This window comes from Haliotis asinina, chromosome 1 (genome assembly GCF_037392515.1).
Source record: "Haliotis asinina isolate JCU_RB_2024 chromosome 1, JCU_Hal_asi_v2, whole genome shotgun sequence".
Classification (NCBI taxonomy): Eukaryota; Metazoa; Mollusca; class Gastropoda; order Lepetellida; family Haliotidae; genus Haliotis; species Haliotis asinina.
In genome coordinates this window covers 12,474,772-12,618,950 of record NC_090280.1, presented here as the reverse complement: position 1 = coordinate 12,618,950, position 144,179 = coordinate 12,474,772, and the positions used below count along the sequence as shown (strand labels likewise).

At 40.2% G+C, this 144,179-nt stretch overlaps 1 protein-coding gene across 1 annotated transcript; it reads left to right on the top strand.

The window, feature by feature from the left end:
- The first annotated feature begins 59,593 nt into the window (after positions 1–59,593).
- LOC137291703 (cell adhesion molecule 2-like) lies at positions 59,594–122,890 on the top strand. Its single transcript, XM_067823193.1, has 6 exons — positions 59,594–59,662; positions 67,384–67,475; positions 69,454–69,530; positions 112,890–113,225; positions 115,109–115,390; positions 122,619–122,890. The coding sequence occupies exons 1-6, from the start codon at positions 59,594–59,596 to the stop codon at positions 122,888–122,890; spliced, it is 1,128 nt and encodes a 375-aa protein (XP_067679294.1).
- The last annotated feature ends 21,289 nt before the right edge of the window (positions 122,891–144,179 follow it).

Sequence of the window (144,179 nt, the reverse complement as noted above, 5' to 3'; positions counted from 1 at the left end):
GCTTGTAGAGATTTTTCTCAAAATCACTGGTGGCTTTTTTTCGTAGGTCTGTGTTCATTCTGATGTAGGGCTCCATCCATGGACTCTGGTCGAACATGAGCACCCTGTGTATTTTGGTCAGCCTCATACCCAACGACAGGTACAGCTGTAGGTTGCGATAGTGAACGATGTACTTGGTCTTATTCATTAAGTTAGGCACGAGTTTTTCAACGTCTGTCACACGCCCACCTGACAAGTTATGTTGGTACTCAGACATCCAGTCTGGGTTAACCCTCATACGTTCGGGGGCCAGGGGGTAGCTGTTGTGCGATGTGTGTAATTCCTTGGGATACTCTAAGTCAACTTCGAGGATATACCCTTTGTTCGAATCTGGTGCGACCCCCATAACATCAACGTGGGGTACCCATTCGAATCCCCCTGTAGGTAGATACTGACTCATGGCCCAGCCGTACAGGTTATTTGCGTCGAGGTAGAGAATGTGATTGGTTGGTTTGTTAGGATCGTAACCTTTCACGTATTGATTATTTGCTTTCGCGTATCGTTTGGATGCCATGGAAATCCCACCTCGCAAGCCTTTCTCAATGAATAGGTGCATGTCGTAATCTGTGAGCAATTCCAAATTAACTCCGGTCTTTTTAAGCAAGGCGTCCCACGACAGACCTGGGCTGGTGTAATACCATGCGGGGTCGAGTTTATACTGCTTGAAACAGGTCCGCCTGAACCTCTCAAACACGTCGGCTAACAGCAGTACATCTGTCCTCAAGTACAAGTCGTGATAATCACCCAGGTTCTTACAACCCAGTTTATTCCATACGTTAGTCGCGTGCGAGTAATCATCTCGTGAGACGGACGCCTCATTCAGCTTGCTATAAAAACAGTCAATAGGGGGTAGTCTGGTCTCGGTGAACTTGGCCCAACTATCCATGTACTCATAGGGGTACACACCCTTCCTCATAAGCAGGGGTCTAGTCTCGGCGTCTGTGTATCGATCGGTGATAGGGAAGGTATTGTTGGCCTTGACCAGACTGTCGAGTGACGACAGGAGGAACTGAAACGAGTCAATGAACCTAAGTCCGTTTAAGCTGAAGGAGATGTATCTCTCCATGTTGTTGGGGATGCACGTTATATTACCATCGATTTTCGCGATGGCCTGCATGATCAAGTGTGAGTCGTACCCTCTCAAGTTGTGAAAGACAACGGGGATGTTTATTGTCTTAGGGTTGATTTTAAGCTTGAGGTTGCACGCGTTGTGAGCGGCTCCTCTATACTTACCAGTTATGTGGCAGTGATCTCTCACCGAATCACCGTTAAGTGGTGAGTCGCACACGTGACAGTTAGTGCTACTAGCGTGAGCTAGCCTGTCGGCTCGGGTCATACGCATGGGAGCGATTCTATACAATGCATTCCTAATAATTTTTTCTTCCTCCTGCAAACACTTTAGAAACCTTTCAGCCGCGTCAGGGCCTCTATACACTACCGGAGCTTTAGTTTCCCCGTCACAACGGACGACAATGTATCCAAAACCGCAGGCCTTATGTTCCTGGGTTTTGTGGGTGAAGCTACCCCCACTAGGGGGTGTGGGGGAATCCCCACCCACAACTAAGGCTTCGAAGTCGGCGTATATAATATAAGGTACAGACATTTGGTTCTTGTGGTTACTGAATTTTAGGATATTTTCACCTTCCTTAGGCATGTCGACTCGTATGGCCGTCTGCCCCACACCTTGACAATCATCCCGGTGGGATTCTAATAAATCAGCTCGACTGAAACCGTGTAGGCATCGTACACAAAAGTGTTTTTCCCCAACGTGTTTCGACTGGTCGTGCAACAACCGGCTGAGATGTTTTATCCACGTGTAGTGATACTTTTCACCTCGCTGGATCATGAATATATTGATAACTTGGCGATCCTTCACCGGGCTGACCCTGTGTACTATTGTTGTGTTACCTTCGTGCCCAAAGACATTTATAGCCAGATTATTCTGTTTTTCTACTTTAGTGATCTGGGATATGGGGGTGGGTTCATCTATACCATCCCAATTAAGCCCATCGTCTTGGGGATAATTAGAAGGCCTGTTTGGATTAGTGCCAGCTGGAAATAAGGCTGACCTGATAGCTAACCTCAGGCAATCGTTTCCTCTATTCTTAACGTTTACTATGGCTTGTTTGTTCTTATAGTAGGGGGGCAAGGCTAGGTATGACCCGCCTCTGAACGGCACGTAGTTAGCTATGTCTAGATAGACGTTATCGATTTTATCTACAGCCCACCCGGACCCCAAGTGTGTGTAGCGTTCTAGGTATTCTCGTATCTGCTGAAAACTATTATCGATTGATGCGTCAATGGTCTCTGCATGTGTGACGACCTCTTGTTGGCCTCGGAAGTAAGGCTGAACATACTCAGTGGTACTCCCAACCTGCTTATCGAGCGACATTTTCACTGTGATCTGAAACTTGATACTTCCTAGATTATTTAGTTCCTGGTTGACCTTATCAGCTATCAGAGGCTTGATATCTGTAATGTCTATGTTTCTATCAACGTGTATGCGCCAACCTCTCAAATAGTTGCCTACAGCGCGCTCAGTGCGCACGAACTGCAGGTCAACAGCTCTATTCTGTCGTAATAATTCTACAAGCTGTGGTTTCCTCATACGGGAATACCCGCCTAAACCCAAATCGTGTGCCTCGGTTTTCAGTTGTTTTACAGTGGGAGGTTTTGCTACGGGGGCATGTGATAACAATGCGGTTAACCCGGCTCTCCCCAGGTGTGAATAACCCGTGTGTCCAAGCTGTTTCGCTTGAGCTTTTAACTGTTTTACCGTAGGAGGGACTTCTAAACCTAGTAATCTCAACAATGCTGACTTCCGCATTCTAGAATACCCGATAACACCTCTCTGTTTTGCGACCCTCTTGAGCTCGCGCACAGTAGACATCGTGTTTACACCTAAGAGAACTAATGTCTAATTGGTTCACAGTAAGGGGAGGTAACCCTTAAGTGGCTATCTTGAGCAGTCGCCTACGTTCTTTTATGTAGCCTTTTTTATTCTCGTAGATGAGTTGATGTCTGACTACGTTCGCTCCGTGAGCTTTACATAAACAGTAGTGCCCTTTAACCCCGATACCACACACAGAACACGTGTAGTTAGGACTTCCCATATGGAAACAACAGAACCCCTGATTCCTGCATTTCCTACCACAGGCCTCGGTCTTCCCCATAAGTATATATTCGCATCGGTATGGAGCGGGTCTCATGTTTACTTATATAGGTATTTTAGTTTAATTGCTTAGCAACCAACGCAGTAGCTGCTATACCCAACACTATGAAGCCCAGTTCACGATTCATTTGTCCCTTGGATGGTGTGTAGTACTGAGCGAGTGTGGGTTCATTGAGCGGTTCCAATTGTTTACCAGTTAGTAGGTAGTATTCTTTCATTGCTTCATCGACATCGTAGAATGTTTTAATGGCATGGTTTTCACGCTTGAGTTGTTCGTTAATAAAATCGATCCTCTGGAGGCGTTTTTTAACGTACTCGTCCTGTGCTCTTTGTAATTTCTCAGTAGCGAGATCGTGTCGCTTCCTTTCTTCCTGTATTTCAGCCGCGTGATCATCTCGTAGTTTCGAGAAGAGGAAATTACTCCCGGAAAATGCCAGGGCATTCACTAACGCCCCACCAACCATCATAGCTATCGTGGCCATCCCTATATTTATTTCATTATATTATCAGGTATGATCCCTTGTTTTACTAGGATGTCTTTTGTGGCCATCGCCATACCAAGGTTCATTATGAGCATACCCATATCCTGCAGGTTGAAATCTAGCTTGATAGTTGGTTGTTTAATCACCATTTTAGTCAACCGAGCGTACCCTACGGCTAGACTAGCGACCACTGTGGCGTGGTATGCATCGTTGACGAACGTTTTCCCCTCAGACATTATGTATATGATATAAAATATTAAAATTATAACATGATATGCGGATCTACCATGGGGGATACCCCCACACCCCCACTGTTGGAGGATACCCCCATACCCCCACTGTTGTGGGTGGGTGGTGGCTCACTGTGGGAGGGTACCCCCACGTATAACCATGTTATAACCACGGCAGCAGTTACACCTACAGCCAACAACAGTCGGGTTGGATTGGTCACTTTATGTTGGTTACACCACCGTTTTTTACCGGCAGCTACTCTCTTAGGATTCTTCTGTCTGGTTACTGTTGGGGGTATCACCTCGGGACTCACTGGTTCCGTCACCTCGGGACTCACTGGGGTTTCCTGTGCAGCATCCATCTATACTATTATTATTATTCTTTCTCTCAAATTGACAATGTTTTGCCGTGATAATCGCCGCCGTCACTGGAGCCAACAACATACCATATTTGTGGTACAGCCCGAAGCTGATAGAGCTCACGGCGTGTTCGATAAAAGGGTCTTTCTCGAGGTCCTCCCACAGGTAAAGTCGGCGCTCTGGTGGAATGGGAAGGAAATGTGACACAATACCGGTGTATATCTGGGTCATAGCCGATCCTATTGTCTTTGTCATTTCTGCTCCGAGCCGGGACTCGTATCTAGCGTACAGCTTATCGATTTCTTCGGCTGACATTTTGTTAATTTTATCCGGAGTGTAGTCTCCAAAGTAATGTTTGGCTTTGCCACCAACAGCCAACGCCACCAGTTTCTCTCGCTTGGGGGAATCCCCCACACCCCCACTGGGGGAACCCTCCAACGACAATTGTTCGAGCAATTCCTCACACTCCATCTTATAATATAACAAGTAAGATTTAGTTTTAACTATATAATACCCGATGCAGACAAAACACAGAGAAATGAAGGTTAAGTTGCACACGACAAATACTTCAAATATCATAGCTATATACTTAGCTTTGCTTAGCTTTGCTTAGCTTTAGCTTAGCTTTGCTTAGCTTTAGTATACTATATATGCTACTGGTTGGTTGGTCTTTAGCACGAGCTTAGCGTGTTTAGTTTCAGCGAGCTGTTTCTTCACCCGTTCCCGTTCTAATTTACTCATCACATCGTTCTCTCTCAAACACTCCTCAAACGAATCCCTGTCCTTACAGTGAAATAAGGCCACCCATCGCGTCTGCTCCCTGAGGTCTTTCAACACCGAGTTGAACTTCTGCGTTAGCACCCAGACGCTGTGATTTGCATGACGGCCGGAGAAGGCCAGGTACGATAGCATGTCTCTCTTTTTTGTTATCTCGCGATTAGCGCTGCAGTCGTCCAGTATAAACAGCGTCGGTTCCCCTTTAAATTTCTCGTGAATAGCTTTCAACCAGTCCTGCAGGCGTGTTCCAGGGTCGATTTTGTGTACGTCCGGGTCCGTCATCACCCAAGGTCGCGCGTACGTTTTATTCATGCCCAGAGTAGGGCACATGATAACGATGTTATCGAACACATCCTTGTAGTAACCCTCCAACATATCCAACACGAAAACGGTCTTCCCACAGCCAGTCTGCCCGCATATGATAGCGCAGTGTGGGTCAGTGGGTAGTTGTGGGTACCCCTGGGGGGTGTGGGGGTCTCCCCCACTAGTAGATGGCTTGCACGAATCTCCCATTGTCTATATTAAGTTGCGCGTCCATAATAACGTACAGATATAATTTCAACTTACCAGCGGTTTGAGCCTTCTTAGTAATCTGGATGGTTATCCCTTCGCTGCCGTTATCTATACGACGTCCGCTACCGTGCAGTTTATCATCATCCGTGGATCGCATGTCCAACCATAGGGCGTACTTGGTGGTCAGGTATTCACCGATCTGCACGGAGCTTAGGTCCAGGTCCTTTATTATGTAATCCCCCACTGGTAGCTTTTTTATCTCATCCCACTGCTGGTGTGGCCTCATACCATGACTGAACAGCTGGTTGGGCACGCCCTCGATGGTCACTTCCACCTTTTCAATCTCGGGGTTGAAAAACTTCTCGCTGTCCCTCTGGAATGGCTCCTAATCCTCCACGGGGACGACCAGGATACCTTTCATCGATCTCGCCGGCACGTTCAGGTTGATATTCCACACAGTGTCGCTCTTATCTCGCACGACTGATCTATGTCTCAGTACGCGATCGTATAGGATAGCCATCTTCCCAGAGTACTGACTTCGAACCTGCCTGGCCAGCTCCGGGCTAGTGACCATGTCGAACTCCAGAGAGATGTTGTCTATGGCATAACTGGCCTCATCACCGTTCGGCGTACGCACTACTTTGCTATAGTCGTTAAACGTGAGCTCGTATTCGAGCCTATCACCCAGCGCGGCCTGGTAAAACGGCGCGTGTCCCGTGAGCAACTCGAAGTCGAGCGGCACGCAGAATCGATTCCCGTATGCTAGAGCGATGGCCTTTTCACCGGCCGATAGCTTGTCTTGTTGGTCTTGCGTGAAGACATACCCTATGCGCGCCCGGGTTGATTTGCTGATACCCTGGTACACATCATTGACTCGTTCTCCATCGCTTTTCCAGAGATCCTTGTAGCAGTGAAACACGTCGCTGTCGTCGATGCTCAGCACCTCGTTACCGCTGATCTTGACGGTCGTTTTCTTGATGATAGCTCGACCCACGTTCCGCACTAGCTCGCGTTTGTCGTTGTCGGAGGTCAACGTGATATTGAACGCCAGTCGAACAGTGCCTGGTACAATGAGGTCATTCTCACCAAGGTTTGGAAATCTAACCAGCAGAGTTTGGTTCTGGTCTATCTTGCTGGGATTGTTGGTGATGGTCACCGACTGTCGCACGGCTCTGGCTCCTAATGGCTCTCTCAATTTTCTGAAAGGATCTAATTTTCTACCGTACATTGTTATATAAAAGAAATATATTTTTAATACTAATGGATGAAGACATACCTATGGATGATATGTGGGACGATAGTGCCCAGGCATATGATGAGCAGGAGACCTCATTTACTAGTTCACCATTGAACCAAGAACTCTTGGAAACAACGGTAAATGATTATTTCGAAAGTTTAAGAAGAGATAAAAACTACGTTGAACCACAGGGTCGATACCATAAGGATTTTTTTATTGATACAAAGGGTGTTCTACGCCTTAAGTCTGACCCAGGGGTTGACCTCTTTAACAAGAGCAATAAAAAACCACTGGCCTTGTCAACTCTAGCCAGCCGCTATGGTGTTGAATTTATCCGTAAAAATCTAAACATGAATGATTACGGTGGTGCAATACCTAAGGCCATTGTTGAAGATCTGCAAGCTACCAGATCCCACCTCACCACTAGAGATGAAATGACACCACAGCGTGCTACAGAAGCCTCGGACAGCATAGAAAAACTGTTGAGCACCTACTGGGACAAACCGTTACCGGGGTTTGACTTTCCGGTAAGGGAACTGCGCGGCTTAGACGAAGCCGTGAAACGCGTGCGTGGAGAACTCGTGAACAACATGGGGAAACTGAACGAAATCGACGAGCACATCGCTAGGGAAAAAACCGAACTCAACGAAACTGAAAACGATGATATGAAGCGTCGTATCAATGAACGAATACGTGATTTAGAAGACGAGAGACGTACACGATTGGAATCCGCTTCCTCGAATCGTGAACAGCTTCGATCCCAGATCAGTCGTATTCGGGAAACAATCGACAGAATACTGAACGAGGATACAACTTTAGCCAACAGGATTCGGATATTGTTCCGGGAGCAAGGGATCACCATCGCCAGTATTCTGACTGCATTGGGTTTCATCATATCAACCCTGGTGGTGTCACTGGTGGGAGGAACCCCCACACCTGGCGGCGGGGGAACTCCAAGTGGCGGTGGGGGTGTTAAAGACTGGATAAAAAAACTCGGGGAAGGCCTAGCTAAACTGGCTGGTAAAGCCGCCGAAGCCCTTCCCGGCATCCTGGGTAGCATCGTCTCGTGGTTGTTGGGCGCTCTGTCTAAAACTGCCATGTGGCTCAGTCAAAACCTGTGGGCAGCCATCGTCGCCGTGGCGGGTCTGGTGTACGTAGCGGCTAAGAAATCTTTAACCAAATAAGTCCCAAAGTTACCCCACCAACCACCAGGGCCGTTTTACTATCAATATGCTGCTGAGCCTGAATATGAGAGTGTGTGGGGGGCACATGAACTTTAGGCTCCGGGGGTGGCGCAACTATACCCGTTTCACGTGGTGGGATGTGTGGGATATAGGTGGTGTTAATATCGGGGTTGATACCCAACTTTTGATCCTTCGTGGCTATGACTATTTCGTTATTATAACCCACCACTTTTTTTACTCTCAGTTGCATATCACTCGGAGCCATGTACAACCCCACGCCGAACACGTAGTCGACTTTCGACCTGGCGTATTCTAACACGTTTTGGTAGCGTTCGATAGCCCGCGGGAGATCAACTGGAGAATTGATAGCATCCTCAACGTTGGAAACGAATTGTGTCTGAGCGTCGTAAGCAGTTCCCTTACCGATGATGTTGGAACGCGTCATCGACTGCGCACCCAACAGCGCCCACACGTACGTTCGAATCGAGTCGTTCAACCTGACTACCCCGGCACGAGTGAATCCTTTCGACGTGTCCAGCATGAACATTTTCCACCCGTCTGTGTTTGACTGCTCCACTTTCTGGATTGTGAAACCAACACCACCTTTTTTAAAGTCCATACGATCATCCCTCCATTCATTACTCGACAAAGCAAAGTCCTGCCTAAGTATACCTAGTGCCAGTAAATCATCACTGGCATCTTTCACTGGTTTTGGTCCAGATTTGTTAGGTTTAGGAACAAGATCAGCTAATGCATGGGAAAAACGTTCCGTACTAAACATTTTTCGTTGCATAAATTTTATTAGTATATGTTTGTCAAATGCCTTTGGCGAGAGCCCATGAGCGTAAGGAATACCCAACCCGTGGTTCAGCCCCGGCAAACGCCAATCCGTCTTCGGGTTTATTTCGAATTCGTTGCAAATACGTTCGTAGGCCCGTCTATCGTACGGGTTGTTTGTTGCGTCCCACGCTTTGTCCTGTGGGAGGGGGGCGCTGATCTCTTTAAGGATACGTCTGACCTGGTAGTACACGTGGAACTTGAACACAGACTGACTCAGCGGCCCACGCCGAGTGTCGGTCAATGTCACACCACACCCCGTTGTAGCGCACCACACGGCAAAGTTGAATTGGTTCTGCCAGAACTGCATAGGGTTGTTGAACCAAGCGTGGACTGCCTCAATGTTAGTCACCGAAAGCTTATACTTATCAGGCATATCTATAAACTTGGCATTGAAATACAACCCAGGAGCAACCACGATCTTCATGGTGGAGAAATCTACGTCCAGTTTAGGGTACAACACACCAGGGGAATACATTTTAAAACTATTATATAATAAATATATATGTAATATGTACATAACACTTCCAGGAATAACGAGCGGTGAGGCCGTTCAGCTGACGCACGCGATCGATAACACGTCAGGTCAACTCGAAGTCGCACTCTGCGATATCACCTACCTACCGCAATGGACTAACATTAATATCAGCAACAATAAGCTGTTCGTCAGTGGAACTCGCAGTCAAATAACTGACGGCTACTACAGCGTGTGCTCGCTAAACGACGAGGTCTTCAAACCCCTGGGAGCCGAACTTAAGATGAACGACTCAAACGGCACAGTGGTGTTAATCAACAACGGAAGAACCTCATTGAGGCTAGGCCGACCATTAGCGAGGATACTCGGTATGTCTCCTGACGAGATAAAACCAACAACAACCGTCACAGGCACGAAGTTACCCGACCTAGTACCGTACCGAGAGCTGTACATTCATCTCAGTCAGGTGAGCACAACGTATAACATTCAAGGAGGTCACCCTTCCACTATATTGAGAGCAGTGCCGGTGAAAACTGAGAAATTCAACGACGGTAGAACCGAGTCATTTTCACCACGGCAGTATAAGAGATTAACCCAGGGCAACATACCTGAGCTGACAATATCGGTGTTAGATATAAATCATAATCCTGTAAATATAGGATACCTCAGCTTAACGCTTCACGTAACATGACCAGCGCACAAGGGCCCGGAGTGAAAAAATGTGTCAATATCGGGATCTCCGACCTCGGAGACACGCGTGGTTTCGACGCTCCCGGAGTAGATGGTAAAACGTACGCCTTGCAACTGAAAAACAACATTTACAAACGCGTTGAAGTCTCCTCCGGTGGAGCCCTAAGCGATGTAGTAGATACCACAGGAGCAACAGTCAACACTAAGTACGCCCTCGTCAACACCGGAGATGACAACTGGAGAATATACCCATCGTTCGGAGGTAAACTGTTCGACTTAGACGATGTTGAGAGAACTACCATCAAAAAGAACCGGCCATATAAGCTCGTCTTCACTGAAGATGACAAGTGGGTGTTGTTAACCGATTACGGCAACTACTGGTTTCTCAATATTAAGCTCTTCTCCCCCTACGTGTTCACTGATAACAAAGACCACTACCTAAACAAAGTCGTGAACGATGGATTCCTGCTCGTGGCTTACGTCCCAACTCAGAGACGTAGCGTAGTCGTCAGCCCAATCAGCAATTCACCACTCCACATGCTATCGAGTAAAACGGGTATACAAAACGTGGCATTACAGTTGGTGTCTGAATTCGAAGGCGTGGTCAAGATACTAGATGGTATACCATCAAACACAACACTGATCATCAAAGTCTACCTAGGGGAACCATCGGGGGGTAACGTCGAGATCGTGAAGGGGGTCAAACTAGGGTGGGAGAAACGGCACAAGGATCAAGTTTGCAACGTTTACGTGCGGGTGGGTGCCGGCTCCAACACCAGTCTGCAGGGTGTCAACGTGATCGTGGAAAACAAGATATCACTAACCAAGATCTTCCTACCTAACAACATACACTTTATTGGTATGAATTTAATCCCTGAATTATTAACAGAAAACCTGTTGGAAATTATATAATAATATTATAATAATGACTAGTCATCATCCCAACACTACGCTTAACGACCTAGGAGACACGGAGGGATTCGATCAACCTGGTGAGGAAGATGAATTATACATCCTACACTTCAAAGACAACGTGTACAGACGGGTGCCGTTACCAGATTTAAAAGAGCCCAAATGGCTGATCAACTTAACACTCACCTCACCTTATATCACATTAAACGAACATAGGACTATCGCTAAGATTAGGAACAACGGCATCTGGCCCGGGGATTTCATTCCGGATAGTATAGCCATAGGAACTAGTAATACCGAAAAAAATAGGTTAAGGAGTGAAGTAAAAAATAAATTAACATTTAGCAATTATCCTGCTAACTTAAGGCCTGATATATACACCCCTTTCACACTCATCATAGAAGTCTTATTTACGTTTTTACAACATGAAAACATATCAAGAGTACACCAAATTTTACCCGGGGTGTCAATACACTGGTTTGACGAACACACAAAAAAATATTGTCGTATTGTTATACAACAGGATACCCACGGGGGTCCTATAAACCGCTTAATAAACCTCAGTGGGGTTTTTATTACAACAGGAAATTCTATTAGCCTCTCACCTATTACCCTGACTAGTAATCTAGACCTTATAGACTTCAAATTAATTGATAGAATATTAACTGAACCCCAATTAAAATATCTTTCAAAATATATATTATAGGATGGGTCTGTACCCAGTCGTAGAGGAAGTAGCGAAGACGTTGGAAACCGTAGATGGGTTCCGCTTGAGGCAGTTATGTGATGTGAAACGCCAACTAGAACAAGACCGTGACACGCGGAAAGCTCTATGTAAAAAGTACAATAGAGCTTTCAATATCGTGGACGGGGCTGACACTACCCTTATGGCAACCAGCATGGGACTAGGGGCGGCAGGCGTTGGGTTGTTAACCACCATCGTGGCTGCACCTATAGTGTTAGGTATTGAAATAACGGCTGGGGTGACAGGGTTGGTAGGGTTGGCGCTTAAGTTAGTATCACGCAGACTTAATCGTAAGGCATTGAAACACGATGAGATCAGGGTTCTGGCCGAAGCAAAGCTGAACACAGTTAGTGAGCGTATTTCCACGGCACTCTCTGACAGTAAGATCTCAGAAGAGGAGTTTCGTTCAATCCTATCTGAACTCACAAAATATAACGGAATGAAACAAGATATTCGGTCCAAGTCTCGTAAGTCTGCTATCAGCGAGGATGAGAAAAAAAAGTACATAGAACAGGGGATACAAAAAGCCCAACAAGCCTTTATTACGAACACCAAAGAGATCATAGGCGGTTCACGTTAAACTGTTTCATCGAGGTAAACGTGACATAGGGGTGATAGCCGTAAGCGAGCCACCGATCCTATATGGTCGGTCAAAACTTACAACATAGATAAAGTGGATATGAAAGCCGACGAACCTAACTTGTACTACTTGAGGGGTGGGCCAGGTAGGGGGTTTGTAAGAGAAGAATTATTGATCGTACCGTACGGCACAGTGTTACCGCCTGCCAAGTCACGGTAAACGTGATGGCGTAGCTTTGTAGTAGGGGCAATAATAGCAAGAGCTAATGGTCCCACCAAAGCCTCATTTAGTAAATGAGGCTTTTTAGAGGGGTTTTTGAAAAGTGTTTTCGGACTATCATTCCCTATACTACTGTGTGCATGCTGTATTTCAATTTTGGAAATATGCTTAAAACATATTTTTATTCTAAAAGAATCTGGTTCGTTTAGCAAGCAAAATATTGCTTTGATTAACACTTCACCAGTACTATACAATATTACAGAATACACAAAACCCGATACACAAAAATGACAAATTATAGCATTGTGATTAGGGGTATATGGGGTTATAGGAGTCCCTTTTTATCCACCGAGCCAAGTCCTACACGCCCAGGTGGGGTGTGGATTCGGGGGAGGGGTTAATGGAGATGACCAAGCCAAGGAAGACACAAGTACTCCATACGCTATCATGGTCTTCCTTACTGCTTGAAGACTGACTTTTTCTCACTGTGGTCTATGATGACTTCGGTGAACGGGGAAAAAAACTTATTCACTGTGAAAACCAGAAAAAAGTTGAATCCATCCACGATTTTATCATAAAACTAACGAACTTGTCAATAACCTTTTCACAAATGTTCAGTGTTTCTACAAAGAGCTGGTCAGACACAACAAACCGTAACTCTCTTTTTCATGTTTACTTATATGATAGTTGTATTTGATGTAATGATATGTATGCATATGTTATTATATGATAGTTCATATGGATGACGACACATGCTTCATTTATATTTTGTATTATATGTTGTATGGGTGAGGTACTGTAAAGCTTGTTCACCAGTCCCAATCAGAGTTATGAAAAACACAAAAATACAACAACATGGAGATGTGTGGAGAAAATAGAGACATATGGAGAACAGCAATGTCATAACTGAACATTCATTCCCTCTATTGGTGAAGGCCGTGTGGGATTAGTTAAACAAAGAAATCTAGACGACCATGCCTCTAACTCCTGAAACAAACAACTTGTCTGGGCTGTCTAAAATTAAACTGAAAATTTTGTAAATTCGATGTTTCAGGTATTACGTAAGGAGGTAATCAGGCGTCAACATTATGGCGTTCGACGCTCCGGACATGAAGGAAAACAAAATACCTTATACAGTACAGTAATGTGGTCACTATGATCGAGGTAGACAGTCTGATGAGCACAGCTCATTTTGGAGTGAGTGAGTTAATATTTATCGTCACATCGGCAGTATCTCAGCCATATCGTGACGAGAACAATACAAAAAAACATGATATATATCAATAATACTTGAAACAATCTAAAATCTGTTGACAAAGAACAGCAAAATCACTAGTATATCACAGACATTCATTTAAATCTAGTAATGATATCTAAAACAGTTTAATTACTGAGAACACTACAATATAAAAACGGGCTATAGATTGCCAACAACTGAAGGTAGATCACCATACTAGGGACCATGGGGACTTACAGTACTTTTGCTACCTGCATGGACCCTAGCTGGATTTACATCATCCCTTCAGCCGTTAGCAATTTCGTCATATCTAGCCATATATTAAAACTACACGTATGCTACGAGTAAAACAGTGGAGAGCTTTAATTTACTTCGAATGTTATGGGGCTTACGTACCCTCTCGGGAGGACAATAATTTTACTGTACTTTAACCCCCCTTGAGGATACTGCCACTAACAATGTCAGTTACTAATTGAAACTTCCAGTCGTAAAATATTTATCTATTTACAGCTCAGACAACAAATCTAACTCTTTTAAAAAAGCAATAATTAAATGAGAACTATGATTAATAAAAAGATCCTGCAAAGTTCGTGATGTAAAATATTTATCCCTTGTGATGGAATACTCAACACAGTCAAGCAAGAGATGCTTGACTGTGATTCGTTCATCACAAGGGATACAAAACGGAGGATCTTCACCTTTCAATAGGTATTGATGGGTATACCTGGTGTGGCCAATACGGCATCGGCGGATGATGACCTCCTCAAATCTGGACTGACAACCCAAATAGGTGTAACCAACATAGGGTTTTACCGCATGTAATTTATTGATACCTACTTGAGTGTCCCACCTCTTCTGCATGATATCCCGGATATAAGATCTGATAACAGCTTTATAATCAGAGTAGGGGATAAGAAGTGGTGTCACAGATTTGTTGAGTGCTACCTTCGCAGCACGATCGGCCATTGTGTTCCCATTAATACCAACGTGGCTGGGTAACCAACAAAAGACGATGTCGCATTGGCCAGTAGCAAGTTCATTATGCAATTCAATAATTTCTATTAAAAGTGGATGTTTACATGATACGTTTTTAATCGCCTCAAGGCAAGAAAGAGAGTCTGAATAGATTATATATTGTTGATGTTTAGGGTGTCTTTGAATACATTTAAGAGCTGTCAATATGGCGTTTGCTTCAGCCGTGAAAATTGAACTGCTATCGGGTAATCTAGAAGATATTGTTTTAGATCCAATGACAGTAGCACAAGCCACTGCGCCACCGTCCTTGGATCCGTCTGTAAATAAGGATTTGTAATTGCAATATTTATTTTTTAGTTGATTATATTCTTGTTTATATTGTAATTCATTAGTTTCTGATTTTTTAAATGTAGTCAGTGTAAGGTCTACTTGTGGCCTAACCAACTGCCAAGGAGGAGAGGAAATCAGACGGGAGGGAGCTATGTTGTCTAGCGCTATGCCAGCAGCAGAAAGGAAAGGTTTCACTCTTAGTCCAAGAGGCGGAACATGGGAAGACTTCTTGTTATACAAATCCTCATACAGAGGTTTAAAGACACAGTTAAATGCAGGGTTTGACTCGTTGGAATATAATTTGGTTATATACTGTAAAGATAATTTTATACGGCGTTGTTTAAGAGATGGTTCATCAGCCTCAACGTACAGGCTGTCGACGGGTGAAGTTCGAAATGAGCCAAGACAAAGTCTTAGACCTTGATTGTGAACAGAATCTAAAAGTTTTAGGTTGCTTTTGCAGGCTCCGCCATAGACGATGCAGCCGTAATCAAGTTTTGAACGTATCAATGATCGATAAAGTTGCAGGAGAGTAGCTTGATCCCCTCCCCACTTAGAATTAGAAATGACTTTCAACAAGTCAAGGGTCTTCAGGCATTTAGTTTTAAGGGACTTAATATGCGGTAAAAAGGTTAAATGCGAGTCAAAAACTATACCTAAGAACTTAGCTTCCTTTACCACTTTTATGGGAGTGCCATTGAGAAATAGTTCAGGGTCCTTATGCAGTTTATATCTTCTACAAAAATGTATACAATTAGTTTTTGATTTAGAAAATTTAAAACCGTTTTCAAGACACCACTTGTTAATTTTGTTTAAACACAACTGCAGTTGTCTTTCAATAGTACGCATATTTTTACCGCGACAAGAAATATTAAAATCATCAACAAAAAGTGATCCATCAATCGAATCATTTAAAACCTTAGATAAACTGTTGATTTTAATGCTAAATAAAGTGACAGATAAAATACTGCCTTGTGGGACACCCTGATCCTGATTATAATGATCAGACAGGGTAGAACCCACTCGGACTTGAAATTGTCTGTCATTTAAAAAGTTGGAAATAAATTGAGGCAATCGGCCTCGCAGTCCAAAGTCATGCAAATCTTTCAAAATGCCATATTTCCATGTAGTGTCATAGGCTTTTTCTAAATCAAAAAATATAGAGACTGCATGTTGTTTATTAATTATAGCGTTTTTGACAAATGATTCTAAACGCACTAAGTGATCAATGGTACTTCTGTTTTTACGAAAACCACACTGAATATCTGTTATGAGGTTATTGGTCTCTAAGTACCAAACTAGTCTATTGTTTATCATTCATTCCATGGTTTTGCAAACACAGCTTGTGAGAGAAATTGGTCGATAATTTGAAGGATCAGTATGATCACGTCCAGGTTTAGGGATTGGGACTACAATAGCATCTCGCCACGAAGACGGAAATTTTCCCGAAGTCCAAATGTCATCAAATATATTTAAAAGGGTTTCTAAGCAAGATTCTGGTAAGTGTTTCAGGAGTTGATAATGTATATGATCAGCTCCTGTAGCAGTATCATGAGCTTGTTCAAGAGCAGTATGAAGCTCATGAATAGAGAATATTTCATTATAATCTTCACCATTATTTGAACTGAAATTCATAGCTTTCTTTTCTTGCTGACTTTTATATTTCTGAAATTCAGGCACATAATTTGAAGAAGAGGAGTGTTTGGCGAGGGTTTCACCTAGTTTATTTGCGATATCGGATTTGTTTGTCAGTAGCTGATCACCATCTTGAAGGTGTTGAATGCTGGATTTAGTGCCCTTACCCTTGATTTTCTGAATCATGTTCCATACTTTTGATATCGGCGTACGTGCATTGATATTTGATACATACGTTCGCCAAGAATGGCGTTTACTTTGCTTAAAAGTACGTCGAGCTTTAGCATTAAGAATTTTATATTTGTTCAAATTGTGGACCATAGGATGGCGGCGGAAATAATGTTCAGCTTTTTTCCGTGCCTTCAGAGCCTGTTTGCAATCATCGTTGAACCACGGTTTTCTAATATGTGGAGTTGCGGAGGACTTAGGGATACACTCATTGGCTATGTTGTTCACCTCATCAGTAAAACACTTTAGAGCGTCAGCAACATCAGTGAAAACTTCAGGTTTAAGTTTGTCAGCACAGAGAGCTTCATATAAAGGCCAGTTAGCCTTCTTAAAATTCCATCTGGATGACGGAGGAACATCAGAAGGGGTTACAGATGTTAGAACTGTAGGAAAGTGATCACTTCCACAAAGGTCGTCATGGACGGACCATTCAAATTCATTCAGGAGGATTGAGTCAGTGACAGATAAATCAAGACTAGAATAAGTACCATTCCCAGGATGTAGATAAGTGTGAGAGCCATCGTTATAGATGCATAAATCATTATTTGAAATGAACTCTTCAAGTAACCTTCCTTTATTGCTTGTATGCACACTACCCCATAGTGGGTTATGACCATTGAGATCACCCATAATGATGCAGGGCTTTGGAAGTTGGTCGTAAAGTGCTTGAAGATCAGTTAATTGAAGCAACGATGTTGGGGGAATGTAAAGAGAGCACAAAGTAAAAACAATGTGCAGCGTTATTCTAACTGCAACAGCCTGAAGATTGGTATGAAGTAAAACAGGGCTATGAATCACACCCTGTCGAACTAAAATTGAAGATCCACCAGTAGCTTTAGTCCCTGGTGGGGAGAAGGAATTGTAGGTACTGTACTGACGTAAATCAAAGTTATCAGTTTCTTTAAGGTAAGTCTCCTGCAGACATATTGCTGATGGCTTATAATCTTGTATCAATAAATGCAAATCATTGAGATTGGTCCTAAGACCTCTGCAATTCCACTGAATAATTGAACTAGAAACGCTCATGTTAAAGGTGGTTGTACAGGGGATCTGTGTTTCCCTTTTCTAGGCGACTTACTGGTGGTGCGCCGATGAGGGAGAGGAGATACATCCATGTCCTCTAAGGTTTGAAAACGATTCTGTATCCGTACAGGGTCACGCTGACCCTTTGGAATATGATCAGAACGATTAGAATGGTCAGATTTTTGGCTGTCGTTTTCAAATCAGACGATGGTTTCGGTACCGACTGCAGGTTCACTGTTGAAGTCATCGGCGAGTGTGAGACAACTGTAGATGGATCATCCGTTTGAGATGAAGAACTAGATGACTGTCGAGGAGATGTAGTGAGGATCGGAGCAGAGGATTCCATCCATGTATAATCAGTTTGACAACATACGGACTGATATGAAACCGATCTAGAAGTTGGAATTGAGACTGAAGCAGCAGCTGCATAAGATGGGCCTGGTTTTTCAAGAGCTAGTACAAGTTTCCTTGCTTCTAGGAAAGAGACATTTCGTTCATGTTTTATTTTCGAAATTTTTGACTGGAGTTCCCATGTAGGGCATGTTCTGGACGACGAAGGATGATTTCCAGAGCAGTTTACACACGCTGGAGGTTTATCACAGAGTTTGCCATCTTCACAGGTGCCTCCACATCGATGACAAGCAGCCGGACTACGGCATGATTTAGAACCATGGCCATATTTATGACATCTGTAGCACCTCAGGGGATTTGGGATGTAAGTATTAACCCTTAAGTGGCAATAACCAGCCTTCAATGATTCCGGACGTGTTGGAAGACCAAATGTAAATAAATAGGTATTGGTCTTTACGATGTCATTTTCTCTTTTGTAAGTGAACCGCTTAACAGCAGTTACACCTTGTGAGCGTAATTCTGAAATGATGTCACTCTCATCCATATCTGAAAGGCAACGTCCCACATCACGGACAATGCCTTTACAACTATTGAGTGTTCTGTGACGGGACACCTCCACAGGAACATTAGCCAGTGATTTGGTTGAAAGAAGTATTTGTGACTGGCTTTTCCTTTTACACTCGATCAGAAGAGATCCAGAACGTAGCTTCTTGATTTCTTTGACATCGCCAGCTAAACCTTCTATACCTTTAGAAATGGCAAAAGTATTCAATTTTAGTGGACCATCATTTGGTGCTGACATGACCAAAAAGCGTGACCAATGATCAGGATTTGGGAGAACGTCTTGAATTTCATCCTCAGAAGATACTGAATCATCAGATTCATACGAACGTTTTGAACGTTTTTTCAGTGGGGGTGCCATGGTGGTATTGAATATGATTCACCCTCCTAGCTCCCCACCCACCACGGAGTGTCAACGAGGACAATGCCTACTGTATGCGGGTCTCCAGCACACGGCACCAAGGATACTAGGAGGGTATACTCAAGCAGGAAAATATCCCAAAAAGATAAATCCTACCAGATTGGCCCATGAGCCATCGCCTTCTGGGCATGTAAAACTCTAGGCAAATTTATATGTGACATATTTCTACTCAAGTAAAGTTTGACAAATAAAAAGAGTCGAAGCCTAAAAGTAACAATACAGTTCATTCAGAATATAAGTTTTTAGTGCAATTACAAGTAATGCACAGGGCTCGACATGACCAGCCGATTGGTTGAACCGGGCCCATTCAACCACCCGTCTAGGCGAGGTCAGGGCCAAAGTGGTGTATTGAGCAACAGGAACACGGTTGCAGGTCCCTATTGCCCTCAACCACCAGGATCCCCTCCTCCGCCGACACAGGGCCGCAACCCACGGCAAACGGGTTGGTGGACCAAATATCCCCCCGGGTCCACTACGGGGGTGTCGGCGAGCTCTTAGCGTTACCCAGCACCCACCACGAGGAGGTGGCTCGCCACGGGTGCCCTCATTTTGGAAATCTCTTGTCTTTGAAGCTGATCGTTGAGACACTGAAGCCTTCTGTCAAGTTCTTCTTTATTCTTTATTGTGGCCACTGTGTTACAATATGCAGTTTACATTGCTCACAGATCCTCGATTCACGATGATGCCAACTTTCTCGACTGCTGTTCGTGCGACGACTATCATTCTGGAATTGGATCCACAGCTCATTCTTTCACCGATGTCTTTGTGTATGTGTTCTAGCTCGTTAATTAGAGCAGAGATGAGTCTTCTGCTATTCTCGGGCACAAGTTCTCCAAGGCAGTCGACGCTCTGGGTGTCATTAGAACAGCGTTGACCACTGTCACACTCCACTGCTTTTCGACAGTCCTGTTGTGTATTTGATAAAACATTCGACAGTCCGGGTGTGAACCAAAAGAGGATGATGCCACCATTCTCATCAGTGGATAAAATGGGATGAAGAAACCCCGCATACTCCTCATCACACTGCTACACCGCATTTACCATGACGAATGTTTAAATATCACTTTATGTAAATAGAGCATCAAAACAAGCTGAAATCATGTATTATATTAAAGGTCACATGCAACCAAAAAATCAAACATAATTAAGACACATTTATCACTTATTCATGACATATAATATACATTGCTGCTTTTAAAAAAACAAATAAACAAAATTATAAACGTACAATCGCGATTCAAAAGTGCAATATTTTGTACTTGGGCTTACTTCCCCCGAAACAAAGTCCTCGGAAGACCGAACCAAGTCATAGCAGGTGGATGTGCACTCAAGGGTAACGGTGGCTTCTGACTGGCTGTTTCATTTGCTGATATGCTGAGGGTTCATCATGTGTACAGAAAGATGATCTGTTTGATGGGTATTTTAGAAGTATAGCGAGTCACAAGAAATTAAGATTCTTTATGGATAACAACTTCTTTTTGTGTACTTGATGCATCGTTTCAGTATGGATTCATACACTGTTGTCAAACAAAATCATACACACTAAAAGAAGTCATTATCCATGGAGAATGTAGAAAGAGATGTTGGGTTTTGAAAATACATGTTCTCTGAATTTGCTCTCGATCCAATCAAAAATCATCTCAGTAGAGATGGTAAACTACTGCGTGGCTGGAATCTGTCATTCATCCAAGTACAAAGCAGGACTTGAAACTGACAAGAGTTTGCACCAGTTTCTGTCAGATCCACTCATCTGAAAAAAGTGAATGTAGTTTGTTTGCAACCCACAGACATAAAAACATGCCATGTGTATCACACGTGCCTAATTACATAATGTGGCAGAGACGGGACTCGGGTGCACGAGTCATAAATCAATTTATTTTCTTTATGTCGCATAGTCTGATAGGTGTTAAGTTCAAATTGCACGTGGTCAATGATTGAAGCTGTGTACTGCATGCTGTACTGTCTTTAGCAGACAGGCAGGCAGACATATAGGTGTGAATAAACCAGACACTGAGCTTTCTCTGTGACAGAGACTGCTTAGCAAGTTTTTTTTACGTAACGAGTAGATTCTTTACTTGTTTGTGTACACAACCAAGATTAGAGTGAGTGAGTGAGTTTAGTTTTACGTCGCACTTAGCAATATTCCTGCTATATGGCGACGGTCTGTAAATAATCGAATCTGGACCAGACAATCCAGTGATCAACAACATGAGCATCAATCTGCGCAATGGGGAAACAATGACATGTGTCAACCAAGTCAGCTAGTCTGACCACCCGATCTCGTTAGTCGCCTCTTACGACAAGCATAGTCACCTTTTATGGCAAGCATGGGTTGCTGAAGGCCTATTCTACCCCGGGACCTTCACGGGTCACCAAGATTAGACTACTGCTCACGACCTCAGACGCTGGGCATGCATACTGTTTCAAGCTCCGCGAACCTATTCACTGTGCATGCGTTATGGACGCAGCGCAGCACAGCTGTTGAAACCAGTTTTCCCCCCAGCACTGAGGGAAATTTAGTGAAACATTTGAACTCCGATTTCACGACCTTTTTTTTTCATCGTGTTTTTTCCAACTTTATAGGTTGAATTGGCATTTTTCATGATTTGTTTCGGTAAGTGCATACCAAAAGGTACCAGAATCTGCAAAGTTGTGTTTTACGTTGCATGTGACCTTTAACATGGTACTAAATATAGTCGATTCGAACCACTGCTGACTGCCGTGGATGCATGCATTTCCCACCTGGCGGGGTAAAACTTAATGATTTATTTTCCCTCGCAAGGCCACGTGAACCAATCAGAAATGGACATTGTTAAATAGGGTAGGAGAAATGTGCCCTGTCCGTGCTTATGAACCTTGAACTTTCAGGTACATTTCATCAGTTGTGTACAAATACTGGTCTAGAATAATTTTTCAAATACTTTAGTCTTAAATATGTATTGATGCAGGGGCTCCATATATGTTCTTGTTTATGTCAAGCTCATCAAACGTCAGAATAAATTTACAGGTATCAAAGCAGACTAGCAGGGCCACTAGCAGTAAAAACAAAACAAAAACAAATAAATCAATAAATCTAAATGAATAGATGGAATACTAAAAACCACCAAAATATGCACGCCCCATTTAAAAAAGTAGAGTGCTTAAGTGGCAAACCGGTAAAATATGCCAAGATTCAAACTCAAAACTATACAATCGTATTTTACTCGATAACTCAGAATGGTCTCATTGTCATAATGTGGGTAGTTACAGAATCAAAGCAAAATATTTTACATGTTTATGTACGATTTATTTAGCAAAGCCAGAAGAATCCCCGACAAACACGGCCGCTTCTCCTCAATCTGTGGGTTTGTGAGAGTGAGGGTACTCCCTACAAGGCTCACTCCCATTACTTAAACGGGTATCGTCCCATTTTATGTATTTTTTACTCTATAAGTACCGAAAATTAATTAGGTGATGTGGGTATGTCATGCCTGGTTAATTTCTCAGGATTAGGTGAATTGGGTATGGGAGATCAGAGGGGATCAGAGGGGATTTAGCAAACATGCTGGAGTGAAAGAATGACAAAACTTGGTGATAGATTGATGAGTGTCTTATGCATTATGAAAATGGGAATGGTAAATTAACACAAAATGCCCTATACCTGTCCAGCATGTCATACATATATGTATCATAAAATAATAATTTATCAACTGAATAATACATAAAAATACTCTTATGATTATGTATAACATCACATTTTAGTAAACAGATGCATGCGTCGAGCTTGTTAGGTGTTTTAAAGATTAATGGAAGAGATAGAGAAGGACACCCCCACTTGGGAACTTGGGAGCAGAGAGATGCCACGGTTCAGTGGTTACAGCTATACGGCCTTCTGTGCTCTCTGCTCAATATTAAGGATGTTGATGTAGATGAAGGTTACGCAGGAAAAGTAGGTGATGTGGGTATACTACGTCAACAGGCAGCTGTGCAGTCAACCAGATAGTTTGTTGTTTTAACATGTCTGACAATTGTTATGTCTGACCAGGGAGACAATAACAAGCTGACGTTAACACTTGTGATCTAACGATAGTTTTGCGTTCTTTAGCATGTTTTGGAAGGGATGGCCGTGGTGTATCATTTATTCTTTCATTCATTCACATATGCACTTCTTTCTTTTATTATATCTTTCTCATTCATTCCCATATGCACTTCTTTCTTTTATTATTTCTTTCATTCATTCACATATACTTCTTGCTCTTCATTCATTCATTCATTGTAAGATTTCGACTGATACAGTAAACTGGCTGAAGTACTGTTAAACGCAGCCTAAGTTGCGATGGAAACGAATCAGGTCACTGTGTGCATTGGAGCATGACGAGGTGCATACTAATTAGTACAAATGGTGAAGAAAACAAGTGAGTGGCCTATCCCTGTTGTAGATTATTTCTGGTCTGACAAATAGGAGAATACCCCATAAAACCTCGGACGAAGAAAAGCCGGGACGGGCAAACGGGAATTGCTGAAAATGGAGACCACAATATTAAAACGAAACATGCTAAACTGGGTAGGTACACTTAAAACTACTAGGTAGGTACATTTGGCGAATGTCAGCGGGATTGACAAGACATATTTCAATACAGTTTAAAGATCTCACAACACTGTTTATTAATGTGTCCCAGCATAGTCACTGAAGTTCGGTCACTCTTGATTAGGGCTTTCACAAATAACTTCAACTTCATAGATATTGCTTGAATTTTGTTATATTTATAGAATACCTAAATTCAAAAGAATCTCAAGGCTTAGTATTCTAAGTGTACTGTATATGTTGCTGGAAGTAAAGCTCTGTGTACGGGACCCGTGAAGATCTGGAGTAGAAGAGGGCTTCAGCAACCCATGCTTGCCATAAAAGGCGACTATGCTTGTCATAAGAGGCGACTAACAGGATCTGGTGGTCTGGCTCGCTGACTTGGTTGACACATGTCATCAGTTCCCAATTGTGCAGGTCGATGCTCATGCTGTTGATCACTGGACTGTCTGGGCCAAACTCGATTATCTACAAACCGCCGCCATATTGCTGGGATATTACCGAGAGCGACATAAAACTCTATTTCATCTATTTTAAAACCATATGTTTGCAAAATAAAGAAAACAAGCAAACGAAAATATTTTTGTCCATGAGCGAGATTAGTCAAATTAAGACCGGAATTTCATTTTATTTTGTCATGATACTTATAAACACACTTTCATTCATAAATTTACAACCTCCAAGACAATAAAAAAACTATGTAAATTAAGTGGAAGTCCCGATTCTTGTACTTGTTACAAATTAGTGGAATTAAGTCAAAATGAGTTGAATTTTGTGCCATGATACTTATAATATCCTCATTCATTTACAGCCTCCAAGACATTAGAAAAGATGTATTTGGAGTGAAAAGGAAATGTTCTTGCTGATGGGCCAAATGTTTTTCGCCCATGGGAGAGATATTTTTGAAAATCGGTCTCAATTAGCAGAAATAAGTCAAAATGAGTTGGATTTTGTACCATGATACTCTTAAATATATCCTGATTCATTTACAACTTCCCAAACACAGGAAAAGATGTATTTGGAGTGAAGGCAAATTTTCTCGCCCATGGGCCAAAATGTCTTTCTTCCCATAGGCGAGAGTTTTTAAAATCGCTCTCATTTAGAGGAATTAAGTCAAAATGAGTTGAAATTTCTGTCATGATATTCATAAATGTACTTTCATTCATTCACAACCTCCAAAACATGGAAAAAGATGTATTTTGAGTAAAAGTAAGTTTTCTCGCCCATGGGCCAACTGTTTTTCGCCCATAGGCGAGACTTCTTAAAAATTACTCTAAATTAGCCGAATTAGGTCAAAATAAGCTTAATTTCGTGTCACGACACTAATAAATACACGTTCATTTATTTAAAAACTGCAAAGCATGGAAAATACATATATATTCAGTAATTATTCTCGTCCATGGGCCAATGTGTTTTTCACCCATGGGCGAGATTTTTTAAAATCGCTGTCAGTTAGCAAAGTCAAGTCACAACAAGCTGAAATTTGTGTCATGATACTTATTAACATTTTTTCATTCATTTACAACCTCCAAAACATTTATTCTGGACGAAATTAAACACTCTCGCCCATGGGCCTGCCCACTGGCCACTATTCGCCCATGGGCGAGCGAGTTTAAATTTTGAGTTTTCAAAAAAAAAATTTTCATTTTTTCATCCTTAGCATATATACATAACAGCTGCAGGTTTAATTTTGCCAAATCCCTTGTGAGAGAGTCGCCACAGTGCTGAGAGTTTCTGGAGTTTTGTGAGTCCAGAATTAAATTGTGACGTGTTAAGTAATACCAAGTCATGTGAAAAATAATGGGAAAAATAATGAAATGATCAACTTCATATTAGAAATAAAAATTGACAATATATCAGCACATTCAAGGGGAAGGTGCACGATGTCAAGACTTTCAATTAGACGTGTGGGAGGGTCACAGTCAATGGCCAGCCGTGTGAAGGTGAAAATAAAGTACATGCAGATGATAATTATGTGTCAACGCATGCGTCTACTGTTTATTCGAAGAGTAATTCGCACGTTATCGGTGTATGAAATATACCACCCTTGGATTCTTAGGTCTTAACTAGTTTAATCGAAGTAGAATATGACACAATTGCATTTTATGAAAAAAAAAATGTTTATTGATTACAGTACCATTTCATTTTCGTGTTTGTCGTTTTACATCTTTAATCGTGGACAGTGTGAGAGCAACACAAGTAATGTTATTCTGTGATTATAAACAATATGCGATGTACCTATGATATGCATGCAGTAAATTTCATTTCATGTGGAGCAACAGATTCTTGGGTATAGGTCGCTCACCTTACACCCGGTAGAATGTTCCTTAAAATGACCATCTTGGTCAACATTCTTCGTTAGATCTTTTTCAGACAAGTTGACAACCCTAAGCTTGTACATTTTCTTGTCACTGGCGTCATCTAGGACTTCAGTCGAAGTTTGCTTGAGAGAGGCTGCCATACTTAAGTACTAGAAGTAGTCACGGTGGAATTTCCATTCATTGTTGACATAAAGACAATACCCATTTCCCATTCATGACACACCTTGTAGACACAGGTGGTAACTATTAATGATGCTATCATTAGATTGTGGATTGTGATGTCATCGTGTCATGTGACTGGTTTTAGCCAATCAGTGACTCAGACCCACCTATGGGGTTGGTGACGTCATTGTGTCACGTGACTGGTGTTAGCCAATCAGTGACTCAGAACCATCCAAGTGGGTTTAAACTTCTTAATTATTCCCTACTACTGTAATTTTTAGTTCAACATATGGATGGTTATTGTAAGAACATATTATGAATTTCTTAATGAGATATTTACTGTATACTAAAACTGGTCATGAATACTGACTTTTAACACATAGGTGGTGTTAAAATCGAGCTGTGCCAACAATGTAATTTCACCTACAATGGACCCCTCTGAGGTCAAGACCTGTGATTCAGCACAACTTGATTGGTTATTGTGATAACATGTTGTGAATGAGGTGTGTTCTGAATATTTGCAATAATGGTTGTAAATACTGACTTTTAAACACAAACATAGTGGTGTTAAAATGAAACTGTGCCAAGAATGTAATACTACCCAAAATGGACCCCTTTGAGGCCAAAACTTGTGATTTTTAGCACAACATGATTGGTTATTGTGATAACATTTGATGAATGAGATGTTAACTGTATTTTTGCCCAAACTGGTTATGAATACTGACTTTAAACACATACATGCTGTTAAAATCTACCTGTGCCGACAATGTAATCTCAACAATAATAATAATAAGAGTACTTATATGGCGCCTCATCCACATCACTAAGGGACATGCTCTAAGCGCATAACATAGTGAACACCATTATCATTACCCTGGATAACCTAAGTTGCCTGTTAGGCGCTAGAAGGTTCTAGTCACATGACTTTATGTCACCGTGTACCCATTTTCTGCTGGGTGAACAGAGGCAGTTTTGAACAACCTCACTTGTCTAAGGCAAGACCACATGTTTCACATGTGCTTCGTTGTGGGGCAGGACCGACGTCCTAAAAACTCTCAGGAGTCAAACTGCCAAACACGGCCACCCATCCAAGGACTGTCTGGGCTTGACGGTGCTTAACTTCTACTGATTTGTGACCTGAGCACTACGCACAGGACCACTCACCACCGCACCACGCAAAATGGCCCCCTTGAGGTCATGACCTGTGATTTGTGCAACATGATCGGTGATTGTACTAATATATGATGAATGAGATCATATGAAAATGACTTTTAACACTTACTACTTAAAATGAAGCTGTGCCCCAAATTTAGTTTTACCCAAAACAGGCCCCTGTGATTCTTAGTACAACATGATTGGTTATCATGCTTACATGTTGTAAAATTGACCCACGGATTACATTTGCAAAGAATGCTGTGAATAATGAGTTTTGGGCACACAATTAGCAAGTAACTGAATTAATAATGTTTTGCAACCCTTATAGGGCCCCTTGAAGTTACACCATTGTGATTGATATTGACACGATTTTCAGCATGAATACCTGTTGTATACCTGCTGTAAAATGACAGTTGTAACAGTCACTATGGCACACTGATGTTTCAGACTTCTTGTTATTTTTCATAGGAAATGATAAAACCCATTTTTGGCCCCTCTGCAGCGAAATCACACCAATCATACAAAATAGAGCATTTTTATACAAAGCTAACTTGTCTCTAAACAAATACCATGTTTTCAGCCAATTCTGTTCGTGGGCCAAACACCACCCTTATCATACCTTGTCCTTTCTTGTAGTTGAAGAATTCAGATCCTGTATTGTTGTGTGCCTGAATAGCAATATCCTTGCCATCAGTTGCACCAGTGCAGTGGGGAAATTGTCACTTTGCCATGACTTCATCCTGAATGTTGTGCCAGTCACGTTCAGTAGAGGAACCTGAAAATAACATAATCATGTGTATTAGTGCCTTGTTTAACTCAATAAACATAATTATATATAAAGTAATAATGTTTATCATGTTTGTAGTACTATACATCTATCATGTGAAGTCAGTTCCTCTTTCCTGATGAAGAAAAGTTACAGGTTTTCTTCTACGTTGTGATGTGGTCATTCACACTGGATATACCCAAGCACTTTCGACAACACAGGATCAGTACAGGTCCGTGTTCTGATATGTTTAACTGTAACCATGGTCAAATTCACTAAATCCATAATGCATGACAGTATCCCCTGGCACAGGTGTTTCCTCCAAGTCTGGGCAGTCACTCAATGGAAGTCTACCAAGACAATCAGCATTACTGTTGTTGATTCCAGTCAATGTATGTTCATATGCCTCTAACATCAACGCCCACCTCTGTATGCATGACGCCATTAATGTTGGAACTGCCTTGGTCTCTCCAAATAGTCCTAACAGTGGTTTGTTAGTCACAATAGCAAAAGGGTGCCCAAACAAATACTGATGAAATTTCTTCAGTGCAAATACTATGGCTAATTCTTCCCTCTCAGGTTGAGAATACTTCTCTCTTGCATTCAAAGTTCTGGAAGCATAACCGATTGGTCTCTCTTCACCATCATCCATACGATGAGCCAGTACAGCTCCATTTCCCTACGGTGAAGTGTTGTATGCCAGTATTAACTGTGATGAGTCAAAATGCACTAGGAACATCAGCTGAACACAACAATTCCTTGGACTTGTTGAAGGATATCTGTTGCTCTTCAGGTTCAATGGTGCATTAAAATACAGTGGCTTCACATCAGCAGCCACATAAATCTTTGCTTCTACCAGCTTAAATGTTCCAAACCCCTCAGAAAACAAGGTTGGTTAGTTGTCTACAATGCTGTGAAGTTCCTCAGATGCTTCAACAGACTCTGATTGTATTTGGTTAATTTCCACCATCTTGTTTTGATCTAAAGTAAATATCCTTGCAATACCCCTGAGTCCAACCCGAAGTGCCTTAATCCAGTTTTGTCCCAGCAAACTTGGACATTTCCCTTTTGTGATACGAAGAGGCAGGTTAAGAAACTGGTTATAGTACTTCATTGACACAACACAAACTCCTAACACCTTGATCATTTCTCTGGAATATGTTCTAAACTTGTCCTCAGACTGTTGAACCTCAAGATTTCTCTTCCCATTCAAATAGTTCAATGTTGATTCATCCACTACAGAAACCGCAGCGCCTGTGTCCAGTTCTAACTCTTGCGGTTGCCCATTAACTGTCAACTTGATTACATAGGGGTCACTTCTCTCTTCCTCCAAAATAAACATATTGTATCCAGGGTCAACATGAACACTGTCACGGTATAAATCCACATGTGCTAAATCCATATTTTGTTCCTCAGAACTCTCCATACCAGCAAGAAAATTTGTTTGGTTATCTCTCGACTATGAAGCAAAACGGCTTCAGCTGTCCTGATGTGTAACTCTACCTTGACCTCTACTGGGACCATAATTAGAGGGAGTATGTGGCTTTGCCTGATTTCTGTTTCTACATTTCAGAGCAATGTGTCCTACGCCACATGACTAGCGCTCTGTATCTTTGTAAGAACAGATGATGAATATTTACCTCCACAGTGAAAACAGTCTCCACTTGGGTTATTATTAGAATAATTTAGTCTTCCCCTCTGAATTCTATGTCCACCCCACTGAGTTTGAGGATTTACATGATGAATGGTAGGTGTAGAATTCCCCAAAGGCAGTTGTAAATCCGCTGTATTCTTAGCTGTGGTTTCTACTGCTCGTGCCACTTCCCATGCTCTTTCAAATTTCAATGAGTCTTCAGCTAAAAAATTAAGTCTATCTCTCAACATGTCTTCCAGATAAGTTCTAAAATTACAGAATTCAGAAAATTTCCTAAGTACTGCCACGAACTCACTTACTGACTCAGCGGCCTTCCTACAGCATGTGTGAAACTTAAACCTTTGCACAATCTTTGACAATTCCTCATTAAAGAATATGTTTCACTACCACAAACACTTAATGTAGCTTTTTGTCTTCTCCTCATCCTTTATTACATTAACCTTGAAATAACGTGACAGACGCTTTGTGTACTGCGACCAGTCTTCGTCTTCATTAAATTCCCTGATAGAACTGAATGTCGCCATCTTCTGACTGTTCTAGGACATGAAATTTATCCTCGTCACCAATTGTAGTGTATCACCTTCACATAACACCACACAACATTGTCTAGTTCACACACTTCTAATTACCCCCAAGGGAACAGGTTGAGATACACCAAGGTAGTAAGATGGCCACCTAGTGATGTCCATAGCACTTATATTTATACTCTACATGAATTACTCCGTGCACATGACTAGCATGAATAACCTCAATCCAAAATTTGACAAATCAATACATTACAGAGAGAGAGGGAGGGGGGTGGGGGAGTAAGTACTGGGAGTTGGGGGTTCAGCATTTTGCACACAGTTACTTGATTTTGTACGTGACATGCAGGGGGTGTGGGCATCATATATTTTATCCATAAATTTTGAGGTCGTTATACACAATGCTTCTCCCCAAAAATAGACATCATCCCAACTTGCCATATATTATAAACGGTCCCTAACATACAGGTTTCTTTAGATGAAAATCAGTGTTTCCACCTATTTATCTGTTTAAAATACTTCCTTCAATACATAAACATCCATTTAACATATAATCCTTGTCTGTTTTATGTATCTACATATACTCTGATACACTTAAGATCTATTTCAAACTTATAATCATCTCTGACAAATTCTTCAGCACTCATTTTAGACATGTAGATCTAATGATATATAAAATTGTTCAACAAATTTGAAATTATTTTATTTAAAATTGGTGGTTGTGCCTTTTATTGATTCGTGAAGAATGTGGTACCTGCAAGTAGTCAGTTTAAGTAGTTGAAGTACATCATAGATGATCTTTTTGACACAGGTATTCCTTGGCACCCGGTACAAAACTCACGGGAGCTGTAACTGTCAACTGTTAGTTAAAAAATGTAACATTACAAAACACCATCCCCATCATCAAATGTTGATATTTGCATCAACATTTACATAAATATTTCAATACATATTTTCATTTCCTAAATCTGTATAACATCTCTTGCACTCATCTGAATAAGCCAGCATTTCTGTAACAATACTCATTTTATGATGCTTCATTCGCACAAGGAGATACATTTATTATCCCCACTCGCAGTCATACTTGATGCAGAGTGTTGTTTCTTTAGCTCAAGGTTGTCAACACACGGAAGTAGGAATTGTCATATCTTTTGAGAATATTTTGTACTGATACATGTTTGAAACCAAGCAGAATAGTTTCGATTCTTTGCCAAATGAAACGGCAGTATCTCTGCTTCATTTATACACCACATAACTTACCACTTGCTACATATCGTAAGGTGAGTGCTAATTTCATTACACGTCATATAGCATGTAACATATGTTATATTGGGATTACACTTTCTTGGTAATTTACAAATTCTAGTACTTTTTGAGTTAAGTGCCATCTGGGATTCGAACCCACACCCTAAGAGTTAGTCACCTAACTGCCAGCACACAAAGTCTAACCTCTAACCGCCTAACCTGCTCAGCCACCACAAATTCCACAAGTTTGGAAGTTGTGGGAAATGACGTGGGAATTAGCTCATGATTACGACGAAATATATGTGTTGATGATGACAAATGAATAGTTGTTGAGTTGAAGACAAAGGTATAGTTGAGTTCAAGCTACTTTGGTTGCTTACACAATACATGACAAGCATACACCCTCAGTACAGACGTGAGCATGCATATATATAGGTTTTGAACACAATGGACAGGCAAAAAATTCAACAATGGACAGATAGAGAAACAATAGCACTTCCTTCTACAGTTGATGTGATGGCAGACACAGCCAAAGGTTTTTGACCTAAAAAGGCCATAAATGTCATATACAGTAATTAATGGAAGTGACAAAGAGGAACAAGGTAACAGTATGTGGTAGTCATAAAAATTAATAGTGCAGATTAAATAATAACAAATAAGTCTCATATGGCTTGGTTAGTTTGGGGTTTTTAGAAATATTTGGACATCTGTCCCGAATTAGACACACTGACAACTTCCCTCCGTTCCGTAAAGCTTGAACCCAAAGCTTAAATAACTTGAGTCCAAACTGATAGGAGTGAAGCAATATAAATACCAACACAGTGAATCAGTAAACAATCACTGAAAAAAATTCTACATGTCGTTGTCATCCCGTGCAGCAAATATATCTAGGCAATGACGGTTGTAGAGTGATCATCTTGACAATCTGACATCAGAAAAATAATCACATGATCATTGTAATGTACATTTCACATCCAGGTATTGAATAGGTATTGAGATTAAAAAAATATTTCAGAAAAGGATCTTCAAATCGGGAGTCTGGCTTTTCAGTAAGACTCCATAACAAAGAATGATAATAATTAATTTCATGAAAGGTATACATTAAACATCTCAGCAAATATTTCGCATAGAGAAATTTGACACCAGGAGTCTAACTTGACTGCGAGACTCAGACAACACTTTTGGGTACTTTTGCCCTTAAGTATGATGGGCGCGCTCTTCCCATGTCTGTAACAGAGCTTGCTCATATAGTGTGGGTGCTATGCCTAATAAGAAATAACTAGAATATTAATAACCCTACTCTGAGTTCAAAATTCTGAAATGCTGAATATTGCTTTGCTGCTAATGTCTTAATACTGAAACATGATAAAAATCTGGTTGTGGGTAGTTGGACAAAAGAATATCCCTAATCTGACTTCATTCTTGAGAAGTATTTTGGAGCAGATCATTGATATGCATGAAATACATTTAGATAAAGACACAAGAATTTTGTTATGTACTGGTCTATGATCAAACATACCTGGTTGTACTTATCAACAATAACACATAGTATATCCTCAACTAACTCCATTTAAGCACACACTGATAAATGAGTCCTGATGATCTGTCTTGTACACCATGTCCATATTGAAGATGTCTGTGTGGTGGTTTCCATATGAATACACAATCTCCATGTTGATGGCTGTGATAAGATCTCTGTAGGAGAGAGGCAAGCACTTGGTTAGTCTGTGGTTCCATCCTTAACTTGTAGGTTGTCCATTAGGTGGTTGCTCCATCATGCTCCATTCAAGATGGCGGTGTTAGGGATCCACGTTGATCAAGACAATTGCAATTTTCATTTTTGACATAGAACTTGGGGAAACATCCTTGATACATGGTGTTAATGGTAGGCGCACAGAGAGGTTTCAAGATCAGGAGTAAGTTAAAAAGTTACTCTAGCTGGATTCTAACACTAGTTGTCGCCGCGTACATATGGTTGACATGGAAATTAGCTCATGATTATAACGAACTGTACGTGTTTGATGAAGACAAATGAATAGTTGTTGAGTTGAAGATGAAGGCATAGTTGAGTTCGAGCTTCTTTAGTTGCTTACACAAGACATGACAAACAAGTATACATGAATGAGGTGAGTGGATTTCCAGCTCAACCCCAGGACCTTTTCTGCAAGCAGCATAATACTGCTCCCTACACAATCAGTTGAAATACCCACAGCAAAAATAACCTGGTTTCCGCAGTGCGGAAACCTGATGGAAAGTGGACTGAAACTTAAGTTTCCACCAAGAATCCAGTGAGTTTCCGTTCTTTTACACTGAGTTTCCGCAATGACGGAAACTGTCAATTACCCACTTTCTAAGGGTTTCCGCACGGTATCCGTTACCCATGCTCCAACAAGTTTCCGTTGAGTTTCAGTTAAGTTAGAGATCCATCAGGTTTCCGCAGGGTTTCAGTCACCAGGACTCCATCAGGTTTCCGCAGAGTTTCAGTTACCAAGACTCCATCAGGTTTCCGCAGAGTTTCTGTTGCCAGAATACTTTCCACAGCATTTCATTTACTCGGGTTCACAGGAGTCATTCAATGTGTGTCATTGCATATAACATTCTTGTTACTCCTGGTTGGGAAAGACAATATAAGGAGTTTGTGTACAATCATCACGTATACATAAAGAAAAACAAAAGATACAATAAGATTCACTGTTTTATTTTCAGACAAATATGGATCAAACATATATCTAATAAATAATAAAAAGATATAGCACTAGATAACAGATCAATATTTGTCACTTATGACAAAAATATTTCTAAAAACATGCTATAACAGTTGCATCCCTTGACTCCCCCTGCACCTCCTCACGCTGACACAGAAAAACACACCCCAGTCAGTCAATGCTAAACATATAATAACACACACCATGCAATACAATACAACAATGAAATAAAATGCAATAAAGAACTTAGGTTACATTGAAAGTACAAAAAATGTATTTAAAGTAAATAAAGGTCTCTTGGAAAATAGATAAAAATTAAGATTGAATAAAATTGTATTAATTGAAATACAATCAGAATATCAAAACTATTAAAGTTTTACATTGAGAATAATTCAAATTTAATTGATCACAGATAAAATTACGTTCATGTGATCGATTAGCTATTTACTAGCCCACTTGGGCATCCTTGAGCGGATATCTCTGTCATTGTGGTTGGATGCCGCATCCTGGTCTTCATGTTGGCCTGGTGAAGTCATTTCTAAGGTAAGTATAGTTGAAACCCTTTCCTTTCGTCGATCTGGCCAGTCAATAGTTTTCAGGCTTTTCATGCGCAGTGCAATTTTCTGAAAAATAAACAAAAATCAATCAACAGATAAACCATAATGCCAAGATGGATTGCAAATTATTAAAAAGGAAGTGTCATGAAAAATTATTTACTTCATTAATCACCCCAACACAAGTTAAGCAGTTCATCACATTTAATGACATATCCTATTTTCTTATGGACACACAATCTGTTGCTCTGAAGTGACATGAAGTCACTGAAGTGTAATAACATGTTTATATATCACCATTAACTGACTTGATTCTTATGTTATGATTTATGAAATTATGATCTGAATCATGTGTTACATATCTTAAGAATGTAAAAAGCAATAATCCATAAACATTTTAAATGTATATTTCCGGAACTTAGAATCTGTCACACATTGTAATGAGAAGAATTGTTACATGTTATTATTCGAATAGATATACTTACGGATTTCATTCTTTTTGTTTTTTTGCTGCTGTTCTGTGTGACACTTTCTTTCCGGTTTCTTGTCTACTGAGATCATCACGCCTGTTCCGCCACACTCTACAAAGCGCTTCTGAAAATAAATGTTTAAAGTACTATACAGCATGTTTCACACGTTTTAGTTCATCTGTTAGGCAAAGGTATTTATATATGCCATGCTGGCTTGGTTACTGAAGTTAACATCCATAAATCTGTCTTTACACTATTATTTAAATCATTAACTATTTATAATGACAGGCAGGTGAGTGAAAATTACCTTCACAAGATCCTATTGACCATCCTTGGTCGTGATATAGTCACTTGTTTCTTTGACTACTATATTCATAGAGTCCTCGTCATCGGCTTTACTGAAATAAAAACAAAATGTCATTTTTCTTGCACTTCATTCAATCATGCATTCAACACAATGTCTATTAAAATTAACGATCGTCAGTGAAAATTATACAACCAAGTAAACTGCAGATTTATATCTTTGAATACATATATTGTTCTGAAAGTTTACCATTTTGTAGTTAAATGATTTAAAATAACTTCCAAAAAGGCTAACCATCCTTTGTGTTATTTCGTGCAAATTCTATGTACATCCTGTTTGCCAAAGTTATGCAACCGGTAAGTGAACAACTGACATAAAGATCATGATAAAAGAAGTTTAGTTATATCACATGACATAACCTTGCAGCAATTAAGCATTGTAAAATCAAGGGGTCAGTTTGATGGCAATTTCACACAGGTGTAATGTTAAACTGATTTAGTTTACCGGCTATTCAAATCCATTTGCAAATGATACTTTCATGTATTTTTCATTTTGAGAAAACGTACGTAGGGAAGTGAATTAATGAAATATTCAAAGTGAAATTACCTAGTAACATGAGCACATACCTTCGATAGACAAGGGTGATCCTCCAGGAGCAGTCGTGTCCAGATTTTTCTCACAACAGCCTAAAAGATTAAATCAAATACGTTAAATATAACAGGTATATATATATGATTATGCTCAACACGTATGTATTAAATTATTGAAAAATTACATGAAATTTTAAATGTATCCTACGCAGAGCTAACAGTTTCTTATATGAATTTAGTGTTTGCCTCAAATAGTTCAGAAACACATCTGACCCCTCTGAGCGAATTTGGGGGTAAACAATTTCATTTCACTAATGATCCAGGATTCCATTTAATAAATTACACCGAAATGTTGCCATTGTAAAAGCCCATCATTTTTATCATTCTTTAAAATATATCTGAATTGGTGAAATACATCTTGCAATACCCAGTAAACCCATGAGTGAACCACTACATATGGCGGATCTTTTTGATGTAGATCGTAATTCATCCCCCCCCCCCCCACACACACACACACACCTTTTGTACAAGTGTTAACCGAGTTGCAACGCTAAAATTTGCAAACTATTAACAGGAGCACTAAAATCAAAAGTCTGCCCCTTTAAACTTAAATAAATACTTGTGGTTAGTACTAAGATAGTTACTTACAAATACAAGCTTGGTGTATTCTATACCATGTCGATCTGTTGAAATGGAATATAAACAAACTTATTTTACTTATACCATAACATTTAAAAATAATACGAGCGAAAATATACATTCGCGGGATAAACTTTATAATCTATCCGGATTTCTGTCATTAACGCAATATTTCTTTAAACGTTATTTACAATAAAATACCCTCGGTCTTACCTGACACATCCGAGGTACTCCGAGTTGCTCGCATCCGTTCTCTGCTTTCTTCTCCAAGTCGCGAATTCTTTCGTCGAGTGCTTTTGGGGAAAGTGAGGTGGCCATGGCAAAGTTTACACGACGCAGCCATCTTATGCTTAAAGTTTTGAAAAATAATTGCTAGGAAAACAAATTTGTTCCTACCCGCCAAACAAGATGGCGTCTCGCTAACACTCACGGGAAATAGACAGTTTTGTCATTGTGTTTTTTTAAAATAAATCTAATGTGACCATTTGACAGTAGATTTCCTCGTTCTACAACAAAAGAGGAAGGTACACCCTGTTGTGAGTTGTTTTGTTAACAATTAGATAGTCTCGCGTGGACGTGATCCTGTCGCCATTCGTTTATTTGTTTACATTGCCGACATCAAAGGGGAGTGTGAAAAGTGGAATTCAGCGGATTGAATGTAAGTACTCAAAGTGACAACAGTGAGCAGTTATGGTTTTAGCAGTCTTTTCATCGCATTAGCGTCACTGATTGCTTTTTCTCAGTGTCAAGCATCAATATGTAGACCTTGTGATTATTAACAGTGATTAATTGTGAAAACATGTTCACCTTACTTTGACATGCCCGAGCGTCATGAGTCCTACTGATTTAGCACTCATGGGAAATTTTATTGTGGCAAATAAGTTATTTTCTAAAATCCTGTCAGGAGAAGGTAGTATCCGGATATATTTCTGCTGGATGGACGACCACCCCCCCCCCCCCCCCCCCCCCCCCCCACGTACCATGTAAGTAATTTACGCAACATGCACGGGAAATATTAACATTGTTTGTTCTTTAATACAGACCCAGATCTACTATCCCTATCTACCCTTTAAGTTATCTTAACTACTATTACTAATATAATTTGGTGATGTGTCACAATTTCTTTGAAACCTTAATTCATTTGTCAATATGAATGAAGAATGAAGCACAATCCCACTGACCCTTTGGCTATGATTTGTACATGCATAATTTCTATAGACTATTCGTGACACTTTCTGCTGCAGGGACACAGTTCTTTGTGGACATTGCGACAAGTAATTGTCAAGAAAAACAGCCTAAAATCACGAGAAATACGTTTCTGAAATATGGTTGGTTTCTACAATATTTGTTTTAACATGGGTACCCAGAGATATTCCGCATATATGTCTTCGTTATATCTATTCATATAATCTGTACTCCAGAAATATTTCAACCAAGTCACATCATACATTTATTAGTTCATCAAATTATCTAGTATCTTATGTTCTGTGTCACTTCTGTGTATCTAGTTGTACCAGTTAATCAGTTTCATGGTTTGATATTTGTTTTATAACCATTAAAACCTTGTCCATCAGTACATGTTGCATGTGTTAGCCCTACAATGCATTATCATCACACCTCGAGTTTCATATTTCTGAAAGAATCGTTGTGTCAGTTATTTGATTTACAGATATGGATTGTGGACCAACAAACTCGGAGAATGATGCCCGGTAAGGGAATCTCTTTTATAACAATATTATTCATATAGCTTTATAATGAAGCTGACACTATGTTAATACATACAACAAACCTTTTTGACCTCACTCAAAGTGTAACTGTACATGGATTCAAGCATAATATATACATATATTTGAAATTCCAGGAGAAATACGGCTTTTCTGTCCTCACTGCCAGACGTCTGTTTCAAGAAAAACACGTTATCTCCATCTCCGTAACAAGATGTTTGTTAGTTTGTAAAGATTTTTCGGGTGCGTGACAAATGTTTCATCAGGTTAGTCATCAAAGAATTTTTAGATTTCACTAAAAATCGAGTTTGCACTGTCACTTTGCTAGCCATGTTTAATATATTTAATGTATGTATCATACATGTAACTGTAATAACTGAAAGTGAGCAAATGGTAATACGTATTTAATATTTGTAATACATGTTATCTGCATTATCATATATATTGCTGTGTTTCATTCATTGAATTGTCTCTCAGTTGAATTGATCATTCAAACTGAATGTCCTTTTCCTTTCCAGACACTGACAGTGACCAAGATATTAACAGCACATTCAAGGTTTGCGAGCTATTACCACCACAATGTGAGAGCCTGATTGATTCGGATTCAGATGTTTCGCCAGATATTAACCAGGACTCGCATACACCAACAAACATCTACAGAAGAACAAAGCACTTTGTGTACTGGCTAGCTCGTCTTCATTCAGTGTGCCTACTTCCTGAGCAATGCTTGTGTGCAGAGAATTCTGTTACTCTTCTGAGCGCCCCAGTTTCTTAATACAGCGAATTGTGTACTACTGCAACTGCCCTGTTGCATTAAAATGTGAGCTTTTCTAAGAAATGAAACAGTTGGATCATAATATTTCCAGCGTTTGTTTTTTTGTTGAAATAAATATGTAATAAATATAACAAGATAATACAACATATTTCAGCTTTCTAAACTAAGCGAACTCTCATTGTCATCTTCCTTGTACAGAAACCTAGCGGAAACCTACATTACCCAAGATCCACAAGGTTTCCGCAAGACCAGAAACTTACTCACTCCAGCTATGAAGGTTTCAGTAAACTGAAACTAAATGGAAACTTCCAACTACAGTTTCAGTTGACGGAAACATGACGGAAACTAAGACTTGTTAGTTTCAGTTGTGGAAACTATGCGGAAACTCTCATTGCGCGTTTCCTGAAACTGAAACCTAGCGGAAACCTACATTACCCAGTATCCATCAGGTTTCCGCAAGAATGGAAACCAAGTTATTTTTGCTGTGACCAGACTCCACACTTTCAGTATAGAAGTGAGTATGCATATATATTTGTTTCAAAAACAATGATCAGGCAAAGATTCCACAATGGACAGATACAGAAACAATAGCAAAAGAATGCAGATTAAATAATAACAAATACGTCTCATATGGCTTGGCGACATAGTTTGGGGTTTTTAGAAATATTGGGACTATGGATGTCCCGAATTAGACATTATGAGACACACCTGGTTTGATGAAAAATTAGAATGTTATTAACTTATCAATATATGGAATATAACAGCATTAAACAACTACCAATTTAGAACTAATTAGACATTTAATATAAATATATTCAAGAGGTTATTTTGTGTCATAAGAGAGACACATCATAGTCAACAAAGAGTGTTGCTTGTAACTTGGAATGATTGTTCTAATTTTCAAGGAAATTCTTTTTCTGACTTTATGCTATCTTGTGATGACGTAAGTGTTTCAGTAAGTGCTATTAATAAAAAATTATGTATACTACAAATAAAAAGTATGGAAACATCCTAAAAGTTGATAGTCATGTATACACTTAAAGATGGTATGGTCATTTATACTTCTAAGGTGAATGCCATTTTCTGTGTGCTGAATGGGCCTCTTATCAACATCGTAGGACTTGAAGAGAAGCAAATTATTCAACATACATTGAGTTTGACTGAAATGAAACATTGTCAAAAACAGTGAAAAACAAGGGTGCTGAAACACACAAGCATCATGTTATATTCAAATACCCAAACACAACAGAATAGTGCATGTGGAAGACAGACAGACTTCCCAAGCAGCTTGTGGCAACGTGGCAATCTATAGTATTAAAGCCTCATAATTTCTTCACTACGCCACAGCACAAAAAATTAAGCGCCCACGCCCAAGAAGTGTTGTCTGTTGTTGACAGGTGTCTCTCTTTGTCCTTCACAGAGTGAGGGACAGGTTCGGCAAATCTACTCATGAAATCAGTGTCAGTATGAACAACAAGAGAACGGTGCTCAGGTACAAATTTAGTCGCTGCCCTTACGATAATCCCCTGTCAATCCCTAGGTAGCCCTTACATAAACATTACTGTAATAACACTAAACATCCCAGCATATCATGTTTCGCCTTCCTGCGAATAACTAAAACTGAAATTTTGATTTCCGCCTGTGAATGTGGAAGACTACCACTCCAATACAATTATATATTTGAAGGTCACATGCAACCAAAATATCAAGAACAATAAAAACACAGTTATCACTTGGCAGTTTTGATTATTTGTTTTTTGTAAAAGCATATTGAAAGGTATCAGAATCAGCAAAGATGTGTTTATGTTGCATTTGACCTTTTAGCCAATAAAGTACTGTGTAGAATAATCCAATTATATTACAATAGATTACCTCATCAGTATAATTTAATGCTGAAGAACTTTGGTGATGCTGGTAGAAACAACTGGGGTTCTCAATTGAGAAACAAACTGAGCCATATCAAAAGCTTCACACCTGTTTGACGGTTTCAAGTTGGAACATACGCACAAAGGATGTATTGACTAAGGTATTATTTCATTCTGAGCACCATGATGAGGTCCCACAGATATCAGGTCCATTGTGTGACCATTCCAACCAGACCAGTCATCCAAAAGTCTGAGAGTGGAAATGGTTATTCACAACTTGGATACTGTTCCTAAGGGAGGGTGGCAATAACACGTATACCCCTCTGAATCGATCCACGTTCTGTACACAACACTGGGTGTGACTTTCACCATGTCTTCTCCACACACTGATCCTGGCATCACTGAATCATACAGAGAATCGGGATTCTTCAGTGAACACAGCCCTTTTCTACTAGAACTGTTTCTGAGTCCTTTGCCATTGTGCCCACAGCTACCGTCGACATCAGTGTAAAGGTGTCAACATTCATGAATATTGCAGCTCTAAGGTGATGTATGTTTTGTGCAGACACACGACCTTGGAATAATTTAATTCAGGTGGATGTTGCAGTGACAAATTGATATTCTGCTTTAGTCATCACACCTGGTGTACCAGGACAGCGACAGGACAGGTGTTTGTTTGTACTCATTTCCCTGGTTTGTCACTCTACCGTGTGTAAGTGAGCACAGAAGCACGTCTTTGGTCATGTGACAAGTGGCACATGAAAACACACTTTTGGTCCAAAACTCATTTGCATGTGCTACAGATCGGTGTTTGTGGGCTTTGGTACACTTCATGTTATCTTCGACAATGTCTGTACCATCAGTATTCTTGACAACTGTCAATTAACAAATTTCAACTCTTTTATTAGAAATTTATGGATGTGGAGCTTTTAATGACTGAGTATAGTTTGTTTCAATTTGATTTTGGAGTCCTGTGGATAACTCATGACAATAGCAATCTTGAAATGTTTATCTGTTTTTAAACAGATTATTTGGTCTCTTGAGACGAGAAATGACATTGTAGTGCCTCATAGCAAGTGTCAAACTTATTGTCAGTTTTGAAACTGTTACATGTTGGATCTTATCTTAAGTCACTTGACATTCCATAACATCTAACAATTGTTATTTGTAAATTCAGGTGTAACAAGTTTAGGTTAGCAACTGAAGCAGGAAGGCATTGTAATCTTTTCGATAGCCAGAGGCTATTTTATTGTCACAGTAAAAATGTATTCCTCGTTGAATATGGATTTCATGTCTAAATGATTTGTCAGTACTGTGGAGCTGTAAGAATGTATGTTTTAATCCCGGCATAAAAAACAACCCTTCTATGGACACTTTTATTAAATAATGTCAAGTGGTGACAAATATGTATTGTTAAAGGTCACATGCAACCAAAAAATCTAACATAATTGAAACACATTTATCACTTATTCATGACATGTAATATACATTGCTGCTTTTAAAAAAACAAATAAACAAAATTATAAGCGTACAATCGTGATTCAAAAGTGCAATATTTTGTACTTGGGCTTACTTCCCTCGAAATGAAGCCCTCGGTAGACTGAACCCAGTCGTAGCGGGTGGATCTGTACTCAATTGTAACGACGGCTTACGATTGGCTGTTTCGAATAACAACTTCTTTTTGTGTACTTGATGCGTCGTTTCAGTATGGATTCATATACTGTAGTCAAACAAAAAATCATATACACTAAAAGAAGTTGTTATCCATGAAGAATGTATATAGAGATGTTAGGTTTTGAAAATACATGTTCTCTGAATTTGCTCTTAATCCAATCAAAAATCATCTCAGTAGAGATGGTAAACTACTGCGTGGCTGGAATCTGTCATTCATCCAAGTACAAAGCAGGACTTGAAACTGACAAGAGTTTGCACCAGTTTCCGTCAGATCCACTCATCAGAAAAAAATGAATGTAGTTTGTTTGCAACCCACAGACCTAAAACATGTCTTTTGTAACACACCTGCCTAATTACATAATGTGGCAGAGACGGGATTCGGGTGCACGAGTCATAAATCAATTTATTTTCTTTATATCGTATCGTCTGATAGGTGTTAAGTTCAAACTGCTTGTGGTCAATGATTGAAGCAGTGTACTGCAGGTTGTCTTTAGCAGACAGGCAGGTAGACATACAGGTGTCAATAAACCAGACACTGAGTTTTCTCTGAGACAGAGACTGCTTACCACAATCAACAATTTTTTTGTACACAACCAAGATTAGACTTCTGGCGGTGCTCATAGCGACAGGTCGCACATAACATCTCCCGAGCAAATCCATCCATATCTGTAACACCATGGCCAATCCAAGAAAAAGTCAGAGAGGAAAAGCAGATGCAGAAACCCCAAATCAAGATCAGCAATTAATTCTGGACACCCAGTCGTCGGCTAAGCAAAAAACCTCAACATGTATCGGAACTACCTCAACACCGGAAAATGTATCAACCGCCATGTCGGTGACCATGATCGATGAAATTAAATCTCTCATTAGAGACTCATTACAAATGCAAACAAATGAAATCACTTCGAAAATCGATAAAATGAATGTCGAAGTAGCCAAATTACAGTCAAAAACGGACAATATTCTCCGATCAGTTGAGTTTACCTCAAAACAAATAGATGTAAACAAAGCCGAGATTCAAAAGCTCAGGGACGAAATGGACCAGTTACGTAAAGACACGGAAACAAAACTATTGACACAAGAACTTTATTTTCGTAAGAATAATCTGTTGATATATGGCATACCTGATGAGCGAGATCCAGAGACAGCCTGCAGAGATCTTTTCAAGGATTTGGGAATTTCGAATGCTCACGACATAAACATTTATGAATATTCACAGGCTGCCCCGCCAGAGTACAAATCCCTGTACAGCTGCTTCACCAAAGCCTATAGTAGCCAAATTTGTCAACATGTGTGACAGGCTATTACTGAAGCTACTTTTTGTAAAAGTGCCCTACTGCGAGAGAGACATGTGTCTATCCGCACTGATCTCCTGGTTCCCTTGAAGAAGATCTGTGGAAAACTGGTCAATAAAGCATACGAATTGAGGCAGAAATACCAAACAAAGTCCAAATACGTATTCAGGAAAAGGGAATTGATATTATCTTGCAGTGCAGAAAAAACTCAGATCGACCATGGAAAACAGTCAAACTTGAGGATAACATTGATCAAGCATTTTTGTAAGAACTTGTCGGGTGGTAGGATACTTACTCTCAACTGTGTGTAAAAACGTTGCAAGGTGTCTCCTCTGGCCTTTGTTTATACCGTTTTAATATACTCACAAGACTGAACTTCCTCGAATACAACAATGCAAAGATCATATAACAATACTTTTAATTGAAGATTGGCAATCGGAATGATATTGCCATGGATATTCATCAATACACACACAGTCCCTACAGCTCCCATAACTAGTTTGTTTACAGGTCTATTTTTAGACCTATGTGGGGCCATGATCATGTGACTATTCGCTACCTCACTGACAGTAAAATGCATTTGACATCCCTGCTTTAAGGAACATGATGTTTATTACATATAGATATCTCTATCAATATTATCAATATCAAGTTTTTTTCTGAATATTATATTTATGCAGGATTAGCATTTTTAGGATGTGGATCATATGCCCCATAAACCGATGTGTAATTTGGTCACCGATCACTGTAAAATGACTTGCACTGATTGTGTCAAGAGACTCAAGTCTGACACTTGTTCACTCCACTGCCCGTCTGCAGTTGGGTCTACAAACGTGTTTTTGTGATATATATTTATATATGTTTGTTTTTATGTACATAAGAACATAACATTATCGTTGGCTGTAATTCTTGTGTTTTGAAACATATATTCATGAGAAATTCGTTGGATATGGTTATTCAGCGGAGCAGAATTGGAGTAGCCTCCCTTATCTGACATAGTTTTTTTACACCTCTTGTATATTTCTCTCTTGTATGTGTTTCTCAACAGAAGGTACAGAAGGTGTTACCTATACACATTGATACAGGGGCCTTTTTTTATTGTCTATTATTTAGTACAGGATGGATTTGACTTGTGGTGACACTTTTTCTTTATATTTTATGTTTTCAAATGTCTTTTATAATCTTGTTTTCACTAAAAAATATAAAAACATCCATTTCAGTAGACAGTTGAGATATAATAACAGTGTACACATTATGAATCAATATGGGTGATAAGATTAGAATAGTTTCAGTCAATTGTAGAGGCCTGGCAGAAAAGAGAAAGTGAAAAGAAATAATGAACCTTAGGCGTAAAAGAAAGTTCTCAGTTATATGCCTGCAAGATATTCATATAGCCAAAGAGGATGATATTACTATGAGAAATGAATGGGGTCTTCAAAGCATTATAGCACCATATAAATCAAATGCAAGAGGGGTTGCTATCCTATTTAACAATAATTTGAAAGTAAATATCCACAAATTCAAGACTGACACCAATGGAAACTACATAATAGCAGATGTAACTATAGAAGGAATAAGAATCACACTGACTAATATATACAGTATGGTTCAAAATTACTGAGAATAGCTAAAGCATTTCATATTATTAAACGAGAACAAATCAGATAAAATTGAATGTATTGTGAAAGTGAACTGACCTTTCCATGTTGTGTAGGTAACAATTTAATATTTCATCAAGTCTCCTTGAGCTTCACGGCACAGTCTAAGACGGGTAGGCATACTTCCTATCAGAGAGGTTAGTGTCTCGTGAGTTATGCTGTCCCAGTATCGGACCACTTCTCTCTTCATGTCTTCAATTTGTGTCAACCCCTTTTGATTCACACATTCCTTCATCATCCCCCAAATGTTCTCAATGGGATTTAAGTCAGGACTATATGCAGGAAATGGTAATGCAGTCACATTTTTCTCCTGAAACCACTGCTTGGCATGTTTTGTGGTGTGTTTAGGATCATTATCTTGCTGCAAAATCCAGTCATTTCCATAAAACACATGTGCACTTGGAAGGAGAAAATTATCTAATATGTTAGTGTAGCGTTGACTTGTCAGATTTCCCTCAAACACACACAGCGGGGTCGTTCCTAATAAGGATATTCCTCCCCATACATGAAACTTTGGGCTGCATTTAGGTCGTCGATACAACGGTGCTGACGCAGACTTTGTCCATATTTTCACATTATTGGGATATACCCATATTGAGCTTTCATCAGTAAAAATCACATTTTCCCAGTCAAAGTTTTCATGTGCCAAACACCACTCAACACGCCTGTCTTTATGTTCTTGTTTCATGAGAGGAGAAGGAATTCCAGTCTTTTTCTCCCATCCAAGATCAATCAAATTTCTTCTAACTGTAGATTTTGATACAACTGTTGATCCCCTTTCTATCATTTCATACCTGATGTTGGAGATGCTTGCCCTTTGCTTTTTAGACGCTAAAATTCCCAGCCGGACGCAATCTGAGAAGTCCAATTTTCTGGGTCTCCCTACTCCTTTCTGGTGCCCAAAATCCTTTCCCTCTTTAAAATTCTTCCTAATCCTATACACATTAGAAAGAGGAGTTCCTGTTCTCTCTGCCAATGTATTTACATGATCAATTCCTTGATTACACAACTAAAAAATCAACCTTCTTTTATCTTCAGCAGACATCGTTGACAGTGCTGAGGAAAATGACGTCTGCTACAAATTCAGGGGAGGTAACTCTAATTGTACTATACTCAGTAGGCCAAGATGAGTTACCTCCCTTATACCATTACTTAGTTTTAAGTATCAGTGAATCAGTTGAGGTGTTAGGATAGCTCAAAGTAAGAAGAAAAATTCTCAATAATTATGAACCAGACTATATGGTCCTAATCAAGATGCACCTGAATTTTATAATGCCTCATTTCACAATATGGAAGAATTTAAAAATGAATCTCTTGTGATATGTGGAGACAGTGGAACTTAGTTCTTAATCCTTCCATTGACTTAGAAAATTAAAAATATATCAATAATCCAAAAGCAAGAAAGGTATTGTTAGATAATATAGAAAAGTCTGATTTCATAGACATTTGGAGGGAAAGAAATTATGATGTAAAAAAGTACACATGGTGGAAAAAAAACCTGAAACAACAGTCTAGACTTGATTTCTTTTCAGCTTCACAAGATTTAGCAAACATGACAAGTGACTGTTCCATACTTCCAGGATACAAATCTGATCATTCGGCAATTACTTTGTCCTTTTCCAGTAAACTTCATAAGGAACGGGGTGGTGGATACTGGAAATTAAATACATCATTACTATGTAATCAAGATTATGTAAATATGGTCAAGGACATGCTTTTTGAAACAAAATTAGAATACTGTAACTGCACTGAGGATGAACTAGGTCATACTGAGGACTCAAAATTACAACTTAAAATAAGTGACACATTGTTTTTAGAAACATTTTTGATGAAAGTGAGGGGGAAAACAATATCATTCTCTTCCTAACTAAAACAAATCAAAACTGAAAAAATGAAAAATTTAGAAAAAACAATCTCTGCAATGGAAGAAGAAATCAGAGAAATTTTCCAGACAGTGTGTGAAACTAAACTTGCTGAACTATAAAAATGTAAATTAGAATTTCAAAAATTACAAGAAGCTGAAATAAGAGGTATACAAATAAGAAATAGAATTCAGTGGTACGAGAAAAAAGAAAAAACAACCAAATATTTCTGTCATCTCAAAAACAGAAATTATACCAGTAAGCTTATGAATAGTGTCATTAATGATAAAGGAGAAGTAATATCAGATGGTAAGGCTATTTTATATGAGCAGAGAAAATTTTATGAAAATTTATACGCATCAGGTGGTACAATAGCAAGCAAATATATTGAGATATTCAATGATATTATTACACCAAAACTAATAACTGTTGAGGCTGAAACTCTTGAGGGTGACATTACAATAGATGAAAAAACACAAACTGTTAAATCAATGAAAAATAACAAAAGTCCACAAATAGATGGTTTCCCAATAGAATTCTTTAAATTTTTCTGGAAAGATCTCCATATTTGGGTTTGAAGATATATATTAGAAACATTCAGGCAAAATATATAAGTCCAACAATCAAAAGAGGCGTCATCACATGCATTCCAAAACCTAACAAAAATAGACAGTTGTTAAAAAACTGGCGCCCAATTTCCCTACTAAATTCTGTGTATAAAGTACTCAGTACATGTATAGCCAATAGAATTAAAAAAACTTTGAATACACTAATTCAAGAAACTCAGACAGGGTTTATCCCTGGAAGATGTATTAGTGAGAACATTAGACTGTTATATGATATTATGTTTGAAGCAAAATTACAGGGTAAAAGGGGACTGTTGTTACTTATTGACTTTGAAAAAGCTTTTGACACTGTCTCTAAAGAATTTATAATTCTAATAGGAAAATTTGGCTTTGGACCCAATATGGAAAATGGATCAAAATATTAATCAGTAACCCTACATCTTGTGTTATACAAAATGGTCATTTATCTCAGTTTTTTCACAACGAAAGGGGCTGTAGACAAGGCGACCTGGTCTCTCCCTACATATTCCTTTTAGTGGCAGAAATTTTAGGAATAATGATCCGTAACAACAGCGCAATAAAAGGAATGACGTTGAATAATACTGAACATAAAATTGGACAATATGCAGATGCTACTGAATTATTTCTTGATGGATGTGAAGAAAGCTTAAGCATAGCAATTGACACCCTAAATAATTTCTACAAAATGTCTGGTTTAAGAATAAACATAGAGAAGACTAAAGCAATATGGATAGGCCCAATGGAAGGTAGTAACATGATGTTATGTCAGGATCTTAAGCTTGATTGGCACAGTGGGGATTTTGATGTACTAGGAATAAAGCTTAATCCTAACTTGAATAACCTTTGTGTAATTAATACAAGAAAAAGACTAGAAATTATTAATAGAACTCTAGGGAAATGGAGGAAAAGAAATTTGACATTAATAGGGAAAATAACAGTTGTTAAAACTTTAGTTCTCTCATCATTGGTGCATATATTCACTTCACCCAAAGGAATTCATTGATAAATTAAACGATATATTTTATAAATTCATCTGGAATGATAAGCATGATAAGATAAAGCGAACAACACTTGTTAGAAGATATGAAGAAGGGGGACTCAGAATGGTTAATGTAGAGGTATTCATAAACTCATTAAAACTGTCAGTATTAAATAAATATCTCCAAAATAAAAACACTAGCCCTAGTACCTTTCCATTCAAGGATATATTTCTGCTTGGAGCCAACATTGAAAATTATGGGAAAATAATGAATCCCTATTGGAAAGATGTGTTGGCAACATGGGGAATATTTTATAGAACACATAAAACTGATTTTACAGATATTAATCAAATCTTATCTGAACCCCTTTGGTTCAACCATCAATTCCAAAATAGTAATTTTATTATAAGACATTGGTATTTTAAGGGTATTCACTCTATAAGAGACTTGTGTAATGATCAAGGTATTTTGTCATTTAATGAACTTAAGAAAACTTACAAAATCAAAGGCACAGTTCTTGATTACTACCAGGTTCTTTTAAATATACCAAGAAAATGGAAAGATACTATTAGAAATAATCTATTGATTGTTCATAATCACTATCTCAGCACATCACTGATATGTTTACTTTCAGCACCAAAGAGGTCAAGATATTTCTATGATAAGCTTATAAGTACTGAAAATTTCCCTTCTGCATGTGAAAAATGGCAACAACTCTTTGACACTGTAATCCCATGGGAACACATTTTTAAAGATTATAGAAAATGCACATAAGATACTAAATTGATTGACTTTCAATTACATTTATTCATAATATTATATACACACAAAAAAAATTACTGAAAATGAAATTAGTTGATGATGAACTTTGCTCTTTTTGTAACTTCGTGTCTGAAAATTTGATACATATTTATTGGGAATGTGAATGTGTGAAAACATTGAAACTGAAAGAATATATAGACAATAAAACAACAGAAAGATTTACCCTGAGAAAATATACAGTCTTAATTGGTGGAAATAATACTGACTTAATGAACCATATACTTCTTGCTGGTAAAAAATACATTCATGTATCAAGCATTAAAAACACCAAGTTATCACTGGACGCATTTCTAAAATTACTGGGTGATATTTTCAAAGCTGAAAAGTTTATTGCTACTAAGAATAATAAAATGTAACAATTTGACAGAAAATGGTCACCACTGCTGCCATATTTCCAGTATGTATAATTTTTACCCATATGAACTTTCGTCTTATAGTGTACTTGTGCTGTTGCATCATTTATTTGTGTAACTGTCTACTGAGTTGAATGAATAAAAATATATAATAAAAAAACATCACAGAAATTATGGTTTGAAAAAGGGAACAGGGACAAGTGTATTGTCAACTGTTTTATGAACGCATAAAAACGGAGGTACACACCCTGATTCCTGTTTATTGCTGGTTTTGTACATTTGATTAAGATACCTTTAATCAATTTGTGTATCTACCTAGTGTTTTTGGACTTCAGTTTCCCAGTCAATTTCATGATACAATGATCGGCTTCATGAGCATCGATCTAGGCATACGCTAATGCGTGTGACAACCTTGATTTATTGCAGGTATTGCGAGCCTGACCACCGATCCCGATAGCCGCCACTTACAACAAGCATGGGTTAATGATCTTCACGAGGTTGGATTTTTGACGATACACTTTCCAGTGATGATTAAGAACATACCTTCACTATAATGTGGAAACACCAACTCAAAACCACAGGGGCTTGTATCGCTTTGAAACGGCGTTCGAAAGACATATAGATGTATAGCCCCTAACCTAGTACCATATATACGGTTGGTTTTATCCATTACGAACGGTAAACTTCTTGAGCAGCCCATCGCCGTTTGCAGAACGTGTCCTCAATTTAACTGTGAATAATGAGCTTACCGAGCAGGTTTGCGAAGACAGGTTCCTCTACACTCCGTTGCTGCGACACTGGAAGCGTAAGTTGGCTCGCATTGTGCTATGAATGGATATGATGAGACGAGGACCAGCTCAGAGACAGACCACCTAGACTGGTTCCCATTCGCGTCCGACAGGGTGGAAAGGAGAACAGTGGATTAACCGTGTCTATATGAGTAAACCAATAATTAAGTGAGTGAGTGAGTGAGTGAGTGAGTGAGTTAATATTTAACGTCACATCGGCAATATTTCAGCCATATCGTGACGAGAACATTCAACAATGAAAAAGAGGATATACACATCATAAAAACCTGTCAACGAAGGACAGTAAAACAACTAGAATATCACAATTTCAATTAAAACTGGTTTGGAAAGTTAAAACTAATAGCACTATTTAGACAATACAGTATAAAAACAGACTATAGATCGCCAACAACAGAAGGTAGATCACCATACTATGAACCATGGGGACTTACAGTACCTTTGCAACCTACATGGTCCCTATAGTTGGATTTACACCATCCCTTCAGCTGCTGGCGATTGTATGAAAAGTTAGCCGAAATTAAAATCGCATGAATACTACGATTAAAAACCTGGTAGACTTAAATTTACTGTGAATGTTTGTGGACTTGCGGACCCTCTCAGGAGGACAATAATTTTACAATACTTCAACCCCCTTTGAGGGGTACAGCCACCAACAATTCAAGTTACTAATCCAAACAACCAATCATTAAAATACATCAATTTACACAACATAACATTCAAAATTCCATCAAGAAATCAATTTCTTTTAAAAAACCAATAATTAAATATGAATTAATGCTAGTAAAAAGATCCTTCATTGTTTTAACTGTAAAATATTTATCCCTTGTGATGGAGAATTCAACACAGTGAAGCAGAATGTGCTTGACCGTGACTCTCTCATCACAAGGGATACAAAACGGAGGATCCTCACCTTTTAACAGGTGCACATGAGTATATCTGGTATGGCCAATACGGCATCGTCTTAAAATAACCTCTTCAAATCTGGACTGACAACCCAAGTAGGTGTAACCAATATACGGTTTTATTTCATGTAATTTATTTATACCTACTTGGATGTCCCACTTCTTCTGCATCAGATCACGGATGTAAGTTCTAATGCTAGCTTTATAATCAGAGTATGGAATAAGAAGTGGTGTCACAGATTTGTTGAGTGCTGCCTTGGCAGCAAGATCGGCCATTGCGTTACCGGAAATGCCTACGTGGCTGGGTAACCAACAAAAGACAATGTCGTATTGACCAGTGGCAAGTTTATTATACACTTCAATAATTTCTATTAAAAGTGGATGATGTTTGAAAGAGATATTTTTAACAGCCTGAAGACAAGAAAGAGAGTCGGAATATATTATATATTGTTTACGTTTCGGGTGTCTTTGAATATATTTAAGAGCTGTTAGTATGGCGTTAGCTTCTGCTGTAAAAATAGAACTCTTATCTGGTAATCTAGACGATATTGTTCTGGATCCAATGACAGTGGCACAAGCCACAGCGCCACCGTCCTTGGACCCATCTGTAAATAAGGATTTATAATTGCTATATTTATGTTTCAGTTCACTATATTCTTGTTTATACTGTAATTCATTCGTTTCTGATTTTTTAAATTTCGTTAATGTTAGGTCAACTTGTGGCCTAACCATCTGCCAAGGAGGAGAAGAAAGAAGACGGGAAGGAGCTATGTTTTCCAGCTCAATGCTGGCAGCAGAAATAAGTGATTTTATTCTTAAACCAAGAGGCGGAACAAGAGAAGATTTCTTATTGTATAAATCCTCATACAGGGGATTGAAAACACAGTTATATGCAGGGTTTGACTCATTTGAATATAGTTTTGTTACATACTGTAAAGCTAATTTTATACGTCGCTGCTCAAGAGATGGTTCATCAGCCTCGACATACAGGCTGTCAACAGGTGAAGTTCTAAAGGAGCCAAGACAAAGTCTCAGACCTTGATGATGAACTGAATCTAATAGTTTTAAGTTGCTTTTGCAGGCTCCACCATAGACAATGGAGCCATAATCAAGTTTAGAACGCACGAGAGATCGATATGGATGGAGAAGGGTAGCTTGATCCCCTCCCCATTTAGAATTTGAAACCACTTTCAACAAGTCAAGTGCTTTCAGGCATTTAGTTTTAAGTGATTTAATATGCGGTAAAAACGTTAAGTGTGAGTCAAAAATGAGACCCAAGAACTTAGCTTCCTTCACAACTTTAATTGGGGTGCCATCTAGAGATCGTTCAGGGTCTTTATGTGGTTTATATTTACGACAAAAATGTATACAGTTAGTTTTCGATTTAGAAAAATTAAAGCCGTTTTCAAGACACCATTTATTAATCTTGTTTAAACACAACTGTAGTTGTCGTTCAATGGTATGCATATTTTTAACACGACAAGAAATATTAAAATCATCCACAAATAACGATCCATCAATTGAATCGTTTAAAACTTTTGATAAACTGTTTATCTTTATACTAAAAAGTGTGACTGACAAAATACTGTCTTGTGGAACACCCTGATCCTGATTGTAATGATCAGACAGGGTAGAACCCACGCGGACTTGAAATTGTCTGTTATTTAAAAATTTGGTTATGAATTCAGGCAAACGACCTCGCAAACCGAAATCATGTAAATCTCATATGCCTTCTCAAGATGAAAAAAGATAGACACAGCATGTTGTTTATTAATCAGCGCGTTTTTCACAAGTGATTCTAAACGCACTAAATGATCGACAGTACTTCTGTTTTTACGGAAACCACATTGTATATCTGTCATAAGGTTATTTGTTTCCAAGTACCAAACAAGTCGATTATTTATCATGCGTTCCATGGTCTTGCAAACACAGCTAGTTAATGAAATCGGACGATAATTGGATGAATCCGTATGATCACGTCCAGGTTTAGGTATTGGTACAACTATGGCATCACGCCATGAAGAAGGAATTTCCCGGAAGTCCAAATATCATCAAAAATGGACAAGAGCGTCTCTAAACAAGATTCTAGTAAGTGCTTCAGGAGCTGATAATGGATGTTATCAGCTCCAGTAGCAGTGTCATGAGCTTGATCAAGGGCAGTATGGAGTTCATGAATACAAAACGTTTCATTATAATCTTCCCCATTATCAGAATTGAAATTAATAGTTTTCTTTTCTTGTTGTTTTTGATATTGCTGAAATTTAGGTGTATAATTCGAAGAGGAAGAGTGTTTAGCGAGAGTTTCGCCCAGTTTATTCACAATATCTAATTTATCAGTAAGTAATTGATCTCCATGTTTAAGAAGATGGACAGTAGATTTAGTACCTTTACCTTTGATTTTCTGGACCATGTTCCATATCTTGGACATGAGTGTCCGAGAATTTATTTTGGATACATAATTTTGCCAAGATTGGCGTTTGTTCTGTTTAAAAGTACGCCGTGCTGTAGCATTTGAAATTGTAAATTTATTTAAATTATGCACCATGGGATGGCGACGGAAATAATGTTCTGCCTTTTTCCTTGCCTTCCTAGCTTGTTTGCACTCATCGTTGAACCATGGTTTTCTTATGTGTGGAACTGCAGAGGACTTTGGTATGCACTCATCAGCTATGGAGGTCAGTTGATCAGAAAAGCATTTAATAGCATCAGGAACGTCAATAAAACGTTCAGGTTTAAGTTTCACATCACACAGTGTTTCATATAAAGCCCAGTTAGCCTTTTTAAAATTTCGCCTTAATGATGGAGGAACATCAGATGGAGTTACAGCTTTTAATATAGTAGGAAAATGGTCACTTCCACAGAGGTCATCGTGGAGTGACCATTCGAATTCATTTAGTAGTTCTGAATTGTCAGTGACAAGTCGAGAGCAGAATAGGTCCCTGTCCCAGGGTGTAAATATGTGTTGGAACCATCATTATAAATACATAAATCATTGTCAGAACAAATGTCCTCCAACAATTTACCTTTAGTGTTTGTTGTTACACTACCCCAGAGTGGGTTGTGCCCATTTAAATCTCCCATTATAATACAGGGTTTCGGGAGTTGGTCATATAGAGCCTGAAGATCAGTTTTGGCAAACATCGAAGACGGCGAAATATAGAGGGAGCATAGCGTAAACGCTACATGTAAGGTAATCCTCACAGCAACAGCCTGCATATTAGTATTTAGTGAAACAGGGCTTTGAATAACGTTTTGTCTGACTAGAATGGATGATCCGCCAGTGGCTCTATCACCCGGAGGTGAAAAAGAATGATATGCATTAAAATGACGAAGGTCAAATATATCTGTTTGTTTTAAATATGTCTCTTGGAGACACATCGCTGAAGGTGTAACATCTTGGACTAATAGCTGTAATTCATGTAAATTAGTCTTCAATCCTCTACAGTTCCACTGTACAATATTATTGGAATAAACTATCTTTTAGGGGGATTTACCGGGGATCTACCCCGCACTCTTTTGGAGGGCGACAAGCTATGTGCCCTAGAATGGACGTTTTCAGTTACGTCCATGTCTTCAAGTGATCCATATTTATTGAATAATTGAATTTTATTTTCTGACCCTTTTGGGGCTCTGCCACTGAGGTTTTTTTTGCAAAATCTGGCTATTTACTTTTAGTTTTAGTGAGACTTTGTTGAGACTTTGTTGACGATTGTGAAGATGATTCAAGATCGGGTGATGTTTCTGATTGTGTTTGAGACGGACCAGGAAGTGATTCTCCTGTTTGAGTAGCTGTAGTGGGTGAGAGAAGGTTGGGATTATCCGTTGTGACCCAAGTTAAGTCTGTCTGACAGCTGGCAAATACAGTAACTATGCTAGATGTTGTTTCAGGAGTTGTTTTCGCAATGGAAGCATAGCTTTCTGTTTGTCCCGAGCTTAGAACTTGTCTTTTTGCATCAGCAAAGCTGATGTTTTGAGTGAACTTTATTTTATTAATTGCCATTTGGTGTTTCCAAACAGAACAGTCCTTAGACGCGATGTCTAATTCCGACATGTCAGCGAGTAATCGATCATGGTCTCTTAAAATCCCGTTACTCGTGTTGAGTGTTTTGTGGGCTGTGATGGTGACGGGAATGCCAACAAATGTTTTGGTGTTCAACAGATTGCTTGATTGCTGCTTTTTGGCACACTCAACCAACAATGCACCAGACCGTAATTTCCTGATAGTCTTTACATCTCCAGCAATGCCTTGGATTCCCTTAGACACAGCAAAAGGGTTTAATTTCAATGGAGTATTATCTTCCGTCTCAATAACTAGAAAACGTGGCCAGTAATCGATTGGTTTGGGCAATCTGAGGTCATTGTCAACAGGATCTACTTCAAGCTGACGTTTGGTTTTCTTCAGAGGAGTTCCATAAGCCATGGTTATTTGTTTTGTATTTCATCATCCGAGCTCCCCACCCACCACGGAGTATCACAAGGACAATGCTAAAAACAAGTGGATCCCCAACTTGCGGCACCAAGGATACTCAGATGATTTACCCCAGCAGAGGAATTAAAAATAATTAGTCCACCAGATTGGCCCATGAGTCACCGCCTTCTGGGCATAAGACTCTAGGCAAAGATCACAACAACATAATTCAAAATGAGAAAAGTTTTTGATGAACAATAGAGTCAAGACCGAAATTTAACCAAGTCCAAAATCAAATTTGTGCGATGAAATGGATACAAATCATGCACAGGGCTTGGCGTGACCAGCCGATTGGTTGAACCGGACCCATTCGACCACCCGTCTAGGTGAAGTCAGGGCCGAAGTGGTGTGTTGAGCAATAGGAACACTGGTCGTGCTCCCATTGCCCTCAACCACCAGGATCCCCTCCTCCACCGACACAGGGCCCGCAACCCACAGCAAACGGGTTGGTGGACCAAATATTCCCCCGGGTCCACTACGGGGGTGTTGGCGTGCTCTTGGCGTTACCCAGCACCCACCACGAGGAGGTGGCTCGACACGGGTGCCCAATAATTAAGGGTCAAAAATTGATTCCCGTCTCTCTGTGCGGTCAGCAACTTTTCCTGACATTCTGCGAGACGATATCCTCCAACTTATCTCGCATTAGGGAGAAAGCGTTTTTAAATGAACTGGAAACAGTCCCTTCGTATCACACATACCTTAACTGAGAGATGGTGTCGATAAAGATGCTGTGATGATTTTAAAGAAATGAATAAACTACCTTTTACCATTATCAAATATCCCCCTCACGAAGACCTTAAATCGCGCTTATTTTGACCAAAAAATTTTTTTCTAAAAACTCTCTTTTCCTCCATTTTTAATATGTTTGATCAGGTACGAGGAATGCAGAATAAACCAGTCTCATATTTCTTTGCAGACTCCTTCTGTTCTCAAACAAGCATTCTCAACTTGTCCTATGTAATAAATAGTTCCATATTCTCTAATGTATGAGCAGAATATATGTGTTAGAAAATTAAGTGAGTGTAAATGTGAAAATATTTACAATGGTATATGTGTAATAGGCTTTTCTGCCCAGTGACAACTGAAGTTGGCTACTCTCTGGTTTTTTGGACCTTGCGTTGTGTATTTTTTTATGCGGTGATAATAACTTAGCCAACTTCTATGAATCAGGCCTTATTGCTGGTAAAACAGAACAAACAGACAAAGGAAACTCAATAATTTATTTATAACAAAATTCCTGAACCTATCCTTAAACACCAACCTAACCTAATCTATACCTAACCTAACCACCTAACCTAATCCATACCTTACCACCTAACCTAACCTATACCTAACAGCCTAAGCTGACCCCAAATCCTACCAAGACATGGCTCTGATTTCAAAGCCTATGCCTAAAACAAATAAATATATTAACTTCCTGTGGTAAACTAAGAAAACCTTATCTACTTGGTCTGGATCACTAGGACTCAAACAACTAAAATAAATGTCCTCACCTCTGGCGGACCTGTGGACTATGTAGCTACTCCTTTTATAGGGCTAGAGACAGGCAGTGCATGGGCTGCACATGCAAAACAGACCACATTAACCTGCCGGGTGTGTTGTGGCTATGCATATCAGCATAGCCAGGAACACAGTAATAGCCCATATTGAACTATATCCAATCCTAAACTACCACATATGTAACAGTCGGAAACGTCCTCACATGTTTTCAGCTCTTGAAACTCCTTTCCAATAAAGTTGAGTAAATAACCCATACATATGTTATGCACATGTATTTGCTGTTTGTATGTTTAACGGCACACACAGAAACATGACGGCGATTTGTGAAGAATCAGGTGTGGGCCAGACAACCCAGTGATTGGAATTATGAGATACGGTGAGGTTGTTTCCTCGTTTTGCCACCACCCTGTTGTTAAGCAGTCATGCGTGTTGATTGGAAGAACAATATGAGATGGCAGAGGTCGTCTCAGGTAATATAAAAAGTATTAGTAAACTTGGCACAATATTTAGGGGAGACCGGATCAAAGCGCGCATCCAGGGCAAAGTGACCAAACGGTGTATTTTTAGAATGAACAACAGACGGAGCTATACGTTGCTGTCAGCCAATCACAGATGACATGCATTGTGCTAGCTGACGGCGTCATAAATAGCAATCATAAAATCGGTACGTGGGGAAAAAGCATTTTTCATGTATGAATCATGAGAAATATCACTAACTGACAAGTGGCTTCGTTACTGACAAAGTTAAAACTAATCATTTTAAGTGAAAATACAGTGTGAAAGCTTCTAATCCTACAGTTCGCACGCATCTATTATCTCGTCACGTTCATTTCATTTCCTTTTCAAAAAGGCATATACTTTGGGGCAAAACGCACCAGCACCGGCGCGTTTTGCCCCTATGCATTTACTTCATATAAAAGTCATTTTCTAAACTAAAAAACACGTTAACACATTGATGTAAATACATAAACTAATTGTTCAAGATGTTTAAGCATAGTTTAAAATGAAGTCTCTATTTTTCTGTCTGAAACAATGCTTGTTGATGGGCAGGTATTTGGAGTTAGCGGGGGAAGTCTTACAAGCCAACTACTGAAAAGAGAAACTGGATATAAATTCAACAAGAAAACATTACGAAAACCAGAGACACATTGTCTTAGTGTTGCAATATGAAATTTATTTTTCTCTGAACCGGACGATGACACACAGTGGTGTATTGTCTTTTTACTTTTCAGTCTGATTCGATGCCACCTCTACTTTGGGTTGAAATCAACAGAAGTGATGTTAGAGAATATTCAACTTTTTGAAGCGACACCCGGAGCTGTCCATTAAGAAACCAGAACCTACAAGCTTGACAAGTGTAGCTGGATTTAACAAACCAGCAGTAGACACGTTTTATGGACTTTTGAGAGGTGAAATTACTCAACATTCAATTCAAGAGAGTTCCCTATGGAATATGGATGAGAGTGGTCTGACGGTGGTCCACAAGCCAGGACATATTCTTGCGAAGAAAGGTCAAAAGCAGGTTGGCAAAATTACAAGTTGGGAAAGGGGTAAAACAATCACTGTAGTGTGTTGTTTCAATGCAGCTGGCACATACGTACCCCCAATGATGACATATCCACCTAAGAGAATGGCTTCGACTCTGACGAAGGGAGCTCCTGCTGGGTCGCTGGCGAAATGTAGTGGAATTGGACTGCTCCTTCTTTGGCCCGTTGAAGACAAATTTTCACCAGGAAGCAGACAGGTGGATGCTGATGAATCCAGGAAAGAGAATATCAGTGTTTGAAATGGCCCAACTATTCTGCTTACAGAAAAACATCGACGATGCTGGAAGCTACCAATGGTTATCACTGTACTGGTATATAACCATTCAATCCAGACGTCTTCTCGGAAGATTTCATTGCTGCGCAGATGACAGACGAACCAAAACCGGAAGCAGGTCCAGAAGCAGTACAGGATTCGGCTGAAGGTCATACATCCACAGCTGCTAGTGTCTCCTAGGAAACCTCTGCTGCTCAGTCTATCATTGTTGAGTCCCCTGAACTCAACCAGCCAAATTCATCTCGTGCAGATGAAGATCATTATGTTGAAGCCAGCTGTGTGCCAACAGACAATCATTTTATGGATGATCCCGTGCAGCATCGATGGAAATTAGGGACGCGATATGGGTTCTTTTTCCACTCACTAAGGCTCAACAGTAACGTGTCAGAAAAAGGAGTGTTATGTCCTCAGCAGTTGTCACCTCCTCGCCTTTTAAAGAACGGCTTGAAGATGAGAAACGCCAACAGGACACGAGCACCAAGAGAAAACCTTCGAATACCAAAGGAACGACTGCAAAAAGACAGAGGAACAGGAAGCCTCGTTCAACTGACAACAGTGGTCAGGAGAAACAAACAAACATTTTGTCTGTATTATAACGAAAGGTACAGTGACCCACCCAGTGTAGACTGTCTCGAATGCTTCAGCTGTAAACTATGGTATCATGCAGAATGTGGTGGTGAAGAAGATGTTTGTGATATATGTAAATTTGACAGGTCAGGAGTTCCCAGTTATTTGTGTGTTCAGATTGTTTTAAACAAATGTTTCTTGTCTTGACAACAATGATCAGGAGAAACAAACATTTTGTTTGCATTATAACGAAAAGTACACTGACCCCACCAATGAAGACTGGTTCGAATGCATTATCTGTAATCTATTGTATCATGCAGAATGTGGTGAAGAAGATGTTTGTGATTTATGCAAATGTTGTATTTGCTTTGACACGCCCGGAGCTCCCAGTGAATTGCATGTTCGGTTTAAAGTTCAGACTGTCTTAAACAAATGTTCCTTGTTTAGAAACAATCTTTTCATATAGTGCATGCAAATAAACGTTTCTTTGACCACGTCCTTTCCTTATTATGTAAAGCATGTGGTCAAGTGCGCACTGAAGGGTACTTTGCCCCGGGAGGCGGGGCAGAGTGACCAATGTTTGAAAAAACATTTTACGTTCTTAACTAAAAACCTTTGTTACGTGAAGGCAATAAACTGGTTACTTAAAAAATATATAACCCATTTCTTTCGTAGACGTCTAAAAATCTTTCTTAACGATATATGGTTTATCACAATTGCCTTACAAAGTTAAGGGGCGCGCTTTGACCCGGTTTCCCCTACATCACAGTTATTGACGACACTGCACATTATTGGCACACGTAATTAATGCAAGTCCTTTGTTCTGGTCCGACAAATCGAAGTTTTCTACCATTCGATAGCGTAGTCAGAAAGATTCAGCTGTCTGTCTGTCATAGTGAAATTAGCATAAAACCAAATACGAAACACAATAATGTGTACTACATCAACGAGAAGAATATCTGAGCAAATGCCTTTGACGTTATGTCACTTCACTTTTTTTGTTCTTTGAGAGCCATTTTATAGTTCGTGAGCACAAGATTAACAAACCTTATGGATAACAACTTCTTTATTACGATAGCGCGACGTTTCGGTACAGATTCTTGCACTGTTGTCAAGCAGGAATGTAACATACAGTGGTGGCAAAGTATATATACCACTACTGTATGTTACATTCCTGGAACACAGTTGTGAATGATTATCACAGTCACATGAGTTGTGTTTGGCTTGCTGATGACAAACCTCGTAGCTCTGCACACACGTCCTGCAGAGAATACAAGGCAGCAAAATCTGACGTCAGGAAGCACATAAGGCAAGCGATAACCACATCTCGTAGTCTTTTCAGGAACTCGGACAATCCCATGTCCTTGATATCCGGACCTTCAGGAATCGTGGACGGTCACCCAGAGGCTATATTTGATGCTTGGGCTAACCATTTTCAGGATGTATATGACCGAGACAATTTCATTTCTTCCTTCTGCTAGCAGATACAATCTCTGGTTTAGGAGATGCGTGATATGCCCAAGGGAGAACGTGATCCACAGCCAATGGATTTCACAGAGTTGGAACTAACTTAGTGCTGTGCCAAGCTGAAGAACAACAATACAGCTGGTGGTGCAGACAAGATCGCACATGAGCACCTAAAGTATGGCGGTAGAACCTTGATGTTTTGCTGGGAAGCCCTCTACAACAGCATTCTTGAATCTGGACATATCCCGACAGCTTGGCGTGAGAGCGTCCTTATCGCCTCTGTACAAAGGTGGTAATAAATCAATGAAAGCTCCGAACCCTTACCGTGGTATATCACTCTCTCCCGTGTTGTCCAAAGTGTTTGAAATGGTGCTCCTGTCTGGACTGGCGGACTATTTGATACCTTTCCTGACCCACAACAAATGGCATAGTCTCAGTTATCTGCCCTTCAAACATCCTTCAACTTGCAAGTTTTTCGAGTGTGGAATCAAAGCCATCTTGTGGACTGTTCTTGGCGACATGTCCACGTGTGTGATATGTATCGAGTTTTTCCTGACTGTGTGTTCTAGGCCTATTCCCATGATGCAGGGCATCAGACAAGGTGGTGTGCTGTCATTTGTACCTGCTGTACATAAACACTCTGCCCCAGAAACTCGAATCTCGGTGATGTCGTGATGGACTTAGGTATGTGTTCTCCCACTCAAGGAGATGTTGTAGTACTCATTTCATCAAGGCATTTGGCACTCAGAGATATAGTGAGGATATCGGATTAATACTGCAACAGCTGAAGGTATGTGTTGTTGGCCTCCAAGAGTGAAATTGTGACTTGTCCATACTGGCCGAGATATCAGCAGCTGATTAAAGCAGTTTGAAGTCAGGTTATATTATATGGTCTCTGGTCTTGTCAAGCAACATGTCAACCATAGAGCATGTGACGCAGGCTGCCATTTCCTTGCGGTCCGGTGTGAGATTATTTATGGTAGCGATGACATAGCAAATACATTAACGGCACTCTTTAACTCCATTGTAGAATCTGCATATGTCCCTAGCACATTCAGAAGAGGTGTAGTCATCCCAATCTATAAAGGTAAGAAGGCGAAAAATGATCCTAACAATTATAGAGGAATAACGCTAACCTCTCGTATTGGGAACCTTTTTGAAAAAGTCTTATTGGCTAGACTAGAAAGCTGGATACATTAATACATACCCTCATTTCCAGACAAGCTTCAGTTTGGATTTAGAAAGGAACATGGAGCAACTACTTCAGTCTTTACTCTGAACAAAAGCCTATCTTACTATCTAAGCAGAAATTCTCCAGTTTATACTGCTTTCATGAACAACGAGAAGGCGTTTGATCGCATATGGCATAGTGGACTCTTTCTAAAGTTATATCAAATGGGCATTAAAGGCAAAATGTGGCAACTCCTATATCAAAGCTATACATCAAGCTCTGCTTTCGTGCAATATTGTGGTCTCAGATCAAATGAATATCTTATCAAGCAAGATGTTGGGCAAGGAAGAGTCCTCTCTTCTTGGTTTTTCCTTGTTTTTATTAATGATTTGATATGTGAACTTAGAAATTTGAACAATGGCATTTGTGTACGTGGCACTAATATCCCATGTATTCTATTAGCTGACGACACAACACTTGATTCTAAAGGGTCTTCAATCATCACTTGATACTGTCTACAGCTATGCTTGTAAGTGGCGTCTCACGTATTGTTATAAGGCCAAAATTGCATCCATGATGAATAGTGTAGTACAGATCATTGACATTGGAGTTGCTACTTCTAGAGATAAGATTAATACCCAATCGTCGGGAAAGGAGAATATGTCAGTAGATGAATAAAACAGATTTATCAAGGATGATTCAATGATGGGAGTTAATGGAATTTTCCCGATCACGAGGCATACGTGAGACCATGGAATGATGAAACTTTTCACAAATCAGAGGGATTGAATAGGGTCATGTGACAAGGTTGGAGCAGGTTCGACCACCACAAAAAGATCCCGTCAGCACCAAAAGCAGTGCGGGCGCATATTACAGATTTGGCAGAACGGTCGAACGATAGGATTGTACATTTCCATAGTTGGGACATAACTTGCTCCATCCTGTCCAGGCCACGATATTGTGTAATGACGAAACGGATCGAGTAAACCTATGTGAGTATAGAGCCTTGAGTTGTGTGATTGCTGGTATGCCAGAGGACCAGTACCTGAATGCTATGTGTTAACGAGGAGTCCCGGTCGTCAGACCACTCATTCCTAGATGTAGCAGCTCTGACGGACCAAGCGAGTATGCATCCAGAGCGTACGTCACCCAAGTCAGAACGGCCATCGTAACAGGTAACTGATAATAGGGTTACGCACACCCAAATCGCCAGTTACGACAGTATAACGGTTCTAAGAGCACTTGTGTCATTTTCTGTAAATACAAGAAACGTTAACCACGTGCTTCTTCCCACACCCCTGTATGGGTCAGAACTGGGGGCTTACCTTGCCAAACTTGTCATCTTGGTGCTTGAAAGATCTTACAGACACGTCATTAACTCAATTCAAGACCTGATTGTTGTCTTGGACTCCTTGGAGTGTTGCCTCTAGAGACAGTTATAGATCAGTTGTTTTTCGGGTGGTCTCTTGAATATTGACCACAGATATCTACCTCACAAGCCGTTCATATCCCGGTTGCTGTACTTTTACACGTCTCATCGTCATCGTTTAGATGTGTGATTGGTGTAGTCAGGGGACTCAAGAAGTACGTACTCTATTTTCATATTCGGGATTCAAATGCCGAAACCCGAATATGAAGGAAAGTCAAACTTGAGGCTGAAATATGGAAAAATGTAGGTTTGGGTGTGCATGTTTTTAAGATACCCAGGTTGACTAGGGGCCCCTAGTACTTCAGAAGGGGTGAGATAATGCATATTGACACCGTTGGTTATAATTCCGAATCTGAACAAATTTGAATCCTGAATATGAAAAAATGTTCATAGATACATAGATACATACATTGATACATACACACATATATACATAGATACATACATAGATACATAGATAAATACATAGATACATACATACATAGATACATGCATAGACACATGCATACCTAGATACTTAGATACATAGATACATGGATACATCCATAGATACATACTGAGATACATAGGTACACGCATACATACATACACACACATACATACAGACAGACAAACAGACACACAAACACACACTTGATTACATAAGTGTCGCTCTTTCACATCATCACCAGACAATTGGTGTTGATTCTTAGTCAGTGAGTGAGTGAGTTAATATTTAACGTCACATCCACAATACCTCAGCCATATCGTGACGAGGACACTTAAATGAACACTTAAATGAAATATATGCACATTCTAAAAATCTGTCAACAAAGGACAGTAAAACAACTAGAATATCACAAGTTTAATTAAAACCAGCGTGAAAAGTTAAAACCAATATCACTATTTAGACAATACAATATAAAAACAGACTATAGATCAACAACAGAAGGTAGATCACCACACAAGGTACCATGGGGACTTACAGTACCTCACCTTTCAATAGGTATGCATGAGTATATCGTGTATGGCCAATACGACATCGTCTTAAAATAACCTCTTCAAATCTGTACTGACAGTCCAAGTAGGTGTAACCAATATACGGTTTTATTTCATGTAATTTTTCATACCTACTTGGGTGTCCCTCTTCTTCTGCATCAAATTACGGATGTAGGTTCTAATGCTCGCTTTGTAATCAGGGTATGGAATAAGAAGTGGTGTCACAGATTTGCCTTGGCAGCAAGATCGGCCATTGCGTTACCAGAAATGCCTCCGAGGCTTGCTAACCAACAGAAGACGATGTCGTATTGACCAGTAGCAAGATTATTATACAATTCAATAATATCAATTAAAAGTGGATGTTTACATGATAAATCTTTAATCGCCTGAAGACAAGAAAAAGATTCTGAACAGATTATATATTGTTTACGTTTAGGGTGTCTTTGAATATATTTAAGAGCTGTTAATATGGCGTTAGCTACAGCTGTAAAAATAGAGCTGTTATCTGGTAATCTAGAAAGTATTGTTAAATGATGCGTCGAGTCCTAGATATTGGCATACGGTGGGTGTCCCAAATCGGTCGGTCTCACTATATTCTGGATGTCCAAGAAAAGCTTTCATTTTATATTGTAGGAATCATTATTAAAGGCCTATCCAGAATGTCACGAATGTGGTTAATGTGATTAACGAGATATTTATCATAATAACACACTGGGTGTAATATTTCTTTATACATTGCAGAAAGTGAAAAACAAATTGTCATTTGGTACCGCTTGGATGATGGCATGCGTCAAATTATATGATATATGATATGTGCAGAATAGTATGGATGACTTCACGTCATAATCACCATTCAAAGATTTGGATTGCTTGAATTATATTAAGAGGCTGTTTTTAAAGGACACAGCCGTTTTAATTTGTCAAAAACATTTTGTTCAGACATTCACGTTGGCACTGTTTACAATATCTTGAGAGCTGATACTTTAAGCATTGAGTATTTCGTTTGAATCCATGCCATCATGCATGAATAAGTGAAAACATTAGGATGAGTTATGTCTTTTTAATAACGTCATCTGAAAGTGGAGGTGGGTAGTGTCGCCAAAACAAGCTCCGTCAGTAATCATCATGGTAGATGAGTCACTTTAACAAGCGACTGTAGTTTCAAATTGCATTTTTATGCACTTTAGTGTCTACTTTTTGTTCTGAGAACTTCGGTTTATCTCAAACACACAAAATGTTTCTTTTACATTTTGTTTCCTGAAGTTAGTGATGCATTTATTGCCGATTTTGCGTTTTGGGGGTTACAAAGATGAACAGTCAAACAAAACACGTCAGGCTGGAACATGGCGAAAACAATTCGCTTGGGCTTGACAGATTATATGTAGAAAAATGAAAGACAAAAACAGTTGCGTTTTTATGATTGTCCAGGGGAGACTGATCGCTTTATGGACACTCCTCTCACGTCGCTAGCAAACGTATCAAATACGTTTATGATTTGGCAACGTGGCATGCTACTATCAAACAGAGGCTAGTTCCAAATCAACATCACTCACAATCCGAGTATCTGTTCACGAATGACATGACCCACAAGCCTGAACACGCAAACTCCGCTCACAGCCATCTATCTGTCAAATGTATGTCATGGCCCTTTCGACTGTAAGGCTAATAATATCATACCTATACAAGTTTTGCAAATCCAGGAAGTAAACTTAAGGTATACAATTCAAACGGAAAAGTCTCCATCTGTGTCAGTGCGTGTTGCGGTTCGTTGATGTGTAGACAGTGTAAATACACGTACGGTGTTTACAAGGAGTTTAATGAGCCATCAACCAGGAAGAGACAGTCTCACAATCATACAACGTATTACAGGATTCACACCCCTGAACTCGCACCTCGCACCAGGTACGTGTATGTTATCAGTAAACAGTTCAGTGTTGCCCTGCATAGTTAACTTTACTTAGTGGGGTGAGGGAAACGGAGGGGAGAAATGAATGCTCCACCTGTGGAATTGTTTTATATTAGATGCTCTCAGGTGCCATCTCCTGCCTTCTGAAGGTAGAATGACTTCTTTCATGTAATCTCCAATTTGGTATAAAATATTATTTTTACCTGCTACGTTGGACAAAAAAGTTTCACGTTTGGGGTTTGGGGGATTTTTTTTCTGAACTGAACTTTACAGATATGTTCAAACATATCTGTATATATGCAAAACAACTGTTTTGTTCAGGTTAAGCATTAATATACTATTACTGACTTCTGTTAACAGTCTTATTTTTCGTTAAATATCATTAGATATTGCACAATATGTACCATACTGTCACCGTCATTCATTAGTGTATGTGACATCTAACTGGTCACCCCCCTTGGACGTGTCTGCCATCATATCAAATGCTTCAAGTAGTGCTATTGTTTCTCTGTCAGTCCATTGTTGGGTTTTCGCCTGTTTGTTGCTGTACATATGTTTACATTTTTACTGTTTAGCAGTCCGGTATTCTGACTGTCATTCTGACAGGATAATTTGCCGCTCGTAGGATATGAACACTATTAAACTATCACCATGGAATAAAATCCAATAACAAACGTTGACGATATTCCACGGCGATTTTTACCTATGTGAATATTTTTCAGAAACTTAGTAGGTGTTAATTTCAAACTTCACGTGATCTGTGATTAAAGCTGTGCATTGCATATTGTCACTGGCAGACAGACAGGCAGACATAGGTGACAATAAACTAGTTTTCTCTGTCACAGAGTCTGCCAAATCCAGTAAAACTACCACAACCAAGCTGTTTCGAGACAAGCCATACCTACTCCAGACAAATAAATATAAGGTAAAAATATGACCCCACCACACACATTGTATACAAAGTTGGCAACCCTAAAGTAAACTCTGATTGCTGAAATAAATTGATAGATCACATTCCAATAGCTGGGTTCATTGTTTGTTTGTTTTGTTTTCTGTTGTTGTTTTTTCCATTTTTGTGTGAATGAGCGAGCGTGCGTGCGTGCGTGCGTGCGTGCGTGCGTGCGTGCGTTTGAACCGGAGCCTTGTCAACTACTACTTACACGAACTCACATGTCTGCCGCGTTGAACCACCCGCCCACTGCTCTTTACAAACTCAAAAACCATCCACACAGCCCCGTTACGCGTACGAGAAACGCCGTTCAGAAGCACGAGCAACAATCAGTTTTTGACGACGATTTTCAGTATGTCCCAATTTCACAGAAAGATTATATTAAAATTGTCTGAAAGCTTATTCAATGACGTTTTACTTCATCTAAGATCCTTTTTACATAGGTGTACCATTGCTTTGAAACACATCTACGTTCCTCCCTCTGCTTGCCACAGACACATAAAAACGTTCTCACAGTTTTACCTATGTGCCAATTACACAGAAGAATGATTTTAATATTTTCTGAAAGCTTATTCAGTGGAGACGTACCACATATAAGTACCTTTTCAGGAACATGAATGGTGTGTCATCGCCTTGAAACACTCACAATATCATTCATAACATTGAAATTACTGAGAATGTAATGTTCCCTAGATGAAAATCACTGTAAATGTTCTTTGCATTGCCCATTGCTCAGCTGTAGCAGATGACAGACACTACATTCGGGTAAATATGGTTAAATGTGAAAACGCCACTTACAAAATGGAATGGACTTGTAAAAATATGTAAAGAAATCAGTTGAAGTTTTCATATGCATTTGTATGCTTGTATTGAATACTTTGCATAGTATGGATTGGACAGTGGGAATGCTTAAGACGTAAGTGCAAAAGGGCAGTGCTTTTTGCACAGAATTGCTTTGTTAACAAACCAAATGCCACATATTCAATTGTAATATATTTACTAATGTGCATTTTGTAACATTGCAGAGATATGTTCACTGGTTGGATCACTGAATATGTCAACACTTCCAGGATGATTTATGTTTTGGCGATGTTCATGAGTGGTGAGTTAATCTCTTCATTAGATCAGATAGCTCTCCTCTGTATGTGCAATGGTTGCAATGAAAGGCTTGAAGTGTTCAGACTGCACAAGCACATGCTTTTATAAGAGAGTCCAAAGTAAAGGAATAGTATCCACCACAGGGGAACGGGTTCACGTCCATCTCAAAGCCTTAATTTTCCCTATTGTGTATACTACTACGGACAGTGCATGGAAAAGTCCACGAGAATAAGTGGAATAGAGCATTAGTCTGTCTGTCGAAAAGCTATCTATGCAACATATTGCTGTACTTGTTCATAGTGGCGACGAGGTTTATCGTGTTGGACAAAGAGATATCAGTTCACAGTTCACAGTCTATATTGAGCAAGCGAGTCGCACAGTCTGTCCCTTGGCTGGCTATACATCTTCAGCTCACTGAACTGGCTGGTTTGGCTACGCTATGTTGATGTCCACGAAACAATTTATTGTGAAATTTCTTCAATAATTTGTTTGGTTTTCGTAAGGAGGGCATATCAGGCCTGCAGCTTTCCTTGCTCAATGTACTTTTTCTTCTCGTTTTCGCTACTGAAAGTGCTTTTATTAGACTTGTTTCATTCTTTGGTGTTTTGAGAGTTCCAAGAGCACCAAGAGAAATACCTTGGTCGAAATATGATTGTCTGTTGTGTTTAACTTCGCCTTTTCTAGAATTCTAATGTCATCATGTTTCAATGCTTTACATTGCAATGTGCAAGATATAAACTTAAGCGCCAATCCTGTCAATTCTCCCACTTCGACTGTTCTTTCGATGCCTGGCAGTGTGGGTGCAACTACGATGGTGGACAACAACCCAACACCAACTGCCTAATCCCATGCTGGTTGTCATCAGGGCAATGTTAGCACTATGCAATTGACGGCCCTATGATATTTCTTATCTAATGCTGTCTGTACGGCACAATCTCGTACTAGTTGCTGTTTGATTTCACATAACTGTCTCAAATGAAACCGGTCTACGGTTTCCAGTGTTTCTGCTTCATGATCCACGACCGAGTATAGTCCCATCCTTTATATATACAGAATGGGGTACGGGACTGCAAAGCAAAATCCTTATATATTTTATATAGGGATTTCCAAACAGAACAGTTGCATTTGAGCATATCTTGGAGACACTCTTTGTAAGCAGATATTTTTGAACCCAACCCCAAGACAAAGGTGCACCCCAATTAGAGACGTGCAGGTACACAGGCATAAAACAATGCCAGGAACCAAGCTACCGCCTGTGCCAAGGTCCAATAGGGTTGTTAGCCCATTCGTGAAGTGAAGAAGAAATACCTCATATCGCAAGCCCGTTACACGCGAATTTGGGGCAATCCTAACACAGCAGAAGTCTTCAAGACCCTGCTGAAGAAGTGTCCCCTTGTCTTGCTTTCCGACCTAGAGAAATAAATCCTGTAGCGATCAGGTCCCACACCAACTTTTTAAACTCTAATTGCTGTGCTTTTGTAACAGGTGGCAAAATAATTGATTTCATCTACATCCACCCTCCCAAATAACCTCGGCACACAGAGAGGGAACTCCAAATCGTTCTTGCAGCTGACTGCTGTGTGGAACCCAAGGACAGACACAACCACTACACAGACTGCCTTGCCACCATTTCGGAAGTCCCCACTGTCTTCGAAGCAGAGAACTTGACTTGCAAGTGTGGTGCCATTGACTATTGCATCAACAGTAAGACATGCATTCTGTGGTGAAACACTGACATGGACTACACACCCCAGGAATGCCCTCCTGGAGGTTCCATAAGAAACTGAGATCCGCGACGCATCCAAAATATAGAGAACATGTATGACGATGCCTACACTTTCTGGTGCATTCGACACAAATTCCTCCTCGAGAGGTTTCCAGGATTGGAAACATGTATGCGGATCTTCTAACCTACCTTTTTGTATGACTGGTATCTGTGCCAGTGTGCTGTGGTGCTTCCATTGGACGACCTTCCATAGAAGCCCAGCGGCCATCGAAATGTAGCCCCAGTTTTGTGTCCCTTCCACCATCCGCACCAATGTCTGGATATCGAAATGGGTCTCTTTTTCTTCCTCCTGCCGGTCCTCTTTGTCATTGTCATCATCCAGTCTATTCTATACCAACATATTTACGGTTTGCTTCGTATGAGTCTCGATCTTCCACACACTGTTGTATGTGAACCTTGTGAACCAGCAAAACAGAACAAAGACAAGTCATAAACGTTCAATTTGTATTATTATGCAACGAGAGCAGCGTATACAGAGTCACAAGTCAATTGTCACAATGCTGATTACAAATTCAGTACAAATGAGGCAAAATCTAAGGCAATGGGTCACAAAATATATTTAGTAGCAAACTCACCAAAGTCTGGATGTGAGATAGAATCAACTATGCAGAATGTAAACACAGCTATCGGTCTGACAGTGGATAATGTAGGTGAGGCATTGACGGGTTTCAATGATCAAGCGTTGGCAGTGATGTATCCTCCAGTTAATATGAATGAGTGTCGCCCTCAATATGGCAACCAACCTTTTTATATATACCCAGTCATTTCCCAAAAGTTCGAGCACTTACAAACATCGTCAACACTGTAGCATGCGCTGGAATAAATCTCCCGGAAGTAAACACATAGAACACTAGGAGCAGATAAATTCTGGAATAAACAGAATACTAAAAGTGTTGACCAGCTATTATTAAAACGAAATGTGCCCCATCATATTTAATATTCAAAACACTAAATGTTGTGACCAAATAATAATTATTACTGAATTAATAGCAAAATATACAGAAAATACACACTCGTAACACTCTCCCCCTTGAGGAAGAGAAAGTTTCGCAGAAACTTTCTGTTACAATCATAGCAATAATAACACAATAACATGACATTTGATCATATGAGCAATATGAAAAAACTGCCTGCAGAATTACTATGACAAAATGCAGATACATACATACAGCATCATCAAGTCATCATACATTTATACCCTGGAAAGTGCATCAGCACAAACATTGTCTTTGCCTTTAATGTGTTTGATCACAAGATTGAACCCTTGCAAGGTCAAAAACACCACCTCATAAGTCTCTGATTCTTGTTCTTCATTTTGTAAAGAAAAGTCAAGGGATTGTGATCAGTAAAAACTTCAATTGGCAAAGTGGTGGTACCAAGGTACGCTTCAAAATGCTGTAAAGCTAACAAAAGACCTAATGTCTCTTTCTCAATGGTAGAATAATTTCTTTGGTGCTTGTCAAATTTCTTTGAAAAATAACAAACTGGATGTTCAGTCCCCGAAACATCCTCTTGAATAAGGACAGCACCTGCACCAACATCAGTTGCATCTATTTGCAACTTAAATGCTTTCTCAAAATTTGGTGCTTGCAATACTGGAGAATTCATGAGTATGGCTTTGACTATCCCATTGAAATTTTACCGTTTTCCCCAAAAGGTTAGTAAGTGGAAATACAACATCTGAGAAGTTTTTACAAAACTTTCTGTAATAGCCAGCCATACCCAAAAATCTCATGAGTTCTGTCTTAGACTGAGGTACCTGAAAATGTGCAATTGCTTCAACTTTAGCATGAACTGGTTGTACCTGGTTGTGCCCTACAACATGCCCTAAAAATTCCACTTGTGCCTTCCCGAATTCACACTTGGCGAGATTCACAGTTAACTTTGCCTCAGACAGTCTTTCGAAGAAAGCACAAGTCCTTTTAAGATGGCCATCCCACTCCATGTTGTAATTGATGACATCATCCATGTAAGAATCGACACAATCAAGGCCTGATGTGACATCACCTTGTATTGATACAGTCCATCTGGTGCAGCGAATGCCGATATTTTCTTTGCACGGTGTGTGATTGGAATCTGCCAGAAGCCCTTCAGGAAGTCAAACTTACTTATATACTTAGCTTGACCAATGCGATCAATGCAGTCGTCCACTCTTGGAATAGGATACGAGTCAGTTCCCGAGAGCGCATTGACAGCTTTCATGTCAGCACAGCAGCGCCAACCACCTCCAGTCTGCAGCACAAAAACACACTATGAACTCCACGGACTGTCACTGGGTTCAATAATGTCATTGTTCAGCATTTGTTTCACCTCTTTCCCCAGAATTTGACGTTTCACTGGATTCATCCGATATGGGTGTAATTTTACAGGCACAGCATCACCTACATCTATATCATGGCTAACAACATCAGTTTGACCATCAGGAAATAAGTGAGAGAACTCATAAATCAAATCTGACATTTGAACTTTCTGTTCAGGTGTTAAATGTGACAGTTTCTCATCAAGGTGAGCTAACACATCGGAACTTCTCAACTTGGGTAAAACATTATCATTAAGATCATCAAACTTCACATTGCTAACAAAATCATCAATATTGTCAACATTTTCACAATTGTCTTTAGTACAATCAGTAACTGGGGAGAGTGTGGCAATACAACTGACATGTTTGGTTTCTAATCTGTCATGATATTTCTTAATCATGTTGACATGACACAATCTCTTTTGTTTACAATGAACAGGCATCAGGATGACATAGTCTGTGTTGCTAACCTTTTTCTCAACAACATATGGACCTTGATATCTTGCTTTCACTTGCTGACCAGGAATGTGAATCAAAACTAACACTTTCTCACCACAAACAAAATTTCTCTCTTTTGACTTTTTGTCATAGTTTAGCTTCATTTTTTCTTGTGAAAATTTCAAGTTCTTTCTGGCCAATTCACTTGCTTTTGATAGTCTGCCCCTAAATGTAGACACATAGTCGAAGAGATTGATCTCAGGTCTGTCATTGAGCCATTGTTCTTTTAAGTGTTTTAGTGGCCCATGCACATTGTGACGAAACACAAGCTCAAAGGGACTAAACCCTAAACTTTCCAGAACTGACTCTCTGACAGCAAACAACAACAAATGCACACCCTCATCCCAATCTTTCTCTGTCTCCAAACAATAAGTCTTGATCAGTAGTATATACTATGGCGGTACAAGACCAGTTCAAACTAAATAGTAATTAATATTAATAACAAAGATCTTGACCCCCTTTCAAAAACCTCAAATGTCACAATCCCTCTCACGGTCCCTTTATTGCACACACGTCTAAATGGGGAATCTAAGCATAAATCAATTCAAATTAAAACTGTTAAGTAATCTAACAGTAATGAGCGAGTCACGTCATAATAATTATTCTCATACAGTCGGGTTTATAACCATCAATCAGCCTGCCTTGCCGGTGCCTTTCAGTTCCATTTTAATCTAACACTATAGAGTGAGTCAGGTCATAATGAGAGTTCCCTTAGTCCCTGAGAGCTGGTTTCAGTAACTCTATTCAAAGATGTATTGTGAACGTCGGTAGACCAGGTTCTCACATCATTTGAACGGAGAGACTTTCTCATTTACCATGACTTACTCAATTCGAAGTGAGCAAGGGAGTGACCTTCATATGAGACATGTACACTTCCATTATTCTCATGCAGACAGGTTTAGAACCATCAGTCAGCCTCCCTTGACGGTGTCTATCACTAACACAGTGAGCCGGCTATAATCTCTTTACTGCTCATATCTCTAAATGGGGAATCAATCGATGACTGGGTCACGGCAGTGCACTGTGACGCATCGGCTGAGCAAAAAATAAGGGTGTGTGTCTGTATAACCATATCAGTAAATGTGCTTTGTTAAGAGTAACTATATCAATTATGGGATCAAAGACGTCGTAATGTTCTCTTATAGAGAGTAAGAAGAAAACTACCCATGTACTTAAATTCGGGTATATACTATTAGCAATGACTTCAGGCAGTATATTCATTTTGTTGACCTTTTCATTAATAACAATAGTCAGTAGATAGTCACCATGCCCTAATTCTTTGAGTTTGTCAAGAATCAGAGGCTCGGCACCAAATAGATTTATGTTTTCACCACAATTCCATTATTATGCATAGGTGTGAACAAATCTCTAATAGGGTGAAGACACAGGTGGTGGCGCTGTGGCTTGCAGTTGGCTAGCAGGTGTTGGGGTCTCCTTCACTATGTTGATTTCAGCAAAGCAGTTTAATGTGTATCTTCTATTATGCCATTGGTTTTCGTGATAAATGCCTGTTGCTTGTTGTATCCCGTGTTTTATGTACTTTTTTTCTCATCCTCGCTTATAGAATATGTTTTATAACCTTTGATCTAATCTCATTCTTCATTTAGTTGTATTTTTCTAGTTCACCTAGCATCAAATGAAACTCCTCCTCTGAGATTTTGTTATCATTGAGTGCATTGGAAACATGATCTTCTATCGTGTTTAACTTTGATACAGCAAGTATTCTAATTTCATCATGTTTCTTTGCTTTACGGTTCAATTTGCGGGATACAAATTTAAACACCGATCCAACCGTTCCCGTCACTACAGCCGCTAATTCAAGTCCTAACACTACCGGTGTGGCTATGACTGTTGTCAGCAACCTAACTCTTATTGCTCCTAATCCCATGCTGGCTGCCGTTCAGATGGTGTCAGCGACATCTATGTAGTTTAAAGCTCTATTGTATTTTTTATGCAGTGATGCCCGAGTATCGTGTTCTTGTTCTAGCTGACGTTTTATTTCACATATCTGTTTCAGTCAAAAACCGTCTGCACTTCCTTTGATATTTCCTTCTTCATCTACGGCCAGATACAGCCCCATTCTGTTTGTCTATAATATAGTTATAAATTAGTTTTTAATTATATGTCATTTAATTTTGATTGATATATTTTAAGCCTATAAGGTTTAAATTATCGTGTAGGACAGTCCTACTTAAGCCTATACATCATTGAACAATAACACCATGGAGGTTTGTTGATAGTGGGTAGTCTTTTCTTGATATGTTTCGACAAGTTTTATACTCATGTCTTTTTTCCCAAGATACTGTACAACCAACTAAAAGTTCTGCGCAGGATCTCCCTGGGAGAAGATATACATCTATAATTAATGTTGTGTGTGGCTATATATTATAATGTTCATCTAAAAATAATCCTGTTGGTAATCATATATTCTTTTAATATTTAAAACAGCAATACCTGGTATTTTTAACAGGGTTTCTTTCTTCGGGAATATAAGATGTGAAAAGCATACCATTGTTAATAATTGGAAACATAACCATTTTGATTTAAAACGATGTGAGGGTTTGTTAGTGTTATATTAATTATATATTCAGGTTCTTTAATATCTGCTAGTGGCATTCGTTTGTATACTCTATCTTTAAAGACGTATGGGGTGTCTTCCTCATCCGGTGAATTGAAATCCTCTTTGTCTCCTGGATCACTTAGTGTTACATTGTATACCATTGTTTATATAATACTTTAGAAAATAGTTTCCAATAGTTTTTCTGGTAATGCCTCGTGTATGAACTTCATACCAATAAAATTGACGTGCTCGGTCAGGAAAATCTTGGTTACCTTGACACCTTGCAGACTGGTGTGTGTGTCACCTCCAACCCGCATGTAACTTGAGCAAATGTTATCTTTATGTCTCTCAGCCCACCAGAGTTTGATTCCTTTAACGTTCTCAATATCGCTCTCCTGTGGTTCCCTTAGGAAGATTTGCGGCCGAAAGCTATGATTACACGATGCCATTTAAAAAAAAAAGTACTAGAATTTGTACTTTACTAAGAAAGTGAAATCCCAAATATGACATATGTTGCATTTGACCACTTTCTAAATGGCATCGTGTAATCATAGCTCTCGGCCGTGGGAGCCGTGCCAATTTACACTCATCAGAGGGGTACACAAAGTACGCAGTCTAGACTACCAGTTGCCCGACTTTCATTTTTGTGGAAGTCGCGGTGGCTCAGCGGGCTAGGCGGCTGACTTTGTGTGCTGGCGATTAGGTGCCTGACTCTGAGGGTGCGGGTTCAAATCCCGGATGGGACTCAACCGAAAAAAAAAAGTACTAGAATGTGTACTTTACTAAGAAAGTGAAATCCCAAATATGACATATGTTGCATTTGACCACTTTCTAAATGGCATCGTGTAATCATAGCATAAAGACTGGTCTATTCGAGATTGGTGTGCTGATTACACTGCGTCTTTGTGATGGGACGTAAGTCACGTGCACGATTCCACTGTTTACGACTTTGTTTTCTATGAAAACGTATGGTGAAAATAGTGTTATGTTGAGAATTATATACACATTATTATTTTTTTATTTCCAGTGTTTATCCATCGCGGGTAGTAGGTGATATTACATAGTGGTATTTCGAGTTGGCCAGACGTGTTATCAATGGCACATGTAAGTTGAATGGAATCACCATTCATTTATCATTATATCCGCACTATAAATTATATATAATAATAACATGCACAGCATAAACGCCTCCGACTTCACACACATGAAAATTGTGGTGGCCTGTGGGGACACCCCACAGCCCGATGGACAACTGACTGGGGGGTATGGGGGCCTCCCCCATTTTAATGTCGAATTTATTGATATCTTTAAAAACTATATCATGACCGTCAATAACGCACAGACGGTGGTAAACTGGAAAAAGTGGTGTGCGACGACAGGGTCGGGTGTGACACTAGACTACGGTATAGCCGAACTGAGTAAGGCAGTCACCTTGTTTCATGTTTATTATCAAACGAGATGGATATTGAAGGAAATAAGTGCTCCTCTCCCCCAAGATAAAGCTTGGAATATGACCAATAACCCATATGATAAACGTGCGTATGAACATATTTGTGGGGAGTTCATGATTCCAACGAATAAAGACTTTCGTCTTGCCAGTGTGAACCACGGTCTCGGTAAAGTTTACGTGTTCTTCTATAAGTCTAGAACATATAGACTCAGTTCTATAGATGGTACATACAGCTCCCACTGTCATACAGTTACAGGCCCCACAACGAATGAACAGATCCATGTCAGTCACATAAAGCAAACCGATCCTGGGGCAGCCACTGCTTGGGCCAAAATGATATCAAAAACATCAACAGGATTCAACCGCACTGGTACAATACGCTGGAACCGATAGATCTACCTAGCGGTATAAAATGATACCAGGACACCTTACAATATGCCAGGTCAAAGGTTGACTACGTGTTCGACGTGAGATTGTACATGGCTCCTAGTTACATGCGCCTGAGAATCAATAAAATAACTGGCTACAACAATGAAATAATCATCGCTACAGTAGATCAAACATTGGGTGTCTACACCAATGTAAATATCTCAGACGTACCTCCACCCACTCAGCTGTCTGCAGGGCACCTCACTGTGGCATCACCACCAGAGCCAAGGGGTGCTGCGGATGGCCAACTACAAGTCGTGGGGGACCTCCCCACACTCGCTGTGCAGGCAGTCAACCAGCAACATGTCGATTATAAAACAGCGCTGGCTCTCGGAGGTGTCGCGGTTGGATTGTGCCTTATCTGGTTAAGTGGGGTTCCCCTAAACCCCTAAGCTGTCTGCAGGATGACCCTTTTAGCTGCAACATGTACTAGTCTAGCCACGGCGACGATGCATGCCCACAGATTTTGACCGAGTCACGTAGCACGTAGTTTTTCAAAGCAAGTTTAGCATCCACGATACGATACTACCTATGATTCCAGGCAGGGCTTCTGTGGTCTTAACAGCTAGTTTAGCCAGGGCCTTTAATCCAGTCTCTGACATCACCATGGGGGGGAACGTCCCACACTCCCGGCCGACTGCAAGTCCCCACCCACTGATACTACAATAGTAGATATAATGATACCCAATGCTGTCAGAACGCTGGCAATTCTATCTATTGTTTCTCGTATGCAGCTGATCTGGGTTCGAAGCTGTTCATGATTAGAGGAAGTGGATTCCAATCGCGTGTGTCTCTCGTCCTCGAAATTGCTTAGTCGTTCTGTGATACGACGCTTCATATCTTCATCTTCCGTTTCGCCGAGTTTGTTTTTTTCACGAGCGATGTGCTTGTTGAGTGCGTTCAGTTTTCCCCTGTTGTTCACGAGTTCACCGCGTACGCGTTTCACGGCTTCGTCTAGACCGTACAGTTCCCTCACTGGAAATTCAAACCCAGGCAATGGCTTACCCCAGTATTTACTCAACAGTTTTTCAATGCTGTGTGGGGGATTCCCTACACCCCCATACTGCAGGTCATGGCTGGCTGCAACAAGTTCGGATCTGATAGTTTGCAGATCATGCGTACGCGGAAAGGTGATGAAGGTAGTTACGAGATTGAAAACATCTCCTTGGAGTTCGACATGGTGACTAGTCCGCAACCTTGTCAGGCAGATTCGAAATTCCTACTTTGGGAAAATGACCATCCTCTACGATAGGACACTGCGCCACAGAATGATTCAACGTGACAAGAGCGATACAATTTGGAATATCAATTTAAACAGCGCGACCGATGAAAGGAACATTCATCATACCTATTGAGGAATACGGTGCATTCGAAATAGAGAGCAAGAAATTCTTCAACCCAGAAATCACCAAAGTAGAAGTGACCATAGAAGGAGTGCCTATTCAGTTATTCAGCCACGGAATGAGACGAAAGTAGACGGGAAGGAGATATATTGGTTAGCTCAATGCCGCAAGCAGACAGAAAAGGTTTCACTCTAAGTCCCAGAGGCGGAACAAGAGAAGACTTTTTATTGTATAGATCCTCGTAAAGAGGATTAAAAACACAGTTAAATGCAGGATTGCCCTCATTAGAATATAGTATTGTTATATATTGTAAGGAGAGTTTTATACGTCGTTGAGTAAGAGATGGCTCATCGGCCTCGACGTAAAGACTGTCAATAGGAGAAGTTCTAAATGACCCAAGACATAGTCTTAGACCTTGATGGTGGATAGAATCAAGTATTTTTGGGTTGCTTTTACAGGCTCCACCATAAACGATGGAGCCATAATCAGTTTCGAACAGATGAGAGATCTGTATAAGTGGCGTAGGGTAGTTTGGTCTCCTATCCACTTTGAATCAAGTGCCTTCAGCCATTTCTACCTCTACAAGAAACACTAAATCCACAAATAGTGATCCATCTACTGAAACACTTAAAACCTTAGAAAGACTATTGATTTTAATACTAAATAAAGTCACAGACAAAATACTGTCTTGAGGAACACCCTGATCTTGATGAAAGTAGTCTGAGAGATTTGATCCCACACGTACTTGAAACTGTCTGTCATTTAAAGGATTAGATATAAACTGAGGCAAGCGACCTCTCAACCCAAAAGAATGTAAATCTTTTAAAATACCACGCTTCCAAGTAGTATCATATGCTTTTTCGAGATCGAAAATGATTGATACTGCATGTTGTTTTTTAATGAAAGAATTTTTAACAAATGATTCCAAACGAACCAAGTGGTCAATCGTGCTTCAGTTTTTACGAAAACCACATTGTATATCAGTAATCAGATTGTTGGTTTCCAAAAACCAAAATTTAAGGTGCGCGAATGTTTAGCCAAAGTTTCACGCAACTTGTTTGCAATATCAGTTGTTTTCAGTTAGTATGTTATTATCATTTTTGAGATGCTTAATACTACTGGATTTGGAACCCTTGCCTTTAATTTGTTGGATCATATTCCATACCCCTGACATAGGAGTACGGGAATTTATTTTGGAAACGTAATTTTTCCAAGTATGACATTTAATGTATTTTAACGGTTTTTTAAACCTTTAGCGTAACTGATTTTTACATTATTTAAATTATGAACAGTGGGATGAAGACGAAAATATTTCTCTGCTTTCTTCCTCTTTTTCCTAGCCTGTTTGCATTCATCATTAAAACATGGTTTATGGATGTGAGGATTTACAGAGGACTTGGGAATAGTTTCATTAGCTATATGTTTTAGTTTGTCCGAGAACATTTTAATTAGTTCAGGTACATCCATGAAAAGGTCTGGTTTAAGTTCCTCAAGGCAGGTGGCCAGTTGGCGTTTGAAAAATTCCATCTTGTTACAGGCTGATCATCGGAAGGGTTAATTGCTGTAAGTACTGTAGGAAAATGGTCACTATCACAAAGATCATTGTGGACTGACCATTCAAACTAATTATTAACGTTTGAATCAGTGAGTGACAGGTCTAAGGAAGAATATGTTTGCGTTGCAGGATGTAAATATGTGTTAGAGCCATCATTGAATATACTTAAATTATTATCCGATATAAACTCTTCAAGAACTTTCCCTTTACTGTTGGTATCAGGACTTCCCCATAACGGGTTATGTCCATTTAGATCACCCATTATGATACAGGGTTTTGGTAATTGGTCATACAAATCTTGAAGATCATTCTGATGGAGAATGGAAGAAAGGGAGATATGCAAGGGTTATATGTAAAGTACGACGAACAGCAACAGCCTGAAGACTGGTTTTAAGAGGAACAGGGCTATGAATAGTACCATGTCTCACCAATATGGAAGATCCACCAGTGGCTTTGTCACCAGGGGGTGAAACAGAATGATAAGAATGGTATTTACGCAATTCGAACTTATCATTTTGTTTCAGGCACGTTTCTTGAAAACTAAATGCTGATGGTTTAAAATCCTGTGCTAGTAATTGTACTTCATTAACATTGGTCCAAAGTCCTATGCAATTCCATTGGATTAAGGAATTATTGTTATTTAATAGCAGGTTGTAGTACTGAGGACCGACTTTTCCCCTTCCGAGGCGAACTGCTTCTATTTCGCGCACGGGGATGAGGAGAGACGTCCATGTCTTCTAAAAGTTGAAACTTGTTATAGCTTTGTACAGGATCTCGTGATCCCTTTTGTAACTCGATCAGATTTTTATCTATAATCTACTTTATGACAAGGATTTTTCACTGCAGGAGATATTGTTTGTGAGTCAGTCTGGGAAGCTGATGTTGTAGGATTCTTATCAACAGCAGAATCTGATGTACTTAAAGTATGTTTGTCAGCTTTAACCCAGGCGATATCTGTCTGACAGGAAACAGACAGAACAAATTTAGCATGAGGGCGAGCAACGACAGCAGAGTATGTTATACTTGATGACTGAGGCGAGGCTGCATTTACTAAACGTTTTGCCTCATGATAGGTGACATTCTTTTGAGTTTTGATTTTGATAATTTCATATTCACTTGACTTGATGAAGACATGGTCTCCAAGACAATTAACACATTTTGGAGAAGACAAACAGTCAGAACCTTCATGATCTTCTTCACCATATCTGCAGCATGTTGCACGATTCCTGCAAGATTGGGCACTGTGACCAAACTTTTGAAACTTGTAACAACGAAGTGGATTTGGAATATATTGTTCCACTTCGATATTACAATATCCAGCTTTGATATACTTTGGGTGTTTCGGTTGTGAAAAAGAAATCAAATAAGTGTTTTTATTTAAAGTTTCTCCATTTTTCTTAAAAGTGAATCGTTTGACATGAGTGACTCCTTGATTTTGTAGTTCAGTGGCGATTTCTGTTTCACTCATGTGGGCAAGCCACCAGTCCCTGTCTCATAAGATGCCTTTGCTGCTGTTCAGAGACTTATATGGGGAAACAGATACTGCAGTATTTGCAAGCTGTTTTCTACCTATGAGGGTAGCTGATTGTTTTGCTGTTTTACACTCTATGAGGAGACACCCAGATCTAATTTTTGTAACAGCTTGGACATCCCCAACAAGTCCATAAATTGCTTTTGATGTGGCAAATGGATTGAGTTTTAGAGGTTCACCGTCAGTAGAAGATACAACCAAAAATCTACTCCATGTATCCGGTAATCTGTCTGTAGCACTGTCCTCGTCAGAGGACAAACACTCATCTAGTGCTCGTTTATGTTTTTTGGGTTGAGCCATGGTTCATAATAGAAAGTTCACCATCCCAGCTCCCCACCCTCCACCGAGTATCACATGGACAATGTTATATACCAGTGGGTCTCCGACTGGCAGCACCAAGGACACTGGAATGGTATACTCCAGCAGAAGATTAATTCAAAATTAATCGATCCACCAGATTGGCCCATGAGCCATGGCCTTCTGGGCATAAGACTCAAAGTTCATAACATCAGTTTTCAAATCTAAAAGTATTATGTGAATGAAAAAGCCAAGGCCAAAATTGAAACAGTGCACAATCAAATCTGTGCAGTTACATGAATAATCCAGGCACAGGGCTTGGCGTGACCAGCTGACTAGGCCCACTCGACCACCCGTCTAGGCGGAGACAGGGCTAAAGTGGTGTATTGAGCAACAGGAACACGGTTACAGGTCCCTATTGCCCTAAACCTCTAGGATCCCCCCCCCCCTCCGCCGACACAGGGCCGCAACCCACGGCAAACGGGTTGGTGGAACAAATATCCCCCCCCGGGTCCACTACGGGGGTGTCGGCGAGCTCTTGGCGTTATCCAGCACCCACCACGAGGAGTTTGCTCGCCACGGGTGCCTGTCTTCAAGACACCCGTATTTATTGAACAATTGAATTTTGTTTTGTGACCCTTTAGGAGCTCTGCCACTTTGTTGTTTTGAAGCATCAGGCTTTGGCTTCAGTTTACTTTTCACCGTTTGTTGACTATCAGCTGTGGATTGAGACTTTGAGTGTGACTGAGATGCTGATTTGTGATCAGAAGAAGACTTTGAGGTACTAGGAAGTGATTTCGGAGCATAAGGACATGAAAAAGTAAACAGTTACGTGTTCGTTTTGATGGTTTCACTGTTTCTCCGAGTTGAAAAGCGCTTGACGTAGAGTACACCTTGATCCTTCATTTCAGATCCTATATCAAGTTCCGACATATCATCAAACAATCGGTCTCGATCTCTAACGATACCTTTGCTTGAGTTCAAGGTTTTGTGTGCTGTTTTTTCCCGCACTTTACTAGCAGGGCACCTGAACGTAAGCGTCTTATGTTCTTCACATCCCCTGCAATACCTTGAATACCCTTGGATTCAGCAAAGGGGTTCAACTTCAACGGTGTCTTGTCAGGAGTCTCAATCACAATGAAACGCGGCCAATACTCAATCGATGCAGACGGTCTAATGTCAGTATCAACAGGATCAATATCAAGTGGACGTTTTTGTGTTGGGTTTTCATAAGCCATGGTTAGTGTAAATGGTTCATCATCCGAGCTCCCCACCCACAACGGAGTATCACAAGGATAATGCTAATGTAAGCGGGCCTCCAGCTTACAGCAACAAGGATACTCGGATGACATACTCCAGCAGAAGAATAAAAACATTAATAATTCCACCAGATTGGCCCATGAGCCACCGCCTTCTGGGCATACGACTCTAGGCAAAAACATGAATTAGTAAAATTTGAAATTCAGAAGATCCAAAAATCGACCAAGACCTAATAATATACATATTACGATTCTCAAAATTTTGTGCAACATTACATACAGTAATGCTCAGGGCTTGGCGTGACCAGCCGATTGGTTGAACCGAGCCCATTCAACCTCCAGTCTAGGTGAAGTCAGGGCCGAAGTGGTGTGTTGAGCAATAGGAACACTGGTCTTGCTCCCATTGCCCTCAACCACCAGGATCCCCTCCTCCACCGACACAGGGCCGCAACCGACGACAAACGGGTTGGTGGACCAAATATCCCCCCGGGTCCAATACGGGGGTGTCGGCGAGCTCTTGGCATTACCCAGTACCCACCACGAGGAGGTGGCTCGCCACGGGTGCCGAAACTAGTTTGGGTTCAGTGTTAAATAGTAAATCATTTCAAAATAACAAAATGGTGACTTACATCACTTTTGCTACTTGCATGAAGCCTAGCTGGATTTACATCATCCCTTAGGTGTTAGTGTACTTTCAGCAATTTAGCCATGTATTAAAACTTATTAAGTTATTGATTCAGTACATTAGAGTAAATTTATGAATCAAAGCCGCTAAAAAATAAGAATTAAATGACTTAAATAAAAAAAAGATCCTCTAAGGATGAAACTGTGAAATATCGGTCCCCTGTCCTAGAAATATTACTGAAGTCAAACAGAACATACTTGGCCGTGTTTCGTTCATTAAGGGATGCAATATGCAATAATATCTCCACCTTTACACAAATACACATGAGTTAATATGCTGTGGCCAATACATCGTCGCACGATGATCTCGTCAGGCAATCCAAGTAGGTGCAACCGATATTTGGTTTAATTCCATGTAATGTATTTATACCTACCTGAGCGTCCACTCCTTTAGATCACTATCCTTAGATCACGGATAAAAGATCCAAAAACAGCAAATCATTGAACAGAAAGGGAAGTTGTGTTACACGTTTTAGTTATTTTTATACAACATTTGACTAACCAGGGCATAATGTGAAACGTATCACACGCTTGATATCGGTGTTCAATTCACCAGCGTTGAGGATGAGGGTTTGGTTTAAAGTGTTTTTTATATATATTTTTGACCTATTTATTGTTAAAGTTCTTTCAAAAACGTATCACAGCCTGCAATGGCTATTCATTTTCTGCTATGAAAACATAGTAGTTTTTAGCCGTGAAGGTCTTTTTATCAAGATAAACATTTTAATAATATCTATACCATTTTATGATTTCATGGAATTTCAACAACATCTTTGTGTCAAAAAAAATACTGTTTCCTTTTCGGGAAAAGCAAATTTGAATTTAAGGTACAATAATTTCGAATCATTGTCATCAAAATTGAACTGAACATCTAAAACAGATGTAAGGAGAAAAGAGGATTCAAGTGATCCCGAACCTGTCAAAAAGATCCTTTTGGATAACGTGTAGAATATCCAACTTGCAAGTGTGACATTTCGTAAGTGAGCTTCGTGTATGCTAATAGAAGCAACTAATCATTACATCGTTTAATTAGTGATTTTCTGATTGTGTTGAACCGTTTTTCATCCTTGAAAAATGCAAAACTGTGAAAGCACGTGCAAACACAAAATCGTGAGGTCAAGTGATGCATGTTTGCCTAAACTGAATAAGCACAGTGAAGTTCAATCAGAAAAACTAAATTGAAATTTTCATTTTGATGACCTTTTGGAAATACCGCGTCTTACAAATGAAGAACGTCAGTGTGCTATTGGGAGGCTCCATGTTGGTCAGTTTGTGGACGCTGTTGCGAGAACTGTTCACGACAAACAATATTTGATCTGAAGATGAGAATGCATCAAACGGGAACAGTTGCAGATCGCCCGAGGCCAGGAGCGTCACGTGTGACATCACTCCGGGAAGATGCAGGAATACAATTACGTCATCTTCGCAACAGATTTGTCACTGCAACTGCCGCAAGTAGGGAGATGTTTGGTGGAAGGATAGCTCCACAAACTGTCAGAAATCACCCCATAACAGACCAGTGTTAAAACCTCTTCATCACCGTAACAGACTTGCGTGGGTCACAAGACACATAAGGTCAAAGACGCTGGAATTCGATTGTCTTCAGTGATGAATCTCGATTCAACTTGAGATTTGCCGACGGCAGGGCCCATGTATACCGCAGACGAGTGGAACGTCACCATCAAGTTTGCATCCATGTAGTTGGTCGGTTTGGCGGACAGTGTCATGGTTTCGGGATCTTTTTGCGCACACGGACGTTCTCCTCTTGTTGTCGTTCAAGGAAACTTAACTACTGTCCAGTACAAGGGTCAGAATTTGCAAAAAACCTGTTGTGCTAATGTTCATGCAGAGACTTGCCCCCGGATTGACGTTCCAGCAAGACAACGCTTGGCCCCATACCGCAGTTCTTACGCAGAATTTTCTGAGGAATGTCGGTGTTCAAGTCCTGGATTGGCCATCGCGTAGCCCCGACCTCAATCCACATCTGGGGCGAACTGGGTCGACGTGTTCGTGAACAAGTCAATCCACCACATACATTGCAAGATCTTCAAGGTGTCCTTGTTGAACAATGGCGACGTCTCCCATGGAGTGTTCACTAACGTTCTGAGACGTTGTGTGGCTGTGAGAGACGCTAGAGGTGGGCACTGAACACCTCAGTTCCATCGTTCTCCATCTGTGAACTTCATTTTGGAAGGTATTCCGACATCATAAATGTTATCAACGTTCTGTACACAGCATACAACTAAAACAATTAAATTTATAGTCCCCAAAATAATGAGTGTTAAGTTTTCATTTTTCCTCAGTATATTTAACAGTGTCACTCACCAGTGAGTGAGTGAGTGAGTTAAAATTTAACGTCACATCGGCAATATCTCAGCCATATCGTGACGAGAACATCTAATATCAAAATTAATTATATGTCTGCTATAAAACCTGTCAACGACGGACAGTAAAACAACTAGAATATCACAAATGGAATTAAAACTAGCATGGGAAGTTAAAAATAACAACACCATTTGGACAATACACTATAAAATCAGGCTATAGATCGCCAACAATTGAAGGTACATCACCATACTAGGACCATGGGGACTTACAGTACCTTTGCTACCTGCATGGACCCTAGTTGGATTTACACCATCCCTTCAGCTGCTGGCGAGTGTACAATATGCTAGCCACAATTAAAACAACACGAATACTACGATTAAAAACAGTGGTAGACTTAAATTTACTATCAATGTTTTTGGACTTACGTACCCTCTCAGGAGGACAATAATTTTACAGTACTTCAACCCCCTTTGAGGGTACAGCCACTAACAATTCTAGTTACGAATCCAAACCACCAATTATTAAAATACATCTTTTTACAGAAACATATTGCTCAAAATTCAGTCAAAAAATCAATTTCTTTTAAAAAACCAAGAATTAAATGAAAACTAACGCTGCTAAAAAGATCCTTCATTGTTTTAACTGAAAAATACGTATCCCTTGTGATGGAGAATTCAACACAGTCAAGCAGAATATGCTTGACTGTAACTCTCTCATCACACGGGATACAGAAAGGAGGATCCTCACCTTTTAACAGGTACGCATGAGTATATCTAGTGTGTCCAATACGACATCGTCGTAGAATAACCTCTTCAAATCTGGACTGACAACCCAAGTGGGTATAACCAATGTAAGGTTTTATCTCATGTAATTTATTCATACCCACTTGGGTGTCCCACTTCTTCTGCATCAGGTCACGGATATAACATCTAATAGTGGCTTTGTAATCACTGTGAGGAATAAGCAGTGGTGTCACAGATTTGTTGAGTGCTGCTTTAGCAGCAAGGTCAGCCAATGTGTTACCAGAGATCCCTACATGGCTGGGTAACCAACAGAAGACGATGTCGTATTGGCCAGTAGCAAGATCATTATACAATTCAATAATTTCTATTAAAAGTGGATGTTTACAAGAAATATTTTTAATAGCCTGAAGGCAAGAAAGAGAGTCGGAATAAATTATATATTGTTTGCGTTTAGGGTGTCTCTGAATATACCTAAGAGCTGTCAATATGGCGTTAGCCTCTGCGGTAAAAATAGAACTATTATCGGATAATCGAGAAGATATTGTTCTGGATCCAATGACAGTGGCACAAGCCACAGCACCACCGTCCTTGGACCCATCTGTAAATAAGGATTTATAATTGCTATATTTATGTTTCAATTGAGTATATTCTTGTTTATACTGTAATTCATTCGTTTCTGATTTTTTAAGTGATGTTAATGTTAGGTCAACTTGGGGCCTAACCAACTGCCAAGGAGGAGAAGAAAGAAGACGGGAAGGAGCTATATGGTCCAGCTCAATGCTAGAAGCAGCAAGAAATGGCTTAATTCTGAGCCCAAGAGGCGGAACAAGGGAAGACTTTTTGTTATACAAATCCTCATAGAGAGGATTAAAAACACAATTAAATGCGGGGTTAGACTCATTAGAAGCTAATTTTGTAATGTAGTGTAAAGATAGTTTGATACGACGTAAGTTGAGAGAAGGCTCATCATCTTCGACGTATAGACTGTCGATAGGAGAGGTTCTAAAAGAACCAAGACAAAGTCTTAGACCTTGGTGGTGCACAGGATCAAGTAGTTTTAGGTTGCTTTGACAAGCGCCACCATATACGATGGAGCCGTAATCAAGTTTAGATCGGATCAGTGATCTATATAAGTGAAGAAGGGTAGATTCATCCCCTCCCCATTTTGAATTTGAAACAACCTTTAATAAATCGAGTGCCTTCAGGCATTTGGCTTTAAGGGATTTAATATGCGGCAAAAAGGTCAAATGTGAGTCGAAAATAAGTCCCAAGAACTTGCCCTCCTTGACGACTTTGATTGGAGTACCACTGAGAAATAGTTCTGGTTCTTTATGGGGTTTGTATTTACGACAGAAGTGTATACAATTGGTTTTTGATTTAGAAAATTTAAAGCCGTTTTCAAGACACCATTTATCAATTTTGTTTAAACACAGCTGCAGTTGCCGATAGTATGCAATAGTATGCATATTCTTACCGCGGCAAGAAATATTAAAATCATCCACAAATAAATATCCATCTATTAAATCGTTTAAAACTTTAGATAAGCTGTTGATCTTGACGCTAAAAAGAGTGACTGACAAAATACTGCCTTGTGGAACACCCTGATCCTGATTATAATGATCAGACAGGGTAGAACCCACGCGGACTTGAAGTTGCCCGTTATTTAAAAATTTTGCAATGAATTCAGGCAAACGACCTCGCAAACCGAAGTCATGTAAATCCCTCAAAATGCCATGTTTCCAGGTTGTGTCATAAGCTTTTTCAAGATCAAAAAAGATAGACACAGCATGTTGTTTGTTAATTAGTGCGTTTTTAACAAATGATTCCAGTCGCACTAAGTGATCAACAGTACTTCTATTTTTACGGAAACCACATTGTATATCTGTGATAAGATTATTTGTTTCCAAGTACCAAACAAGTCGATTATTTATCATACGTTCCATGGTCTTGTAAACACAGCTAGTTAGTGAAATCGGACGATAATTGGACGGATCCGTATGATCACGTCCAGGTTTAGGTATTGGTACTACTATGGCGTCACGCCATGAAGGAGGAAAGTTACCCGATGTCCAAATATCATAAAAAATATTGAGAAGAGTTTCTAGGCAGGATTCTGGTAAATGCTTCAGGAGTTGATAATGTATGTTATCAGCTCCAGTAGCAGTGTCATGAGCTTGATCAAGAGCAGTATGGAGTTCATGAATAGAAAATGTTTCATTATAATCTTCCCCATTATCAGAATTGAAATTAATAGTTTTCTTTTCTTGTTGTTTTTGATATTGCTGGAAGTTTGGTACATAATTTGAAGAGGAAGAGTGTTTAGCAAGGGTTTCACCCAGTTTATTAGCAATATCTGATTTATTAGTAAGCAATTGATCTCCATGTTTAAGATGATGGACAGTAGATTTAGTACCTTTACCTTTGATTTTCTGGACCATGTTCCATACCTTGGACATGAGTGTCCGAGAATATATTTTGGATACATAATGTTGCCAAGATTGGCGTTTGTTCTGTTTAAAAGTATGCCGTGCTTTAGCATTTAAAATTTTAAATTTATTTAAATTATGCACCATAGGATGGCGACGGAAATAATGTTCAGCTTTCTCCCTTGCCTTCCTAGCTTGTTTGCACTCATCGTTGAACCATGGTTTTCTTATGTGTGGAACTACAGAGGACTTTGGTATACACTCATCAGCTATGGAATTCAGTTCATCCGAAAAGCATTTAATAGCATCGGGAACGTCAATAAAACGTTCAGGTTTACGTTTTTCAGCACACAGTGTTTCATATAAAGCCCAGTTAGCCTTTTTAACCTTTCGTCTTGATGATGGAGGAACGTCGGATGGAGTTACAGCTTTTAATACAGTAGGAAAATGGTCACTTCCACATAGGTCATCGTGGACTGACCATTCGAATTCATTTAGTAGTTCTGAATTTGTCAATGACAAGTCAAGAGCAGAATAGGTCCCTGTCCCAGGGTGTAAATATGTGCTGGAACCATCATTATAAATACATAAATCATTGTCAGAACAAAAGTCCTCCAACAACTTACCTTTAATGTTTGTATTTACACTTCCCCAGAGTGGGTTATGCCCATTTAAATCTCCCATTATAAGACAGGGCTTCGGGAGCCGGTCACACAGGGCTCGAAGACCAGTTTTGGCAAAAGTCGAAGACGGCGAAACACAGAGTGAGCATAGCGTAAACGCTACATGTAAAGTAAGTCTCACAGCAACAGCCTGCATATTAGTATTTAGTGAAACAGGGCTTTGAATAACGTTTTGTTTAACTAGAATGGATGACCCGCCAGTGGCTCTATCACCCGGAGGTGAAAAACAATGATATGCATTAAAATGACGAAGGTCAAATGCATCTGTTTGTTTTAAATATGTCTCTTGGAGACATATTGCTGAAGGTGTAAAATCCTGGACTAATAGCTGTAATTCATGTAAATTAGTCCTTAATCCTCTGCAGTTCCACTGTACAATATTATTGGAATAAACTATCTTTTGGGGGGATTTATTGGGGATCTACCCCGCACTCTTTTGGAGGGCGATAAGCTATGTGCCCTAGAATGGACGTTTTCAGAAACGTCCATATCTTCAAGAGACCCATATATATTGTACAATTGAATTTTATTTTGTGATCCTTTAGGAGCTCTGCCACTTTGTTGTTTTGAAGCATCAGGCTTTGGCTTCGGTTTACTTTTCACTGTTTGTTGACTATCAGCTGTCGATTGGGATTTTGAGTGTGACTGAGATGATGATGATTTGTCATCAGAAGAAGACTTTGATGTACCAGGAAGTAATTCCTCAGTCTGAGATGATATAGCAGGATACAAAAGCTGTGGAGAGTCGCAATTTACCCAAGTCAAGGTAGTTTGACATCCTGTGGATGATTTTGTTATTTTAGAGGTAGACGCCGATGATGTTTTTGCTACCGTAGCATAACTCTCTGGAAGATCAGACCTCTTTACCAGTTTTTTTGCCTCAGAAAAGGAGATATTCTGAGTAAACTTTATTCTGTTAATTGCCATTTGCTCTTTCCAAATTGGACACTGTTTCGAAGAAGATGAGTGATCGCCTGAGCAGTTGGTGCATTTTTTAAAATCACTGTCACAATCTTCTGTTGTGTGTGTCTTCTCACCACAATGAGCACACACAACAGACAATGTACAGGTAGATACACCGTGTCCGTATTTCTGGCATTTAAAACACCTGAGCGGGTTGGGGATGTATGTTTCAACTTGGATGTTACAGTAGCCTGCCTTTACTGACTTAGGGGTGTTTGGAGACGAGAAGGAAAACAGATACGTGTTTGTTTGGATAGTTTCATTATATTTCCGGGTTGAAAAACGCTTGATCTTTCATTTCGCAGGCTATGTCAAGTTCGGACATGTCAGCAAACAGTCGATCACGATCTCTGACAATACCTTTGCTTGTGTTCAGGGTTTTGTGAGCAGAGACCGTGACCGGAATGCCCACGAAAGATTTAATACTCATCAGATTGGTCGCTTGCTGTTTTTTCCCGCACTCAACTAGCAGTGCACCCGAACGTAAGCGTCTAATGTTTTTAACATCCCCAGCAATACCTTGAATACCCTTAGATACTGCAAAAGGGTTCAACTGTAATGGTTTCTTGTCAGGAGTTTCAATTACAAGGAAACGTGGCCAATATTCAATCGATGCAGACGGTCTGTGCTCAGTATCAACAGGATCAATATCAAGTGGACGTTTTGTTTTTTTTGCTGGGATTTCATAAGCCATGGTTAGTGTAATATGGTTCATCATCCGAGCTCCCCACCCACCACGGAGTATCACAAGGACAATGCTAAAGCAAGCGGGCCTCCAACTTGCAGCACCAAGGATACCCGGATGATATACTCCAGCAGAAGAATTATAAATAATTAATCTACCAGATTGGCCCATGAGCCACCGCCTTCTGGGCATAAGACTCTAGGCAAGGTAAAAACTTCAAAAATGCATTTCAAACTCAGAAGATATCGATCAACAATAAGGCCAAGACCGAAATTAAAATGTCCAAATAAAATTTGTGCAATGGCATGTATATATAGTCCATGCACAGGGCTTGGCATGACCAGCCGATTGGTTGAATCGGGCCAATTCAACCACCCGTCTAGGTGAAGTAAGGGCCAAAGTGGTGTGTTAGGCAAATGGAAAGTAGTTAAAAGCCCAAATGCCCTCAACCACCAGGTTCCCATCCTCCACCGACACGGGACGCAACCCACGGCCAACAGGTTGCCCAATTTAGTCGCCTCTTACGACAAGCAATGGGGTGCTGTGAACACATTCTGTCCCGAGTCCACACGGGAGAAGAGCACTTAGCGTTACCCAGCACCCACCACGAGGAGGTGGCTCTTCATGGGTGCCGTGTCACTCACGATCTCACAGCTAATCATGCGTGTGACCATTATGTCACAGTGCGCCTGAAAATTCATTCTGGATTTCCTGATTGGTGACAACCCAAGTAAGTATAACCAATTGTTGGCTTCAGTTCATGAAGCTTATTTCTTCTTACTTTGGTGTCCCACTGTTTTGCATAAGGTTCCGTGTATAACTTTTGATAGCGTGTTTGAAGTCACTGTATGGGATCAGCAGTGGACATAAAGCCTTTGTGTCACATTGGCCAGTAGAAAGATCGCTGTAAAGTTCTAAAATGTTCAGGATGATAGGGTGACCTGAAGTAGCATTCTGAAGTGCTTGAGGGCAAGATAATGAATCTGTTAAAACAATGACGTTTTTCGAGTGGTTCTGTTGTTTAACAGCTTTGACCTCAGCAGTGAAGATGGACCTGTTGTCTGGGAAGACAGTCTTGGATCCGATATCTGTAACACTGGAAACTTGGCCATCATCCTTTGGATCCGTCTGTGAAAAAGGATCTGTGATTGTTATACTTGGAACGTCTCTGGTTGTATTCCTGTTGGAACACCAAAGGGTTTGTTTCTGACTTTTTGAGTTTGGTGCTGGTATGATCGATCTGTGGCTTCACCATCTGCCAGGGCGGCGAAGACAGAAGCTGGTAAGGTGCTCTGAGATGGAGACAAATTTATCGGTAGTTAGGTGGGGTTCAAATCTGAATCCACGCGATGGAACCAGGCTTGGCACTTTGGGGAAGGAACCAGGCTTGGCACATTACAGAAGAGGTTTTCATATATATACAGGGTTGAAAATACAGTTGTATGTGGGATTGGACTAACTTGAACACGGTTTTGTGATATACTGTAGTGCAAGTTTAATGTTGCGTTGTTCAAGAGAGGGTTCCTTAGCCTCCGTTTATAGACTGTCTACCGGAGCGGTCCTAAAGGCTCCAAGACAGAGCCTAAGGCCTTGATGGTGGATAAAATCAAATTTTTCTAGATTGCTGTTGCAGGCTCCGGACAGTGGAGCCGTAATCCAGTTTAGAGCCAAAGTAAAGGAGGGAAGTCTCATCCTCTCCCCACTCTATTTGAAACGACCTTTAGAAAGTTGAGGGCCTTCAAACACTTTGTTTTCAAATATTTTATGTCGCAAGTGTTACGAGTGTGTATTTTCTGTGTATTTCTGTTATTAATTAATAGTTATTATTCGGTCACAACGTTTAGTGTTTTGAATAATAATTATTAATGGGTCACATTCGGTATAATAGATGGTCAACACTTTTAGGATTCTGGGTTTTTGGAAATTATCTGCTCTCGGTTTTCTATTTGCTACTTCCGGGAGACTGCTAGAGACCTCTACAGTGTTTGCGATGGTCGGGAAGTAACTGAATATATGTAAAAAGGTTGGTGAAGGTGGTGTCTATTCCTGCTTGTTGCTTAAGAAGCCTGCTGATCTGGTGGGAGGGCTTGCCGATGTATGGGATGGAAATAGACACCACCTTCACCACCTCTGTCACCATCAACACCCTCCTACAGGCCAATGGAAGAAAACACCCACAAGCCATAAAACCCAACCCCAAGGATGTAATCTACAAAATTGACTGCAATTGTGGGCACTCATACATAGGAGAAACATCCAGGCCTATCGACACCAGAATCAAGGAACATCAGAAATCTACCATCAAATCGGACCAGAAATCAGCAGTGTCAGATCACATAGCGGCCCATCCCGATCACCAAATCAACTGGACTGACTACACCATCCTCTCAAAGAACCAATCAGACTTTACCAAAAGGAAAATAACTGAAGCAATCAACATCAAAAGATACCGACCCCTGATTAACAGAGACCAAGGTTACCCCATCCCCACAGCTTATGATGAGCTCATCAAACCACTCTAGCTTACTGTACAAACAACCCACTCTGTGTACCTCACTGGCTTCCTTAGTTATCATCACTTTGTTAACTTGTATTCATACTAGGCTCTGTGCACTACTGGCTTCCATGTTATCCTTTTTACCCGTTGTCTTTATCATCACTTGTTAATTAGTTTATGTATATATATCGCCTGTTCTCTCCCTGTATCATTTACACTTTGAAAACGATACAAGAACCTGTATCGAAACGTCGTGTTCCAGTATTAAAGAAGTTGTCATCCATATACAGTTATCCTATGTTTCTCTCTCGTACTAAGACTTTGGTGAGTTTGTTATATTATCTTGTGACCCATTGGTCATTGCCTTAGATGTTGTCTCATTTGTGTTGTATTGAAATTGGTATCGTGAAATTTACTCGTGACCTGGTATAACTTGCTCTCTTTGCCTAAATAATACAGAATTTGAACGTTTATGACTTGTCTTTGTTCTGTTTTGCTGGTTGACGGGGGATTTCTTACATCGTTTGTCACTGCAAGTTCTTAACGGTAACTCAAGAATGTCAGGTGGCAATCGAAAATGATTCTCAGGAATTCATCGTTTGCAACCTTGATAGGCGTATCATCCAAAGACAGGTCTGGATCCTTGTGTGGTTTGTATCTACGGCAAAAAATGAATACAGTTTGTTTGTTTCTTTTTTATTTCAAAAACTTAAAGCCATTTTCATTGGCCCAGTCTACCTTTCTGTTGCGTGCGTATTCTTACCACGGCATGAAATATTGAAATCGTCTACGAAAAGGGATCCATCAACTATTAATTAGAACTTTAGTGAGGCTGTTAATCTTGATGCTGACAGAGAGGCTGCTGCCGTAAGGGACGCTCTTGGTGGAAATAGTTGGGAAACGTGGAACCCGGACTTGCTGTTTCCGAGTTACAGCCCTTGTTCTCATAGACGATTCTGTCCAGATCACTTGGTGTCGCTAGCTTGTAATCCGTGTTAAGTGGTATTTGTCATCATTCACTCGATGTTCAATTAATGAATGTATAACAGGTAACGCCACTTTGATTACCCGACAAAGGTCCTCATTTGGCATTACTTGTGTCTGGATCGTTCAAAGGATTAACCGATAACACGCAGATAAATTAATTACTTTTATGCAGATTTGAATGGGGTGAGTGAGTGAGTTAATATTTAACGTCACATCGGCAATATCTCAGCCATATCGTGACGAGAACATTTAATACTGAAATGAAATATATGCATACTATAAAGAAATCTGTCAACGACGGACAGTAAAACAACTAGAATATCACAATTGGGATTAAAACTAGTGTGGAATGTTCAAACTAATATCACTATTCGGACAATACAACATAAAATCAGGCTATAGATTGCCAACAACTGAAGGTAGATCACCATACTAGGGGCCATGGAGACCTACAGTACCTTCGCTACCTGCATGGACCCTAGTTGGATTTACATCATCGCCTCAGCTGTCAGAAATTTAGTCACATCTAGCCAAAAAATAAAAATACACATATACTACGATTAAGAACAGTGGAAAGTTTAAATTTACTGTGAATGCTTTTGGACTTACATACCCTCTCAGGAGGATAATAATTTTACAATACGTCAACCCCCTTTGAGGGTACAGCCACCAGCAACTCAAGCTACTAATCCAAACTTCCAATAGTTAAAATACATCTATTTACACAACAAGTTTTCAAAATTCAACCAAAAAATCAATTTCTTTCAAAAAACCAATAATTAAATGAGACCTAATACTGGTAAAAAGATCCGTGACTGTTTTAACTGTATAATACTTATCCCTTGTGATGGAGAATTCAACACAGTCAAGCAGAATATGCCTGACCGTGACTCTCTCATCACAAGGGATACAAAATGGAGGATCCTCATCTTTCAATAGGTATGCATGTGTATATCGTGTATGACCAATACGACATCGTCTTAAAATAACCTCTTCAAATCTGGACTGACAGCCCAAGTAGGTGTAACCAATATACGGTTTTATTTCGTGTAATTTATTTATACCTACTTGGGTGTCCCACTTTTTCTGCATACGATCACGGATGTAGGTTCTAATGCTAGCTTTGTAATCAGAGTATGGGATAAGAAGTGGTGTCACAGATTTGTTGAGTGCTGCCTTGGCAACAAGATCAGCCATTGTGTTACCAGAAATGCCTACGTGGCTGGGTAACCAACAAAAGACGATGTCCTACCGGCCAGTAGCAAGATCATTATATAATTCAATAATTTCTATTAAAAGTGGATGTTTACATGAGAAATTTTTAATCGCCTGAAGACAAGAAAGAGAGTCTGAATAGATTATATATTGTTTATGTTTAGGGTATCTTTGAATATATTTAAGAGCTGTTAATATGGCGTTAGCTTCAGCTGTGAAAATAGAAGTATTATCTGGTAATCTAAAAGATATTGCTCTGGATCCAATGACAGTGGCACAAGCTACTGCGCCACCATCCTTGGACCCATCTGTAAATAAGGATTTATAATTGCTATATTTATGTTTTAATTGATTATATTCTTGGTTATATTGTAATTCATTAGTTTCTGATTTTTTAAATGTGGTCAATGTCAGGTCTACTTGGGGCCTGACCAACTGCCAAGGAGGAGAAGAAAGAAGACGGGAGGGAGCTATGTTTTTCAGCTGAATGCCGGCAGCAGAAAGAAAGGGTTTAATTCTGTGTCCTAGAGGCGGGACTTTTTGTTGTATAAATCTTCATGAAGGGGATTGAAAACATAGTTATATGCAGGGTTAGATTCATTAGAGTATAATTTAGTAATGTACTGTAAAGCTAACTTTATACGGCGCTGCTCAAGAGATGGTTCATCAGCCTCAACGTAGAGACTGTCAATAGGTGAAGTTCTAAAAGATCCAAGACAAAGTCTTAGACCTTGATGATGGACAGAATCAAGAAGTTTAAGATTGCTTTTGCAGGCTCCACCATAGACGGTTGAGCCATAATCGAGTTTGGAACGAACGAGTGATCGATAGAGATGGAGAAGGGTAGCTTGATTCCCTCCCCATTTTGAATTTGAATTTCAACAAGTCATGTGCTTTCAGGCATTCAGTTTTAAGTGTTTTAATATGCGGTAAAAACGTTAAGTGAGAATCAAAGATAAGACCCAAGAACTTGGCTTCCTTCACAACTTTAATGGGCGTCCCATCTAGGGATAGTTCAGGGTCTTTATGTGGTTTGTATTTACGACAAAAATGTATGCAGTTAGTTTTTAATTTAGAAAATTTAAAGCCGTTTTCAAGACACAATTTATTTATCTTGTTTAAACACAACTGCAATTGCCGCTCAATGGTATGTTTTTACCACGACAAGAAATATTAAAATCATCCACAAATAACGATCCACCAATTGAATCATTTAAAACTTTAGATAAACTGTTGATCTTGATGCTAAAAAGAGTAACAGACAAAATACTGCCTTGTGGAACACCCTGATCCTGATTGTAATGATCAGACAGGGTAGAACCCACACGGACCTGGAATTGTCTGTCATTTAGAAATTTGGCTATAAATTCAGGCAAACGACCTCGTAACCCGAAGTCATGTAAATCTCTCAAAATGCCATATTTCCAGGTTGTGTCATATGCTTTTTCTAGATAAAAAAAGATAGACACAGCATCTTGTTTATTTATCAGTGCGTTTTTCACAAATGATTCTGAACGCACTAAGTGATCAACAGTACTCCTGTTTTTCCGGAAACCACATTGTATATCAGTTATAAGGTTATTTGTTTCCAAGTACCAAACAAGTCGATTATTTATCATACGTTCCATGGTCTTGCAAACACAGCTAGTTAATGAAATCGGACGATAACTGGACGAATCCGTATGATCACGTCCAGGTTTAGGTATTGGTACTACTATGGCATCACGCCAAGAAGACGGGAATTTCCCGGAAGTCGAAATATCAGCAAATATTGATAAGGGCGTCTCTAAACAGGATTCTGGTAAATGCCTCAGGAGTTGATAATGTGTGTTATCAGCTCCTGTAGCAGTGTCATGAGCTTGATCAAGAGCAGTATGGAGTTCATGAATACAAAACGTTTCATTATAATCTTCCCCGTTATCAGAATTGAAATTAATAGTTTTTTTCTCGTTGTTTTTGATATTGCTGAAATTTAGGTACATAATTAGAAGAGGAAGAATGTTTAGCAAGAGCTTCGCCCAGTTTATTCGCAATATCTGATTTATTAGTAAGTAATTGATCTCCATGTTTGAGATGATGGACAGTAGATTTAGTACCTTTGCCTTTTATTTTCTGGACCATGTTCCATACCTTGGACATGGGTGTCCGAGAATTTATTTTAGATACATAATTTTGCCAAGATTGGCGTTTGTTCTGTTTAAAAGTACGCCGCGCTTTAGCATTTAAAAATTTAAATTTATTTAAATTATGCACCATAGGATGGCGACGGAAATAATGTTCTGCTTTTTCCTTGCCTTCTAGCTTGTTTGCATTCATCGTTGAACCATGGTTTTCTTATGTGTGGAACTACAGAGGACTTTGGTATACACTCATCAGCTACGGAATTCAGTTCATCCGAAAAGCATTTAATAGCATCGGGAACGTCAATAAAACGTTCAGGTTTACGTTTTTCAGCACACAGTGTTTCATATAAAGCCCAGTTAGCCTTTTTAACCTTTCGTCTTGATGATGGAGGAACATCGGATGGAGTTACAGCTTTTAACATAGTAGGAAAATGATCAGTGAGTGAGTTAATATTTAACGTCACATCGGCAATATCTCAGCCATATCGTGACGAGAACATTTAATACTGAAATGAAATATATATATCTATTATAAAACCTGTCAACGAGAGACAGTAAAACAACTAGAATATCACAGATGAGAATATAAAACTAGTAACTATACCTAAAACAATTGATCTATAGAGGACAATACAAGATAAAAATGGGCTATAGATTGCAAACAACTGAAAGTAGATCACCATACTAGGGACCATGGGGACTTACAGTACCTTGGCTACCTGCATGGACCCTAGCTGGATTTACATCATCCCCTCAGCCGTCAGCAATTTGGGAAACCTAGCCATGCAAATAAAAAGACACTTATGCTACGATTAAAAACATGAAAGTTTGAATTTACTTTGAATGTTTGTGGACTTACGTACCCTCTCAGGGGGACAATAGTTTTACAGAACTTCAACCCCCTTTGAGGATACAGCCACTAACAAGCACAGTTCTCAATTTAAACTTCCAATAATAAAATATTTATCTATTTACAATTCAGACGATAAATCTAATTCTTTTAAAAATGCAATGATTAAATGAGAGCTTGTGTTATTAAAAAGATCCTTCAGAGGATATGCTTGACTGTGATTCTTCCATCACAAGGGATACAAAACGGAGGATCCTCACCTTTAAGCAAATATTTATGTGTATATCTTGTGTGGCCAATGCGACATCGTCGCATGATGACCTCCTCAAATCTGGACTGACAACCCAAGTAGGTGTAACCAATATACGGTTTTATTTCATGTAATTTATTGATACCTACTTGAGTGTCCCACTTCTTCTGCATCAGATCACGGATATACGTTCTAATGCAAGCTTTGTAATCTGAATATGGAAGAAAAAGTGTTGTCACAGATTTGTTCAGAGCCGCCTTGGCAGCAAGATCGGCCATCACATTTCCAGAAATACCTACGTGACTGGGTAACCAACAAAAGACGATGTCGTATTGGCCAGCAGCAAGAGTATTATACAATTCAATAATTTCAATTAAAAGCGGATGTTTACAAGAAATATTTTAATAGCCTGAAGACAAGAAAGAGAGTCGGGATATATCATATACTGCTTACGTTTAGGGTGTCTTTGAATATATTTAAGAGCTGTTAATATGGCGTTAGCTTCTGCTGTAAAAGTAGAACTATTATCTGGTAATCTAGAAGATATTGTTCTCGATCCGATGACAGTAGCACAAGCAACTGCACCACCGTCCTTGGACCCATCTGTAAATAAGGATTTGTAATTGTTATATTTATGTTTCAATTGATTATATTCTTGTTTATATTGTAATTCATTAGTTTCTGTTTTTTTAAATGTAGTTAATGTTAGGTCAACCTGTGGCCTAACCAACTGCCAAGGGGGAGATGAAAGAAGACGGAAAGGAGCTATATTGTTCAGCTCAATACCAGCAGCAGCAATAAACGGCTTTATTCTGAGCCCAAGAGGTGGAACAAAAGAAGACTTTTTGCTACACAAATCCTCATAAAGGGGATTGAAGAAACAGTTATATGCATGGTTAGATTCGTTAGAGTATAGTTTTGTGATATATTGTAAAGATAATTTGATACGGCGTTGTGCAAGAGATGGTTCAACGGCCTCAACGTAAAGACTGTCAACAGGTGAAGTTCTGAAGGACCCAAGACAAAGTCTTAGACCTTGGTGATGGACAGGATCAAGAAGTTTAAGATTGCTTTTGCAGGCGCCACCATAGACGATGGAGCCATAATCAAGTTTAGAACGAACGAGTGATCGATATAAATGGAGAAGGGTGGCTTGATCCCCTCCCCATTTTGAATTTGAAACCACTTTCAACAAGTCAAGAGCTTTCAGGCATTTAGTTTTAAGTGATTTAATATGTGGTAAAAACGTTGAGTGTGAATCAAAGATTAGACCCAAGAATTTGGCTTCCTTCACAACTTTAATGGGCGTCCCATCTAGAGACAGTTTAGGGTCTTTATGTGGTTTGTATTTACGACAAAAATGTATGCAGTTAGTTTTCGATTTAGAAAATTTAAAGCCGTTTTCAAGACACAATTTATTTATCCTGTTTAAACACAACTGCAATTGCCGTTCAATGGTATGCATATTTTTACCACGACAAGAAATATTAAAATCATCCACAAATAACGATCCACCAATTGAATCATTTAAAACTTTAGATAAACTGTTGATCTTGATGCTAAAAAGAGTAACAGACAAAATACTGCCTTGTGGAACACCCTGATCCTGATTGTAATGATCAGACAGGGTAGAGCCCACACGGACCTGGAATTGTCTGTTATTTAAAAACTTGGCAATAAATTCAGGCAAACGACCTCGCAACCCGAAGTCATGTAAATGTCGTAAAATGCCATATTTCCAAGTAGTGTCATATGCTTTTTCAAGATAAAAAAAGATAGACACAGCATGTTGTTTGTTAAACAGTGCGTTTTTTACAAATGATTCTAAACGCACTAAGTGATCGACAGTACTTCTATTTTTACGGAAACCACATTGTATATCTGTGATAAGATTATTTGTTTCCAAGTACCAAACAAGTCGATTATTTATCATACGTTCCATGGTCTTGCAAACACAGCTAGTTAGTGAAATCGGACGATAATTGGACGGATCCGTATGATCACGTCCAGGTTTAGGTATTGGTACTACTATGGCGTCACGCCATGACGGAGGAAAGGCAGGATTCTGGTAAATGCTTCAGGAGTTGATAATGTATGTTATCAGCTCCAGTAGCAGTGTCATGAGCTTGATCAAGAGCAGTATGGAGTTCATGAATAGAAAATGTTTCATTATAATCTTCCCCATTATCAGAATTGAAATTAATAGTTTTCTTTTCTTGTTGTTTTTGATACTGCTGGAATTTAGGTAAATAATTAGAAGAGGAAGAGTGTTTAGCAAGGGTTTCGCCCAGTTTATTTGCGATATCTGATTTATCAGTAAGTAATTGATCTCCATGTTTAAGATGATGGACAGTAGATTTAGTACCTTTACCTTTGATTTTCTGGACCATGTTCCATACCTTGGACATGGGTGTCCGAGAATTTATTTTAGATACATAATTTGCCAAGATTGGCGTTTGTACGCCGTGCTTTAGCATTTAAAATTTTAAATTTATTTAAATTATGCACCATAGGATGGCGACGGAAATAATGTTCTGCTTGTTTCCTTGCCTTCCTAGCTTGTTTGCACTCATCGTTGAACCATGGTTTTCTTATGTGTGGAACTACAGAGGACTTTGGTATACATTCATCAGCTATGGAATTCAGTTCATCCGAAAAGCATTTAATAGCATCGGGAACGTCAATAAAACGTTCAGGTTTACGTTTTTCAGCACACAGTGTTTCATATAAAGCCCAGTTAGCCTTTTTAAAATTTCGTCCTGATGATGGAGGAACATCGGATGGAGTTACAGCTTTTAACATAGTAGGAAAATGGTCACTTCCACAGAGGTCATCGTGGACTGACCATTCGAATTCATTTAGTAGTTCTGAATTTGTCAATGACAAGTCAAGAGCAGAATAGGTCCCTGTACCAGGGTGTAAATATGTGTTGGAACCATCATTATAGATACATAAATCATTGTCAGAACAAAAGTCCTCCAACAATTTCCCTTTAGTGTTTGTAGTTACACTACCCCAGAGTGGGTTGTGCCCATTTAAATCTCCCATTATAATACAGGGCTTCGGGAGCTGATCATATAGAGCTTGAAGATCAGTTTTAGCAAACGTCGAAGACGGAGAAATATAAAGAGAGCATAGCGTAAACGCTACATGTAACGTAGTTCTCACAGCAACAGCCTGCATAATAGTATTAAGTGAAACAGGGCTTTGAATAAGGTTTTGTTTGACTAGAATGGATGATCCGCCAGTGGCCCTATCACCCGGAGGTGCAAAACAATGATATGCATGAAACTGACGAAAATTAAATGTATCTGTTTGTCTTAAATATGTCTCTTGGAGACATATCGCTGAAGGTATAAAATCTTGGACTAATAGCTGTAATTCGTGTAAATTAGTCCTTAATCCTCTGCAGTTACACTGTAAAATATTACTGGAATAAACTATCTTTTGGGGGGATTTATTGGGGATCTACCCTGCACTCTTTTGGAGGGCGACAAGCAATGTGCCCTAGAATGGACGTTTTCAGAAACGTCCATGTCTTCAAGAGACCCGTATTTATTGAACAATTGAATTTTGTTCTGTGACCCTTTTGGAGCTCTGCCACTTTGTTGTTTTGAAGCATCAGGCTTTGGCTTCGATTTATTTTTCACAGTTTGTTGACTATCAGCTGTGGATTGAGACTTTGAGTGTGACTGAGATGATGATTTGTGATCAGAAGAAGACTTTGAGGTACCAGGAAGTGATTCCTCAGTCTGTGATGATATAGCTGGGTACAAAGGCTGTGGAGAATCGCAATTTACCCAAGTCAAGGTAGTTTGTCAGCCTGTGGTTGATGTAGTGTTAGATTTAGACCCCGATGATGTTTTTGCTACTGTAGCATAGGTTTGTGGAAGATCAGATCTCTTAACCAGTTTTTGGGCCTAGGAAAAAGAGATATTTTGAGTAAATTTGATTTTATTGATTTCCATTTGCTCTTTCCAAATAGGACATTGCTTAGAAAATGAAGAATGGTCGCCTGAGCAATTGGTGCATTTTTTTTATAATCACTGTCACAATCTTCTGTTGTGTGTGTCTTCTCACCACAGTGAGCACACACAACAGACAATGTGCAAGTAAGTATTCACGCCATGTCCATATTTCTGGCATTTAAAACACCTGAGCGGGTTGGGGATGTAGGTGTCAACTTGTATGTTACAATAGCCTGCCTTCACTGATTTAGGAGCATTTGGACATGAAAAAGTAAACAGATAGGTATTAGTTTGGAATGTTTTATTGTTTTTTCGGGTTGAAAAGCGCTTCACATACATCACACTTTGATCTTTCATTTCTGATCCTATGTCAATTTCGGACATATCAGCAAACAATCGATCACGATCTCTGATGATACCTTTACTAGTATTCAAGGTCTTGTGAGCAGAGACCGTGACGGGAATGCCCACGAAAGATTTCATGTTCATCAGGTTCGTTGCTTGTTGCTTTTTCCCGCATTCGACTAGCAGGGCACCCGAACGCAAGCGTCTAATGTTTTTCACCTCTCCTGCAACACCTTGAATACCCTTGGATACAGCAAAGGGGTTCAACTTTAACGGTGTCTTCTCAGGAGTCTCAATTACAACGAAACGCGGCCAATATTCAATCGATGCAGACGGTCTATGGTCAGTATCAACAGGGTCAATATCAAGTGGACGTTTTGTTTTTTTGGTTGGGGTTTCATACGCCATAGTTAGTGTAATATGGTTCATCATCCGAGCTCCCCACCCACCACGGAGTATCACAAGGACAATGCTAAAGCAAGCGGGCCTCCAGCTTGCAGCACCAAGGATGATATACTCCAGTAGAAGAATTACAAAGAATTAATCCACCAGATTGGCCCATGAGCCACCGCCTTCTGGGCAAAATTCAGAACTTCCTATACATTCCAAAACCAGAAAAGTCCATGAATAATTCAGCCAAGACCGGAATTAAAAGTCCAAATAAAATTTGTGCAATGACATATATATATAATCCATGCACAGGGCTTGGCATGACCAGCCGATTGGTTGAATCGAGCCAATTCAACCACCCGTCTAGGTGAAGTAAGGGCCAAAGTGGTGTGTTGAGCAAATGGAAAGCAGTTAAAAGCCCAAATGCCCTCAACCACCAGGTTCCCATCCTCCACCGACACGGGACGCAACCCACGGCCAACAGGTTGCCCAATTTAATCGCCTCTTACGACAAGCAATGGGGTGCTGTGGACACATTCTGTCCCAGGTCCACACGGGAGAAGAGCACTTAGCATTACCCAGCATCCACCACGAGGAGGTGGCTCTTCATGGGTGCCATTTGAATGGGGTTTGTCAAAAGGTACTGTTTATGTATGTACATTTACTAATCTATACTGAATACACTCTGTCGTGTCTGTGTCTACGCAAAAACAACACCCTTCATTCAAAGGATTAACCGCCAATACATAGACTGATTGCTCATTATTGGCTAACTAAATTACTGTTTTAAAAGAATGACGCACATTATGCAATTAGTTGCAAGGTGTGTTATCTTGGGTGACCAGTGAAACTATACAGCAATGTGAAAAACCTGAAACGATACATCACGTTTTCGTATATTAGACTGTTAAAAGACACATCACTTGGGAAATCTGCAGATGAATTATATATTACTCGCTTTTTGTGGAAATTGATGGATACATTCCTCGAACAAGGTAATAACCTGACATCGTTCTATATCTTTCATTTGTTATAATTTTAATATTTGCGTTTTGTTTTTATTAAGTTGTGGGAGCTTTCAACGGAATCATTGTTTTCGTTGTGAAGTGTAATGATACACGACATACGCTAGGGCGTGCATGCGAATTATGATTCATATAGGCAAACAGTAAAATATCTCGATATTACATTCCTGTCATACATTCACAGATCTATTCTTTATTATTAAGTTTTAAAATGCACATAAGTATGATTATAAAGTAATTAGGATTATGAGACCAAACATAAAGATGTATATTGACAAGATTACACGATGCCATTTAGAAAGTGGTCAAGTGCAACATATGTCATATTTGGGATTTCACTTTCTCAGTAAAGTACAAATTCTAGTACTTTTTCGGTCGAGTCCCATCCGGGATTCGAACCCGCACCTTCAGAGTCAGGCACCTAATCGCCAGCACACAAAGTCAGTCGCCTAACCGCTCAGAGGGATACATAAAGTACGCAGTCTAGACTACCAGTTGTCCAACATTTCTTTTTTGGAAGTCGCGGTGGCTGAACGGGTTATGCGGCTTCACAATTTTCAAAAATGGCTGCGCCCTGTCTGAGGATAAATGATATTTAAGTTTATATACACCGACTTTCAAAATGAAAATTACTTTTTACTGGTAGTAAAATATGTATTTTATTGATGGACATTAGGATTTTAGTGACATCATCACCGGACCTCAAGGAGCAATTGACGGCAACACAACAATTCGGCATGTCTTTGGCGACATCGAGAATTCAACAAAATGACGAGCTTCCTGCACATTTTCTGTACAACTAACTGCAAATCGTTCCTTTTATGACGTCACTGCAGGGTTCTGGCGACAGAATTGCATAAACCACATAGTCTGCTGTTTCGTTTGCGAGCGAGAGACGACAGACGGCTTTTTAGCAACTTTAAAGCGCTTGGTATTAATTAACCACTTTTTTTAAAAAAAAAAAATATGTTGTTCCGTATATGGCTAACCAGAAGTCTTTCACATGCAGTGGTAAAAAGGATACCCAAACATTGAGTTTATTCGTTCTTTAATGATGTCCAAGCACCAGATTATTTGATTCTTGACCATGCGTTCCTTGGTTTTACAGCTAGTTAGTGATATATATAGTACGGTAGGTTTTGGTATAGGGATGGCGATGACATTGTGATACGAGGGGGAAAGTTTCCGGTTGTCCAAATGTCATCAAATATATATTGAGTAGAATTTCTATGCTTCAACTGGGAGGGGTTTCAGAAGCTGGTAATGAATATCATCAGCTCATGTGAGGTGACCTCTTTACTGCAGTGGGTGCGACGTTTCGGTGTATACTGAACCACAAAAGAAACGCACGTTCCAAATGCATTAACTTTAGGACAACAAAGTATACCATTATAGAACCAAGCATTCGAAGATGGTTTTGCCGATGTTGCCGCTTATTCTTGACCATATCGCCCTAACGCAATCATTTTAGTGTTTTAGTGGTTTTTTGCATGACGATTTTGTGTTTCACACAAAAATGCATGCATTTCACTCCAGTTTGAACCTTTATAACGAAGATCATGAAAAGAAAACACCATAAAACACAAAATTGACCGTGACAACGCGGAGAAAACATGCCACGTCTAACGAAACAGCAGTGAGGAATCACCGTTGGAGTGTTGCAGATCGGATCCTCACCAACTGCAGCAGCCAGGCCCTTCAGATATCAAGTGGCAACAAGCACAAGACTATCTGCAAGGTATCGGCAAACCGGTAATGTTCGAGACCGACCACGTTCAAGACATCCGCGGGTAACGGCGCCAGTCCAAAATCGTCTCATCCTGGTTACTCATCTGCGTAACCGACAACAACGAGTAACACAGACCGCTGCAACCATTCAAGGGCCACAACGTCACATCTCTGCAGACTCTGTTCGTCGTCATTTGAGGGCAGCAGGTATCAGATGTCGCCGTCCATACGTCGGAGAGATTCTGACACAACGTCACCGCCAAAATCGTTTACAGTGGGCGCGACAACACTAGCGTTGGCAACGTCAACAATGACAACAACTGTTGTTTTCTGATGCGGCCAGATTCATCTTGTCCTATGCCGATGACCGATTACGTGTATGGAGACGACGTAATGAACGTTACGCCAACTCTTTTGTTGTATGCTTACCGCTTGAGTGGTGGAAGTCTCATAGTATGGGGTGGCTTCAGCTACCACCACACAAAACATTTACACGTGTTTCATCAACGTGTGACTGCTGTAGTCTACAGAGACCAGGCCCTTCAACACCACGTTGTACCGCTATTCCAGGCCCAACTCCAGCTCCAGACGCTCCAACAGGACAATGCTTGTACTCACTTTGTACGGGTCTCTATGGACTTCCTCAGAGGGAACAACATTGCTGTACTGCCCTGGCCCTCTCTGTCCCTGGATATCGCACCGGTCGAGCATGTGTGGGTTGATACAGACAGCTGCTCAACCTCAAAACCTTAGAGATTTGGAAGCCAGATTGGTCAGGGAATGGATTCAATTTCCCCAAGCCTTCTTTCAGACACTTGTTGACTCGATGAGACGTCGATGTGCTGCCTGCATTGTAGACAGTGGAGGTCACACGCGCCACTGATTGACACTGTTTCGTGACATTTTTGGGTTGTTCTTAAGGTGGAGTGATGACATATGCTTTTACAATAAACTTGAGTGTTGTTGTCACCAGGGATCACGACTCATTTCTTCAACAATCACTTGTCTGTTGTTTTTCGTAGTGTTACGAGGGTTGGCAGAAAAGTTCTAAGCCTCACTGTGAAAAAGTTACAAAGTCCATGTTTGTAATTTATTTTTCAACATAGTCCCCTTCCAAGTTCACACATTTTTGCCAGCGATGCTGCAAGGCCCGAATCCCGGTCAGGAAGAAATCTTCTTCAGTCAGTCACAGCGGAAATGACGTCATCATTACTTGCAAAATGGCGACCGGCGAGTTCATTTTTCATTTTGGGGAACAGGCGGAAGTCAGAAGGAGCCAAATCAGGTGAATAAGGATGATGGTCAATGAGTTCAAAGCCACAATCGCGGATTGTTGACATGGCCACCACCGATTTGATAGTTTGACCTTTTTCAAGATAATCAATGAGCAGAATACCCCTGGAATCCCAAAAGACTGATGCCATCACCTTTCCAGCTGAAGGAACAGACTTGGCTTTCTTCGGAGCTGGTGAATCAGGATACTTCCACTGTTTTGACTGTAGTTTTGTTTGTGGTTGAAAGTGATGTATCCAGGTCTCATCCATGGTTACAAATCGTGCCACAAAATCATCTGGATCTGCTTCAAAACGACGCAAATTGTCAAGGGACGTCTAGAACCTGACACGTTTCTGTTCTGCTGTCAAGAGCTTTGGCACCCATCTTGCAGAAACTTTAGTCATTCCTAATTCGTTGGTGATAATATGCTCAACCCTCTCACGAGAGATGCCCACTACACTAGCAATATGTCGAGTAGTCAATCGTCGATCATCCATCAACATATCGAGCACTCGCGTGATGTTTTCTGGAGTGGTTGCTGTTGAAGGCCTTCCTGAGCGTGGGTCATCATCAAGGCTTTGTCTGCCACGCTTAAATTCTGCAGCCCACTTCTTTACTGTGGAAAATGAAGGAGCATCATCCCCTAGAGTGGAGACCATGTCAGCATGTATCTGTGTTGGGGACATCCCTTTCTTTTGCAAGTACTTGATGACTGCCCTGTATTCAGTTTTGTCCATTTCTGATGATTTCAGAGGGTAGGTTTACCAAAAGAGCTGTAGTTGAGGTAAAACTATTAGTACGTTTGTAGTTCTTGTGTCTATGATTCACTAAATGATTGTTCTCATTGGTGGCAAACACCTGTCTCTACCTGGTGGGGAAAAACCACTCAGGCTTAGAACTTTTCAGCCAACCCTCGTAAGATTGTGTGTTCCACAGAGTAAGAAATATTGACATTTTTAAATCATCTTGCGTTTCTTTTGCGGTTCAGTATAGGTACTAACACCGTTATCAAGCTTAGTACCTAAATCGACACGTGGTTTTACTGGAAGAGAAAAAGTTTCATTGTGATCCTCGCCATTATCAGAGTTAAAATGACGTGATTTCTTTTCTTGTTGGGTTTGGTATATCTGGAACTGAGGGTTATAATTTGATGAGGAGGAGTGGTTTGCCAATGTCTCTCCAAGTGTGTTTGAAATTTCAAGTTAATTTGTGTCATTTGCCCCTAGTCATTGTATCATGTTCCACACCTTGGATATGGGTGTGCGGGAGTTTATTTGGACACATATTTCCTCCATGACCTGCGTTTAGTTTGCTCAAAGGTATGTCTGGGCCAGACGTTTGTCATTTAAACATCATTAAGCTTATGCACTGTAGGTTTAGGTGTAAGCCACCAGAACCTTGGTGGACCGAGGAAATGAAAAAGACTAGGAAAAAGTGAAGTCCATTTGATAAGACAAACGAGACGACTCCTACATTAATACATATACAGCACATCAATTAAATCATAAAATACAAAGCCCGTTCAAAACCGTAAAACTAAACACTGGAACCTAAATCACCACACATGGTAGTCCATGGCGTAAAACGACATACTCAAACTCCAAAATTAAACAACTTAGAAAAACTAAAGGAAAAAGCAAACAGTCAAGCAAACACAGCATTTCCCCACTGTTAATAGCCATAGTAACGTCGGCAATGAATTTCTTTTTTTTTTGTGTAAAATAACGCTAAAATTCAAAGCAAGTTTTCCAAATTACCTGGCTACATGTTCTTAATAACTACAAAAATACACCGATCCGATCTTGATCTCACAACTTTAGAAATAATAAAGCATTTTCGATTCCTACCTTGATCATACTGACGCACACCCAAAGCCAAATAGACCGACTGATGAAGCGAACTCTTACCGGTCCATTTCCCTTACATGTAATTTGTCTACATCTATGGACGCCATGGTCAAAAACCGGATCAAACACTACATTGATAAAGATACCCTAATAAAACAGGTCTTCGATGCTCTCTTTGTGCTAAGATAGTTGTAGGTTAATGTTATTCTATGGCACTTATGACTATCACAGCGCTAAGATAGCTTCGGAAGGATAGGCCCTGGACCAGAACAGTTTTACACCCGGTTCTATTGTCATAACTTATGAACTGAAACGGTTAACCATAACCTCATCTGAACACACAAATCACTTAAATAGACCAATACCAGTAAATCCTAAATTCTAAACAAAAGCCTTTTCTAACCCCAACATTGAAATGCATAGGAAACCTCATTACTGAACACAACACATGAAAGCTAAACAACGCCAACCCATCCCGTATCCTGACACCTTAACAAAACACAAAATGCAAAACTCTCATCAGAAATAAATATACAAACCCAGACGTTGCCAGAAACACACAAACTTTAAACATACAAGAACACTGGTTAATTATAGACTCATTTACACAAACGGATACTTTGACAAGGGTATAAAACATTTTGTTCCAAAGTGCCTACAAATATAAAAATGAATTAATTATGCCAGAATTATAAGGCATAAGGCGTACATGAAGATGCACTATGGCAAGTTTTGGCAGATGGAAAATAATGTGTAAAATATATGACGCCATCTTCAAATTAATTTCCAAACAAAGCTGCGTTTCAACCATCTTGATGAATGATTAGGACTTTTGCTGTGTTTCTTTTCTGACATGATGATCATTAGTGCCCCTTACGGTCACTGGTGCATAGGCAAGGCTAGCGATATATAGTGAGACTTTGCTTCGTTTTCTCATGCTAAGGTCCCTATTTTGATTTTGAGCACATAATAGTTGTCCGATGCGGTGAGTAAACATGAGATACATGTCCAGTGTAAAACATACTATAATGATTTAAAGCAAGCCTTTCATTCTAATTGACTCAGAGTGACTGGTCGGTCTTTTTATACTTTACATCCGGACTAATTATAAACATATCAATTGCAGTTTCCTTCCTTTGAGATACATTTCAAGTTTCTTTTAAGCTTATACCAAACAAATGTTTGTCTAACTCTCACTACTTCAGTGGGAAAACATATTTCATACATTATCTAAATGTTATTTGATACTAGTTTCAGTTTTGTACTTCAATCAAGTTGTTGATTTACATTATCTCATAACACTCTCATAATATTCGTATAGCTAACTATGGTTTTCCCAAACAGGTGTACAGTCCCAGCTGGCCAGTCCTGTGTTAGTGAGGGAGTCTGAGACAGCCAGCTTCAGGTGGCGACTACCTGCTGCATCACGGAGTTTCAATACCCTGTATGTCATCAGTCCATCTGGAACTGCAGTACTACTGGCCAATGCAGTCAATAACCACCAGGTAACAGGGAACTACACAGCTCGTGTCACCTACACCGGGAACCTAACTGCTGACCCCATGGTCATGGCCTTTGACCTCAGTCGTGTTGTCAGGTCTGATGCTGGGGACTACACCTGTGGGAGGGAGGGAATAACTGACATCATACCTCAGTGTGGACAGAAGCTGGTTGTTCTAGGTAAGGCCCCGTTTTCAAATGGAGTTGTGCGACATAGTTTGAATTTTGATATGCATACACTGATATATCTATGCGCTGATTACTTCAAGCGACCACGCAGTGCCCCTGGCTGTCATGATAAATTGACAAGGTTGTGTTCTCTATGTCATCTTGAAATCTAACCCGGAAATGCAGTTCAGTGATTTGAGAAGAAGGTCTCACTTGCTACTATTTCTTAACACAAGTTATTCCATTTGAGCTATAGCTATCCACACATATAAGCAGCACTGAAAATGACACTAGCTAACTTCACTCGCTGAGACAAACTTTAATCCTGTTAGTCATGTTCACGTAAATACTAAAGACAAAAGTTAAGGTCTGTATCCAGTGCTATCTATAAACATTCTCAGAACACTCATTGAAGCAGTTTGATGTGTACAGGCTGTTCAGCTTGACCTGATCAAGTGCATACTAACACACTGCCTGGCGGTGTCACAACTGGTTGGGTCTACTATTGTGAAGGGGTGCGCCTTTGTCAGCTGATTGTCAGCCGAACAGCCGAGACAACGTCGCCTTCGACATGTCAGTGTCGGGAAATCACAAGAATGTCCTAACATTTTTTAACAAGAAGCTACAGATGGTCTAATGATTCCTAATCGGGCTTTTAGGCAGCGACCAGTACATCGGATTCTGACAGTAACTGACTTTCTGTCGTAATATATATACCAAACTGGCTAGTTTATGGCTGTATAAAAGATTCAATTAAAACATTACATGATTTGGGTTTTTTTCAGAAGAGTTGTTTTCCGGGACAAATTCTGTAACACATCCACGCATGCATGTTATGCACGAACGCAACAATAACAACATTCACTGTTTCCCTATGTAATCAAGTCAACTCGACCTGCCGCTGTGTCATTTGACCTCCCGGATCATGCATATGTAGAGTAGCTGAGGTCAAGCTGAACAACCTGTACGTATGCACGCCTTTAATTTAACTGATAGTGGCGTGACTTACTCACAAATATCATTTGAAACAATAACGAAAAACAATTTAGAAAATTGAGTATGTGATAATGAAGACACAAAGCACATTTCCTGATTCAGGTAGTACATAGACACTTTATACACACTTCAGAAGTGTGTATTGAGAAGGGGTAACATCCAGGAAATTGTAAGTTATCACACACTGACAACAATAATGATTAATCCTCTCAATTTTTTGTATGCTTTCCCTTCTTCCCACAGAGAAGTAGCGCGTGTGTTGTTGCCGTGCTGAACTGCCTTTATCGAGACATTGTGGAAACTGCATACGTTCGTCTAAATGTATGTCAAATTAACAACGGTAGTCAGTAGTCACAAAAACAGAAGAGCTCAACACATGATTAACACACTGCTTGTGTTCAAGAGTGTATATTATGTTTTGCCTTCTGATGGAAGAGGATAAAACACAGAAGAGAGTTTTTACTTGAAATCAGCAATGTTTTTTATCAGTTGAGTGAAATAAGAGAGAGACCGAGGGGCCCACAGAGAGACTGAGGGGCCCAATTTTCCCGATTTGGGGACTTGCAGGAAGTTTCCCTTCAACCACGTGGTCGCGCGTGGGGTGGCGACTTGAACAAACGCCGCATCTAGCAGAAGAGATTGGACCCGTCTGTCTGACTGTGAGTCAGTCAGGATTTGAATAAAGAGGTTTTATATCATGTGGCGCAGGTTAAGTGACTCGCTGTAAACTATACGTCATTTACTGCGACTCCCTTTCGTGCCTTCACGCTATAAGAAATCTCTCTTGCAAACATTCACCTTTAATTGAAAGTGTATAAATCGCTGTAGAATTACATTGTATATTGTTGTTTATTATTCAGGCATCATGATTATTTGTAGCCCTTTATAAACATTTCCAGGTCAACCCACTAAACCAACTCTTAGTGGACCATTAGCTCCTGTGTTTGGAAGACAAATCACCTTGACCTGCAGCTCCACCTCTACCACTGTCCCAGCTGATCATGGCCTGACCTTAACCTACATTTGGCAGCGTGACAACACTAACATCACAGTTACCTCCCCTGGATCCTCCTACACCTTCACAGTGACTTCCCGTGACAGTCACAGCAACAGATGTAGAGCCAGAGAAAGTCGGAGTCTGGAGTCAGAGTGGAGCCAGGTGTACAACATGGAGCCACAATGTAAGCTGAACTAGACAGTCATTGACAAGTATGCAATGGCATTTAAACTAATAATGTTGCCAAATAGTAGAATGAAGTCTCATGTGTCGTTGACAAGATTCATTTAGTAGCATCTGCATCTGCTGTTTGTGAATAGTAATTATGTGAGTGAGTGAGTGAGTGAGTTAATATTTAACGTCACATCGGCAATATTGCAGCCATATCGTGACGAGAACATACATGACAAAAAAGAATATATATCGATATTATGAAGACCCTGTCTACGAAGGACAGAAAAACCACTAGACTATCACAGTTAGTATTAAAACTAGCGTAGAAACTTTAAAAAATAAAGATAGTATCACTATTTGGACAGTACAACATAAAAACAGGCTATAGATCGCCAACAACAGAGGGTAGATCACCATACCAGCGACCATGGGGACTTACAGTACCTCCGCTACCTGCATGGTCCCTGGCTGGATTTACAACATCCCCTCAGCTGTTGGCGACTGTATGCAAGATTAGCCACAAATTGAAATGACACATATTCTACGATTAAAAAAGTGGAAGATTAAATCTGACTTAAACCGTTTTGGGACTTACGTACCCTCTCAGGAGGACAATAATTTTACGGTACTTCAACCCCCTTCGAGGATACAGCCACTAACAATCTTAGCTGCTAATTCAACTTCCAATCATAAAATACTTAGTTATTTACATGTCAGTCAATAAATTCAATTCTTTTAAAAATACAATAATTAAATGAGAACGTACGTTACTAAAAAGGTCCTTCATAGTTCTTGCTTTAAAATAATAGTCCCTTGTGATGGAATATTCAACACAGTCAAGCAAGATATGCTTGACCGTGATGATTTCATCACAAGGGATGCAGAACGGAGGATCCTCACCTTTCAAAAGATATTCATGCGTGTACCTAGTGTGGCCAATACGACATCGTCGTATAATGACCTCTTCAAATCTGGATTGACAACCCAAGTAGGTGTAACCAACAAATGGTTTTATTGCATGTAATTTATTGATACCTACTTGGGTGTCCCACTGCTTCTGCATCAGATCACGGATGTAAGATCTAATGGTAGCTTTATAATCAGTATAGGGAATATGAAGTGGTGTAACAGATTTGTTTAGCGCTGCCTTAGCAGCAAGGTCAGCCAAAGTATTACCAGAGATTCCAACATGGCTGGGTAACCAACAGAAGACGATGTCATATTGGCCAGTCGCAAGATAGTTATAAAGTTCAATAATTTCTATTAAAAGTGGATGTTTACATGCTAGGTTTTAATAGCCTGAAGGCACGAAAGAGAGTCTGAATAGATTATGTACTGTTTGTGTTTAGGATGTCTTTGAATATATTTAAGAGCAGTTAATATGGCGTTTGCTTCTGCAGTAAAAATAGAGCTGTTATCTGGAATTCTAGAAGATATTGCTCTGGATCCAATGACAGTGGCACAAGCTACTGCACCACCGTTCTTGGAACCATCTGTAAATAAGGATTTATAATTGCTATATTTAGTTTTTAATTGATTATATTAATGTTTGTATTGTAATTCATTAGTTTCTGATTTTTTAAATGAAGTTAATGTTAGGTCAACTTGTGGCCTAACCAACTGCCAAGGAGGAGAAGCAAGAAGACGGGAGGGAGCTATGTTTTCCAGTTCAATGCCGGCCGAAGAAAGAAAGGGTTTAATTCTGTGTCCTAGAGGTGGAACAAGAGAAGACCTCTTGTCGTACAAATTCTCATAAAGCGGATTGAACACACAGTTATAGGCAGGGTTAGATTTATTAGAATATAATTTAGTAATGTATTGTAAAGACAGTTTTATACGGCGTTGTGTAAGAGATGGTTCATCAGCCTCAACATAGAGACTGGCAACAGGTGAGGTTCTAAAAGATCCAAGACAAAGTCTTAGACCTTGGTGGTGGACAGACTCTAATAGTTTAAGGTTGCTTTGACAAGCTCCACCATATACAATGGAGCCATAGTCAAATTTAGATCGTACCAATGATCTGTATAAGTGAAGGAGGGTAACTTGATCCCCTCCCCACTTGGAATTTGAAACAACCTTTAACAAATCGAGTGCCTTCAGACATTTAGCCTTAAGGGATTTAATGTGTTGCAAGAAGGTTAAATGAGAATCGAAAATTAAACCCAGGAACTTGGCCTCCTTTACAACCTTGATGGGAGAGCCATTTAAAGATAGTTCAGGGTCCTTATGCGGCTTATATTTCCTACAAAAATGTATGCAATTAGTTTTGGATTTAGAACATTTAAAGCCGTTTTCAAGGCACCATTTATTTATTTTATTTAAACGAAGTTGTAGTTGCCGTTCAATAGTACGCATATTTTTACCACGACAAGAAATGTTAAAATCATCTACAAAAAGTGATCCATCAATTGAATCATTTAAAACCTTGGATAAACTGTTGATTTTATTACTAAATAAAGTGACGGACAAAATACTGCCTTGAGGGACACCCTGATCCTGATTGTAATGATCAGACAGGGTTGAACCCACTCGTACTTGAAATTGCCTGTCTTTTAAAAACTCTGATATAAAAGGAGACAAACGGCCTCTGAACCCAAAATCATGTAAATCCTTCAAAATGCCATGCTTCCAGGTCATATCATAAGCTTTCTCGAGATCAAAGAAAATCGATACAGCGTGTTGTTTATTTACTATAGCATTTTAAGGAAGGATTCTAAACGTACCAAATGATCAATGGTATATTGGTTATTGGTTTCAAGATACCAAGTTAATTTATTATTTACCATACGTTCCATGGTTTTACAGACACAGCTGGTTAGAGATATCGGTCTGTAATTCGACGGATCTGTATGATCCCTGCCAGGTTTTGGTATTGGGACTACAATGGCATTACGCCATGAAGGGGGAAATTCCCCCGACGTCCATATTTGATCAAATATATCTAAAAGTGCCATTAGACATGGTTCAGGTAAGTGTTTCAGTAGCTGATAGTGTATATTATCATCACCAGTTGCAGTGTCATGAGCTTGCTCAAGTGCAATATGTAGCTCATGTAATGAAAACACTTCATTGTAGTCTTCACCATTATTTGAAGCGAAATTAAGTTTTGTCTTTTCCTGTTGTTTCTGGTATCTCTGAAACTCAGGAACATAATTTGTCGATGATGAATTTTTGGCAAGTGTTTCTCCAAGTTTATTTGCAATTTTAGGTGTGTCAGTAATTAAATTGTCACCATCTTTAAGATGGTGAACAGCAACTTTTGAACCTTTGCCTTTAATTCTTTGAACCATGTTCCATACCTTAGACACTGGCGTACGTGAGTTAATTTTGGAGACATAGTTCCTCCAAGATTGCCGTTTATTTTGTTTGAAAGTACGACGCGCCTTCGCATTGAGTATCTTAAATTTGTTCAAATTATGGACAGTTGGGTGACGACGGAAATAATTTTCTGCCTTTTCCCTCGCTTTCCTGGCTTGTCTACAATCTGTATTAAACCATGGTTTCCGTACATGTGGAGTTGTAGAGGACTTTGGTATACATTCATCAGCAATTTTATTTAAAACGTCAGAAAATAATTGAATAGGATCGGTTATATGACTGAAACATTCGGGTCTTAATTTAGATGCACATAAAGTTTGAAATAACGACCAGTCCGCCTTGGCAAAATTCCATCTGGTATATGATGGAGAGTCAGATGGAGTATTTTCTGATAATATAGTTGGAAAGTGGTCACTTCCACAGAGGTCATTGTGGACTGACCAATCAAATTCATTAAGTAGAGTAGAGTCTGCGAGAGATAAATCTAGACAAGAGTAGGTGCCAGTTGCAGGATGCAGATAAGTGCTTGAATCATCATTGTATATACACAAGTCATTATTGGCTATAAAATCTTCCAGTAGTTTACCTTTAGTGTTAGTGTTTGTACCACCCCAAATTGGGTTATGGCCATTGAGATCACCCATTATGATGCAAGGTTTAGGAAGTTGGTCATAGAGACCTTGTAGATCAGACTGCTGGAGTGCTGAAGAAGGCGGAATATACAGAGAGCACAGTGTAAAGGTAACATGAAGAGTTAGTCTCACTGCAACAGCTTGGAGATTTGTTGTGAGTGCAACAGGACTATGGATAACATCCTGCTTTACAAGGATTGAAGACCCTCCTGTGGCCCTGTCACCCGGAGGTGACGAATAATTATATGAAACGAACTGACGTAAATCAAAAGTATCTGTCTGCTTCAAATAGGTTTCCTGCAGACAGAAGGCCGATGGTGCAAAATCCTGGATTAGTAGCTGTAACTCATTGAAATTGGTCCTTAACCCTCTACAATTCCACTGTACTATAGTTTTGGAACGGACTATCTTTTAGGGGCATTGATTGGGGATCTGCCCCGCACTTTTTTGGTGGGCGACAAGCTATGTGCCCTTTGATGGGTGTGTTGGGACACTTCCATGTCCTCAAGCGAACCATATTTATTATAAAGTTGAACACGATTTTCTGATCCTTTGGAGACTCTGCCACTCTGAAGTTTTTTAGAAAGATCTGGCCTTGGTTTGGGTTTACTTTTAACAACCTGTTTGACATTTGCAGTTGACTGAGATGGTGCTATCTCCTGTGGTGTAGATGTGTCATGATTACTCAAAGACTCAGATTGGATTTGGGCTGAAACTGATGTTTGGGTGGATTGTTCCGGTGAAAACCTCTCGGGAGTATTAGTTTTCACCCATGTCAAGTCTGTTTGACAGGTTATTGATGTAGTTTTGACTTTAGATTGTTTTAGGGTTGAATCTGATAGTGGTCTAGTTACTGATGCATACGTTTCAGTTAGTTCTGGAGATTGTACAAGTTTTTTAGCTTCTGCAAAACTGACGTTTCTAGTAAATTTAATTTTGTTAATCTCCATCTGCTTTTTCCACATCGGGCACTCCTTGGAGGACGACGAGTGTGCTCCAAAGCAGTTGGCACACTTTCTAAAACTGCTCTCACAATCTTCCGTCACATGCGTCTTCTCACTGCAGTGAGCGCACGTGACAGACAACGTACAGGTGTTCACACCGTGGCCAAACTTCTGACATTTGAAACACCTGAGAGGGTTGGGAATGTATGTTTCAACCCTGATATTGCAGTAGTCAGCCTTTATGGATTGAGGAGCAGTTGGAGAAGAAAACGAAAAGAGATACGTATTTGTTTGATGGATTTCTGAGTTTTTACGGGTGGTAAATCGTTTGACAAACATGACGCCTTGGTCTTTCATTTCGGTGGCTATATCCAGTTCAGTCATGTCAGAGAACAATCGATCCCGATCTCTTACAATACCTTTACTTGTGTTAAGAGTTCGGTGTGCAGAAACGGACACAGGTGTACCAACAAATGATTCAATGGAAAGGAGGTTGGATGCTTGCTGTCGTTTGCTACATTCAATTAACAAAGCACCCGAACGCAAGCGTCTAATGTTTTTCACGTCTCCTGCAATGCCTTGAATGCCTTTAGAAACCGCAAACGGATTTAATTTCAACGGTGTTTTATCAGTAGTTTCAATCACTAGAAACCGTGGCCAGTAATCAATAGATTGTGAAGGTCGCTGTTCATCATCGTTGTCAAGTGGACGTTTAGTTTTTTTTAGGGCGTTTCGTAAGCCATGGTGAATAAGTCATTTTTCATCATCCGAGCTCCCCACCCACCATGGAGTATCACAAGGACAATGCTAAAAACAAGCGGATCTCCAGCTTGAAGCACCAAGGATACCCGGATGATATACTCCAGCAGAAAAATTAAAGAATTATTCCACCAGATTGGCCCATGAGCCACCGCCTTCTGGGTATAAGCATTAGACTCTAGGCAAAGTTCATAACATCAGTTTTCAAATCTAAAACGTTTTGTTAGTGAAAAGCCAAGACCAAAATTGAAACAAACACAAAATCAAATGTGCAATTACATGAATAATCCCCGCACAGGGCTTGGCATGACCAGCCGATTGGTCGAACCGGGCCCATTCAACCACCCGTCTAGGCGAAGTCAGGGCCAAAGTGGTGTATTGAGCAACAGGAACACGATTGCAGGTCCCTATTGCCCTCAACCACCAGGATCCCCTCCTCCGCCGACACAGGGCCGCAACCCACGGCAAACGGGTTGGTGGACCAAATATCCCCCCGGGTCCACTACGGGGGTGTCGGCGAGCTCTTGGCGTTACCCAGCACCCACCACGAGGAGGTGGCTCGCCACGGGTGCCATAGTAATTATGTAGCAGAAAAGAGCAATGCTGCTATAGTAAACAAACCCGTTATGATAAAGAACATATTGAGCACAGATTGTGAGTTAGTGTTGAAATACATCACGAATGGTCACTGATGTCAGTTTGATCGGTCAAGAATGGATTAATCACATGCCTCTCCACAAGCATGGATACCAGTGTTGTGCTCAGTGTCCCGTGTTCCCCCACCTGTCCATACATACATTGGTTTAATCTGTTTCACTCTTCTTTCTTTCTGACAGATGACCCCTATCCTGTGGCCCTACAACCCTCCACTCCTGTGTCCCCTCACCCGTGTGTCCATACGTTGGTTTGACCGGTTTCACTGCTCTTCCTTTCTGACAGATGACCCTTATTCTATGACCCTACAACCCTCTACTATGTCCTACACCAGGAGGGAAAGTCAAGAAAGTGTACCAAGTATCCTGTGTTCCCCCACCTGTCTGTACATACATTGGTTTAATCTGTTTCACTCTTCTTTCTTTCTGACAGATGACCCCTATCCTGTGGCCCTACAACCCTCCACTCCTGTGTCCCCTCACCCGTGTGTCCATACGTTGGTTTGACCGGTTTCACTGCTCTTCCTTTCTGACAGATGACCCTTATTCTATGACCCTACAACCCTCTACTATGTCCTACACCAGGAGGGAAAGTCAAGAAAGTGTACCAAGTATCCTGTGTTCCCCCACCTGTCTGTACATACATTGGTTTAATCTGTTTCACTCTTCTTTCTTTCTGACAGATGGCCCCTATTCTGTGACCCTACAACCCTCCACTCCTGTGTACCCTCGCCTGTGTGTCCATACATTGGTTTGACCTGTTTCCCTGTTCTTCCTTTCTGACAGATGACCCCTATTCAGTGACCCTACACCCTCCACCCTGTCCTACACCAGAAGGGAAGGTCAAGAAAGTGTACCAAGTATCCTGTGTTCCCCCAGCTGTGTGTACATACATTGGTTTAATCTGTTTCACTGTTCTTCCCTTCTGACAGATGGTCCCTATGCTGTGACCCTACAACCATCCACTCTGTCCTACACCAAGAGGGAAGGTCAAGAGACTGTACCAAGTATCCGGTGTTCAGCCACCTGCAAACCTGCGTGTACATACAAATGGTTCAAGGATGGGACACCTCACAGTGATGGAGGTACACTGACTCTCCCGGTGGCCGACAGGTCACAGACAGGATCCTACAAGTGTCAGGCTTCCAATACACTCGGGACTGTTGACAGCTCCAGTGTTTCAGTGGATGTCACATGTAAGTAATTGCTGTATTACTTTGATGGCGCATCATAAGAAATAATGAAATGTCATCAGTAAATACATTTTGAAAAAGAGACATGCAATGATAAATCGGCTACATAAATGGGCTGTTATGGGCAAATGTATAATACATATGTGGCAAAGAATTTGCATGCATGTGCATATATATGTGTTTCCTGCACAATATATATATATATATATATATATATATATACATATATATATATATATATATATATATATATATATATTGTGCAGGAAACCGGTCATGGGGTTGGATTATTTAGTCTAGTACACTATCATCACAACTATAAATAAAAATTTAGTTCAGTTAAAACAGTGTCATGTATGCATAAGATTTTTTAGATTTCTTTCCATCCTTACTTGAATTAGAATGATACCACAAGTAATGAAACTAATATTCCCATGCCCATGGTATACAATATAGTGTACTCTCACAAATACACACACAGGCCAAGTGTGGCATGATATCAGACCGTCTTTACACACATTCTTAACTTCAATTTACTCTGTCTGTTTGGTCACTTGAGCTTGGAATTATGAAACTAATTTTCTAAATTTCGGGAACACTTGCACGTGAGGTCATTAAGTGAAGACCTGGAAGCATCAACAGACGTGCATTTGTACATTTGATTAAGTAACTTCATAATTTGAAGGTATTGCTCGTGCTTTGAAACAACATTCTCACTTACATTTGGGTGTTGATTGTTTTGGATTTGGTTATGCTTGATCTATCATACATGCAGCTATTCACTATTACTGCGTCATCTGGTCATTTGCGGGACGCCTACGCGATCTTATACGAACAGCCCTTTTAGCGTATGACTGAGTTTGGTTTCACGCTGCATTTAGCAATATTCCAGCAGCATCACGTTGGGGAACATCAAGGGAGCAATCTTCCCATAACCAGGTAAAGGGGCGCACTTCGGCAATTGGTAACTCCCGCCCTCAAAGGTATAGTTGTCAGATTCCACAGGAGGGGAAGACTAAAGAAGTATTTGCTAAACTGCGGTCGTCAACAAGATGAAATGGGAACATTCGAGTGTTCGCAACATGACCACTAACATTTGTAACAAAGTGGACTCAGTGGGCCATGACCACTGTGTTAACAGATCCATTTTAACGAAAAGGAGAGTAAGAGTGACCGGAGTCTAAGATATAGTGTAGAATCCCCTTGATAATGGTCACTGAACAGTGCAGAAAAACTCTGGCCGAGCACGGCTAGCGTATAAAGAGGAGGTCTCAATAATCACGCGGAGAGAGAAGTTCACAACACAGCCTCGCTACTACCCAGGCTCTCTCCCTCTCTCTCTCCGAGGTGACTATGTGACGGAGTTGAAAAAAAATAAAGAAGCGTCTCCATCTTTGTATTTCTGGTTGTTGTCTCTTACTTTGTTACAAGTAAGGGACTGGGTGGGTTCTTGATTGGTGCCGTGACCAGGATCCTCCTCAGACGGAAACTTGGAGCGCCCAGTGGACTGCGAAATACGAGTAACTAAGGGTCCGTTAGCACTCTCTTTGTCGAAATGGCTGGCCAGGAATTAGGCGAGTTTTTACAAAGGTTGACAGGACAGATAACGGGACCGTTAACGAATTTGTCAACCACACTAGGGCCTCAGGGTATTTCCAGTGTAGTGCAGAATTTTTTCGAGGGGATCCTAAGAAATACAAGGGATGGATTAAAAGTATTGAGAAATACGCTATCCTGACTAACGCTAATGACAACCAAAGGAAACTATTTGCTTACCAAAGTAGTACGAGTACAGTTAGTGATTTTATGCAGCGATACATGACAGATCATGAGCAGGCAACATTCATTGAAACTAAAACTGTCAAAATGTAGCTGTGCGCAACAGGAAACTGATTATTTAGGTTTTGTAATTAATGGGAAAGGGATAAAACCAGATGAAGAAGAAAACATTCCATTAACTGAATTGTCTAAACGACTACACAATAGTAAAACAAATCACCTGTATGACGATAATATATTGGAGTCTGACAAGTCATCCGATACGACTAGTGAACAACCTGATATGGCTACGTCCAGTGTTGAGGAACATGTCCTGGCTGGCGCGGTAAGCCATCAATATCGCTTAGACAGTGAAAAGAAACACGATAGTAACGTTAAAAGCTTGTTAGAAGCTATAGCCCAACTGTTATAAGAGCTTCATGACAGTGGGGTGTTAGCAGAAATATTGTATATATTATGTATCCAATGACGACGTATTTACACGTAACCACAAACTGTATGACGAGTAATTATATTTGGTGGTAGACGTATAGACTGGATGAGGGAAACTTGTCATGACAATACATGTGTACTTATAGATAAATATTGTGTTTTCCAGAACGCAAGAATGGGTGGTCTCTTGTTCTTGTTAATTGGTATAGCCAGAGGTACCATGATGTTTGAGAACGTAGTATTCCAGAAATTAAATGACGTAACGACTACGCGTTCTAAATGGCTAATTACCCTTGTAATTGACTTCGACCCATACTATGCTTTCCGCAATAAGTGTCACAATGAAATTGACGCAACCACGTTGACTGTGCGAGGGTTAATTAATAAACATCATCGTGGTAATTCAGCTAGTATACTGGGCATGTTTAGAAAGTTAGATCAAGATATCATTGAACTCAATATATCCTTGAGCGCAATTGAGAGCAGTTTTCACGAATATCAACGATTGTCACGACCAAAAAGGTCATTGTTACCGTTTGTAGGAAAAGCGCTACGTTTTTTATTTGGAACTGTGTCAGATGAAGAGCTGTCAGGAATTAAAAACAACGTTAAAAAGCTAGCCAGTATGGCACACGTAGTACAGGAAGGTCTAACAAAATCTTAAATGTATCACGAGTAGAAATTAACGACAATAGACATGCGATAAATAACATTATTGGCAGCTTACAAGTAATTGAAGAAAGACTGGCAAACGTGACTTATGGACTCGATGTGCGCATCACGATTTTGGAATGGGCCGTAAGAACATATTTACAATTGGAATTGGTGATCCAAGATATAAGGGACACTTTACAACTTCTGTCCACATACCTTGAACATATCCACCTGCAATTAAACATGCTCTCTTTGGGCCACATGTCTCCAAGTACTATCACCCCTGTTACTTTGCTGACTATACTGAACGATGTTAAAGTTCATTTACCAGTGAGGTTCAAATTAGCAGGAGATCCGGAAAAAGAATTGTGGGAATTTTATCAAACACTTAAACGTAACACGGTCCTTTATGATAACAAGATATTAGTAATTGTTCCTCTGCCTTTGCTTGACTTAGACGGACATTTCGAAATTTACCAAGCCCATGATCTCCCAATTCCGGTAATGTTCAATGATCTCAATATCAAGGAAAATTCTATCAATAACATGGTGTCCATATATAAGCTGGGAACTAGTTTGATAGCAACTAACGCTAAGCGCACAAAATAAACTCACGTGCAAAAGAAACGCCCTCTTGTGTTTTCGACTCATAAATAAAAAAGAAAACAACACTTGTAAATTCCAATGTTTAATATTATGAACATATTGTTACAGTATAATTAACTTGTTAACAGAACTCGTAATACACAAAAGCAGTTTTGGACGGATTTACAGATGGATTTCTTGACTAGGCGGTCTATTGTCCTGTATTCGATCAGCTGCCACAACATGGAGCGCATTGCTCGATCACTAAAACGTCCTAATATCGGGTGTGTCCCCCAAGTGATGCAACAAGTGACACAACACGACGTAGCATAGAGTTGGTAAGTCGCTGATCACGTGAAGAGGTCCTGCAAAGCACGACCCAAATCCTGTACTGTCACTGGAGGCTGCTGACGTTGGCGGATACGGCGCCCGAGGTGGTCCCACAGGTGTTCGATCGGGGACGTATCCGGTGATCTCGCTGGCCAAGGCAGAAGATGCACGTTGTTGGTGTTGAGGAAGTTCCTTGTAATGACAGCAGTGTGGGGTGTGGCGTTGTCATGCTGGAACACGGTTCTTGGGTTCTGGTGGAGCCATGGAACAACGACGGGCTGTAGAACCTCATCAATATACCGGCGTGCTGTCAGGTTACCACGAATGATAACCAGCTCCGTCTTCCTGTCCCCACAGATTCCATCCCATACCATACAACTTCCGCCGCCATACGACTCCACCTCCGTGACGTTCTCTCACCCCGCCGCCTGTATACACGCACACGACCGTCTGCTTTGTTGAGCTGGAACCTGCTCTCGTCGGTGAAGAGTACACGGCTCCAGTGTCGTTGATGCCATTAACGAACGGTCCTCGCCCGAGCCAGTCTGCGACGTCGAATTTGATCCGTTAACGTCATCTCTCTGAACGGCCGATACGTTCGAATGCCATGTCGACGCAGTCGTCTGCTCACTGTCCATCTGCTGACTGGGTGGTTCAGGCCGTGGGCAACAGATGACGTCACGGTGAGGATTCTGTTCAACAGGTGAAGCACCCGTAAATACCTGTCTTCGTTGAGGGCGGTCACCCTTGGTCTGCCCCTTCTGGCCCGGTCTGCTGTCCTGTCTGTCTGCCTGTATCGTGACAACAAACAATCTCCCGATTGTTTTCTTGGAGCAGTTCATGATTCTGGTGACGTGGTCGCGGTTAGCGCCAAGTTGCAGTATCCCAATTGCTCTCTCTCTCTGCTCTGACGTTAACCGCGGCATGTTCTTTGTTTCAGTCTGATGAAGCCAATGCCCATGAACATTTCTAAGGCTGGTTTATACCCCGGAATCATACGGGTACTTTTCTGTAAATACGGGAAATTTTACTGATGAAAGTCATTTTTAGCGTTTGTGTCATGTCATCGAATTCAGTGTTCAGGTGATCTATTCCTGATACTGATTTATGTTCATGGTCATGGAATAGAAAATGACACATAAAAATATTTTGGGGACGTTTCTTTTGCACGTGAGTTTACTTGGTTCTACGAGAGGCTGAAAGAAGCTTGTGCACTGGATCCGTGACGGATTATTGCCAAATTCACAGTCCAGTATATACTATTAATCTTAGCTGTCTCTGTATCATTGGCCTGTTCACGAAAAATATTGAAAAAGTAAAGATGCTGTGTGATACCGAGGTTAAGCCACGAGCTGTCTTGCCCCATTCAGAATATTTATAGGATGGTCAATGGGCCGTAGCAACCACTGACAGGTTTGAAATCACAGTCGTGTGTGACAATGATGTACGACAACTTCGTACAATAGCAGTTTATCCGCCTCTCGATGTAGTTAAACTAAACGCGACTTGTTCGGCCTCAAACGATCATTTGACCTTACTTCCCAATTATCACAATGGATTCAAGCATTCTGTGGACAATAATTTTCTCAGATTAATACGTAAAGTGAATATATCCATTATGCTTATCCTAGAACCACTATAAAAGCAACTTCCAAATTTAATTTTGACCAAGTTGCCAGATAAGCTAAAAGGGGTCGAGAGTATTCGAATGCATCACTTAATTCAGCAGCTAACGGATATAGATACAACTGTTGATAACGGGGAGATGTCTTATTGGAAATACTTTCTGTTAATGGGGCATAATTGCCTTGGTAATCATGATGTCCATAGGATATGGAAAAAATGTAAAACCCTGGCTAGCCAAAAGAATAAAGAGGGGAACACACACCCAGGTTACTCCCGTATTTGAAATGGTGCCGATGGAGTCGGGAGGTGCGAGTAACGCCAATAGAGAGCGAGTAGCCTCTGCGCCACTTCTACAGGGAGGAGAGATTGACGCCAGCCATGTAGATACAGCACCGGTCATCAGACAACTCTACCCAGGACTGGATATGCTGCGACGAGAGTAGTGTACCCCGTCACCCTGGCGGGATTTCAAGATGGCTGCACTTCCGGTCACGTGACCCGTGATTTCTGGTCAAGGGGAGATAACTCGTGTTTCCGTTTCCGGTGTATGTGTGCGGGTCTAGATGACGTCACTACCGGTTCCGTTGCATGCGTGCGTGTGCGCGCGCACGACGATGACGTGAGTTCCGGTGTGCGCGCGCATGACGTTATGGATGACGTCGCATCCGGCGCGATCTCGCGAGAGAAGGCGTGTTTCAAGATGGCGGCGGCGGAGGCGGCGGCAGACGGACGGGACGTTACGAGGGAGTGAGGGAGGGAAGGGAAGGGGGAGAGGAGAGGGGAGGGGGGGGGAGAGAGGGAAGAGGACAACGGCAGCTAATAAAGCTGGTTCAAGTGTTAAAAGTCTGTACGTCAAGTCTTCCTTTGGGGAGTGTTTGGGGTGGCCCTGAAAAGGGCCGTTGTGATGGTAACCCAAGGTTAACACCGGCAGAGGAGATCGAGTCCTCGGAAAATAAATTTTCAGGGGCAGGTACTGTCATGAAGAGGTTGTGCTTGCTTCCTTATACCCTTGCCACAATAGATGCACACGTACCACGTGGCTCCCGGGACGACGTCAAACTTGTTGGATGGATAAGCTTTCAAACAGGTAGGACACATGATCAGTCGCCATTTTTCTGCCAACTTTTGGATGGAAGCCAGTGTCGTTTCTGTCGCTCCTGTTGTTGTTGTTGCTGGTGGTGGTGTTGTAGTCGGCAGTGGTGACGTGGTCGGCATATCTGTTTCTGTTAGCAATGATGCAAGCGTGTCTGCTCCCGGTGGAGGTGGGATGAGTGTGACCGCCAGCTCTTCTACTGCCGTGGTGGGTTCAGTCGTTTCTAACCTCTTGATTGTTTCCGACCACAATTTTTTCGGTAGGGTGCCGGTCTGATGACTTCGACTTTTCTCATGTTCATGATTCTGATGTGTCACTGCACAAACAATTTTGGAGCTTTTATAGGCGACCCATCGATGATGTACCTACGTCACATCGATGACGTCGTGTTGCGCATGAGGCCGTGACGTCATCATGGCGCGTGAGGTTGTGACGTGACGTCATGGTCGTGGGGTGTTGTCCTGTGAGTGGCTGAGTTCTCCTATATAGGATGAGGAGGAGGACGGGGGCAGACAACAATGGAAGAAAACTGAGATTCGGAGCTCATGTCATTGGAACCATCCTCGGCACCACCACCACCACTGCCAGCATGGCAATGCACCCAGTGCTATGGGTGTTTACCTATCTATGCCAACGGGACCAATGCCTACAATGGCATGTTCTATTGCGTGTACTGTGGGACGGGACTCAAAGAGACTTACCTGAGACGCCTCACCCAGCAAGTGCCCCATCAAGAAAACCAAGCTAGGCCTTTCCCCGTGCCAGTGCACGATGCTGCCTCTGTGGTCATTGTGATCACCACAACGAAAAAAGCGGTCCTTTTCAGGACTGGAAAAAATTCACATTTAGAAGTTTGTAAATCTTTTGTAAAGATGGTGTTTACAAGGCATTTACAGTTTAGGAAAGATGATGTTTACAAGACATTTACAATTTGTCCACAAGATTCACAAGGGGAGATAACTGGTGGGTGATGGTAAAACGGTCTGCAAGGCCTCAAATTCACACCTAATAAATCCCAAAGGCTAATTACAGTTTGACCCCTCGACATTATTTATGAGGTACTTGGGGCGTGAAATAAGAGTGGGACAGACCACTGTTCAGTGGACAGGAGTCACTCTGTTAGGGGTAGGATGCTGATGCTCTTACTACAGTGTTCGGTGGAGTGAAGATGCATGGGTGTTTCTTTCACTGTGCAACCTGTTTGGAAAACAATTCCGACTCAGTATCCCACTTATTTTGTGTTTGGGAACAGTGAATAACAATAACCATAAACAATATCATCTTGTCACCTTTGATAATATGCTAAATGATAGAGATTGTGTTGTGATAACATAACACATGACAGTATATGTTGCTATGAATCATGTGGTCGATCCAACCTTTACCCATAGTACCAGTGATACAGATGGGATCGATCACCTTTTGAAATATTTCACAATCATATTTTTTGTTGTTGTTTCTGTTGATTCTTCCTTTCAGCCAAGCAACAATCCACCATAATCCCATAAAATCATTGAAGTCCCATAAGCCGAATGAACTGTACCTAACTGAATAAATTTAGGCTTCGTGGGACTACACCTGTTGTACACGGGCTAGTTGCAGTTAACACATACACTGCTATATTTAACATAACTAAACAATAACCTTCAGGAATGGAACCCCATGACAGAAATGTGCCCTGGACAAATAACAGGTTGGGGGTTGGCATGGGAGGTTAAAGTAACTTGTTGGAAAAGCCCATCCCAACGTTTTCGAGATGATAAATTTCATGTTGGACTGGAGACGCAAATTAATAAACTGAACATTGTGCAACATAGTGCTGGCCAGACACTGCTCCCAAAGAAAAAGAAACATCAAGACCTCCAGAGAGAACTGCCCACCCTGGAACATAGGGCATTATTGACATGTTGTGTTATTTTGAGATATTTATCTCATGGAACGAAACTTTCTAAAAGGTCACATAAAAAAGGAAAACACAACTTTGCAGATTCTGATACCTTTCGGTATGCACTTACCGAAATATAAAAAAATGCCAATTCAACCTATAAAGAAAAAAACGCGATGGAAAAAAACCCGCGAATTCGGAGTTCAAGCGATTCACTAAATTTTCCCCAGCGCTAGGGGAAGAAGTTGTGCTGCGCTGCGCCCATAACGCATGCGCAGTGAATAGGTTCCCGGAGCTTGAAACAGTATGCATGCCCAGAGTATGAGGTCGTGAGCAGTAGTCTAATCTTGGTTGTGTACACAAACAAGTAAATAATCTATTCGTTACATAAAAACATGTTGATTGTAAGAAGCAGCCTCTATCACAGTGAAAGCTTAATGTCTGGTTTATTGACACCTATATGTATGGCTGCCTGTCTGCTAAAGACAATATGCAATACACAGTTTCAATCATTGACCACGTGCGATTTAAACTTAACACTTATCAGGCTATACGCCATAAACAAAATAAATTGATTTATGACTCATGCACCCGAGTCCTGCCTCAGCCACATTATGTAATTAAGCAGGTGTGATACTTGTACAAAGGACATGTTTTTTATGTTTATGGGTTGCAAAGAAACTACATCCTTTTTTCTCGGATGACTGGATCTCACGGACACTGGTGCAAACGCTTGTCAGTTTCAAGTCCTGCTTTGTACTTGGACGAACGACAGTTTCCTGTAGTTCACCATCTCTACTGAGATGATTTTTGATTGCAAAATTCAGAGATGGATTTACAAAACCCAACATCTCTACATACATTCTTTATGCATAACAACATGGTGTATATGATTTTGTTTGACAACGGTATATTCATCCATACTGAAACGACGCATCATATACAATACAAAAAGTTGTTGTCCATGAAGAATCTTACTTTCTTGTGACTCGCCATACTTCTAGAATGCCCATCAAACATATCATCTTTCTGATCACACTATGGGCCCCACCTTATGAGCCCTCGGCGTATCAGCAAATGAAGCAGACAATCGGTAGTCGTCGTTACATTTGAGTGCACATCCACCAGCTATGACTGGGTTTGGTCTCCCGCGGGCTTCGTTGCGAAGGACGAAAGTCCAAGTACAACCAGGGATACGCTACAATACTCTATATAGGCTCCCTGGTACAACATATTGCACTTCTGAAACGCGATTGTACGCTTGTAATTTTATTTATTTTCTTACAAACAGCAGAACTGGTATAATGGAATATACGTTACTAGTACTAATAGTGGTGGAATATTTGACATGTTGATATTTCATATGTTTTTAGGGATTTTTTTTATCTCGTGATCAATAGTGGTAACGCCAAATACTAGTAAGTTCTTATCCACCTTGTGCCTGTAAAAAACACAGAATGGCCTTCGTTCGACTTTGTGCATTGTCATTTTATTCACATGGCATAGGAACCATATTTGAGGTGTGGCGAGTCACACTGCTTCCATTTCCCTCGCTACTCTGCTGCATCTTTATTGGATAAAAAATTGGATAAAAAACATTTTGAAATTGTTTCTGCTGAGTTGTAGGCTGGTTTGACATCTTGCAGTGTCATCATCGCGATAATGCCCCGAGGAGTGGGTTGTTTAGGTGGTGAAAGTTGTAATGTGCTGAATTTGGTTTGTGACGCGTGAACAAGGAATTTAGCATATCATAACATTGAAATAAATTTGATGTTCGCCTGATAGTGCTCCATGGTCAATACTGCACTGTTGATGGAAATGGTATTCTATAATGCAGAATGTGTTTCACTTTTATAATACTCCCGTCTTTCATGCGAATTAAATTACCCCAAAACAAATGGACAGTGTCAAGCTTACACTAGATGTTTATTTACCTTCGGGAAGGAATTATCAGATTACAACAAGAAAGAGGAAGGCTAAATTTCATACAAAAACATTCCATTTACAAATTTATGGAAAATATGTTACACATTATTATCAAATATACAATCAAAAACAATGGGGTGGCATTGTAGTTGTGCATTCTTTAATACTTGTTCATATTTTGCTTTCTTATGGCCGAGGTGGTCTGCCTGTCGCATCCCTTCGACTCGATTTCTGAAGAAAACAGTCAATATGATTATACTTGCATTAAGTGAATGGTAAACCAGTGTGAAAATAGAATCAATGGTTATTCTCATAATCTCGTAGCAAGTATTATTGATACTTGTGTATTCAGCGCATTAGAACACAGATGTTGTATGGTACAACCTTTTTTCTCCTTTGAAAGTTCACGCGGATTAATACTATGGGGTGATTGGTACTGTATCTCCCTGCCTTGAACAAAGCCTCAACACATAACAAGGCCTAATCCCTTGTTCATTGATGAGCAAGTCAGTAAGGGTTCATTAATTAACAAGGCCTAATGCCTTGTTAATTGATATCGTCTCAGTTAATATTCATCAATTAACTTGCCTTCTTCCTTGTTAATTGATGGTAAGCCAAGTTACGTAGTGCATCATCTTAAAACAGTTTCATTTAATTCTTGATTCCCGAAAGCTAGTTAAATTGGTTTTCATGTTTACTTACTGTCTGGAATATTTTCTCATGACATCTTTGTGTTTGTTTTGGTTGTTTTTCTGTCTTGAGATGGTTTCTTTTTTTGTCTGCAAACATCTTGTCTTAGCCACTGCAACAAACAAAATATAATACCCTGACAGAAACTTTATGTTTCAATAAAACTGACATATATTATACAGTGATTACAGAATTATAACAAGAAGTCGTCACCAAACACATGCACCTGATTCAAACGGTTGAACAAAATCGCCCATGAACATCACATTTTGTTGCATAATTTTAATGTGCAACAAAATTCACGTTTGGAGCTCAAGAGATGAGCATTCTTATTTATATGACAGTGGGTTGTGCTCATGCTTTGTTGTGCACTGATGCATATAGGACAGAGCATTAAACAGAACTGCAATACCTTGAAACTCAGGGTGCGGAATAACAGGGAGAGCTGCCTTAGCGTCCTTATTCTGTCCTGTTTCCAACCTGAAAAAAATACAGTTCTAAATTTATTGTCAGCACAATGAAGATAAATGCATGTCGAGGTTATTGTAGAAACACCTGAAGTTTTACTAGTTGAATGGTTTAATGCATTGAAACTCTTGCAGTTACTGTATTTAAATCATATTAAAGTATATTCTTACGTCTGTTATGGATTTAGGGTCATTCCTCTTACAGACTCAGCATTCCGTAGAGCCTCACAGTTGTCTGTGAAAGTAAATTCATGGGAAAAATGCAATTAGCATTTTTTTAGGAAACACCTGACAAAATGACTAGCAGGTATTACAACTAAAGTCTTAAATAAAGTCGAATTATTGCTAACACAATATCGTATAAGAATATCTTGTCTGAAAACGTTACAAACATTTACAAAGAAATAAACAATCAATTAAGTTTTTAAAATGTATTTGTGTTAAATTTGGTTTTGAAATGCCTTAGCGATTTGAAAAGGATGTGTTTTGTGAGTTTATATCTATTAAAGTCACTATTCCATCCATATAATGATGTGATATGGGAATGCAAAATACGTATATGCATGAATACTGGGATTAGTCTGTATTGCTCCGTCATTGTTGTTTTTGATGAAACCTATCTCTTAAAACATAAAACCGAACGTTTTACGTCTGTAGGAATACGTCCAAAATCAGTCTTATACTAATTATACATTATAATTGAAATTACATGCAATAGGTAATCCTTCAGCTCAACCACAACAGCTGGTGTTACCTGGGGCCTGATTAAGTCCCAGGAAGGTTATTTATGACATGTAATAAACCTTTGATCAGCCAATTAGTCGGGCTGTTGTTCTCATATCGTGATTCAATATACTAAACACTTACTGAATGCAGGGATACTCTACGACTCTGTGTATTGAGCACCCTGCTAAATGATATGGTAGTCTTGAGTGTAAGATTTCTCAACAACATTTCTGGTGAAGGACCACATGGCGTCATCAGGATTGCCTTACTGATTTTACAAATAATATACTTGCGTCATCTGCAATATACTCACCTGAGCTGAATGTGCCCTCTGAAGAAATATCGCTGACAGCCATTCTGAACGGCTATGTAGATGTAAAGTCTCAAATTCACGACAGCAAAAATGTCCGTATGTTGGTGTGCAATGATCAACTGCATTTTCCCATCGGGTGTTCATATATGTATTTAGATCTCAAAAGGTCATCAAATTACTTTGAGTTACTCTTCCTCTCTGTAACTTCTCGAACCAAGAAATACAATGGACAGTGCACGTGTACACAACGGTTTGTGAAACATGTAAATAAAGGTATGTCACTTTAATATGAATTTTACTAATTGACCATGTTGTTGAAATAGACTATTGTTCATCAACACTAAGTGTTATCAAAGCACTAACTCAAATCAGCCAAATAATCCCACTAATGGTATCCTCTTTGGACTGAAGTCGTTTATTATATTTATTTATATATTTAAGAGGATTATAAGGCATGCTTAATTATTGTGTTTGTTTTTTATTGATAAAAAATGAAACGGGATTGTGAACGGCTTTACAGTTTATATCGACACCGGTACCATACAACATACAATACAAATTTAAATGCAGCATATGTTGTCACATATGTATATAAATTTTAATTACAAACATGGGTAAAGCTTGAAGACAATCTTATACGGAAATAGTGAATTATCTGATCTTAATAATCTGTCCATCTTAAGATCTGCCTACCTCTTCGTCACTGCTTCTTTTAGATTTGATACTAAATATGATTGAAGAATTAACCTCGTGGTTTGTCATATGACAATCTTGACTTATTTACATTTGTAAATGCATTCCACACATACAAACTAATTGTATCAATATAGAGCATTTATGAGAATGTTATTGGTAAGATAATTATTTTTGGTGTCTTGATGGTAAAATTGTGGATGCTCACCGAAGTAACCATAGACTTAAGACAAAAAGCATCTTCAAGCAGAAAGGAAGACCATGACAGAGCATGGAAAAGTTTTTTCCCATCTTGTTGAGTCAGTTGTGTATGAAGTGAACTATCACTGTTGACACTGATGATGTATGATTGTGTAGCACTTTAAGAATTTCTTATATTTACGAAGGTTACCAAAAGCAAAGCAGGGTGTACAGTTATGTAAGTTATGTTTTATGTATGAATGATAAATTAAAAAAATATGTACGCCGAACATAAACAAACAAATGATAGACCGGCACGCACCATCTAACTATTCTGTAACATACTTGTAAATGATTATATAAATCTTGTTACACAATGATTTTTATTAATTCATTTGAGTATTTGCTCCAGTCCACACGTACTGACATCACAACCAGTTATCTATTGACATGTTTATGAGATTTCGTGAATACGCCAAATGCATAACACCGTTAATGAGCACCAACATAAAAGGTCTAGTGACAGGTGTTATGTAGAGAAAGCATATAGTTCCCACGGAGTAGAGTGGTAAAATCACCGGAATGAGTTTGAGATGATGATCTCGAACAAAGGCAAGACATCTGTTTTAACAGTCACAAGTATTTGGTATACAGATCAATGCTGGCCGTAGATATCAACTTTCATGTTTTCACGCACCAGACACAGTTGCATTGATATAAAACACAAATGGACTATACACAATATGGCTTATTCCTTCAGTTTTCATGAAGAAATATGTCACACGCAAAATCCATTATGCATATAAACTCTAACAGAACAAAAGAAATAATAAATTAGTATGTTTACAGAGTCATGGGGATTCTGGAGAAATGGCAAAATTGAAAGAAGTAGTGGTAAAATCCTTCCTGAATTTACAAGCCTTGTAAACATCACCTTTACAATCGTTGTAAATGTTTGAAAATATGACATTTAAATTTTGTAAATTTTTGTAAATCACCATTTTTTTTTCTTCTGGCAACATCTCAAGCAAAGAATGCTTCCATGCCATGACAATCATAACAAGACATTTGTTGTTGTTGATTTCAACGGTTTATTTCCCCCGCTAACAAGAACCATTGTGACAAAAGAGTCAGGATTAGGGGTGTCCCTGATCTTTTGTTTACAAACTGTATGAACTCGAACATGAAGAGAACATCATAACATCAGAACGATAAGGCTGTGGATCCTGGACGTCGTTGTTGTCTGGCAGGCGTGTGGGTTGAAACCAACGTTTTACACGTTCTTCATTGACGAGGGTAGCATAGGGATCAAAATGTACTTCGTCGAAAGTCCATCAACGGGCACGATGAGCCATGACAAACAAACAGTACATTCCACATGACGCAATGAACCAGGGTTGAACTGACTGAACATTCCACTGCTGTGCGAGCCATCCACTGTAGGTCATGACATTCCGAAAGTCGGGATGCAGTTGGTAGGGGTCGACACCATAACTGTCAAAGTAGTCAAAGACCCCAAGTGCTGGACGATACACGCACACCCAGTGTTGTCCCAGGAGATGGCTGGGGTCCGTGTTGACAATGTAGGCTTTAGGATAAGGTCCGTGCTGTTCACTTAGCACGGTGATGGCAAAGTGATCTCGGGCAAAGGTCCCTTGGTAAAGGGGTCGCAGCAGGCGGTCCTGCTGGACATAGGCGTTCACATGTTTGGTCGTCAAGCCCATCGTGTCATCCATCCTTAGACCATTAGAGCGTTGCGGAACTGATCAATTTCCAGTACGTTTTTGTATTCCTCGTAGCAGACAAGAGTGACCGGACGAGGTAAGGGTTCTGCAAACTGGAGTTTGAGTCCCAACTTACCCATGTGTCGTTGGTAGTTATGACCTTCGTCTGCTTCCAGATCTGACAACCAATCCACCACCCACAGTGTGACTCCATTCCTGAACTCGTCTAGGGTGAGGTTGCAGGGATGTTCTTGCCACAGATGTCCTGTGTAGCGAAACAGGTTCATGTAGAACTGTTTGAGCGAGCCACTGTTGTTCTGAAAGTCACTATTGATTTCTGTGCCATGCACTTCCTGACCACTGAGTTTAAGTTTGAGACTGGTCACGTTGTTGTGCTTGAAATGGAAGGGGTTCTTTTCCTTGCTGCCTGCAAAAGCATCGTTGTCCACCAGTCCCAACACCACGCGTTGGGACAGTTGTCCTCCCACCAGTTGATCTTTGTGGAAATCGCATCGTCCTCCTGGAATGTCGTGAGCTGTGACTTGGACTCGGGTCAAAGGATATTTGGCCATGACTCCTGGTGACATGTGTTTCACATGCTGTTCCCATATGGCAGGATCAATGTTGACTTGGCGCACGTAAAACTTGGCTTTGGTCAGTTCAAATCGACATTCCACATGAACTTGGTCTCCGAATCAGTTCTGGTTTCATGGGGACGCCATCCACCAGGTACCGGTTTCTGGGTTTTGGCTGGTGTAGAAATGGATGTCATGTTTCTTGAGGAAGCACTGAAAAGGTTTATTCACAAATTCGGTCCCTTTGTCTGTAACATGGAGGGCACACGTCCTTCAGCTTGTTTCAGGATTCGGTGAAAGGCTTCAATGAACGTGGTGCCGGTCTTGGACTTCATGGGTTGCACCCACGCCATTTTGGAGAAGACATGGATGATACACAGCAGATACCAATAACCTTGGTTCTCCTTTTGATAGGGTAGGAGGTCACTCAAATCGGCTCGCCGCAATTCGACCACGCTGCCCACATGGTAATGATCCCTGGAAAAGGACCGCCGAACGGTTTGTGCAAGGTGTACGTGTCCTGGGTTTTCAACCATTGTCGAACCTGATGTTGCGTGAGTGTGGGTTTCCCCTTCTGGGGTTTCCCCTTCTGGGTCCCACCCTTCTGGGGTCTCACTGATTGCTGTTTTACTGCTGCTTGCCACAAACGACGCCACCATCCATATCCTGCGGGATGTTTGGGATCACAATAGGTATGGTGGCACCATCGTGCCCAGGCAGGCGACAAAGAGGAGGATGATTTGCTGTTGTTGTTGTTTCTCTTTGGACGTCTTATGCTAATACTGTTGTTGATGTCACCCTCTGCTCTCTTTTATTATTAAAAGTGAATCCATTGATGAGTTCGGTTCAGAGGGGAAGAGGGAGTCTATGCCATGAGCAGTGTTGCAGCTTCTTCCTTCTTCTTCTTGGGTTCCACATTGGATTGGGGTGGCGTCAAAAACAAGGAGGTACCTTCTGCCTACGTTTCACTGGAGTGGGAGGCAGATGCTGTTGGTGTTGCCCCTTTCGTTTTCATCATCCAGGACCAATGGAGAGGGTTGCCAATCAGTTCATGAGGTAAGTTGCTGGAAGCGAGATACTGAGCCAGAATATTCCAACCCGGTGGAGGATCTGCTTTGGTACGTTGTCGAACCACATCATTGATGAGATCTACCATGTGAGTCCCGGGCTTGGGTTCCCCTTCCACCACGAATTGACTGTTTTCATTCCAACCCAAGTCAGGATGGGCTTGTATTTGTGCCATCAACTATTTGGCCTTGCCTTGTAGCGTTTTAGGAAATGTTTGCACCACTTCATTCAGAATGAGGGCGGAGGAGGAGGAGGAGGAGGAGGAGGAGGAGGATTGTTCTGAAATCAGAAGAATCAAAGAACATGAGTCAGTGACTCTGGAACAGGCTTCGCGCTCTCCATGCTTAGGATGACAGTTCTTTTAGTCTTAAGACTTGTAGATCTAAGACCTCTAGGCGACCTCTACACAGGTCAGAGTGTGACTCAGTAAGTAAACTTACGTGGAGTCCCTTGCCCGATGGGTGTTGTTTCTTCCTCCCTGGTGGTGTTGGCAGGGGTTCTGTTCAATGGTTGCGTGTTGCTGGTGAGTCGTGTTGTTGCTGTTGCTGCTGCTTTGTCTTGAAATGCCAAAATCTGTTGCAACAAGGTGTTATACTGCTGCTCTCTGTCTCTGAAGGGAACCATGTCATCACGAACGAGGGTATCCATATTGTGAAGCGTGTGTAATCGTTTCTGTTCCAACAGGTTGGACTTGTGCAAGTGACGTTGTCTTTTTTCGTCATGCAGACTTTGCCATACCTCTTCTGGGACCATCACCATCTTCTGTGCATGCTTCATCATGGTGTAGAGGCAACTAACCCCAATCCAAGAGGAGCCCTGTATTTATGATCGCCACAACAGGCCAGACACCAAAGGACCCACCACCGATGCCAAGGCAGACAAGAGACTCAATCCCCTGCCTTTCTGTTGTAACAGTTTGCGTTCCTTGGCCACAGACACTTTCTTTTTCATCAACGTATTCATGAGTTGTCCATGCTTTTGTCATTGCTGTGCTGTCATAGGAATGTTACCTCCATACGAATTCACCACACATTCGCAGATGGCTTGAATCAGTTCAGACGGAGCATGTTTTAAAATAGCCTGTGGCATGGCTAGTGTTGCTGTAGGACTAAACACATGACAGAGCGCTTCTTTTTGGCATTTCAAATGGGCAGACATGATGTTCCTGCTGCTGCTGCTGCTACCATGGAACTGACGAGGATAAGGATGGGATGCCTCTATTTTTGGTAACGTTGGTGGAGGAAGTGGGGGTAATGCTGTTGTCTTTGCTTTTGTCTTGTTCTTCCGGCTTCTTAACACCATTCGGGTCAAAGCTGCACCTGGGGCTGTTTTCTCGTTGCCCTTCTTCTGTTTCCTGGAGTTATGACGCACCTGAGGTTTCCTTTGGCGACGAGTTGGGTGTTGTCGCTTCTGTTGTCCCTCCTGTAGGTAGGACTGCCAGTTCAACAAGATGCGTGTCAACACACCTACCAACGTACCACTTCCACTGCGTTTCATCAAGGAATTCAGACGTTCATCCACGGGAAAACGTGGATTTGTAATATTGGTCAACACGTCTTGGTGCCTCAACAGCCAGGTCTTGTGTTGAGTCTTCAAAGGAACACGCCCTGTTCGCATATTTCTCATGGCAATGGCAAACCATTGCAACAGACAATGACATCCTTTGATAGCCACACTCTCTGCCAAAGGCAAGCGTTTCACAAGGCGGATGGGTTTGACTCTTCTGCATGCCGGTTTTGTACGTGCCAGTTTGGAGCTAGGAGCACGAGGTTGAGTCATGGCAGGAGACGTCAAGGGTTGAAAGGGTTGAATCATGGCAGCAGACGACGAGAAAGAAGGGGGAGATGCGACATCAAAAGAAGAAGGAGGAGGAGACAAGGTGGTGGCAGGTGAAGCATGATGCGTATAGACAGGGACAAACGTGTTTGCTGCCATGGTGGGAACTGTGGGGTACAACTCTTTTTACTCATTAAGGCCGAGAGACGCATATGCGGGTCAAATCAATCAGCTTCTCACAGCGAGAGTCGCGTATTGGGGGTTATAAAAAGCACCTCTTATCCAGCGAGAGCCGCGTATTGGGGGTGATAAAAAGCACCTCCCATTTAGCGAGAGCCGCATATTGGGGGTTTTAAATTTTAAATTCGTATTGTACCTATTATTTCATTCAATTTACCAGTAATGATCAAAGATTAGCTTTTCTTACGAGAGACGTTACTTTCTGTTTTAATCAGAAGAACTATTAATGTGTTTTGATAACAATTGCTTGCAATGTTGGGGGCTCATACAGGCAAATGAACACATGTCTGCAAGAAAGGGGATAATGAGATGTTGTTACAGGAGGTAAGTGTTTGTTACTCGTCATTGAGAGTGAATACTAAGATACTCTTTTTGCACATTGATTGAATTAACGGTGACAAGGTTACAAAACCTTCTTCTAAATTAAATCATTCATTCATTTTGTGGAGTCCATTGTCAATCTTGTGAAATTCGTTTGCTTTCAAAACAAATATAAGTATGCCCATCTTCATAAATATTTGGGGAGATTCAAGTGCAAGTGTATACTTCACAATACATCAGTATCGTGTAACCTATTTTAATTCTATAATACATGCACTTGAATTGTGATATTTATTCGTAACAATGTGCTGATTATATTGAAACGTTTAGCAAGCCATTATGTTTGATGTACAAGCAGTGTGCGCAAAATATATGTGCAAATAAATACTCTCTCTGGGTTATCCGGGGTAAAAATAATCTGATTGTAGCGATTTGAGCGCTCTAAAGAAACATTAACTCAAAGTGCTTGTTAGTCCTACATGTACATTTCAGGCATCCTTACGATTATGTATGTTCACGATAGACAAACTTTTTCATGATAGCTAGAGTTGATAAAACCGAAATCCAGTATATCGACTGGTCAACGATCAAACCAATAGTCAATCTGTATCCAAGCTGTCTTGTGACCGAACGTGCTCTTCAGAAATTTAGCCCACGCCCCATCACCTGTCATTTCCTCTGTGACAGGTATCTCATGATACGATTGGTCATAGATAACAAATCAGGGACTACTAGTATATTGAACAACTGAGATACAAAACGTCCTATTCGGGAATTTTGATGACGCCCATCCCATGACCCTTTGTTTTATGTATGTGCAAGGAATAGGATTATACAATATGCATACATGTATGTTCGTGTGATAACGTATATTTTCTGCGTTAAATCTAGATGTACCAAAGTGACAAACTGTGAGTCTGTTTCATGTAAGTTACACATTAGCTTATTAGTACTTACCTTAAAATATTCGGTATGTACTAGCAACGTATCAGCGAAAACGCTTCTTTTATAAAGGATTGTTAGGCATGAGCGTAAATTCTTCTTTACTGCCATTGACATAGATGTTTTGAACAATTTAACCTCACACAATGACATGAGAGGGACAATTTGTTTAATTATGTCTTACATACAAAGAATACAAACATATGTTAAGAAAATACACACGCAACCAAAAGTCAGCAAGAGAAAATGTAATAAAATTACGTAAAACGTTACATATATGACATGTATTCACTCCTGCTTTCTTTCAACATATACCTTTACAACGCAATTAAACAATTAAACAATCAGGACTTGCTCGTATGACGAGACAGTTTCCTGTAATCTCCGAAACCTGCCAGGGATATCAGGCGTGATTAGCCCTAATTAGTCTCGCCACAGCGGGCCAGGCAATCAGCACGGGCTTCCAGGTGTTGAGCAGTGAAGCGGCTCTCGGGCTTAATGAGTTAAGGAAGGTCTTGGTTTGGCAGAGGGGGAGGATGAGGAAGGAGGATGAGCACTGAGACTTTCATACAACCGTTGTACACCTGATCGATGACGTTCGGTGGGATCACGTCCCAAGGTGGTCAGGAGATTTTTACGGGTGGGTTTAAACAAGCCTGTGGCAACAGCACGTTTGTGGGGCTGGGCCTGTTTTCCTCTGTCTCCCATGGCAGGTCAGGGTCAACTGAGGGTAAGAGCAGACGGTCACCGCTATTTATCGTAAAGGGTGGTGGGGTTGCAAAAGAGATAGGTACGTACACGATACTCTTTGCCTGTGGTCGGTTTCAAGTCCAGAAACAGATAGGAATAAGGAGCCAAAGTGGCATCCTCATAAGCTTCTCGAAGGAAAGCCATCTGTCCTGGAAAGATTTGTCGAGCCAAGTGATCCATTTGAGAGGCGTCCCTTGGATTTTTAAACAACAGCAGGTAGTGGGCATTTAAACTACTGGTGTGATGTTGAGGTGATGAGGCAAAGAGGTTTTGCGTCAAGTACAGCACGGACGTGTTGCGATGATGATTTTCTTGGTAAACCATCGCAAAACTTCTGCCTCTTCCTCTTTGATATTGTCGCCCAGCAAATCGTCAGTGATCAACCAGTGGGTAGGAGTCATCACGGATGTCATCATGGATCCATCATCATCATCATCTCTTCTGAAAGAGCAGACATGTCAGAAGTCCCCCTAAAACTGCCTAGGACAGTCGGCAGCCACTCTGGTGACAGCATCGGTCGTAGAT

Bases quoted from the DNA above. Each gene is read 5' to 3' on its own strand.
- LOC137291703 (XM_067823193.1), top strand. From the start codon at position 59,594: ATGGATGAGAGTGGTCTGACGGTGGTCCACAAGCCAGGACATATTCTT. The intron at 113,226-115,108 runs GTAAGGCCCCGT...AAACATTTCCAG, and splicing joins ACAGAAGCTGGTTGTTCTAG to GTCAACCCACTAAACCAACT. The intron at 115,391-122,618 runs GTAAGCTGAACT...CCCTTCTGACAG, and splicing joins GTACAACATGGAGCCACAAT to ATGGTCCCTATGCTGTGACC.